The sequence below is a fragment of the Mya arenaria genome, chromosome 7, assembly GCF_026914265.1.
Source record: "Mya arenaria isolate MELC-2E11 chromosome 7, ASM2691426v1".
Classification (NCBI taxonomy): domain Eukaryota; kingdom Metazoa; phylum Mollusca; class Bivalvia; order Myida; family Myidae; genus Mya; species Mya arenaria.
Window position 1 is genome coordinate 40024243 of NC_069128.1, and position 128024 is coordinate 40152266.

Sequence of the window (128024 nt, forward strand, 5' to 3'; positions counted from 1 at the left end):
GATATAAAACAAGGATAATGCCCAATATATAAAACTAGTATATAGAACGGATCACAAGACAATACTTTTAAATAAATATATTATTTCATTTCCATTTTGGAGTTTACTTTTTCTGGATAACAAAGAAGATCGGCAATACAGCTAATAAGGCTAGGTGCTAGATATCGTTGATTTCGTTGATAAATTGAAAGAGAAAGATATGAACAGTAACTGTTGTTAAAAAAGAATCCAAGTGCATACAGTTCGAATTCAATACTGCCACCTATTTCAGAGATATTTGAAGGGCATATTGCATATTATGTTTCGTTCTTCGACTATACGTACATTGCGCATACTAAGCATATTTGGTGCAGAAAAACTAATAAATTGAGAAGCGATTGAACTTATTTAATTGACGCAGAGGTTAAGGATATTCACTTTGGCCCACTGATGACCTATAAATAGCCGTTTATTAAATAATTATTGATTTCATTAACTTACTTTATAGAATTATTCTGGCCTCCTGCCAATCTGAATAGGAGTTCCACATGGATCTGTAATAAGTGTTGTTTATTATATGCTTAACTTCATACGTTATGTGTTCTTGGTCAAGTGCTTAACACAATCAACCATAAAACACTTTTCAATGATACAAAAATTATGTGGGGTCTCCACACATCTAAATTGAACCTTTTAGACAATGGCTGGATGAGTGACATAAGTATTTGTACATCAAAGGCCTTAAGCCAATAATGCCTCTCAAGGCATAATCACAGATGTATCACAGAACAAAAAGGACTATCATTATTATACACCGGTCATAATAAAACATAATAAGATGACGAAGGATGCTCTCGAATATTATATTACGTGTTTTACGTTTGAGGATGCGAGTGTGTCTGTGAACGTAAGTTGCTCTGTACAAGCTTTCACAAAGATAACCGGTAGTCCTTTAGGCAGATTGATTTTCACGGCCTCGACAACTGTTCGAGACAATTGCAGTCAACATGATAAGCGATAGCGGAAATTAGATGGAACAGCAATGTAGTTTCACGCGTATGGTTTGATGGGAACTTATAAAATCTTTTATATACGAACCCAACGTCAATACTGTATAAGTATTTCATTGTGTAAACAATCATCGAAAAACAAGAATTGCAGCGCGTTCTCTTAATTTTACTTACATTTTCTAAAATAGAATGTATCAATTATACATCCTCAGGAAATGATTAGTGAACATCAACATCGTTATTGTGTTATTTAGAATATCTACGTAGTGTTGAATGTCAATCGTCCATTTAAAATATTCATTTTGTGATTTAATGCCTTTAAATTGACAATAAAACTCAGATACTAACATATTCACTCCAACAAATGAATATTCCTTACCACGCGAAAACGAAGCATCAACGACATCTGTTCCCCTTGAAAAACTAATAAACAATTAATCGTCATTATGGTACAGTGAATGAAGTTTTCGCGAATCCTTTAACGACTAACCCCACCATTGATAAATAAAGCTCTTTGGACATTTTATTAAACTCTTTGGCTTTCAAAATCAATTCTAGACGCATTTAAGTTTTTATTAGCAAGATAATTTACATCATTGGAATATTATGGCAAGACTACTGAGAAGGATTATGCAATATTTGTGGCGCCGCTTCAAATTGAATGTGTTTAAATGTTTATTACCATTTTAATAAATGCAATACTGTTATTTTAAAGCAACACGTTGTGTCAGAAGGAAAGTTCTGATAACATGACGTCATTTTGAACGATATGTTCATAATTTAAAGCAAGATATTTGTTATTGTATTTTGTGACATTTAAAGTAGGTTGCATCACGTCTTATTCTGCAGAATTTTTGTTTTAGTTCAAATATAATAAGTTAAGTTTATTTGTTGCGTTTTTAGTTGAATAAGGATCTTATTATTGGACAATTTCAACGATATCATATTCGAATGAAATGTTCTTGTTTTCTATCACGATATCTTGAAATAATTGCCTTTAAAATAGGTAAAACATTGATGTATTGCAAATAAAATTGTTTTCATTCACAATATGCAGCAAATATAATATGGTAGTCATACATTTCAACAAGAATCATTTTCTGGCGTCCCATGCGGTACTTGCCTATTGTTCAAGTTTTAAATTACTTTTCCATGACCAAAAATACGTACAAAATTGAAGTAGCTGCCATTATAATAACAGAACCGGATGACGTTTTGTCCAAAATAAATTTAAATCCTGTCAAAAATAAAATGGGTTGTTTTGTCCTACATTTCACGAGTGAAATATTTACATCTCTGTACTTTAAGATAATTTGCTTATGACCGCCTTTTCTTAAAGACACATCTGTTTTGTTAAATTTATGAAATAATGAGGTATATATTGCTCCGCTGGAGATATGCAGGAAACGCGTAATTCAATATCAGGAATTAATTACCTTTTTGATGTCTGCTATGATTAATTTACATGAGTTTTACTTTTGCCTTTTTGATTTTCAAAAATGTATCATAACGGTGAAAATTTGTCCGATGCATGATAATATAGTTAACCTACATTGTTGATTTTGCAATCCATATCCCTAAAATATTTTGCAAATGGGTGTCTTAATGAAAATGGTATAAAGCATGAAAAGCATTAAGTTAGGTAATAAAACATTTGCATTTCTGAACGCCGTAGATTTTGAGAATAAAACAAATGGTTGATTACAAATTAGTCAAAATATGCCTTTTAGAATCTTTTTCAATCATATCGAAGATGATAGTTTTGAAATAAATTTAAAATTAATTTGTACTTTGTGGCCTTGGTGACTTATTACTTTATTACAACATCGGTATAAAAAAAAACAAAATTATTGTATTAATCCTTCCCTTCCATAATATTTTCAAGACTTATGGAAAAGGCTGGATTTCATATAATAAATATAATTATGGTAAACTTGCGAATGTTATATCGTGATATCCTGTGTTACATGCATTATCCTAGTGCAAAAAAGTGAGGGAACGAATTATTAATCCATTGTATTATTGTTGTCTTTCTAAAATCTTGCAGAACAAATAAGAGTGTTAATGTGACAGTAGACACTTTACATAGGCTTGCATATTTTCATCCTTTTATTGTAAATTAACTGATGGGAATGGTCGTCTTCAGGTCAAGTGTTTAACAACCATATCTTATCTCTGATCTTTGAACATTAAAAATTACAGTCTTAGGTATATATTTAATCATGCTATATTCTGTTTTACTATCACGAATAACAGTAAAACTCATTCTGTCCGACATACCTATTGTGTCCTTTCCTTCAAGGCCCTTCTGTTTTGCTGAATTGATAAATGAGGTATACGTATATTATCCACATTGTTATAGGCACCAACATTTGCAGTGTTTCCCTGCATGAGATTATCATGAGACACATAATGCAAGGACAGACATGGCTAATCATGTCTTCTGGAAATGTAATAAGGAGTGTATTACACCTGCCTTTGTCACTTATAGAAATGAGTCCATACACTGAAATATGCTTGTTAATGTTATAATGTTGTAAGTGGAAGCATTTGCATATCTCAATGCATTTAACATTGAGTATAGAACAATAATTGGTTACTTATTATGTAAACCGCAAACACGTCCTATTAAGAATTTATCATTTCTTAGATGATAGTTTTGATTTGATTTTTAGACAATCATGTGTACTTATGGACTTAAATTTCACGATTTTACAAGTTTTCTCTTTGTATTTTCCTTATATTCGTGATTATTTTTTTTTCATACCGATCCTCTTGAAACTGAAACCAACCATACAAAAAGTCAGCTCAAAATGTTCATCAATTCTTCTCCTCAGAATTTATATGTCTGGTCTCTGTTTTTTATTACAAATACATCTTTCTTTAACGCCATTTCTGTTATTTATATATTATATTTCATACAGACGAGACTGTAAAACGCAGTAAAGTCTAATTAGGAACTGTTCTAACCGATTAGTTTAGGGCCTATTTACAAGAATTGTATTGTTTAGAGTAATACATCGACTGACTTGAGGTCATTTCGTGCTGACTAATGTGTTTTTGTGTTTTGCGAAAAATATGTGTCACTGAATACCAAAATCTCGAGAAACGGAAATAAAGCCCCTTAGTATTAAGTCCTAGTTTAGCCTTTCAAAGAATAGCACAAACTGCATAAAAGACTAGATATGACCGTTCCAAGGTGTGAAATTTATTAGCATAGAAAATGCGCACATTTTTTTTTAAATTTGTACACAGTGACTGTTGGACACTTCTGTAGCACTTCTTTTACTCCTTTGCACGCACGTACACATATGCCACTGCTTGTCACGATAGTCGCACTACTGCCACGGTTTGATAATTTTGTAGTACTCCTTTCATTTTGTGAATCATCAGTAGCTTTTCGTTCCTGTTTGACACTTTTCTAGCACTACTGCACTGCTTGACGAGATATTCTCACTACTTTTGATGCAGTTGTAGTTCTCTTTACAATTCGTGACACATCGGTAGCTTTTCGTTCCCGCGTGACAGTTCTCGAGAACTTTTGTCACTGCTTGACGCGATAGTAACACTTGAGCTATGGGATAATACAGTAAAAGCTCTCCTTTTACTGCGTGACATGTCTGTAGCACTATTTGAACTCATAACCACTTCTGTAGCTTCTGTTGCACTTTTGTCACTGCTTTACACTTCCTGTCAACATTGTACACTGCTTGAAACTCCTAGAGAATAGGCTTGACACTTTTCTAGCATTAATTTCAATAATTGACACGTTAATATCAATTGTATGACTGCTGGACACTTATACTGTTCTACTTTTACTACTAGATACTTTCGTCCCACTACTTTTTCTGCTTGACAGTGCACTACGTTCACTGCCTGATAATTTGGCCCCACTTCTTTCTCTAAGTGAAATTTTTGTCACATAATTTTCATAGCTTGGCACTGATGTACTTCTACGTTTTTTGCTGGAAGATTATTGACACTTTTATCTAACTTCTTTCACTGCTTGACACTTTTGTTCCTCTATTTGTACCGTTTGGCACTTCAGTCGCACTAATTTAACTGTTTTTTTTAGATATACATAAACACTGTGGAGCTATGAGTCGAGTGTTTATAAAACATCTCATAGAAATGTGCAAAGAAAGGCAAAAACAAATCTACAACACTTATCAAACGTGGGGTCGATGTACATTACATTCAATATTAGGAACATTTTGACAATGTCAAAGGAAATGTACCCATGCTCAATGCTTATCCATTTCTCGTGAACATAGAATTAGTTTCCCTTCTTTGAGAGGGGTACATGTAGGGTCCGAGGTTTTTTTTGTTATGCATACTGTCTTGTCTTTTAGCCATCTAGCTTGAAGTCTTTCAACTGAACGTTGTTAAATATATACCAGTCATTTGTTTGTATTTGACAACGCATTTTTATAACATATAACAATTTTTATATGACAATTCTTCTGTTGTCAGTTATATGGAGTGGACGAATGAAAAGATACATTGATATTTGTTGTTGTTATATAGTTGTCAGTTTGTGTCCGAATAACAGTTGTAGAGTACGAGAGCCATTATGAAATGTCGTCGAAAATGCAACAAATTGAATAAGTTTTTTGAACCGTCGGAAATGCAAATTAGCACCAGCCATTTTTTTAAACGTTCGCGTGACGAACTTTGGAAAGCTTCTACATACGACGCGGCGTCATGGTTCCGTTGTAAACTGTGTGCATAAAAACCAGCCTAAAACTGTATAAAAAACCGCTGGTTATTTTGTAGAATATTGATTTGGCAATATACTTACATTGTTTATTTGTGACACAATATAATAACTGTAATGTTTGTTATGACAGGGAAACAGCCTTACCACTACCAGTATCAAGATCAAAAGATATACAATCACACGATCCAATGCTAAAATATTCTGACCGAAATAAGGATTTGTCGTATAAATGCTATGCGTATGCAACAATATGACTTATTTATCAATCATAAAGTTTTATTCATTATGTATTTTGACAATGTAATGACATAAACCCAACAAAAGGGTGAATGCATCAAAGATGCCAACGTTATTAAATATAAAAATTGGATTGTTCTGAGTGAATACCATCATTTTGCCAAAGCAAATAAAATTTCCATTACAAAGCTGAGTTTGCTAAAGTATTCAGCACATATAAAGACAACATTTGATTAGTCAAAATGAGACGTAAATATAGCCACATTAAAATGAAAACATCACAGTTTTCCAGCGTACTTATAAAAGGGTATAATGATTAAACACATTCATTGTATTGGTATATTTTGAACTTTTTTGCTCAAAATCAAGGTGTTTATTTAATTTCATATGCCAAACATGACGTGTTTCGAAACGTATATTTTTCTCGGCTTACAGAGGTGCAGAAAGATGTTTGCCAGTTAAAGTAAACATCGAATTATATAGCAAGTATACAAGCCATAAAAAATGTAGAGTGAAATTAAGTGTCAGGAAAGTAATTTAAGACCAAATGTACTTTAGTTTTGTTCAACTATTCAAGCCATACTAGATGTTTAAATGTCAATTTTGCATTTAGGGAATTGTCTCAATAGAAATCATATATTAATTCACTGTAATAGGGGTTATTTTCTAGTAAAACCAATAACGTGCCATGTGCGGAATCTTGCTGTGATAACTATATCATGAATTGTGTCAAACGCCATGATTTAATTAGTGAGTGATATATATATATTATTGGCAAAAGTGTGAGTACGTGGGGACTACATTTGTATTTTTTAACCTGGAACGTATACTCACAAGGACTCATTTAAATATGTCAATAAAACCTCATTTACAAATGAAGATATTTCGATAGTTTTTATTGTTCGTGTTTCCTCTTATTGACGCCTTAATATTTTCTTTATTATGATTTGTTTTATTCTTACGTAAATGCATGCTTGGATAAAAGGGTTTTTATTCCGTGTGTCTCGTGTGTGATTGTTTTGATATCATGTCGTTCCGGCTTTGCTCCTGTGCAATTTAACGGGGTTTATGTTTCATCGTTACTGGTATATTTTCACATTGATATTAAATCAAAACTTGTATGTCTTCTAGAAGTGTCTTAGTAGTTTCAAACTGTGTGTTCACATCTTAGCCAACATAAATATTATTCTAAGTACTTTCAATGCACTGATAATTGTAAACTTAGCACATCATGCAACATCTATCGATGTATTCAGAAATGGAGGAAGATGACATATAGGAAAGTATTTCGTCATGTTACTGGACGATTTTCTATCAAACTTCATAATTGGAACTATTAATGTTTACAAAAAAATGTGTTTTTAACAATATTCAACAGTACGATTTTCACAACAAATTTGTTATATATTGATCTGCCTGCTTAACTGCAAATTTTGAACACTCTATCTGCATTTTATATACTATCATTATAACTAATATAGGATTTGTGTTGTTGATTATTATTATTATGTCTATATTATTATATTACTTTCCAAACATGAAAAATTGATTATCTACCTTAAGAATAATAATTCATTCATAATAAAAACAAATATAGGTTTACCACAAACGGGGTACTTAAGTCGTTTATTTACACACAAAGCAAATGGTACCAGCAAAAGTAAACAGCAAAAACAGGACTCAATTGTTCTTAAACATATCCCAAATATAAAAAAGTTCCGGACTCATTAGTTGGCGAAAATAAAAGTAAACAAAAATAGTCAATGTTGGTAAATTAATCGTAAACGTTAATACATACTGATAGAAGTATAGATTGCCATGTCAATTGTATGTGTACGTAATATATTGAAACAGTTATCGTTGTATTGTATATATTATTATAATTATTTTGTTATTGCATTGACAATTATTTGACCAATATATACACCAAAATGTTTCGCTTTCTTTGAGCGCTCTTTGCAAATCGTCGACGAGGAGATAAATTCCAAATGCAAAATGTGGTGTTCGTCTTTTGTTTTTTAGTTTTCCAAAACAAATATTCCCCACATTTATTACAGTGTGACTTTCGCCCGGTTGAATAGATAATTCGCAGTGTTGCCTTTGTCGTACTGCAAATACATTAACCATTACGGAGAGGAAATTAAATTTCCGGAAAGTTAATGTAGGCCATGTCTGACGGGGTTTATTGTTAAGGAACAAGTTTGTCTAGTTTGTCCAGTGAATTGACTGTCACAGTAGTGTATGGTTCAAGCGTACACATGCGATGTGTTATGCACGTGTTATTGTTCGACGTTTCAAGTTAAGTATCACTTTCGCTTAGTAAAAGAAAAGGGTAATCAGGAAATTTAAATCGCATTTAACAGTCTGCCAAATCCGGTTTACTTACGACAGCTCAACTTTACACAAAAGGTTTCAGTTTGAAAAATATCACATTGGGAAGATGATAAAACCTTACATTTATCACAAAAGAAACAAAATGCATTATAAATATTTCTCTGTATGGACAGACGCTTTAACCATTAAAACGGGCATGATTATCCAACTGCTATGAAATCAAGTCATTAAAGTGTAAATTATACATTTTATTTAATAACAATAATATTCAAAACTAAAGCGGCTGGCACACAGTAATGAACGAAGATTGATTGTAAATAATAACTTTATATAACTTTTTCATGGTAAACAATTTTAAATATAGAGGATGTTTTGCCATTCGTGAACAAATGTTTTCTATGACACTTAATTGTGAAATACAATACGATCTTACAATGAAATTCCACAAATGTTCTGTTTCTTTTATGTTTTTTTATCGTAGTTTGTATTAGTATTTTAATTTATTTTTCTAAATAGCCCTTTTTCTGAAAAGAGGGTTTTACGACGTTAACCGTGGGACGCCCTTCACGCAAAATTGAAGCTGATTACGTGGCTGTCAAGTTGCTATTTCCGGTAACTTCGTAGATAAAATGTTATGTATTATTTTTTTTTATATAGTTTGTTATTCACTCGTTATGAGTGCAAACATTTTATGATCAATTAGTTAACTTTAATAATTGCATCCATGTTCCAAAACAAAATGAAAAACACTTATAAAATAAACGGGGCATGAGTACATGACACATCTTCTACGCAGACATACATATATATTCTTTTTATTTCCACCCGAGGGTGATTTCAACATATACAACATTTTGAACAATCACAATTATACAATATATACATCAATAGAAACTTCTCATGAGAAGCAGTATATATGTACAAAACTAAATAACTGCAATTTTAGAGTTACAAAGATATATGTACATAGTAGCGTGAAATTGTTATAAAACAAACAGAAAAAATGCACTAATAATAAAAAAAAATACATATGAAATAATAACGTGGAAAAAAGAAATATGTTAATAACAGTCGTAACAGAGTAACGTTATAACGTGGTTACAGTTATTTGAATAAGCCGAAAATAATTATGCCCTAAGGTTAAATCGCTTAGAGTGGCGTCACTCAATTATTTCAAAACAGGTGCAGCCACAAAATTCCTTTGCTCTCCACACATTTTGAAAAGCCTAATTGCGTTCATACCCCGATAATAACACCAAGCTCGCAATTCATTCCTTAAAAAATGCCTGGAACAGGGGACCACGTCACGTTTGCCACAGGAAAAAATCTTACAGTTCTAGTAGAGTATGCCAAGTCTATGTATGTTGCTTATGGAATCAATGTTTAGCTGATATTCATACTTGGGCTGGTGCAGAATTCCTCCACATTGTATGTTTTCATAAATGACAGACGACTACACAAGTTTCACGATTACTTTATTGTTGGTTTGGCAGTTTCTGACGTCGGAATGTGCCGACATTGGACATTAAACATTGGATGATTATAGTGTCTTCTTTTACACAAGCATGGCAATTTAACAGATCAGGTATTGACATTTTGTTTGTATCATTTTCTGAAGTATTTTGACTTGTGCATTTCTTATATGAAAACATATCACGCGTTTTAAGTAGCATTTGAGAACATAAAATGTGAACATATAAAGTCGCACTCTCTATAGTTAGCGCCAATTTTTATATGAATAATAATGTTCAAGGCACTCACATAATGCATACTCATTGTCTTTTGTTTGTTCCTTTGCACAATTTGTTGTACTGCAATATGGTCAGATGGCTGTTATTAGGCTAAGTACAGTGCTACTTTTAAATACCATTTAAGAAAAGGAATTGTATTATGCACTTATTAAACAAAATATATGCAGGTGTCGTATCTAAAAGCAGTTTAAAGTGATTAGATATAGTGATTACTTTATTCTGGATTATTTGGATAAGAGTGAGGTTGTGCACACAAACTGTTCCCCAAGTAAATTAACATTTTACTGACCGTTTCGAGGCGGTACCTAGCAATCCTTGATAAAGACCCCTAGTTTTTTATATAGTATATATGTTGTACAGTTAAATGTTTTGAAGGTGTAACAATTCAAATTAACTTGACCGAAACTGATCATTCCAGAATGTTGGTTTAGAAATAGATATTGCATCCATAGAGTAAAATTACATCGAACTAATCATCCATTGATAAACTGAGTAATTTGGCATGTCTAACAAAATAAAACAAAGTCAAACACCCATGTTATATATTACATGCCAATTATTAAATGTAAAATTTTACTTGAAAAGTGCAAGCATGAAACACATTAAAAACGAACTGTTCAATTACCGTAAAGCAATGTGTTTTCGAAACAAGATATCTATAAGATTTTTGTTGATAAAAATGGTACATAATTACACTAGATATCTCAGTGAGCAGTCATCTTTTGTATTATAATCAAACACGCAACCGAAATTTACGTTAGTTGATTAAACAGGTCCTTATTTCATTAGAAGTTTCAGTGAACAGCAGGCCCCAATTTCTGGAAACTTTTTAAGCTTAACAGGCTTAAGTAGCTCGCTTTAATAAGCCAAAATACATATTTACATTTGATTTTGATTAATGCAAAATATTTTCATAAAGATCATTCCTATTTGAAGTCTAAAAAATCTTAAGAAGTAAGTATAACACAAGTAATAAAAAAATAAGTGAACCCTTTTATAAGAGACTTAAGAAGTTTCGACAAATGTGGGCAAGACTCCTGTGGTTTGAACGAAAGGAACCCGCATCATATATCTGTTTATAAAACATTTCCTTATTTTACTTGAAGTCTTTGTAAACAACAGCCTTCTGTGGTTTTATCGACACTAAACTGCATTAGAAAAAATTAGATAAAACAGGTTCTTATTTCTTTAGAAGTCTTGGTGAACTGCAATCTCATAATCCTTTCATATGCGTTAGCTCAAACAGTTATTAATGATGATATTCTGATGTCTTTGAAACGTGTCGTTGTTGTTTGGTGACGTTGTGTGTCTCTCGTTTGATTGTAGTTAGGTCTTTATAGCCTCTACAAAGGGATTACGTTAACGTGTTGGGCAATAGGCTTTCCATGTATATACCGATACATTTGTTTCCTTGCATTTGTTTTATCTTTGCCTTCCCCAACCAAATTTGTGCTAGGGAATGCCCTAAATAGTGGTCCTCTAAACAATGTTTTAGAAAATGCTTTAGAAAACGGTTGGTCAATGGACTTGTATATCTATATTCCGTTATGCTTTTGTTGTTTTTATTAAATTGCACTTATATTGCCTTTAATTGATTATTTATTTTTACACCTGCGTTTAACGTGTATTCTGTTATATATTTTGTAGGTTGTGTTTACCACGATTTTGCCACAACAATGTTTGGAATCACTCAAATATCACTCCTAGCGGACATAGCATTTGACCGCTTCGTTATTATTATTAAACCAAGAGGGTTTGCTTTTTCCAAGAAAAATGCTTTTGCAGCCCTGATATTATGCTTTATTAATGGATGCATATGGGTTTTTTTCCAGGTATAAATTTGCCTATATTTTAGCTTGTAGACATATGTTAATTAAGGCTTGATTTATTTCTGACCGGAAGATCAAAACATAAAGGAATTCTTATACCTGAACTGTCAATATTTATTATTATTGTTGAACCCTGGTTTCACACCTTTGCATTTTAAGATTGAAAGTATTTTAAGGCGAGTTCAAATAATTATGTTGTTCCATGGCCCGTTCCTCTAAAACGAAAATTATAGGATTAAAACGGAATATACCCATGGCAATTTTACCGTTAGCAATTATAATATAACCTTAGATTGGATAAGAAACTCGCTGTGCAACTGTACATTAGTGTACATTCTTCAGTTTTACAAACAATTCAATGAGATAGAACTGGAATATCATAAATATCTAATGCATTGCATACTATCAAGAAAAAGATAATCAAAAGGTCGCATGAGCCTTAGGTCAAGATTTCAAGATTTCAAGATTTATTTAGATCATGGGTTATTAAAACCATGTGATCAGAACAATAACGCTTTAACAAACAATTAATTAAACATATATATATATAAACAAAGTGGACATATATTACATACAGTAATAATAATTTCCTATAATTGGAAATACTAAGACAAATAAGTCGTATTGTTTTTAAAGGAGAATGACTGTTTGACATAAGATAAAAGGGATTTACAAAATATAGCCAGTTTAATAAGTTCTTTTTTGTTTTTACTGTTTATTAATTGATCTAACTTAATACAATTAGAGTTACGACAAAGGTACAATTTAATATTTTTCTTTCTATCGTCTGAAAAATGTTGACATTCAAACAAGTAATGAAATCCATCACCTAAACTATTACTACTACACAAATGACATGTTCTACGAAATCTCTCAACAGTTTGACCACGCCCTACTTCAATAGGAAATTTGTGATTCATAATTCTAAATTTAAGCAAATACAATGAAAGATTCTTGGGTAGTATATCAATATAGGACATTGCATTTTGATGTTAATATTCGGACTGTAAACAGTATTAGCCAACAATAATCTGAACTTAATCAATAAAGCTTCTCTAAGAATAAGTAAAATAAGCCATTGAATACAGATTGATCTTCAATATTTTTTTCCTAAATATAATCTAGAACGATGTATCTAATCGGATAAAGTGAAGAAATAAGTAACATTCCTATACGGTAAATAAAATTGGATGATGAATGACAGTTAAGATGTGCGCATGCGTGTAAATGGCGGGTGTAAAATTTGAAATGCTGTGAAAAATTTGCAAAATAATGGACTACACCTGGATTATAGATTTATTTTGAACAAAAATAGTATCTATACGATTTATGTGGACTATATGGATTATGTGAACGTTGTGAACAGTGAATTAAGTGGATTTAGGGTATATGGGAAGAAAACGCAAGCAGAGTAAGAGCTCTCCGGGAGGCGCGGGCTCTATCACGGACACTCCAAAGAGACTAAACATGAGTCTGGCAAATTCATCACCAGTGTTTTCGAGTGGGCAATCGCCTAATGGACAGTTCACGGGCCAACCATATATGATACCACCGGGAGTTTATAGTGGAAGCATAAATACTTTGCAACAAAATGGACCACCAATCGTTCAAAACATGTCCCAAATTCCAAGCACACCTGTCTCACAACAAGACAGGTAGACCCAATTATGCTTATTATGCAAAGATGTGATCGTGTGGACCTAAAATTGGGACAAATAGACGCTATTCAATCGTCAGTGAATACAATAATGACCCGATTAGAAAATGTTGATCAAAAGGTTAGAAGTTTTGAATCGAGACTAACGGACCTGGAAAGTAGCAGGTAATTTGATTCGAGCAGTTTGGACTCCTTAACAAAGCGCCAGGGTGACATAGATCAACTAACCAAGCGTCTAAAGCACATGGAAAATGAAAGGTCGACTTGCGATGACCTCATGTACAAGCTCAAATGCGATGAACTAAAGAACAAACTATTGTTCTTTAAAATACAGGACTCGAGTATAGAGAACGAGGCGGACTGTCGGGGCGCGGTTGTAGACATCCTACAAACAAAGATGGGGATCGACAACGCCGGAGAGTGGATGCAAATCCAGGTAGAACGACTTGGGAAGTACAGGGCCGGGGTAACTCGCCCTATTTTAGTCAAGTTCGATAAATTTGAGGACAAAGAACATGTGCGACGGTCATGTCCAAAACTGAAGGATACAGCAATTGGTGTGAGCCCACACCTGCCCAAGGAAATCATGGACAAACGTAAACCGCTCATGGCAGAGTTTAAAAAGGCTAAACGTGATAAGAAAAGGGCTTTCTTTAGATACGACAAGCTCATCATCGACGGTGAGGAATTCATCCCACAGCCAACAAACCTAAGCAGTCACTAGGACCAGCATGGGAGTGGTATTAGTTTACTTTCCTGGAATGTTGAAGGTTTAACCAAAGCAAAAAAGTCGTGCAAAGATTTCTCAGACTTTATTTCACAATATAATATTATTTGCCTTGAAGAAACATGGACGAACAGTAGTTCAGATATACGATTAAATGGATATAGCAATCCTATACACTCGTTTAGAAAGTTTCCACATCGACGCGCGAAAAGGTCCAGTGGGGGCATTATTATTTATATCGATGATAGGATAAGAAAAGGAGTACAATCAATTAAGAACGATATTGACTGTATTGTTTGGATAAAATTAGATGGACATTTTTTTCGGAAATGATGAGGACTGGTACATAGCAGTGTCATATATCCCCCCTGAAAATTCACCAGCGCATACGTTGTATAATATGGACATTTTTGGCAAGATTGAAGACGATTTGAACCTTTTCACTCAGCGCGGAAGGACACTCTTGATCGGGGATTTGAATTGCAGAATAGGCCAAAAAGTTGACTTTATTGAACATGAACGGATCACAGACATTAAATGATGAACCACCGCGACGTCTATCACGGGATTATGGAACTAATAGATTCGGTGAATATTTAATTGATATCTGTAAATCTACAAATATATGTATACTGAATGGTCGAACGGGTTATAAAGAGGACAATGGACAATACACCTGTTATACGCACAATGGTGAAAGTGTTGTTGACTATGCATTAACAAGATATAGCAACTTGAAATATATTAATGACTTTAAAGTTCATTCGTACAATGAATTTTCAAACCATGCTCCTATATCTCTGCAACTTAGAACTGGTACGACAATCGAGAGCATTAGAAATGAGGACATTGAAATTTGCAAATGGAACGATTCTGATAAATTAAGTTTTGTTAATGATATATCGTCGGAATTAAATTCATTGATTGAAACTCTTCAAAGTAATGGCAATACAGCGGGCGGCATTGAACAATCAGTGTCATATTTTACAGAGTATATTGTTTCAAGCGCAGATAAATATTTTAAAAAGAAAGTACGCTCGAATAAACGGACTTTTCTTGACAGCGATTACAAGGAGCGAAAATCTTGGTTTAACGACGAATGTAAATTCAAATTGTACAGGTATAAGGAAGCCATTGAACAATTTAACTGTACAAGAAATAACGCGAATTTTACCAATATGAAACAGTGTAGAAAGGACTATAAATATTGTGTTCGACGCACTAAGCGCAATTATCAGATATATAAGGGCCGACAAATGCACGACCTAAGGCATTCCCAACCACGAGTTTTCTGGAAGAAATTTAAGAAGATAAAATCTGAAACAAATCCAAACATTTCTCTAGAAACCTTTTTCGAGCATTTCCGACAGCTTTCTGACAATTCAGATGCTGAAAACAACTAGGGTATTGAAGCATTCCTGCAAACATTTGACGAGCAACAAGACACTTATGAGACTATATATAGTAAACTAGACTCACAATTTACAGAACGTGAAATTAGTAACGGCATCAAACACTTAAAACGGAATAAATCGACCGGTATAGACAATGTCTTAAACGAATATTTTATTGAATAAGCCGAACACCTAACACGACCGCTGCAGATATTGTTTAATACGATACTTGGCTCTGGAACATTTCCAAGTGTATGGTCAATGGGAATTATTGTGCCAGTACTTAAGAAACCACCCTCAGATGATGTGAATAACTATAGAGGCGTGACACTAATTAGCTGTTTCGGAAAGCTGTTTACAAATGTTTTAAACAACAGGCTTAAAGGCTTGGCATTGAAATATGAGAAGCTAACGGACGCACAAGTTGGTTTTAAAGCTAACCACAGCACTACTGACGCGATCTTTGTACTTCATAACCTCGTCCAAATGTATCTAGATGAAAAGAAAAAGGTCTACGCTGCTTTCGTCGACTATTCCAAGTGTTTTGACCGGATCTACAGAAGTGGGCTATGGTTTAAACTAATTAAAGAAGGGATAGATGGGAAGATACTAAAAATTCTTAGATCAATGTATAATGATGTTAAGTCATGTGTTAAACATACGAACAGGCTATCAGACTTTTTCGAGAATGGCATCGGCTTATTTCAAGGGGAGATCACTTCGCCGATATTGTTTAACCTATTCGTGAATGACATTGAGACAATGTTACACGATAATATGAACTCAGGATTAACGCTAGACCAGCTGTCAATATTCTTGATAATGTTTGCCGACGACTGTGTTTTATTAAGCGAAACGGCCAAAGGATTACAAAGTCATATTGACATGTTACATCGATATTGTGAACAATGGAAGCTTAAAGTTAATATCAACAAAACCAAAGTTATGGTTTTCCGCAAGGCTGGCCAGATACGACGAAGTGATATATTTACGTATAACGGTGAAAACATAGAAGTAGTGGACAATTACAACTACTTAGGGTTTGTTATGAGCTCTGGGGGGTCCTTTCGTAAAGGTATCGATAATATTGCGAATAGGGCATTGAAATCAATTATGTCACTACTGAATATGACAATCGACTTATATTTACCAATTAATATCACATTTGATTTATTTGATTCTTATGTTTCCTCGATACTTAATTATTGCTCAGAATTGTGGGGATTTTCTACAGCCGATAGCCTAGAGAGACTGCATCGTAAATTCTTAAAAAAGACACTTAATGTGAAAATGAGCACAAATAACCTAGTTTATTACGGTGAAACGGGACGTTTCCCTTTATTTGTTATCAGGAAAGTCAAAATTGTTAAATATTGGTTTAAACTTATGAATTGTTACACCTCAAACCATATAATGTACACTATGTATAACACGTTGTTACTTAGATGTGATCAAGGCAAAAATAATTGGGTGAGAAATGTTAAGGAGATGTTACAATTGACTGGATTTAGTGATGTGTGGACAGTCAGAGACTCTGTGGTCAATGTGCTCCTTTTCATCGAACAATTTAAGCTCAGATTAAAGGACCTCTACATAAGGCAATGGCGAGAAGGAGTTTAAGCGTCGCCTGCATTGTCACTGTTTAGTGCACTAAAACCAAACTTTAATATGTCTCGATATTTGTTAGTTATAGATAATGTTAAACATCGACAAGAGCTTTGTAAACTTAGATTGTCTTCACATAAACTATTCGTAGAACAAGGACGATATACGAACATTGCAAGAAGTGATCGGAAGTGCAATATTTGTGGAAATAATGACATTGAAGATGAATTTCGTTTTGTCTTATATGCCCAACATATAGGGAAATTCGTGAAAAATATATTCCTTTATATTATCGGAGAAGACCGAATATGTTCAAATTTGTAAACATGCTGAATACAACGAAACAGCACTTACTACACAAAATAGCAACTTATCTGATAAAGGCAAATAAAGTAAGAAACTCTGCTATCAACATTTCTGTGTGACATGTTATATTTTGCATTATACACTCTCATGTCAAGTTACTTATTATTTTGTTTTCTGTGTTTCTATCATTATCTATGTTATTGTTTGACTGCATACCATTTACATACATGTATATTTGAAAAAAATGTGTGATTGATAATAAGCTGTACATGCTTACATCAGAATAAACTTTATGCTATGTTATGTTATGACAATAACATTGGCTTACGTTGCATACCTAATATTACTGACTGTCCTATTTTTTATTAAATAATTATCTTACATTAGAAACATGATCCATTTTTCGCGACATATACATAATCCATATGTCCTCATGACACAGAGTGACAAGACCAAACCCTCAGCAAGGGACATTCAAACTGCGAATAAAAAGCAAAATAAACGTCAGCTAGTGGCGTTGAAATATTATCGCGGGTGTTTCGTTACGATGCATGTTACGATACTTGTGCAATAAAATGTTTTCCCCTGCAAAACAAGGGTCGTAAACAAATAGAGTTTGTCACTCTTGCAAAGCTTTGTCTTTGTGAGCAATTCTATCATCATGCATTACAATACGAAAGGAAAACAAATGTTTGAATATGAAATAAAAATACACATTCACTAAAGATATCTGCAGTAAACAAGGATTATCGATAACTAAGATACGTTCCTGAACTGCACCCCTTTACATATTTAATAATTACTCCGTTTAAACAGATCAATAAACTCAAATTGTGGAGTTAATACTGCATTCCATAATTTAGACGCTGTGATTTTGAAACAGAAATTGAATTCACGTGCGAACGATTCCAAGGCAGACCGCAAAACGATAATCTATAATCGGCCCAGGTCGCAAAACTGCAAATCGTCGACTCATGCATATATTCGCAAAAAAACCTTGTACAAATGCTTTTTATAGTAACATATGCTTTAACTGTTTATTACTCATTTTATTTATACAAATACATGTTTGTAATGTAGTTTTATGTACTTTTTATGTTACATGTATCATCATAATGACAAGTTACTGCAATTTTATGTACACATATGGAAGCGGAGCATTTTCAGTATATTTGACAATTGCTTTTCCTCCTTGATGGCGTATTTTCGTGAGAAGTACTTGGGTCTCAAGGGACTCCTGAGCCTCATGCTCAGGATTTACTATTCCTCGTGTAGTTAAGTAGTTGCCAAGTTGACGTTCCAAGATTTCCTTTACGGTGGTGATAAACACCCATACAATGATTATTATATTCAATATGTAGTAAGCATTACAAGAACGTTTACTTCTTGACAATTGCATTTATTGTAGGTGCCTTCCTAATTAGCTGGACGCCGTATTCGGTTGTGACTTTAATTGTGGCATTTGGAAAAGTGGAGTATGTTCCGACAACAGTAACGATATTTCCAGCACTAATTGCCAATACTCCAATTATTTGGAACCCCATAATATATGTAGCAAGGGAACGGAGGACAAAAGATACGGCCGCCAAGATTTAAACTTCAAGAGTTTCAAGTATTATTAATAGTTCGAGTGATAGCAACAAAATACATATTGCAGAGAAGGCGCTTCATGTGGATACAAGCAACGAAACGTTCGTATGATGATTGCCCCACAAAAAACAAATTTGAACTTACTGTTAAACAAAAGCCTTGTTTGAGATGCCTATTTATTATGTAATTTGAAAAAAGCAAAGCAGATAAAGCCCGTCTTGTATATAGAACATTTCCCTGTTTTTTTTTTAAGGGAAGCCATCCTTCATCAATACAAATAACCATGCTTCTACACTTTTTTAAAATTTTCAAAGTGAGCTTTATTTCTTGTAGGTTATTTATCCATTAAATGACTATATAATCATAGTAAATGTCTGTGTATAACTTTAATATATAACAAAACATATCATAATAGTAATTCTGGTTATACTTCAAAATCTATCCATGCAAATATATTATGGTTAATCGGTGCAAATCAAATTGATGTTAATAGATCAAATGAAATAAAACTAATTTGCATTCTAATGATGTATGGCTTATCTAGATGCACTTACACATTTTTGCATAAAAATGTTCAATGGGTTACCGTAAGGCCTTCATTCTTCTTTGCATCAAAATGACTGATGTTTTTACTTAATGCAGAAGCACATCAATGCATTCTAATGATGAATGGCATTCCTTAATGCACAAACACATCATTGCATCCTAACGGTGGATGGCGTACATTAAACACAGGCTTATGTACGGTTTGCCAATTCTAAATTGATAAATATTGAGAAGATGTTCATTTTCACTAAGAGTAATGATCAGCTTAAGCAATTTGTTTTTATCATTTTTGAATATCTTTACTTCGAAATCAAGTTTATGTTGATACATTTAATCGTACACGAATTAAGAAAGTGTCATTATTTATTTATATTTCCTAAATCGTACAAAGCTTGCAAAAGTAATTTTAAAATCACGATCTGCGTAACACTTGGTAAAATAGAATCTTGGTGCCTATTTCGGACAGTTTGCATCAAGACTATTTTCATTTACACTACTTTACTGTCCCCGAAAATAAGCAATGCGACAAAAGTAAATGCGTATTGACTATATAAGTGATGGTAGTGCGTTCGCATTATTCAAAATTTAAAGCGTAACTATGTAACAAATATGCTACATTTTTGCTTGTCCTTTTTTCTCGCTGTAGCTACCGAACATGTTTTGTTATATTCTAATTTTTAAAGACTTCTGAGACTTTTAAAGTAATGATCTGAAATACAATCAGTACAAACTACGTTTGTTTTATTGTGTAAACAGCAAGTTAAAGAATATAATTAGGCGCAATGAAATTAGATGGTTGAGGCTGCTTGGTTTATTGTCTTTCTATTCTGCGTCCTGTTTAGTAACGATATAATCATTATTTTCTTAACACCATTGAACATGTAATGTAAATTAGGAAGACAGCGCCCATTTTGTCCGGGTATCATTAATCAAAAGAGATTTACCAGTTATGTTAAATCCATGTATCATAATAACTTAATATTAATGATGTTCAATCGCCTAGCATGATTTACGACATGTTTTACCCCCTTCTGTACTAACGTTTGGGATAAATATTAAAATGCTTTTGAAAACCAAAATTGATGTCATCTGTTACATGTATCATTTAAACAATCTGTCTCAGCAGCAGTTCATGTCAATTACGAATCACGTGTCTGTGTGAGACATCCCCGACACCTGTCCAAACCGCGATTGGTGCTTGCATCCAAACCCAGAGTAGTGTTACGTGAATCATCTCATCAACTTGTCCAAACAAAAGGTGATATTATAAATGTAATATGTAACCTTTCGAAAACTTGTCAAAACACTGAATCATGTCCTTTGTTTGACATGCAGAATCTCTTTTACTTGCCCAACCGTTTATTAATTTGTCTCGTGTATTATCTCAAAACATATAGAAATCCAAATTGGTGCAATTTATGTTACATATAGCATCTCTAAAGCCCGTTCATACCATAGTTGATGTTCATTTCGTTCTATGTTTCTCAAAAACCTTTCGAAACAATAAAAATTGTTTACATGTTCTTCATTATCCGTCCAAACCAATATTGGCGTCATATGTGTTATGACCTCCTAATATAGTTAAATTCCGAATTGGTGACTTTCGTTTTACTTATGTGATTTCTAAAGCCCATGCGAACACATGTATTTCCTCTGTGTAACAAATATCATCTCCAATGCCTGCGTAAACCCTTTGTATGAGATGTATCATCTCCAAAAACAACTGAAAATCATGTAGAAACCATATTGTTGTACTTTCTGTAACATATATCGTTTGTAAAACCAGCCAAAACCAAGATGATATCCTCTGCCTTTAAAGCTTCATCTTCAAAACCTGTTGAGGCCAAATTGATGTCTTTTGTAAACCGGGTACCATCTCTCATACATATCAAGACTAAAACTGATATCCTTTGTATTGCATGTATAATCTTTAAAACATGTCAAAATTAAAAGAAAATGAATATATCAATTGATATCCTTTTGTGCTACATTATCCTTTTAAAAACCTGCCTAAAACCGAATCAATGTGCTTTGTGCTACATGGATAAACTCCAAGCCATGTCCAAACCCCAAATTTATATCGTTTGTGGTTCATACATCATCTCCAAAAATGATTCAATCGCCTTATTAATGTCCGCCGCTGTGCATGGATAATCCTAAACACCTGACAAAACGTTGTTTTTATCAAGCCTGGTATCTCAAAACCTTTTTCCAAAATCCGTTGAACAATAAATAGATAGTTGTCCTCAAAATGTTTCTGATACCACATTTTAATATAAGCTTCTTGGTGTATCCCTATAAAAATAACGCCGTCAGTACAGGTTAATTGGAAACATTTTCAGTCTCAAAACATAAAATCCTATTCTTGAATAGTAACTTGTTTACTGAACTCACTTAGTTGTTATAGCCGGCTAAAGTCTTCCATTAAAGTATATACCATTGACTTAAGAAAATTAAACAATCCGTTGGTAAAGCTCGACCATAATGTCCGCGCTCAAAATGAAGAAAGAGTCTCTCTTAGCAAAAACGTTCATTTAAATGTTCTTACCATAGGGATTTTTTTAACAATACTTTCTTTGTAGCACTTGTCATTTACAAAATACTATAAAAAGCATATTTGTTTACTTCAGTGTATGGTCGAAATAAAACATATTTCCATGTATTTCGCAGTTTTGCCACTGGCTGTCAAATATATTGTCATTTCATGACAACTTGTGAAATAAAATACCATCATACAAATATAATTGACATATTTATTCATAAATCAGTGCACTCCTTAAATAAAGAACTATAAATCAGTGTTCTGCTTTTGCTAAACAATCATTTTATAAACTCATTTTCATGTAATAGTATTTCACTGATACTTATGTGATTTAGTATGAACATCCACATGCTGTGTATGTATTCTGTTTCATTCCTCAATATAGGAATAACGAGTGTAAGCATATGTTTTCTGAGCGTTGGGATTTAACCTTACCAAACAGCAGCTCTTTCGACAGCATTCATTACGCCAATTACCAAACATACTGATTTCTCAGGAAGCTAATATCTGCTGTTACGCAAAGAATGTCTGAATTTATTTTACAGCTTTAGATTATACGATTGGACATTTATTTTCTGCTACAAAAAGAAACATAACCTAGATTGCACCGGGAAAATATCCATACTGCTTCTAAAATATCCAATCTACAAATAAGCATGTCATTTCATTAGGCTAATGTCAATCTATGCTGCCCGGTGACTCTAAGTTAGTATGGCATTGTTTCAAAAGGTATTGCTGATTGAATATGAACATAGCCAAAATGAGTTAAATTGTAAAATAACCAAATAACAAAACTAAATTTCAGGTAAAGGCGTTGCAGTGTTTCGAGGCTAACACAGCGTATTTGTGTTTATATTTTTCTTGAGTTACACTGCTAACATAATCTTTCTCTACACATGGCAATAAAAATCGTGTTACTAAAAACCGACGAAGGTAAATATTCAGGCATGATAAGTTAATGCATTGCCTACTAAAACATACAGAAAGTGTTGTGAAATTTAAAAAAAAATGTACTTTAAAATCGTGTTAACATAGTAAAACTAATTTACTGCTTCACCAACACGTCTTAATTCGCAATGAATTCCTTTTGTATCTGATTTTCAGGACAATTTTCTCTTCTTTTTTAATTAATTGAGAGCTAAACCCTATTCGTGTAGATCGCATTTCAACGATAAAATCACAAAATTTTAATAACAATTACAAGGACGGAGAGATAATGTATAATGTTCAAATATTAAAATGCTACTTGGACGTGTGCAAAAAAAAAGTATAAACTTCTTTTTAATGCTTCTTCATTAAAGTATGAATATACTGCAACAGTTTAAAGCAACACTATGTTCTCGTCAGTATCTTACTTACCTGATAATTAAATCCGGTCAACACAAAATATAGCTTTGTTCGGACATACGTATATTTTTTTTACTGTTTTACTATTTAGATGAACACAATTTTTTTAGATATTATAACCCTTGATGCATAAAATCTTTATATTTCAATGATAAAAACATGGTTATTGTGCAGTTATCGATGTTTTGCTCATTATACAATGACAGAAAAACTCTGTTGATATTGACACTCTTCAGTGTGTTCTAAAGATGGACTGGATGATATTTGGTCACATTACTCGAATAACCAATTCAATGATAAAATATGTACTTGCATATATATATATATTTACAACAATGAAATTAGAATAAGTTTGATGTTAAAAGGAGCGCAATAAAGTATACGCTTGTTAGATGGTTTTCTTTTAATTTCAATGCATATGTTTAACTCATATATTTGATTTTTTGATCAAAACCAAAAATAAAACAACATATGGGTTGTGTACAGAAACTGATGATAAAATAAAAGCAATATTTTTTAGCGTTTTTAACGAGGGGTCGTGACCTCTTAGCTACTTATTAAAAACCCAGTTATGAAGGCTAATGCGTTTATATTAAAAACACTCTTTTTAGATCCACCAGGGGTTACCCTATATTGTTAAAATGAATAAAGCGCTCACCAAAGAGAAGAAAGAACACTTTATCTGTTTTAATCGGAACACACGTACGCAAATTAAAACACTGTATTGAAACACATCATAGAAACGATTTCCCGACTAAAGGTCAAAACAATTATACACAAGTTTTTGGACAAAGAGAAAGTTAGTATTGTCTCTCGTGTATTTTTTCCGCAAGATTTTAATGCATACTTCATTACAAAGCGAAACACTAGTTTATCACTTTACTACTATCTACTACTTTATTACTTACGCTAGCTAAAAACTAATTATCTTGTCCCTAATGGAAATAACACTTAAGGGTTTTCTCGAAAACAGTTAAGTATTCATTATTATTTGCTCCCCGTCCACAAAAATTAACGCCAGTGTGTAAACAGACTATTTATTACTTATATTTTATTATTGTAATATTCTCGTTCTGATTGTATTTAGTTTTATAAGCAACTATTGTGATTTCGGCATATAAACTAACATCCAAATAACATACCTAAAAAAAGATGAGCTCAAGCGTCGAATCTTGTGAAGGTTGATGATGGATGAAAAGTGATAGTCAGAACGTTAATGTACGTCAGGTCTCAGTCGTCGTCGGTCAAAGTATGTCTATTTCCTGTTAGCTGATTCCCTACATAAGCTTCTATTAGACTGGTTATTTAAATAGATATTAATAGATAAAGTGGCTGGTTTCCAGATCACTACACAAAACTATCTTTGAGGCAATTGTGATTAGCTTTATTTGTTTAGAAAAAAATCAAGATTAACAAAGAACGTTCGCTTAATGAATAAGTTAGTATGTAACGTATAATGATTAAGGGAAATTTAGGCTAGCAGATTAAACAATAAGTTTTTGACTGGCATGACTTGAATTTCATGTCTATGTTTCTCTGTTGTTTGGCGGAACAAAGTATAATCAGGTTTAATATTTTGGCATATATTTGTCCACCTCCTACCCATAATGGGGCGGATTCCCTGACATTCAGAAAAGCCTATGTCTAAAAATAACTTCCGAGCTGCCGCCCCTATTGTTTTAGGCAGTGAAATCAATAACAAATGTTTATGTTTTATTCTGCCTTATCTTTGTGCTTGTTCTTGTGTATGTCCTTGTGTGTGTTCCTATGCTTCACATGTGGAAATTCTTTTCATTGCCTTTGATTTTGATGTGTGTACCGTTTGTAGACTGTTGTTTTGCATTACATTTCCATGAATCTGTAAGATGTGAAGGTGTGTTTCAAGTAAAAGCAATTCAAAATATCATTCGTGATACATTTCTAAAGAAGACGTTTTTTTGTCATCATAATACATTCATTATTTTGCACACATTATCTTGTCTTATGTAACAATTCAAATTAAGTGTAAGGGAAATAATACGATTTGGGATAAAAAGGTATTGAAGTTTAACGCATACTTGTATCAAGCCTATGAATGTTAACATTTGCCAAAATGATTAACATTCCATATATGTTTAATATATATAAATCTCAAGTATTATTGAGCCATGTTGTGCTAAGCTATCAAATAGGTATCAGTATATACCTTAAATATTGCTCGACCTTGAAGTGTGAGTTTTGTACCAAGGAACTAGTTTGATAACCTTTCTCCGTCCCGTCCCAACGTTTGTTAAGCTGACAGATCCGAGGATGTCACTTCGACATTCATATTGATAATATATGTTAATGCACTTTTTTATGTTTGAACGTGGTGTGTATCTTCTTCTGTGGATATAAGGCTATATTTTTAATGTTTGGGAACTAAGTCTGTCGGACAATCGGGCCGATTTAACACCAAGATTTTCGAGTTATATTTTTATTTCAAATTTAATTTCATAAACATGAAACATATTTACATTGGATATAACAAAATGTACAATATCTCATTCATGGTACATGTATAAAATAAATTCAATCTCAACACCGAATGAAATTAGATAAAATAACAATATTCGTTAACAAATAAACTGAGCCCTGAAAACAATAATATAATAAATGAAAGACATTGAAGATGCAATTAATCAAACACAGCTTGCTCCAACATCACCGAAATTCTTAGTCAAATCCTACTCCCAATCTCATCTCATATTACCACAGGAAAGCTTCATACGATTAAAAATCTTGAATGTCTTTTACAGTTTCTAAAAACAAATTTCTCAAAGGATGTGTAGATAAGAAACAGTTTGTCAATATTGCAAAGTCTTCTAATAGTGGAAACTAAACTAAAACGGAGTAATTATTAAACAACACTGAATTGTTTTCAAATATTCGAGAACATTGTTTGCTATAGGCTTGGGTTTTTTTGGAATTATGACCGAAATTTTTAAAAACAAAAGTGCAATGGGAGAATGCTTAAAAATGTAGTTAATATACTACGTATAACTTTGTATGTAATGTGGTAAAATGAATTGAAATTGAGATAGATTTTTTACTGCAATATTTTCGTGGTATTCGTGCAAGGATTAATTAATTGAATAAGTCGCTGTAAGGTTCATGGTGTACATATAACGTGTTTTACGTCAAATAAGTACTACGGACATATGACTCGGATATTCTAAAGAAGCACATGAATGTTTTTAACTTATCATACAAACTAAAAACCTTAACGCATTATGAACTCATATTGATTAGGTGTGTTCACTCGAATAATGTTCGATAACTACATCGAAAAAAAGGACAAGCAAAAATGTTACATATGTGTTACACAGTTACGTTTGAAATATTGAATATTGCCAACGCACTACCAACAATAATGTAGTCAATACTTTCTTCGCATTGCTTATTTCCGGGGACAATAAAGTAGTGCAAATATAAATAGTCTGGTTGCAAACTGTCCGAAATAGGCACAAAGATTATATTTTACCAAGTGTTATGTAGATTGTGATTTTAAATTTACTTTTGCAAGCTTTGTACGATTTAAAAAATGTATATAGATAATGACACTTTCGTAATTCATGTACGACGATGGAATGTATCAACATAAACTTGATTTCGAAGTAAAGATAGTCAAAAATGATAAAAACAAATTGCTTGAGCTAATCACTACTCATAGTGAAAATGAGCTACTGCTCAATATGTATCAATTGAGAATTAGCAAACCTTACACGAGCCTATGTTAAGGTAAGCCATCCACCGTTAAGATGCAATGATGTGTTCGTGCATAAGGGTAAACCATCAGTAAATTGGTGCAAAGAGGAATTAAGGCTTCACGGTAACCCGTTCAACATTTTGATGCAGAGATGTGTTAGTGCATCAGGATAAGCCATCACTAATTAGAATGCAAATAAGTTTTATTTCATTTGATTTATTTACATCAATTTGATTTATACTGATTTTCCATCATATCTTTTGCATAGATTACATTTTGTAGTATAACCAGAATTACTATTATGATAAGTTTTGTTTTATATTAAAGTTATGCACAAACTTTAACTATGATAATATTTCCATAATATGGATAAATAAACTATATAAAATAAAGCTTACTGTGAAATCTTTAAAACAAATTGTAGATATGAAACATTACCAGAGGCATCGCTATTGGTATTGATGAAGGATGGCTTTCCTTTAAAAAAGGAACAGGAATATTTTCTGACGGGCTTAATCTGCTTTACTTTGTTCAAATAACATAATAATAAGGCGTCTCAAACAAGGCTTTGTTTAACAGTATGTTCAAATTTGTTTTCCAAGTGGCAGAGATGCAAAAAAGTGGGCAAAATATTGTGGCATTCATCATACGAGTGTTTCGTCGCTTGTATCCACATGAAGCGCCTTCTCTGCAATATGTATTTTGTTGCTATCACTAGAACTATTAATAATACTTGAAACTCTTGAAGTATAAATCATGGCGGCCGTGTTTATTGTCTTTCGTTGCCTGCTGAATAACACACCTACACATGGAACCTGTTCTAACAGCACTTTTCGAAATAAACTGTGTCTCGCGACATATATAATCGGGTTCCAGATAATTGAAGTCTTGGCAATTAGTGCTGGAAATATTTTTTACTGTTGTTGGAACGTACTCCACTTTTCCAAATGTCACAATTAAAGTCACAACCGAATACGGCGTCCAGCTAATTAGGAAAGCACCTGCAATGAGTGAAATTGATAAAGATAAACGTACATGTAATAACAAATACAAATTGAATATAATTATCAATTTATGGGTTTTTCATCATCACCGATAAGGAAATATTGGAACGTCAACTTGACTTTAAAACGTCAACAAAGATGAAAAGCAATTGTCAAATATACTGAAAATGCTCTGCTGCTACATATTCACATAAATTCATTGCAGTGACTTTCGCCATTATGATGATACATGTATTACTAACATAAAAAGTAGACTTCATATCAATATACATATATGAAAGCAAATACCATTAAAATGAATGATAAACACGAATTGATTATGGGAAAAATGGAGCATAAACCTTACCAATCATCAGTAGAACCGTTACAGCCATTTTTCTATCTCGCTTCACTCGAGACGAACGTTGTTTCAAACTTTGTCGAAATCTCGTCTTCTGTTCTGTTTGAAGCTGAAATGGGAAGTTAAACCTTAATGTAATGGACACTTTCCTTATGAAATGTAGAAAAAACAACAACATTACGCACATGTGTTTGATCAGTAAATGAACTGGATATTTAAATTAAATACATATGTTACTATATAAAGTAACACATTTGTTTGGGGTTTCTGCGATCATATGCATGACTCGGCGATTTTCAGTTTGGCGACACGGGCCGATTATAGATTATCGTTTTGTGACCCGCCTGAAAATCATTCGCATGAGAATACCTGTTTGAAAATCAAAACGTCGACCGGCGAAATTATGGAATGCAGTATGAATTACAAATTAGTGATCAGTTTAAAAAGAATGATCTTTTAAAAAAGTGGGATGCAGCTAAGGAAATTATGTTAATTTTCGATAACTATTGTAGACTGCAAACATCTTCACTGATTATGTGTTAACATTAACTTTATATATATCTTTTTGTTCCGTTATGAGTGTAATGTATAATAATGAAACTGCTTACGCAGACGAAGCTTTGCATTACTGACAAATGCTGCTTGCTTGCTATTTTTGCGCAGAAAACATTGTATTGGATAAGTATTGAACATGCATCGTAACGAAAGACCCGAAATGATATTTCAACGCCACAAGGTCACGTTTGTAAATCCATGAATTAACCAGTTCAACTTGAATCCATGATTTCACGATTTTAACTTCATGAGTTTACAATGAAACAATTCACGAATTCCTGATTTCTATTTTCGATGATTAAATCGTCATGAATCCATGTTTGCAAGACATAAACTTTAGTTTTTGCGTTTTGTTCGCAGTTTGAATGTCCGTTGTTGAGGGTTTTGTTTGTCACTAGGTTTCTTGAGGTCATATGAATTATGTTTTTGGTGTCCGACGAAAACTAGATCGTTTGCAATATGTTAGATAAATATTAAATAATATACTAGGACAAAGTGTGACATTAAGTATGCAGCGTACGTCAATGCTATGGTCATTGATCATTGATTTCATTTTCAGTATAGGCTAGTTATTTATATCACTAAGTCCGATTAGTTACATCGTTATGATCCAATTTGGGAGAGATATTGAAGATAAACCTGTATTCAATGGCATATTTTAACTAATTACAAGAATACCCTTATTGATTAAGTTCAGAGAATTGTCGTCTAATACTATTTACAGTCCAATTATTAACCTCAACATGTAACTCCTCAGAATTTAGAATATCAAAACTACACATGGTAATAGTTTCTGCAAAGCTTGCCTTATTAGTTTTCTTGTTCTCAACCTAATTATTTTGAATCAAACCGTCTAGTACTTAAAAGTTTCAACGACGTATATTTTTGAGATAAGGGAAGATTTTCACAGGATAACCATTACATTTTTTATTTAACCTCCTAATAAAACAAGCGTAATAACTCGATGACGGTGTTTATTTTTTTATTCCCCTCTCAATATTCTTCCGTTACAATGAAACAGTCCTTGCCTTCTTGCACAACCATAAACACTAATATAATATTTTATTTTATGTTCATTTAAGTACACACACAGTATTTCTATTTTTCATTGTTTTCATGAAGATCAACGATATTCTTTATTCAAGAACAAAAGCTGTTTTGTTTTCTTTTCAAGTACATAGGCGGTATTTTGTTTTGCATGTACCTATGTCAAATGACCTCGGCCGACAAGAAAATCAATAGCTCAGTTGTGGAAATATACCTTAAGAAATATCCCTGCATAGCTGTACACTATCACGAAGAGTGGTACCATCCAAGCTAGTATCAGTGCAGACATAGTGAAAGACACATCTGCCACCCTCTGACTTCTCCAGTTAATTGCGCATCGAACTCTTATACCCTCTAATTGATAGGAACCCCAACCTACGGCTGTAAGTACAAAAAAGAGTGAAAAGTGTCTGTTTTAGCCATTTGAATTAGGTTATTCATATATATACACTGGTACTTACTCTATCAACATCTTTCAATGTGAGCTACACAGTTTAATGCATCCTGTGACTAAACAGGTTAGATTTGATTGCTTGTGATCCCATATTAGTTTTGTATCATTTGAAAGGGTTAGAGAACAAATTATGAAACAATGACAAGGTTAAATGCTACAAATGGCAAACAAGGTATATCACTAGCAATAAAGATTTCACACTAAAACCATAATAACTCATATAAAAACCGTTCTGGACACCTATTTTTAAAAGTAAGCGAAATGCCTTCCAAATGAAACCAATATTAGGTCGTATCAATCAGCCTAAAAAACTATAGATATTTGCCAAAACGGCACGAAGAAATTAATTTAAAAAAATGATTCAGGGTAAAATCGTAATTGATCATCAAAAGCTTTATTTTACGTTAATATGCATAGAAATATATCGAATTTAACTGTAGTTTTTCGTAAATGCCAAATTGTATGCGCAAAAATGACGTCTTTAAAATTGTGTCCAGGCCCTAAATAAGCCGACGTCTGATTTGGATAATAAGTGTATGTATTTAGTATATCTTAAGCTACAAGTTCCATTGTATGTTGGTCGCTAGTCAAACGTATACCTTTTTTACCGAGTATTTTCGTTTGCAGCGGAATATTAAAAGTAAGACTTGAGGAAAGAGTCGAAGCTCGACGTAAGTATGTTGACATCAAACATAACAATGCGTGTCTAGAGCTGAGAGCACGTATTCTATGACTGTGAGGGGAGTTTAATCGTTTAACATTGCTCTAATTAATGGACGTTTGAATTTCTGAACTTCATTCCCATAAATATTTACAACCATTAGTTCTTGTTTACTGTTAACAGCTTTACCTTCCTTCGCATATTCATGTTGATTATTTATTAGTAGTTTGAAGTCGTCTTTAAACATATTCTTTGTTTTAGTCTACTCAGTGGGTAGTTTGCCTTGTAACCATTGCTTGAGATGATTATAATCTATTTTATTAAACGTGTGCTGTACATGATAACTTTTAATTTTGCAATATGTATGAAGAGGCTTCCCGTTGTCATATTTTTTCTACATTTTCTACTGTTTTCGTCTTTTCTGTTAAAGTCTTACAAAAACTAGAATGAATATATGACAGAAAAATGATTTCTAAAACAAATGACATATGATATGACGTTTGTATCTCTAGTTGAATTTATGATAGTATAATTAAAATGGTAATTAAAATGGTTTGTATAGATAGTATTCAACAAAAATGTTTCTCAGTCATTTTAATAATATTTTTTCATTATTGCTTGAGAGGAAACGAATTAAAAAGTATGTTTTAATGTATGCATCGTTTGGTAAAAATTATTTCACCTTTCCTTTATATTGTATGGAAATGTCGCTGTTGAAGTAGTAATTGCGTCTCAGCACTTATCAGAGAACATTATTGAAAAAAGACAAGGGGGGAGATTGTTAACATTAGTAATATTAACATTTTAACCTCCATGGTGCGAAACCGCTTTAAGTAATTTATTTATGTAAGGGGTCCTAAGGCGCATGTGACCTTTCGTTAATCTTGTTCTTGGTATTTTGCAATGCATTAGATATTTATGATATTCCAGTTCTATCACCTCCGTTTGTTTAGTCTCCAGTTGGATGAATTATTTGCACAAATAAGGAATGTTCACTAATGTACAGTTGCGCAGCCAGTTTATTTTCCAATCTAAGGTTATATTAAAATGGCTAATGGTAAAATTGCAATGGGTATAATCCGTTTTAATCCTATTATTTCCATTTCAGAAAGTTAAGTAACCAGCCATGCAACAACAAGTATTTGAACTCGCCTTTAAATACTTTCAATCTTAGAATGCAAAGGTCTAAAACCAGGGAACAGCAACAATAATAAAAAAAAATATTGACAGTTTATATATAAGAATTCCTTTACGTTTTGATACCTACGGTCAGAAAAACTCAAGCCTTAATTAACAGTTGTCTAAAGGCTCGCATCCCGATTAGGAATATCCCAAATTTATACCTGGAAATAAAGCCCATAGGCATCCATTAATATAGCATACTATCACGGCTGCAATAGCTTTTTTCTTCGAGAAAGCAAATCCTCTTGGTTTAACAATGATTACGAAGCGGTCAAATGCTATGGCGGCTAGCAGTGATATCTGAGTGATTCCAAACATCGTTGTTGCAAAACCGTAGTAAACACAACCTGCACAATATATAAAAGAATACAATTACGCAGGTGTTAAAATAAATAATCAATTAAAGGCAATGTCCTTAGAGTGCAAATAAATATAAACAACAAAAATATATCGGAATATAGATAGACAAGTCCATTGGCCAAACCGTTTTCTAAAATATTGTTCAGCGGAACACTGTTCTGGGTTTTCCCTAAATTGGTCGGGGAAGGAAAAAATAAAAAAAAATGCAAGGAAACAAATGTATCGGTAAATACATGGAAAAGCCCATGCCCAACACGTTAACGTAATCCCAGTGTAAAGGCACACTATGCTGACCTAACAAAAAGCAAAAAAGACACACACAACGTCACCAAACAACAACGGCACGTTTCCAAGACATCAGAATATCATCATTAAAAATTGTTTGTGCTACCGCATAGATAGGTTTATGAGATTGCAGTTCATCGAGACAAAGGAATAATGACCTGTGTTATCTAAACATTTCTAATGCGGTTTAGTATCGATAAAACCACAGAAGTATGTTGTTTACGAAGACTTTAAGTAAAATTATAAAATGTTTTATGAAAACAAATATATGATGCGGTTTCTGTTTAAACCACAGGAGTCTGGCCCCAATTTCTTGAAACTTCTTAAAGGTCTTGTATAAAAGGGTTAAGCTAAGCTCAATATTTTTATTATTTGTGTTATATATACTTCTTAAGATTTTTTAGACTTCAAATAGGAATGATCTTTATGATAATAACAAGAAAATATTTTTCATTAATCAAAATTGAATGTAAATATGTATTTAGCTTATTGCAATGAGCTATTTAAACCTGTTAAGCTTAAAATGTTTCCAGAAATTGGGGCCTGCTGTTCTCTGCAACCTCTAATGAAATTAGGACCTGTTTAATCAACTAACGTAAATTTCGGTTGCTTTTTTTATTAATTTAAAACCAGTTGAATGTTCACTGAGATATCTAGTGAATTTAAGAAAAACATAATGCGGTCTTTTCAATTAAACTATAATGTATAGGTATCTTGTTGTTTCGAAAACACATTGCTTTCCGGTAATTGAGTTAAAAGTTTGTATTTCATACTTTGACTTTCCAAGGAAAATTTTACATTTAACGATTGGCACACTTGCGATATATAACATGAGTGTTTGACTTTGCTATATTTTGTTAGAAAACATGCCAAGTCAAACCAGTCAAGTTAATTTGAATGTTTACCCCTACAAAACATTTAACTGTTCAACCTATATACTATATAAAAAAACTAGGGATGTTTATCAAGAATTGTTAGGTACCGCCTCGAAACGGTCAGTAAAATGTTATTTTACTGGGGTCACAGTTTGTGTGCACAACCTCACTCTTATCCCAACAATCCCGAATAAAGAAATCACTAAAACTAATCACTTCGAAATGCTTTTAGATACGACACCTACATATATTTTGTTTAATAAGTGTACAATTAAATTTCGTTTCTTAAATTGTACAGTAGCACTGCACTTAGCCTAAGAACCGCCATTTGACCATATTGCAATACAACAAAATGTGCAAATAAACAAACAAAAGACAATGAGTATGCATTATGTGAGTGTCTTGGTAATTATTCTTCATATAAAAATTGACGCAAACTATGGAAAATGCATATTCTATTTCCTTAACATCGCTTTAAAGAAAGCAGTATTTTAAGAATCGCATTTCAACACTATTTTTTAAGCACTGTATAATGTTACGACTTTATATTTTAACATTATGTGTTTTCAAATGCTACTTAACACGCGTGATATATTTTTATCTAAGTAATACACACGTCATAATACTTCAGAAAAAGATACAAACAAAATGTAAATACCTGCCCTGCTAAATTGCCATGCTTGCGTAAAAGAAGAGACCATAATCATCCAATGTCCACAGAGGCACATTCCGACGTCTGAAACTGCCAAACCGACAATAAAGTAATTGTGAAACTTGTGTAGTCGACTGTCCTGTATAAAAACATACAAAGTCAACGAGTTCTGCATCAAACCAATTATAAATATTAGCAGAACATAGATTCCATAAGCAACATACACAGATTTGGCATACTCTACTGGAACTGTAAGGTTCCTTCCTGAAGCAAACGTAACGTGATCTCCTACCCCAGACATTATACGAAAAGGAACAACCTTGATCAATTCACTTGAAGAGTACATTATATTGGATTTAAAGCCAGTTGTCCAATTCCATCAGTTCTTCTTTTTCTCACTAGCATGAGCCATTGTATGTATAATTTAACAGTTCTCAAATAAATATTTCACAGAACATACCGCTGCAGCAATTTTTATCCTAGTTAAAGCCCTCCGATGACACATTCTAATATTGGAAACCAATGGAAAGCCGTATCTCTTGCGTTCACTGATACCATAAAGCAGTTTTCATACGATGCGATAGCGTTGGCAAAGACATTATAGGTCTTGTATTGCATTTGTAGTTTTCAGAGGTTATCTTGTTGTTGTTTATGTCATAACACAGGATAACCGCATACGGGTTGAGTATGCGTTTTCAAAAGCCCACGAACATCAGTCAGTAACCAAAGCGAGAAAATAGGAGGAGCAAAATATGTGTCAGTTTCATGCCTACAGACACCTGTTGCAATATACTACAAGTTTGGTGTTTTCATCTTGCTGAAAAATAGAAAAATGATAAGAGCATATATCTCGTTTGGCTTAAGAATGACCGTTCATTTTTTCAAATGACTTTTATCCACGCCGTTTTGACACTGCGCTGAATAAAACCTATTTTAAAATGTAATTGAACACTAAATGGCTATTATTCCGCAGTTGGCCATATCAGATGTTAGAAAACGATTCTGTAAATGAACATACCTTCACTTTTTAAGTTTGCGGTACAGTACTTTGAAACAAGATTGATATGTCTTGCCAATTGTATGGTTGTCTGGTGAGAAAATTCATCAAATTAGTTGTATTAATTTTGGTTGTATATAAGGTAGTAATGTGTGTTTTGATTTTTTGTTTAATTGATTGACATAGTATCCTAATAATAAACACGATACAAATGCGAATCTTATATCAATTGTCCAAACTCTCTGGCTGATAATACTAGCTATGGATGAAGGATCATGTTAGCGCATCGGCAATATTTCGATTTTTTTTGTGCCGGACACCATATAGAGAATATTGAAGAACGAATGACATACATTTTGCATCCTTGGACGATTACCCTTAAGTGAACCCCATATAACGCTGAAAATTCCAATGAAATAACGCCAACATTTCTTAATAATGAGGTATTGATGCATTTGTTGTATGTTATGTGTTTAACCTTGCAATTGGGCCTGTTAAGTGTGTGTTATTAATGAACCTTGACATGCGTTCAAACAGCTAGTCCGTTTGCTTTCTGTGCCTTTCCGTGTATTTGTCATCGTGTAAATGCCAAAAAAGTGTCATATTAACTGCAATAAACACCGTTCATGGACGTAAAGTATCCTTAATGTATATAAAAAAACAATTGAAACCAGGCGAACGCTTCTTACACACCGTTTTTTTCAAGTTCATGTTCAATCGCCTTAGTTAAGAACCGTGTGTGACAAAAGGTATTGAAAACAGCTAATCTAAATCGACACCAATTATTGTTATTGGAATGGATTGCCAGTGGTTTAACAAAATGTTTGTCCTTATAGGTTCATTTTATAGGACTTGCATTTGGAGATACATGATACAAGCCCGTTAGTTTACGTCCTGAATCTTACGGTATCTTGTGACATGGCATGGGTTGACATGTTCAAAAACTTTATTAAATTTCGGCAATTTCTTTTCATCAGCATTTCACAATCACCAGCTTCAACGTGACTTATGTATTGTCATTTTCTTACACCGTTGAGTCTGTACGATACTCCTGTTAAGCCAATATATGAAGACAAAAATATAACCTACAGTCAAAATCGCTTTGTCGAGCTCTGTTATCTCGATGCTCTGGTTGTCGATGTCAATTTTTTGGAATTTCTCGGTTAAGGTTTATTTTATTTTTTTACTTCGGTATTAAGTATGTTTGTTATCGCGAATTATTTCCCGATGGCTCAAAGATTTCGACATATCGAGTTTTGATTGAAGATAAAAGTCAAATGTGGAAATTCTATCGTTATAACTTAAGAACAACTGTAAATTTCTGTTGTACGTCTATTTAGAGAAGCAATAAGAGACAGGAATACATTTTGAGTGGCGGAGGGCTTTTTTACCTACAACAACACTAGGCGAACAATACACGACACAACAAAAAAATCGCTATTTTCATGGAAAATTTGTGACCACGTAGCTATTATTTAAATATATAGTCCATTTATGGAGGCTTATATATTTTCATCTGTTCCAAAACGATGTGCATTTTTGTTTTGTTGTGATCATTACAGACAAATGAGTTAAGCATGATAATGCAAAATATAAAAAAAATGCATCATCATATATATATTTAGCGTCTTTAAGCACAGTGACCTATATCTATATACGGATTCTACCACAACCGAGTTCGAAGACGTAAGTTTGAATTGATTTTGCGTGTTATAAACCAATTACGACACATGCTCGTCTTTATATTTGCATACGTCCATTTCGTTACTCTATTTTTACCATTTTCAAGAAGATTCCGTGCTTAGTTTGTCGTTACACTTGCACTCGATTGCTTATAACAAAGCTAAACAAGAATGGCTTGATAATAATTCTTCATCATCAAATGTTTGTCTTTAAAATAATATAATACCAATATAAAGTAACCAGTACATGCATGGTGAATGAAATGAGAAAAGATCGTGCTCATATAACATTTCCATTCCTGATTAATTTTAATAAGAACGTTTGTCAAAGTTTGCAGAAACTCGGTTACTTTCAATAAGAATCAGCCCATTATCCAGTACAACACACACTATTAATTTACCTTAACTCATGTCGCGGCTATCCATAACTGCATATTAAATTATCATTTAATAACATCCTTAGTTGTTAATATGACGACGCTGTTGTTAACTGCATGTTATCTGAAAGTTTAAAGAGAATCATATAGTGTTTAAAATAATACACTCATCTGCATAAGGCTTTAAAAGGTTTTAAATACAACGAAATTTCAAATATACAAATATCCTAAAATTAACTATTATGCTAATAACAGTGGTAAGTCATGCGTACTATGCAGTTAAGGTAACATTTTGAGTATCATTGTTTTGATTACTGTATTAAATCTGGGTCAACATTCGATCAGTTATCAGGGAATGTTCATCATACTAGAGACACACATGAACATGGAAGGTTTTTAACGGGTTTAAGGTATGTTTTCTCCCTTGCATAATAACAATATCTTTACAAAAATGTGTTTTAAAAAAACCCAGCTAAATGAGTAAATATGTTCCTCATGCATAGGGTTAAACAAAGTTTTAATACTCACATGACGAATACTGTTTTATTTGCCATAATTTTATAACATATGTCGATGGACGGTAGGTTGTCACGGCGTTTACCATTATCGTATCTGCAATGACGCCACTACCTGCGATCAATGCTAATTTGAACGTCTAGTATATCTTTATCATGATAAACGATGTCTATTTCTTCACGTACATATTCTTCTTATATACCCAATAAGGAAACCACCAGTTATAAGCTAAAAAGGTCAATAAAGAAAAGTCAATGATATGCTATTTGAAGACAAGTCCAAATCAATTGTTAAATGACGTTCTCCAATATGATTAGTCGAAATAACTAATAATAGGATTCATCCGTAATTATTTTTTCATTGACAGTGTCAATTCACTCTTGTGTAAGGCTTAAGGCACACGTGTTCGCATTACGAGTAAGTTTCATAAAGTGCAGAAGACAGTTCGCGAGGGGTTTGTTTTCGCTGATTCATTCGAATTGGTCTCTTATTCACCACTTTGCGAAAAAACACTGAAAACAAACTTATTTTATACGTAGAAGGGATTCACTGTGATCGTCTAATGCTATGCGTTTATTTAAAATATCATATGCATGCTAATGAGGTGGTAATTGTTGTAAACATTGTCAGTTTTTTGCAGTTACTACTAGGGCGTAGATACAAATCATCTTAAATTAGTAGGTACTTACGGGTTTGACAACACGTGGTTAACGTGTTTGCCTAGTCATGCTACTATATATATATATATATAACATGGAGACTACATGATATTTTTTTTCTTTGTATATTATTTGTGTTTTTGTGTTTGATGTTTTGTTGTATTGTGTGTTTTGTGTTGTGTGTGTTTTTGTTAGTTGTGTGTTTATTTTAAAAGAAAGAAAACCAATTACTGTTTAAACATGTACAAGGAAGGAGAATGAAGAATAATTAATTATGGTCAAGTTGACAGGATAATACCCTTTGAAGTTATATTGATTAATTAAAAGAAAGAAATCCGACCATAAATTGGTATAAATTTTATATGAAGAGACTGCTCAGAAATTACAATAGCTAGCATTTTCTCACGGCCTAATGTGTCATGTCGTAACATACTGATGTTAACAAATAAATAACAGTAATAGAGGCATGACTGGCGATTTGGGAAATAATTTCAATAAAAAGTAGGTCACCACTGCATTTTTGTTATTCAGACGTAATTTTGTTTTATTTTTCATCAGATCACCAATATTTCCATTGGTGTTTCCTTAGGTAAGAATGCTCTATTTGGCCTCGTTTATGAATACAATAGACTTTATAATCCAAATCAAATTAAGACTTTGATAGTGATAACAGAGGGCGGATTAACTTTATACTTGTTGTCAGGCTAGCCTAGTGGTTAGCAAACTCACTTCCCACCTCGGCGACCCTGATACAATTCACGGCCTGAGTGCGGGTAAATTTGGTAGTAAATACGGAGTTGTTTTTATGTTTTTATAAGGTGCTTGTGTTACACAACGTTAAATGGACGAAAAGTACAAATTCTCGGAAAACGTACATTACTTTTAACAAGGTTATCGTGAACAAGTTAATAGGAGTCTTCAAGAGACGTGAAGGTGTGTGTTCTCTAATTCGATACCCCCCCTTCCTTGTTTGTGTACCGAATGATCTGTATTTGATCCACGCGATTACTGTGTCACAAGAAATATTAATCTATTTTGCGATACTTCATATTCAACAATCAAAGTCAATCTTTGCTGCTAACTACGTTTAAGCCTCTTGTGTTTTGAGTATTATTTGAAAATAAATAAATAACGCTACCAAAAGAAAGGGGGTATGCCTCTAAATTGGAGAATTATGGAGTATTTGATACTTAAGTTATATAAATGGAACACACTTAAACTCAAACTTACAGACCTTTGGATGCAGATTCTCTAAATGTGTTTTATTAATTGTGTTAACACACAAGACGTTTACACAAATATATATGGAATATTCTTTACTCGTGGTAAATAGGTCTGAATGGGAATATAAATATTGTCAATACCTACAATAATGTTATTTAGGAAGGTTTTTTCAAAATACCAAATGTTCAACATGATATATGATATGAAGGTCACATTAGACGTCAACTCTAGAGAAATAGGTTTAAAACAGTTGGTGGTATTTTAAAGATGCTGAATTAATTGTTTTTGTATTCTATGTCTTTGGCGTTTACCCTGTGCCATTAAACGCGGTCTATATTTAAACTTTCCGCTACTGAGCTTTCTGTAGTTTTTCGCATACATATAAATACTCATCACGCGCCAGGGACAAAAATGAGCATTGGTGGTGTATACTTTTGTCTTGAATACAAGGAAAACATTAAGTAATCCGATATTTTACTGAGGTACCTTGTGCTGCAACAATATTCCGGATTACAGATCGAAAATCGATATTTAAGCATCTTATACTAATCAGTTCTGCAAATATTGAGGAAAATACTTTAATCGAGTTTTTGTTTGTTCAGGTTTTTATTAAACACAGCATGCATTAAACAAAAAGATAAATTTCTCAGAAACCTGATGAAAATTATTTATCAATGCCTGCGTAGTAATATTGTCATGTTATCATGCTCCATTTATTTTAAAAGTGTTGTTTGTTCTTTTTTGGAACATGGATGCATTCATTAAAGTTTGCACGAGTGAATAATAAACTATTCAACAATATCACAGAATATTTTATCCACGAACCGGAAATATAATTTTATATCAGGAATGTCACGGAAAAACATATTTTCACGAGATGCGAAATATCCTCTATATATAAAACAAGTTCATCATGAAAAAGAAAATCTATGTGTTATCTCATTTTGTTTAACACCACTCCCTTTAAGTGTTGCGAATGAAAAAAAAATATATGCGAATACTATGTCACAAAAAAGTATTAAACAATTTTGCGATGCTACATATTAGATAACGTCAATCTTTGTTTCTTTTTGTGCGCAAGTCTCTTTAGTTTTGAGTATTATCTTAAATAAGTTAAATGCCTATACCAACGGAGTGTGGGATTACGCCTTAAAAATTCAGATGAAAGGAATATTTGATACTTATATATGCGATTTAAAATGGATTCAAAATCTGTGTGTTTCGACAGAAACTAGTTTTGCATGTATTTCCATGTTACGGAATAGGTTATAATATACTAAACCACAGTAAGGAAAAATGACAAAAATAACGTAACCTATCAACAGATGATCAAACACACTTCCAAACAAGCGATAATGATTTTTTGGCTTATTATTAAATTCTAAAGATGATTTGGGAGTGTTTTGGACGGTATTTTTTCATATAATTTGCATTAGTACATTATATTCCGATGAGATAAAGAATAATCAAGGTATAATTAAATACGAGTCTGCAAGCAAATTCTAGCAATCGCTAGTCTTGGAAAATAATTATTATCATGCTACGTTGCGTCCATACAACAAATAGACAGAAATAAATGCAACCAATATATATATATATATATATATATATATATATATATATATATATATATATATATATATATATATATATATTACATTTTAGATAATTATTCAGCCCGATAAAAAATGACATATTTTGCAACTGATATGATAAGTCGATGTTGTCCATGCGTATTTATAATATATACAAACCTTTTCCCATTTAAGTATGTTAAGAAACTGATTTGCTCTTTTGGAAAAAAGTGCAACTGTAATTCACAGCAAGGAGATTTTGACTTTTCCTGCGAGCTATTTGTAGTTAGTTGCTTGATTGCTAGCAATCCGAGTAGTATTAAACAGTTGGTGTAAAATTGAGAACTAGATTAAGGTCTAGTTTGTTCTGTTGCTATTTTTATTCTCATTGTAAATCAATTGAATGTGACAAATACATAATTAAATTTACCGACAAAGGCTTTGTACCTTCATGATAATGTAGATATTGGCATTTACTGAAACTAGACGATCTTACCATTAAATAAAAAGAGAGCTTGATTCAAATTGACGCACAACGATTTGATTGTAACACATTAATTGACCAGTAAATTATTCGGATCTTTTTTGGCGAATCATACAAACATAGTAGCAAGTATACAATAAACAACAGTATTATTTACCACAGAAAAGTCACACCGATATAATTCGTTTACAATCATCTGTGATGTATTTTATGGTAAGTTATGAAAATTAAGATGAAATTATTGCATGTGTTTTTAATCATGCATTACTTAACACTCGTTATATTAAAAATCATGTGTTTTGCTGCTTTAGCTTAATTAAAGATTATCAGCATTTTGCTATCGCTGAATGAATTTGTAATTATTCCGACAAAGGGGTTATACTTTCAGGATTTTGTAGATATTGCCATCAACTGAAATTAGACGATATTACCGTTAAATAAAAAAAGGAATACTTTAAGATCAAATTGAAACACAAAGCTTTGATTGTTACAAAATAATTTATTAGTAAGGTATTAGGATCTTTTTGGCGTATCACACAAACAACGAAGCAGGTCTACATTAAACAACAAAATAATATACCACAGAAAACTCACACTATGACGGCACAATGACATATTTAAATGTGCATGTGAACATGCATCACTAAACACTCGCTAAATTCAAAATCATTAGTGTTTTGCTGCTTAAGCTTCAGAAAGGCCTGATTACCAAATAAAGTTATTACTCTTACGATGCATTACACAGCTTCAAACGGCCGAACTGTATATTTCGTCAGCTATATATGTCGTAATTAAAATTATCAGCATGATGCTTTTGCTTAATGAATGTGTAATAATTTCGTTTTAAATGGCATCCACCCTTAATAATTCACGTGTCTCCAAACTAAAGCTTTCCTATACTACATCAAAAGGGCAGTATTTGTCTCTCATACAAGGTAAGGATATCAATGTTAGCCTAGACATAAGTAAGAAAAGAGTGACAATTACAACCCACTTTATTGATGTCAGATGCAGAAGCGTGGGCTTGATGTCTTATGCTGAAAGGTTATGTCTGTTTGAAAGGATGCCAAATACAGCAGTCATTTTAATACGTTTACGGATATCACGCAGATTTACATCAGCAACAGTGGTCCATCCCCTTGAGCTTTCTGTCCGTCGCATTGTTTAATGTGTTAACCAAGGTTAGAGAGTGTTGTATCTGTCATTACTGTTAACGTGCAGTCGCAGTCAAAATGAAAATGCTGCTTTCATACTTTGGATGTATCCTGTCCTTTGGATAATCTGAGTTAGTTTTGTTTTGTGTTTACATTGTTCTTGATTAATGTAATGGGCGTTCTGTTCCAGCTGCGCTTAGCAAATTATTATATACTTTTCTAAGAGAAATCAAATATATGGACAAGAGACGATCAGTGGACGCTATTAAAATACCAGGTGTCTCATTTGTCACCCATTGTTGTGTTTTTATTTGTTTAATGTCTTGCTTTTTTCCACACAATTTGTTAAATTCGTGAAACATAAAAACAATGTTGCTACTTTATATTCAAATAGATATCACTTTTACCGAAAAATAGAGCATGTCGCTTATTAAAGCTGCACTGTCACAGCTTGTCAGCTTTGACACTTTTTATTAAAATCCCTTAGGATCTGGGTTTGGAATCAAGGATTTTCAGTCAGAATAGGTTACTCACAATAGGACAGATTTTTACTGTTTGGTTTACTGACGGAATGTTTAGTTTTTCAAGCGTTTGTTACATCAATTTTAGAACGTAAAGAAGAGAAACTGAGATCTGATTTTGTTCTGCTGTAGTATATCACTGGTTTCCAGCCATATGCGCAAATTATTGCCCATTCAAAGACAAAAAAATAAGTTGTCCAAACTATCAATCTGTTATACCGCAGCGTAAATCATCACCATTTCACGCGAAAACATAGTTAATTACTGTTTTATTCCTCTATAGACTTATGTGAGACTTGTAAAACAACTGACATCATCTTAGGCTTTGACTAGTCGCTGAGATGATACATGTTAAACAGAGGATATCCAATGGGATTAAGCTGCTTTTAGAAATAATACAATTAAAACAAAGCGATAAATGAGGTATGGAAGATGCATTGAGCGCAAGAACATCGATTGGGTTTTTAGACATATTTTAAAGCTGGAGATGGTTAAGCCTAATATTTGATTGACTCCTTTACTTATTCGATGATGATGAACATACAAAATGAATATGAATTTAATGGCATCAATCGGGATTTGAAACGTTTGTGAAGATGATACAAGTACCACTGTATGTTAGGGCATGTAATGTAGGTGGTACATGCAACACGAATGGCATTAATAGGGATTGCAAATGCCTCATGCATAAAACAAATGCGGCTGGGATAGATGTAAGAGATGCCGTTATTTAACACAAGTTGTTGTAAACATTATAAATTATAAAATATTCTATAAATAGTTCGATAATTGGATGAACTACAAGCACCGTTGTTTTTAAAATAAATATAGAATAGAGAGTGCGTAGGAAAGTAGTACCTTGTCAAACAATGTATTATGAGTGAAGCGATATTATAAAAAAAAAAGCTTTTCTGAGTTAAGCATCTGTTCTACTCAAAATCGAGTTAATTAGCAGTGTTTCAAGTGTAGCATTATTTAAAAACATTTTTGTGAGTGAAGAATCCGACCCTTATCAAAATTATTTCTCTGATATTTCATTAGCAATAATGTAACATTTGGATGCCTTGTGACCCCATACAATTGAGGTATTATTTAAAAAGATGGTTGATTTCTGATTACTTATAATTATGTAAGATCAATCACCGACAGAACTTCATGTATTTAGTTATGACAGTTTGTTTATTTACTCTATTCAACTGTAATCGAACAGGAACGACGTATGTTTTAACCAAACGTGTTTGCTATACTCTCTTTCGGTAAATATCATATTTTACACACACAATTATTTCAAATTGTATCAACATAGTGTATGCTCACAAGGCATCTACATTTTAACAATGCAGATATTTGTGTGTCCAATATACTCAGTGTGCCGTCTTTAACGGAGGAAACATGCATATTGAACATACCTTAAAATTTCATTTAAAGTATACATTTTGATGCATCGGATAATTTTAAATCTTGATTTTTTTCTAAAATGAGGGTTGATTCATAGATAACTTCTATAACCTTCGTCAACGATATATCAAAGTTTAAAAAAGGTACACATATGGAAGGTCGCTTGTTATGATGTCATCAAAGTTATCAAAATTAAAAAACAACAACATATATTTATACAGCGAAACAGTCTAAATTTATTACAGATAACTCAATATATTTTTTTAACGAGTACTTTTATATTTTTAATTTTGCAAGGACTTACAATCTAAAATACAAATTCAATTTTGTCCGGAATAATAAACGTAACCGCTTTTCAGAGTAATTGTTTTAAACTTAACAAAATACAGTGGTCATTGCAATAAATTGAACCACAATATTGCAATATACACAAAGGGTTATTTCAACACAAACGGAAGGATTTGCATGTACATGCAATTGAATTATGTTTAAGTTATGCTACTTGAAGGTACGTGTTTATCATATAATAATCGTAAGTTCTTCGTTACAGAAAGTATATATATGCCCATGGTATTAAAATAAGCTATTGTATTACTTATAAAGCTATTTTTTACATTAATTTTATTACATCTCTGCTTCTTCTGCTTGCATTTACTTGTTTTAAAAAGGCATTATGTCATGTTATCGTCAAATTACCTATGGTAAAAATAAGTTAATACTAAAGTTATAAACTCCACGTAGATGAGAGCGTTCCATTTACGCTTTTGGTAACCACCGCAAAGTAAATATGCAACGATATATAACCATAGCTCTCCGGCTTATAATGTTCCAAGGAGTCTTAATTTATGCTTATTTACATCCGGTGCCTTTTGTAATGAACGGATGGAAAAAAGCTGGGCTTATATTTGATTGCGTAAATGTTTTATTTAAAGTAATTGCAATATTATTCTTGTCTACGTAAAAAAATTATATGTGTTTGCCTCAAGTTCGACATCTGTGCATGGAAATGTCACCGTCAGTGACAACTATGTGGATACTAATTATAAATCCTGTAATCTCTGAGTAATGTAATTTCAACAATTATAATGGGCCAGGAAATAATAATTGACCGTTTAAATGACTGTTCTGTAGACACTAACGACCGTTAGAGTGAGAAGACAGTTTCCAATCGGTCATCTTTACCTACTAGACCTGTCCAGGTAAAAACTTCAGGTGTGTATTTTTAACTTCTATGTTGTTTTGCTGTTAATATTGAAAATATGATGTATTTTTTGCATTACTTTTTTCCTTCAAAAATATACATTTTATGATTTATGCATGTTTCTTTTTTATTTTGCTACAGATCAAAGTATAGTGATTGTTTAATTCATATGCATTGCATGTAGAGTAATAGAAAATAAAGTTTGGCTGAGAAACGAAGACCAGTTTTCTTGTGCTATCCTCAAACTGTTTCAGTAATGCATACTACATTATACTACAATGAACATTTATGTATAATATTGGTTATTAAAATTTCAGATTCCTCCGACGCTGCGGATCATGAAATTCCTGTCCCTATAAGGCAACGAGGGCGTGCTCGTGGTGGAGGCATTGGTCGCCAATGAGTCAATGTTCATGGACAGTAGGATGACGCTAAAAAATAACCTTACTAACACTCCTATGTGCTTCATGCAATCCCAGGAGTTTAACCATTCACAATTAAACATCAAACAAACCGGATTGTGTATATTTAGTAAACATTAGTCAAAAAGGAAAAAAAACAAGCATTGTGTCAGACTGTGTGATTGGAAAAAGGTATTAATAACACTTTGGTTTGCGAATAAATGTTTGTATTTTTTTAGATGTTCATGTGTATATATTAACTATATATGGAAACCATTCAAATGTTGAATATTTATGCTGATTGATTTTTGTCTATGAAAGAAACCGGATTCGACTTCGAAGTGTTGCCATTATTAGTCTTTACTGACTGTACCAACCATGATCTTCACAGGCAAACTGTTAATTGTGATTTAAATTTCCTGATTACCCTTTTCTTTTCTTCTATTGCAAGAAAGTGATACTTAAATTGAAATGTCTTCGAAATGTCGAACTAGGCACGTGCATTACCCATCGCGTGTGTACGCTTGAACCAGACACTAGAATTAATTTATTAAACTTGTTCCTTTACAACAAATCTCGTCAGACAAAATTGACATTTAACGGATCATCAACGTCATGCAAAACCTACATTGAATAACTTAAGTACTTTGGCCTACAGTACCGCTCCGGAAATTTAATTTCCTCTCCAGAATGGTAATGTATTTGCAATACGACATGAGCAACACTGCGAATTGTCTATTCTAACGGACGAAAGACACACTTCAATAAATGTGAGGAATATCTGTTTGGAAAACACAATGACAAAACATTTATAATAATGTATACAATACAACGATAACTGTTTTAATATATTACTGACACATACAATTGACATGGCAACCTATACTTCGATCAGTATGTATTAACGTTTACGACTCACATTGGTTATTACTTTTACTTTTATTTTCGACAACTAATGAAAATTATTGCAGTAGTCCGAACATTTTACAACTTATATTTATATTTGGGATATGTTTAAGAACGATGGAGGCCTGTGTTTTTGCTGTTTACTTTTGCTGGTACCATTTGCTTTGTGTGTAAATTAACGACTTAATTACCCCGTTTGTAGCAAACCTATATTTGTTTTTATAATGAATGAATTATTATTCGTAAGGTATCTAATCAATTATTCATGTTTGGCAAGTATTATAATACTTTAGACAACATAATAATAACGAACAACACAAATCTTATATAAGTTTAGTTGATAGTATATAAAATGCAGATAGAGTGTTCAAAATCTGCAGGTTACACATTGTAAAATTCATACTACGAGATACTGTTAAAAGCATTTATTTGTGTGTTTTTCTTTGTAAACATCAATAGTTTCAGAAATGAACTTTGATAAAAAGTTTACCAGTTACATAAACAAATATTATCCTATCTGTCACCTTCCGCTGCATGGTGTGCTAAGTTTACACTTATCTGTGATTGAAGGTGCTTAAAATCATATTTATGTTGGCTAAGATGTGAACACACAGTTTGAAACTACTAGGACACTTCTAGAAGACATAAAAGTTTTGAATTTATATCAATGTGAAAATATACCAGTAGTTAACGATGAAACATAAACCCTGTTAAATGTCACAGGACTAAAGCAGGAACGATCACACACGAGACACACGGAACAAAACCCCTTTTATCCAAGCATGCATTTTACTTATGAAAAAAGCAAATCATATTTAAGGTTTTCTTTACATATTTAAATGAGTCCTTGTGAGTATACGTTCCAGGTTGAAAATACAAATGTAGTCCACACGTACTCACACATATGCAACTAATATATATCAATCACTAATTAAATTATGGCGTTTGACAAAAGTTATGATATAATTATCACAGCAAGGTTCCGCACATGGCACGTTTTTGCTTTTACTAGAAAATAACCCCAATAACAGTGAATTTATATTATTTTTATATTGAGACAAATCCCTTAATGCGAATTTGACATTTAAACATCTAGTATGGCTTGAATAGTTGAACGAAACTAAAGTACATTTGGTCTTAATATACTTTCCTGACATTTGATTTCACTCCACTTTTTATACCTTGTAGAATTGCTATATAATTAGATTTTTACTCTAACTGGTGAATACCTTTCTGCACATCTGTAAGTCGAGAAATATATATGTTTCGAAACACGTCATATTTGGCATATGGATTTAAATAAACACCTTGATTTTGTGCAAAAAAAAATCAAAATATACCAATAAAATGAAGGTGTTTAATCATTATAATCTTTCATAAGTACGATGGAAAACTGCGATGTTTTCATTTTAATGTGCACTTTAATACTTTCGTCTCATTTTGAACAAATCAAATGTTGTCCGTATAAATGCTAAATACTTTAGCAAACTCAGCTTTATAATGGAAATTTTATTTGCGTAAGCAAAATGATGGTTTTCATTCATAACAATCCATTCTTTATATCTAATAACGTTGGCATCTTTGATGCATTCACCCTCTCGTTTTGTTTATGCCATTACATTGTCAAAATACATTATGAATAAAACTTTATAATTGATAAATAAGTCCTTTTGTTATATACGCGTAGCATTTATATGGCAAATCCTTATTTCGGTCAGAATGTTTTAGCATTGGAGTGTGTATTTTTACCTTTTGGTATTGATATTGGTAGTGGTAAGGCTGTTTCCTTGTCATCAGAAACATTACAGTTATTATATTGTGTCACAAAGAAACAATGTTAGTATATTGCCAAACCAATATTATACAACAAACCTGGCGTTTTTTATACTGTTTTAGGCTGTTTTCTATGCACACAATTTACAATGGAACTATGACGCTGCGGTATTTGCGTCGTATGAAGAAGCTCTCCAAAGTTCGTCACGCGAACGTTTAAAAAGAAATGGCTAGTGCTAATTTGCATTTCCGACGGTTCAAAAAGCTAATTCAATTTGTTGCATTTTCAACGACATTTCATAATGGCCCTCTTACTCTAAAACTGTTATTCGAACACAAATTAACAACTATTTAACAACAATAGTTATCAATGCATCTATTCATTCGTCCACACCATATAACTGGCAACACAATAATTGTCATATTATAAAAATGCGTTGTCAAATAAAAACAAATGACGGGTATATATTTTACAACGTTCACTTGAAAGACTTCAGGCTAGACGGCTTTAAGACAAGAGAGTATGCATAACAAAATACCTCGGACACTACATATACCCCTTTTTAAGTAGAGAAACTAGTTATATGTTACCGAGAAATGGATCAGCATTGATCATGGGTACATTTCCTTTGACATTGTCAAAATGTTCCCAGTATTAAAAGAAATGTCTTTCGACCCCACGTTTGATAAATTTTGTAGATTTGTTTTTGTCTTTTTTTGCCCATTTCTATGTGATGTTTTTAAACACTCGACTCAAAGTTCCAACATGTTTATTAATATCTGAATAAAGCAGCTAAAGTAGTGCGACTGAACTGTCAAACGGAGGAACAAAAGTGTGTGCAAGCAGTGAAAGAAGTCATATACAGGTGTCAATAATCTTGCAGCAAAAAAGGTACATTAGTCTCAAGATGTGAAAATTATGTGACAGAAGTGTCTTTTTGAGGAAGAAGTGGGCCAAATTATCAAGCAGTGAACGTAGTGCACTGTCAAGCAGTAGAAGTAATGGGACGAACGTATCAAGCAATAAAAATAGAACAGCATAAGTGTCCAGCAGTCATACAATCGATATTAACATGTCAATTATTGACAGTAATGCTAGAAAAGTTTCAAGTCTATTCTCTTGCAGTTTCAAGCAGTGTACAACGTTGAATGGAAGTGTAAAGCAGTGACAGAAGTGGTTATGAGTTCGAATAGTGCTACAGACATGTCACGCAATGAAAGGAGTGATCATACTGTATTATACCGCAGCTCAAGTGCTACTATCGCGTCAAGCAGTGTCAACAGTGCTAGAGAACTTTCAAGCAGGAACGAAAAGCTACCGATGTGTCACAAATTGTAATGGGAGCTACAACTGCATCAAACCGTGGAAGTAGTGCGAATATCTCGTCAAGCAGTGCAGTAGTGCTAGGAAAGTGTCAAGCAGGAACTAAAAGCTACTGATGAACCACGAAGTGAAAGGAGTGCTACAAAAGTATCAAACCGTGGCAGTAGTGCTACTATCGTGACAAGCAGTGACATATGTGTACTTGCGTGCCAAGCAGTAATAGAACTGCTACAGAAGTGTAGAATAGTCACTGTGTACAAAACTATTCTAGGGGGTCGACATTGTTTATGCTAATAAATTTCATACCTTGGAACTGTCATATCTAGTCTTTTATGCAGTTTGCGATAATATTTGAAAGGCTTACCTACGACCTAATACTAAGGGACTTTATTTCTGTTTCTCGAGTTTTTGGTATTCAGTGACACATAGTTTTCGCAAAACACAACAACTTATTAGTTAGCACGAAATGACCTCAAGTCAGTCGATGTATTACTCAATACAATACAATTCTTGTGAATAGCTCCTAAACAAATCGGTTAGAACAGTTCCTTATAAGACTTTACTGCGTTTTACGGTCTCGTCTGGATCAAATATAATATATTAATAACAGAAATAATGTGTTCTTACTGTATTTCTATGTCGTTAAAGAAATATTTATTTGTAAAAAACGGAAACCAGACAAATAAATTCTGAGAAGTAGAATTAATTTAACTTTTTGAGCTGACTTAAGAAATAATAAATTTTTAATAGGACGAATAAACTTATTGAACTAAAGCCAAAATTCCGCAGAATAAGACGTGATGCAAATAATACAATAACAAATATCTTGCTTTAAATTATGAACATATCGTCTAAAATGACGTCATTTAATCAGAACTTTCCTTCTGAAACAACGTGTTGCTTTTAAATAGTAGTAATAAACATTTAAACATATTCAATTCGAAGCGACATCACAAATATTGCACTATCCTTCCCGGTAGTCTTGCCATAATATTCGAATGTTTGAAAATTATCTTGCTAAACTTAAATGCGCCTGAAATTGATTTATGAAAGCCAAAGAGTGTCAGAAAATGTCCAAAGAGCTTTAATTATTAATGAAAAACATATTTTTGTAATATGGCATACTATTTTTGGAATAAGATAGCTATAACTTGCACAAGCCAGAACCAACATCTATTTTTCTCGAGGGGCGTATTGTGAAAGAAATATTAAACAGAATATGTTCAAATATTAATATAAGTATTTGAAACAATAAAAGCATAAGAGTAAGCTTGCTATTTGTGTTAAAGTATAACAATTTCATCAACGAAAATTGTATTTTTTGATAACAAAATAAAAAATGGCTTTAGGGTAGCTGATGTTGTTGTTAGCAGTAATAACACCGATGTTGGTGTTGCAGTGCTGAGGTGAATCCATTCTAATTGCCAATCAATTTTACATTTTTGTTCACGAGGTAAATTGTATTTAAATGTATTTAATTTTATTCTGATATTTCACATAAAAACACACTTTTTTTCTTATTTATAAAGTTTCTTTATAAATTGACGGTTTTAGTGTGTTTTAGTGTCCGCCCAATTGTATGACGTACCAAGGTTAAACAAGCTCGATCATCCTTACAAATGCGTGATGTATACACAGAATAGGTGCAACTCTCGAATCAAACAGTTTAAATGCGTCCTGTAATTGAAATTATTCGAAACTGTTTTCTGAAACGCATAAATATTTGACACTGCCTGGGTAGCTTACAGTCTAAGAGTTTCCTTCGTTTTAGACCATGATAATGTAGGCATAAAAAAGCCCCAAGATACATATTATATAAAACAACGTCAGTTTGATTTCCGTTAACGTACCATATCCCTTATGCTTTAAGTTGTCCACCACGCCTGAATACCATAATCTTGTATTGATAAATTTGGATTTTTTCCCAGTTATCTGACACAAATCTTCAATGTACCTTATTTGTCTTTGTAAGTTCTGTTTTGTGTCTGCAGAACCTGCTACGTCATTAGCAAATATATAAGTATACATTTCATCAATGTTGTTATTAATGTTAATTCCAGACCACATTTCAACCCTAGAAACACTATTTGATCATTGATAAAAAAAAAAAAAAATATCGGAGAAGTTACACAACCCTGCTTTGTACTTCTTTGACATGTAAAGTACCGCGTAAGACTTTTACTTTTAAACATGAAATATGATTTTAAGTTCCTGTGCATACACTTAAATCTTGGCAGAAAATTGCTGTTCTCTTTTATGGCTTTTCTCGATAAGCTTCACGTGTATTCAGGAGTCAAATACCTTGAAGAAGTCGATATAAAAATGTACCTTTCTTTCGACACAAGTCACTTTGGATAACTGCATGTAAATGAAAGATATTGTCTATTGTCGAGTATTTCTGTCGAAATCCGGCCTGAGACTCGCTCACAACCCCGTAATATCCACACCAACGTCACTGTTTCTTGTTCAAAATAATTGTTAATATTTTACTTATGCTTGAAATAAGCTAAATCGCCCTGTGATGATATGGCTCGTCCTTGGACACTTTTTGTGCAATGGTTCTATGCTACTCTCACTCCATTTAACAGGGAATACGCCGCTATCGTAAATATTGTTAAACATTCCAGTAATGACGGTAAAATATCCAACTGATTTTCCTAAAAATGTTTTTGTATAACCCATCATTTCCAGGACTACAATTGCTTTAACGTGGTTAAACTAGATAGTATTTAATCACTAGTTATCCCTCATTCTTGCTCATTTGCATCTACGTCACGTACAAACACACTGTGTTCATCGTGTGTGTAAACGATATTTGTTTCACTGTATCAGTTTGAAAAATATTCTACCAATGGTTCAGGTGATATATTGTTATCTGTTACAACATGTATTTTATTTGATTTCTTAACTTGCCGCCAGAACTGTTTCGGTTTATTTCGCGAGTCAATGAGCTTTCCTCTGGTAGATCTCTCCGCTGCCTCCTTTTAAGATTTGCAGATATTTTAAGATATATTTCTAGAGTCAATTTACTTTTGTAAATCTTCAATATGCGAATACGACGTAAAGTTTGCATTTTGTCTAATAAGCCGTATCATAAGCTTCGCATCACCAGTCCTGCTGCTTGTGTTTAACAGTCATACCTGAAGACCGATTTTGTTTAACACACAGTCATACATTGTAATCTGTAAATCCAATTCGCAATAATATCTTAAAGGACATTGATATTGTGACTCCAGTATAATGTAACGCATATTTCACATGAGTAAAATTATACTAGCGTCGAATTCTGGTGTTTCGATGTCAAGCATGTACTACCCTGATACATGTTTTGAATTGATGTTAGATTAAAAAAACAAACTCATGCGGTCCAAAACATAAGTCTTATCATGGTTTTCCATAGTATAAATTAACAGAGATTTCCTATAGCTTAACATGGTTCATGGACGTTCTGTTTTAATTCACAATATACTATAAAGTCAATTTTGCTGCTAACGTCTTTCTAATAGACACATTCTGCTTGACACTGATCTTGTTTTTAATCATATAGACAGACAGTTGCGTACATATTGATGGAACAGACTTTTAAATTAGTACGCTTTAATAAAAAGATGACTTTTTCATGTAATTGCAATGCAGATTAAGACAAAAAGTTTACATCATTCGGTCGTAAGCCTATCCGCCATAATTTACTGCAACCTGGTTCTAGCATTAATGCTATTCAATGTTTGTTGTCACATATTTAACAAAAATTTACTTACGGTTTGTATCATGCCTGGATTACTTTGTCTGCAGATATAGTTGGGATCTTTTATCATAGAAGTAATTCGGATTGATCAATTAGTTTATTATTTTATTTTATTGTTTAGTTTCCACAACTTAATGCATACTTTAACATAAAATACACACAACAATAAAGGTAATGAACTTGATATGAATGTGTCATTGTCCACACATAACTGTGTATTATCGCAAAATTAAGGAGCAGCAGGTCTTCATGTTTATAAAGACTGGCCCAAACTCCCTTCCAAAACCATAACGCCCGCTAAGCATAACGAACTGACACTAAAACCAGATTCTGGACTATGGAAGTAAACAACCTCATCCTGCCCTACTTTAACACGGTGTAGGTGCCCTGTAATGTAATACAAATGACAAAAGACTGTCCTAGAAACAAACTGATGAGAGGAAATCCAGTGAAGAAAATATAAATCAAGCTCATTACAGAGTCTAAAATCACAACTTATCTATTATCCGGAGCAATTATATCATTGCATCGACAGAAACAGTCTCTGATTTCGTTATTACTTCAAGCTAGGAAGGAAAACGTAGTTCATTACAATATGCAAATTATATGTCATGCAACAGAAGCGTATGGGATAGTGTTCGGATACCGATGTAAATGGACAGCATTTACGTTGCTTTTTGCTGATCTTACGATTGAAATAGTTTGGCTAAAAGACGTTTCACTCTTCAAACATTCAGCCGCTTTAATATTTACATGAAAAGCTACACAAGTCCAGTAGTGAAACGTTATAAGATAAACCCCTTTTTAATAGCACAGTGCCATCGCAATTGACATAGAACACAACACAATCACAATATCTAATTTCTTAAAATGGACATAAACATTAGATAGCTATGACAGCTCTGGATACATTTGTATAAACCTAAGTCTGTAGTGTTTCCTTCAATATTTGTTTGTTATTATACTTAACAATGTGAACATCCTACCGAAATGGGTTACCTGAGAGTTTCTATTTGAAAGGTGGGGTTAGTGGTAAAAGGATTCGTGACAACTTCGTTCACTGACCATAATGACGTTTAATTGTTCATTAGCTTTGCGAAGGGAACCGATGTCGTTGATACTATGGTTTTGCGTGGTAAAGAAGATGCAATTGTATGTGTGAATATGTTAGTAACAGAGATTTATTGCCAATTTAAAGACATTCAATCACAAAAGTGAATATATAAAATGTCCGATTGTCATTCAGCAATACGTAAACATTCTTTATAACAAAATGAAAATGTTGATGTTCACTTATACTTTTCTGTGGAGATGTAAAATTAATAGATTATATTTAAGAAAATGTAAATAAAATTAAGAGAACGCGCTGCGATTCTAGTATTTCGATGATTGTATACACACTGAAATACTTATACAGTATTGAGGTTGGTATCGTAAATTCAAACTTTTAGAAGTTTCCATCAAACCATATGATAAGGCCACGTGAAACTACATCGCTGTTTTATCTAATTTCCGCTATCACTTATCACGTTGGTTGCAATTGTCTCGAACAGGTGTCGAAGCCGTGAAAATCAATCTGCCAAAAGGGCTGCCGATTATCCTTTTTAAAGCGTATACACAGCAACTCACGTTCACAGACACACTCTCATCCTTAAACGTAAAACAACTGATATTATATTCGAGAGCAACCGTCGTCATCTCATTCTGTTTCATTATGACTGCTGTATGATGTCCTTTTTGTGTATTGTGATACATTTGTGAGTATGCCTTGAGAGGCAGTATTGGCTTAAGGCGTTCGTTGTAGAAATACCTATGTCATTTCATACAGCCATTGCCTAGTATGTTGAATTTAGATGTGTTGAGACCCTACATAATTTTGTATGATTCAAAATTGTATAATCGTTGATTGTGTTAAGCAAATGACCAAGAACACATAACATATGAATTTAACATATAAACAACATAACTGGGCCTATTTGTGGAACAACTTTTCATATTGGCAGCAGGCCAGAAAAAATACAAATTAAGTTGATGCAATCAATAATTATTTAATCAACGGCTATTTATAGGTCATTTATGTGCAAAAGTGAATATTTTTCACCTCTGTGTCTATTCAATAGGATCAGGCACTACTTAATGAACTGACCCTCTACCGAAATTGCTAAGTATGTGAAATGTATGTTTAATCGAAAAATGAAACTTGATTTGCAATTTGCCCTTTAAATATCTCTGATATATGTGGCAGTATCGAACATTATGCACTTGGATCCTGTTTTTAACAACATTGACAGTTCAAAGTACCTATTTTTCTCTTTCAATTCATCAACGAAATTCACCTAGCCTTATTCGCTCTACTGCCGATCTTCTATGTCATTCAGTGAAAGTAAACTCCAAAATGGAAAAAAAAATATATGTATTTAAAACTATTGTCTTTTGGTCAAATCTATATACTATGTTTTGTATATTGTACATTTTTTTCTATCTTCTTTAAAAAAAAATGATGGATTAAGATTTACAGGACAATACACATTTTATTGGCATTGTTACTTTATTTCAATAAAGACTTAAAATGAAACAAGTTGGCATATTTTTGAAAAGACGTTAATACAAATGTATGTATTTGAATTCCAGTTTGTTGTACTGTTTTCCACATTTGAAATATATATTAAACGTACCAAAGTCTTGCGACATTTTAATTTTAGTTTAGTTTAAACATATTTATTTTACAACGATTGTGAAACAAGTTATTACAACATTATATTAATCACTCTCTTTGGCACGATTTTACGCGAGAGTGTGGTCTTGTGTTGTGGGGGAAACCGGAGAACTCGGAGAAAACCCACTTGTCCGGCTTGGTGACCACGAACCAAACTCACATGCGCCCGAGCCGGGAATCGAACCCGGGTCGCCTAGGTGAGAAGCGAGTGCGCTAACCACTGCGCTGACCGGACAACCTAAATTTTAATGGCACGACATTATCGATTGGACAAATCGCATTACGAAGATGCTATATCAGAGCAAAATATTCCAAAGCCTTTGTGGCTCATGAAAACTGAATTTAATAGCATCTATGGGTTTGTGAAACTTATACGGCTCATGCAAATGTGCGTCAATGGTCTCTATCGAACATCTGAGCTTATACGGCGTATGCAATATTCTCCATCGAACAGAGGAGCTTATACAGTTCATTCAAAATGAGCGTCAATATTTGTTTATAAAAAAGAGGAGCTTATACGGCTCAATGACATGCAAACTGAACATCGATATTTCGTATAGACAATACAAACTATTACGCGATGTTTCCTTTTTTAACTAAAATATATCCAACTTAAATACCGTAAAAGGAAACATACGATAATTAGCTACTTTGCCAATATAGAACGGCTAACAAGGAAGCATCCATCAATTTAAATTAAACGTGGGTAAAAGTAAGATTAAATTTACGGTGCAATGATCATTGGTGATCAAGAAAATGTGATTAAGAACCATTTGTCATTCGTTGATTATCACCAGTACTTTCATTGACAAAGCTCCGTGTTTCTAACAAATCGGATTAAAAAAATAAAAGAACGTGGTGGCATTAGGTAATTCCAATAACAAAGGTCAAAGTTAATGACGTGTTGTCCTCAAATGTCTCGCTAGAACTCTTCCTTGGAAATTGTCTACTTTATCTTTGGTCAGGATCAAGGTTAACATATCCTTACTTTATTCACACGTGTTTAGGTACGTGCTGATTATATAAGTGAAAGCCAATTGTAAGGAGAAAACATAACGCCATATTAAGCCTTTTAAAATTTAACAAATTGAAAGGAAATGTCGCTTTGTTAAACAAAATATAAGGCGTTCTACTATTAAAGCTAGAAGCCGTTTATTATTGTGGGTGCGTATTACAGGACAGCAGCCATGGTTCTTAAACGAAAAATAAGACAGTGTCGTTTACTTGTTGAAATTCAACATTTTATCACTTTCTGGTTCATGATCATGACAACAAAGTTTGGTAAATACATTCTGACTGTCAGGCATCATTTCCTTCAAATGCTTATTTAAACTACAATGCACGGTAAACACTAACGTTCTTGTAGGGTGCAAACGGGTGACATTTACTGTGTAAATATAATGATGCTGAAATTGTGTGTCGTTTTTTTTTTCAACAATTGGCTGATACCCGGCAATTCCGATTAAGAAGATATAGCGAGTATTCGTTGATTTCAGTGAAAGGTGTCAGAGTACTTAACATTAATTTTCTTTAAACCGTCCTTCTGTAATACCCCTTTGCCATTCATCAACCCGTGGGACGCCCTTAACGTATGGTTGATCGCCGATGACCAAGACTGTCGTTCCTATGCCGGCTTGTAGAATACATTTTGTTAAAGTTTATCATTTTTCAAGTCCTTCAGTTCAAACATTTTATAAATGCTCATTATAAAGTGTATTACTAATGCATTTATGTTTCAAATAATGGCAATTGAAGCATGAATTACTTTGAAATTGAGCAGGCCATGAGCACATTGACTTAATTACACTGGTGGCCATTTACAGAATGAATATTTGAAAGGTCGAAAATGTTAAAAAAAGGCATGTTGATTAACATTGGAATCAAAACCAATTATTAAGTATGTTTCACGATACATGGCTGTTCAGTCACTGTCAGAGATTAGTTCCTTTACAAGAAGACGGTCGTTCCCAAGATTAGATGAAAACCACGCATTTGATGTGTGGTGGTGTATTTTAGTTATCTGTTCTTTGTTGTGTGACTCTTTCTGGAAGTTTGTATAACAACGTCTGACGATTTGAAAATATGTTAAATGGAGGACATAACAAAGAAATGATGTTCGAACATTAGTTATGTCTTATAATGGAATTGCCATTACCCTTCTAAACATTTATTTGTGTTTGTTTACCCTCTTTATTCAAATATATTCAATTATTTTTATAAGATAAAATTATTTTTTAGATATAACTTACTGGTTCAAATGTGAGGTTCTCAGTTTCAATCAATGGAACGTAATTACAATTGATTCAAATAGTAGATATAAAAAATAAAACGTTCTCTTCATAATTGACATTGAAATTTTCTAGTGTGTTGTCTGTTGAGTTTGGTGCTGTTGTTCCATGTTTCTTATTTGTGATTGTTTGTTTTTGTGTTACAAGTCTATGACGTTTACCATGTGTCATTAAACGGGGTTTATGTTTAAAAGTTTTTCATATAAATATTCACTGCTGTTATTACACTGATAACATTCGATATTATACCGAAAAACATGAAAGTATTTGACTCGTATAATTTAAGCAGTTTCGGATGCAAAACGAGAGGAGATATAAAGTCATGTTGATATGCATTGATTCTGATACCCTTCCTATGTTTGCCGTTAAACATAAGCAATGTAGCGAAATAGTATGATGTTTTTATGGCATCATTTTTTTGAAAAAAAAACAGTACATACACTTGAAATGTATAGTGTTATACGTTTGGGTTAATAAAGCGTAGGCAATAATTAACAAGTAAAACAACTTTAGTTTGAGATATTGAACAACGGTAATGCCTACTTGATGGTTGCAGAGTGTTTGTTGTTTTATGTCTTTCATGATGATAAGCTATTATATTTTACGAAGAATGAGGCGAGTGTGCTTATTACACTTGCGTGCATTTTAGGCGAGTGTGCTTATTACACTTGCGTGCATTTTAATTATCTTGGCCATAGCTTAGATATTAAAATGAAAGTACGTACATACGTACACATACGTAAAAACAGTTAACACATTTTCGGCAATGCCCGCAACGCACATTGATAAAACCGGGAATATGTCCCATTTTCGACTGAAAAATAACAGACCTTTGTTGGCGTTATTCCAGTCATTAAGAAGAACATCTTTAACTTTACATCTCCAATTAAAAATAGCCTCTTACTCTTAATGTCATTGTCTCTATTGGGAGTTTCATAGTCAATTATCCTTTGTAATTGTAACAGACTCCAAAGAATAACTGCAGAATAATGAGAAAGTGATTAACCATTAAGTATGCGCGTGGGCCGGTGTAGCCTTAATTGACATCTGTTTTACAAAACAAAACATAAATTTGATAAATCTAAACTGATAATTGGTAAAGTGATATTTATTGAGATATAAAATATCAACAATGTCACAACGACATTTGAAATTAAGATTAAATGAGGAAACAGTAAAAACAAAACAAAAACGAAAACAACAACAAAAAAACATGAATGAGACATGATGCAATTTAAAGGCGCGTGAGAGCACTTCCTGAGTATCTATTGTCAGGTTTTCTCTCCTTTCTTTGAACAATGGAACATTTTATGTTGATTTAAAAAAAAATGCCACATCTGGAAATTCGCGGCAAAAACAACTAAGTTAACTATAAAATAAAATGTAAAATCAGAGAAGAAACTAGAATACAGATAATCCGGTAGTTCAGTATACACCGACAGTATAATTTAATCGTATTTTATTGTATATAATATACGCACGTCATAAAATGTATTTCGACAAACAATATAATCATACAACTGGGTTGGGCCACAAGTTTTAACAACGTTAGAAAATGGCCCTCCCAGACAGTATAAACGCAGCAGTCTCGGTTTGATTGAGACTGCACGTTAACATCAATGGCAGATGCAACACTCACAACCCCTTTGAATTATATAAATAATACAGCGGACGGACAGTACATGCAAGGGGCTGACCAACTGTTGCTGCTGTATATCTGCGTGATATATATATACATATAAGGGTGAAAGCTGTATTTTGTATACTTACAGACTGACGTACATTTTTATCATAAGACATCAATCACACGCCTCCGCACCTGATATTGACGCAGTGGGTATTATTAGTCACTCCTTATTACATATATCTAGGTTAACAAATTTTCGATACATTGTATGGGAGGCAAGAACGGTTCTATTGATGAAGTGTTAGAATGTTTTAGTATGGAGTCACTTGAAGTATAAATGGTGGATGACATTTAAAACGAAATTATTGCACATTCCTTTAGAAATTGCAACGTGCTTATGATGCCAAATACGCAATGTAAAGCTGAACTATACTGTGCGGCCGTTTAAAATGAGAAATGCATCGTAAGGCACATAACCTTTTTTAGAAACCAGGCCTTCCTGAAGCTTAAGCAGCAAAACACTCATTATTTTGAATTCATCTTTCCTTCCTAACATTAAAATACATTTCTGACGATTGTAAACGAATTCTGTCATGGCGTTACTTTTCTGTGGTAATTAAGTATTTCTTTTTGAACTGTTTTTGTTGACCAGCTTCTTTGTTTGTGTGATACGCCAACAAGACCCGAATACCTTATTTGACAATAACTACAATCAAAGCTAAGTCCGTCAATTTGAGTTCTTTTTTATTTAACGGTTATTAAGTTTTGTTCATGCTTTTGATAAAATATGGTGTTTTATCAGTGAAATAAAATCAGTAACATATTACAATTCGGTGCGCTTTTCTGAAAAAAACCCAATTAAACTCTGATTTCATATTATTTATAAATTTATAATTTTGTAGAAAAAATACATATTTGTTTCATTGCCTTTCGAGAAATTCATATTTTGATGCTGACTTGTAAAATAGATATATTGCAATTTTCTTACAACGAAACGAGCTATTATCCTCTATTTATAAGTCCAATAATTAATCAGATGTGAATGAATATGTCATGGGTAATTTTATCGCTTGGACATTTTTTCAAAATTATATGGAAATTTCAAATCAATTTCAAACCATTTAAATCTGTATAAGTTAGTAAACTACATCTTCCAATACACATTTCCAGTAGTACAATGATTTTGGCGTCGTTTTAGATTTAATTTGTTTAAAAAAAAATGCTCTTTGAAAGAATGCAAATATAAGATTAAATATACGTCTTCTCAGAAAGAAAGACAACCCATGGCCGTTTGGACGTTATGTTCATCAATTAAAATAGTTACAATACATAAGACTTGCCGCTTGTTTTTGGTATGCCCATGAGATGTCATATTCAAATACAAAGGGATTTAAAATCTATTTCGTTGCTAAGGCAACGTGTCCAAGGCTTCATATGTTTTATTTATGTACACATATAATATGTTTATTCGTTATGTTTTAAAAAAAAATAATAAGGATCTGAACATAGATCACAGTCTTAGATTCAGAGTTAATCATAAAGGTTCTGTTTTACTATCATAATATCTTGAACAGATGAAAAACAAACCTTACACCATTACTGCAATAAAGGTGTTTCACTCACACTATACATAAATCATATAAAAGTAGTCATACATTTGTACAAATGTCATATTGATTAACAAAGCGAAGTGAACAATATTAACATCACAGGTGAGGTTTTTATATCTCTGTCGGACAAACTTACAAATGTATGTCATTTTCATCCAGACACATCTGTTTTGTTGAATGGATAAATGAGGTATCGTTATATCCTCCAAATTGTCATGTGCACCAGCATTTGCAATATGACACGGCATGAGATTCTCATGAGAAACATTATTCAACGTGAGGCATGATGGATGATCCCTTCTGTGTCTTCTGGAATTTAATAAGGAGTGATTTACACCTGCTTTTGTCATTTATAGAAATGAGTCAAACGCTGAAATATGTCCGCTGCCTGATTTGAAAATAAATAGATATGTTTTGTCCAAAACACCATCTCTTTAATATAGTATGCACTTGTTAATGTTATAATGTTATAAGGCCAAGTCGAAGCATTTGCATTTCTCAACGCCGTTTACATTAAATATTAATTAGTTATTGGTTGCTAAAAGTTAAACCGCAAACACGTCTTATACCTATTTTACTTTTATTTCTCAGAAGATAGTTTTAATTTGATTTTTAGGTTATCATATGTACTTTGTGGAATAGTTGAATTATAATCTTAGCCAGAAAGGTATAAATTTAAACCCAAAATTGTATGAGTCGCTTTCTTCCAGTAAGTGTCAAAGACATAAGAAACAACTCCATTTCTGAAATAAAACGTATGTCAATAAAACATGCGTTTTGATGTCATGATATAAAAGGGCTTACAACACAGAAAGGCGTGAGAACGAATTCTGTTTATATTCAAATGTATTGGTCTTGTCTTCCAAGAATCTTAAAAAAAAAACAGTAGAGGAATGTCACTGTGAGCTATATTCGTAGGTATTAATAGCCATGATGCTTACCGCAAATTTACGCATTAGAATGGTTATTCTTAAGACATATTTGTTTACAAAAATGACTGAAATACTTATATTCTGTTGTATATGTTTTTTCGAAAGTGTTCAAAGTAAGGAAATCCATGTGCTTCTCATTACCTGAACAACAATTTGAATGATGTTTAATTTCAACCTTTACTTGGGCTTTACACCGTATGATGAAATAGCGAAAAGAAAATTGTCGAAAACAGACATCAACTTGGTATCGATGTGTACAGTGCATTGAAACTAACGAACTGAAATACCACATAGTTTGCAATTAATTTATTTTTCGCATTGTTTTCGTATTTCTCCATTAAAAAGATTACAGGTATGTATACCTAGTAGAATTCATTCTTATGCGTTTTTGGCTAGTCGATGTTATCACGTGATATTACCAAGTTAGGTTTATATGGCTTAAATATTCCATGTAAAAAGGTTAAACCTACGTAGCACAGTGGATGCAACACTGGACTGCAATTTTGGCGACACCGGTCGAACCCGGTCTCCGTCTCGATTTCTTTTTTACATTTTAGTATTTTTTTACAAATGATATCAAAGAGTTAAAAAATTTATTAAATAATTGTCCTGAGATTCGTAAAAGATAAAAAACTTTTTTGGTGCCAATCTGGTGTATAGACCCTTTAATGTTAAGTCAATTAATTAATGTGTAATCAGAGAAACAAACTCTATATACAACTTACTTGAACCTGTGCTTATGAACGGATAGAAGGTTTTCATGAGCTATTCTATCTCCATTTTTCTCTTGGAAAGGAAACAAAGTAAAGATATAACGGCGCCAGAAATAACGCAAATAATTTGTAACTTTAAAAACAGAAATGTACAATTTCAAAGCGCTCAGAGATGAACCTATACAAAAAATCAACATTATAATGCAAATTAAAACGATAAAATCAAAACGGTCTGATTTCACGACAATTTAGCTAATATGTGGGGGTTGAATTCCCTTACTGACATATACGTATGTTGGTCGGATTACTTTAGACATTATATATACGGTACATTCGATGCAGACGAAACAGTAAAACGCAGTTACATCTTATAAGGAACTATTGGAACCGTTTTTAAGGGCCTATTCAAAAGGGTTGTACTGTTTTAAAGAAAACGTCGACTGACTAGAAGTCATAGTGCATTTATTCCTTATGTCACTGAATACCAGAGATACAGAAATAAAGCTCAGAAGCATTAGGTCGGAGTTTAGCCTTTCAAATAATATTGCGAAATGCATATAAGACTAGATATAACTACATAATTGATCTAAAGTATAAAATTCATTAGCCTAACTACTGTCACACCGGAAAACAGTTTTAAGACTGTTTGACACCTATTTTACTGCTTGGCACGCACATTTAACCCATTCAAACGGATGATGACTAAACATTTCATTTGATCGAAAGCAAAAGACGAAAACATAGCCACATTACAATTGAAAATTTGCCGTGTTCCAATACACTTTTGGAAGGGTACAGTAATAAGAAGCGTTCATATTATTGGTATATTTTGAATTTTTTTGCACAACATCATTCAACATGACATGTACCGAAACTGATATTCCTTCGTTAACAGATTGCAGAAATGATGTTCCCCGGTTAGAGTAAAAATCCAATTATAGAGCTATTCCTGAAGCCATAAAACATTTCTGTAGAGTAAAATTGAATGCCAGAAAAGTAGTATCAGACCAAATGTACTTCTTTCCATAATTCAAGCTATGTTGAAATGTAGAGTTTGCCTTAAGGGGTTTGTCTCATTAACCAAAGTTATATAAATTCACTGTTAATGGGGTTATTTTCTAGTAGAAGCAAAAACGATTTTTTACACGTGCTTTTTGCGAAATCTTGCGTTGATAATTATATTATAACCAGTGTCAGTAGCCATGCATTGATAAGAGGTTGACATACGGTACTTGCCTATGTATAAGTACATGTGGACTACATTTACAGTTCTTATTTAAACTTCTTAACATGGAACGTAAACAAACTAGAATACATTTAAATGTGCCATTGATAACACTAGCAGTACAAATGCAGTTGTGTCGATAGTTATCATTCTTCGTGTTTTCCCTTGTTTGATATTTAAGAGTTCAAGTACAGGACTTGATTCGATAGATTTTCGTGTTTATTTTTAGGACCTTGTTATCTTTTTTTGGCTGCTACGAGTGTCCTTGAAGTTTCAATATTTGTGTTAACATTTTAGCCAACAAAGATGTGTTTCTACGCACGTTCATTTCACTGATAACTGTAAACTAAGCAAAACATGCGACATCTATAGTTGTAATCTGAAATGGCGTAATGTGACATAAAGGATAAGATTTGTAGTAATTGTTAAACGTGGGACGGTTAAATGAAATGTTAATATTCTTATATGTTCATTAGTTGTTGAAAATCTTAAATACTTCACAAGCTTCTAGAACTAATGGGCATACAAACTGGCGACAATTCTTTTAAACAAAGCCCGATGTGGAATTCAGGATACCTTTTACGGACCACACAAATACCACGACTTTATGTTTCCGTTGCAAATCTTGTTCTTAGAAAAAATTTGTGAACAACCCCAAAATCTGGGTATACTAGTATTTTAGCATAAATCTTAAATTGTTTTATTTTGGTGTATTGAATAGAAAAACTGTAAACATCAAACACCTCTAGATTCATACAAAAGCTAATACATACTGACCATGGTATAAAGTGCCATGTCAATTGTATCTTTACAATTTCAATTATATGATATTCACAAGCTACAAACTGTTGTTTGGGCAGAAAGAGAAAACTTAAATATAACAGCAAGATCGCAAACCTCGTTTATAATTCGTTCTTCTTGCCATTAGTAATTGTATTTATTTGAAAGCTTTGGTCACGCAATTGTCTTCAATTTCTTGATGCAAACAATGATATTGCTCGAACTATGATTATCCGACTGCTGTGGAATCGAGGCAAGCAAATATGATATGCTACTGGCATGTACAGCGTTTAGTTTTACGTTATTACCACGGTCAACGGCCATTTTTTTACTTGATCTCGAGGTAGGCTAATTGTATACATATATATGTGTGTGTAAATGTGTACTCTAATCGTAGTTCTCCGTCAATAGCGTATGATATATTTGTTGGAACAGTGTATTGACATTTATCTGACATGTTTATTGTGAGGTTAGCAATATAATTACTGTACATATGTGAATCAAATTTATATCAAAGCTGATACATTTTGAACTAAGTATCGTTTATCATGATTTGCGTCATCATACACGGAGACAGGTAATATTTATATACGTTTGGTTATATTTATTATGTTTTAACATTACATTTACAAATTTGTAAAGGATGTATACACACATAGAACAATGCAATGCAGTTTCAGATCACAATAAGTCAATTTCACACTGCTTCTATTATTTCAACATCGAAGTCCTGTGTATACGTATGTAAGCGTAGGCTATTTCCAAGCATTTAATAGCATTTTTATTGCACAACATCGACAAGTGTATCAATCAAATCCGTCTTCCAAATAGTACTAGAGTTGAAACCGATATTCCCCACTCACAGTTTTGCGATACAGATAGAACCTCAATGAGTTATAATTTACAGCAAGAAGTAATGAGATTGTCACATTGAAATGTTGCTAGACATGAACATCAATAGTATGTAAGCACTTTTCTGTTTGTAGAGTTTTGTGCTATTTTTCTATGTTTCTTGTTTGTGATTTTTGTTTGTGTTCTATGTCTTTGGCGTTTACCCTGTGCCATTAAACCGGGTTTATGTTTAAACTTTTTGTTACTGAGCTTGTTTTTGTAGTTTTTCGCATAAGTATTGCATTTAATTAATAAGGAATTATATCATTCTGGCTTAATTTTAAATGACCATAAGAAAACGGATTTTTTTGTTAAATCGAAATTTTCTAATTCTAATAATGCATCTCATATTATGGTTAGGAAACAAATTTTAGGCCGGGAAACACGGCTAACACAATGATTGATGGGCGAAAGAAACTACAACATTCCTAAACTACAAATACAATTTTACGTATTTACGTCTGGCAGAATGAAAGTCACGGTTGTTGCGACGTTAAGAATGTCTCAATTTGCTTTGGCTGGCAACTGATCATTAAGAGATATAATTTATATAGGAAATTCTAGCTAAATAAGTTGGTAATGAATATATTTAGTTCCACATCCAGACAGTCGTAAAAGATATCATTTGGGAGGACGAAATACATCAAAATTTAAACGCAATTTAGTACAGACATCTATGGACTGAACAGATGGTTAAACTCATCGAAAGCAAGTATGCGCAACATGATGTATAATAATGTTCCGATCTAGTCTAAGTCTATGCATATTGTATATTGAATATGCTGATATTGAGAGGTACCGCAAAGGTCAATGTCATTTTACTTTACCATTAGTGTCAAGTGAATCATTATGAAATTAATCATTATTTTGCATTTTATATTTGGTAGACGCTATTATAGTACAAAAATATTGCAATGACGCAGCACTTATTTTATTCAACACACGACATTTAACTTGAAATTTTCTAAACAAGGCTTTTGGAAAACACTGTAGCGGAAACGTTTTAATCGTAGTGCAGATTATTTCACAATATATCGATGACTTTGCTTTGTAAAGAACTGCCGTTGTTCCTTTTCTAGTTTTAAAGTCTTTGACAAATCAGAAACCTTTAAAAAAATCAATAAAGTAGATAACCTATCGAAAGAAGCCCTCTGCGAAAATAAAAGAATGCATTGGTAGAGGCAAATAAGTTCACTGTCATGGGGTAAAAAGGTTTGTTACACTGAGTAGTCATATTGGAGTAATCTGCCCTGAATTATGCATACATTGTCAGCAAAAGATCCTTGCAAGCATACACAATAAACAGAGAGTATCAGCTAAATTGAAACTTTATTGGCAGTTCTGATACGTGCGGCAGTCGCCGTCCCATGTAACACAACCGACAATCCAAGGGACATTTAAAGTCTAATTTCTAAGACAAATTATGATATGAAAATGTTTAATTAACTGGCTAAGTTTTTTTTTTTATAATTACTCGGATGTTACATTAAATAACACTACAATAATGTAGATGATAATCGATACCCTTAATTTGTGGAATACGAGTGTCCATGATGAACACCCCTAGTATATATGTTCTGAGTTGTTTGTGGAGTTGTGTGATGTTGGTCCATGTTTCGGGTTTGTGATTGTTTGTTTTAGTGTGCTTTGTCTTTGGCGTTTATCAAGTGCAATTATACGGAATGTTTCCTCAAGTTCATGCACATTTTGATCAGATTTACCTTTTACGTTTTTACTTTATTCAGGATTGTTGGAATAAGAGTGAGGTCATGCACACAGACTGGTTTAAACCTTACATTTTGCTGACTGTTCCAAGGCGGTATCTAACAGTTTTTGATAAACATACCTAGTTTTATATATATGTATATATATATATATATATATATATATATATATATATAGTATGTATGCACTGCGCTGTTTGTGGAATTCCGTGCTGTTCTTCAATGTTTTTTTGTTTTTATGTCTTTGGCGTATGCCCAGTGCCATTAAACCGGGTTTATGTTTGAACTTATTGCTACTGAGCTTGTTTCCGTAGCTTTTCGCATAAATATACAGTAAGTTGGCATTTGTTTGGGATTTCTTGCCGTGTTTATCCCATTTTATAAAACTGATTATAAGTACGTGTTATAACATGACTTTAAAACCTTAACAAACTTTAGTTCAGCAATATGTACAGGTAGAAAAGAGTAGCGAATTTATTAAATATCTCTGAAAAGAAAATGTCGTTTCTACTTTCAAGGTCTTAATATAATTCATCCTGTTTCTTTTTTGTTCATCGTAAACCGATATATTCATTTATTCATCGAGAATGCTATTTTAAGTTTATATTTTTTATTAGAAGGTTGTATAATCTAACTTCAGTCAAATACCTACAATGAGAAATAAAATCTACATGAATATCGCCGAGTTTAATATTAGATTCTTCTGATCTTATGCAAAAACAATTCATAAGTGAATTTTCTGAGGCGAAACATAACATACTTTTTAATTGCTAAAGTCAATTAGATTTAAAATGATAAGGAATTTAAAGGAATTGTATAGTTGTCATACAACTGAAACGCTGCGAATGTATTTTTCCAGGCAAATGTATGCATAATTACACTAAAAGAAATAATGATATTCATAAATAGTAAGTTCCGAAGATCTTTTTGTGTGAAAACAAGGTTTAAGGTCTCAATGCAAAATGGCGCTTCGACCGTTCCTTATATAACTGTTTGACAAGCACGTGTCGTTCAGTTTATTTGCAATCACAAGTTACAAGAATGTCCCACTTTTTGCGTTTGACATAAGATAAAAATGGTATGTATATTTGTGGTTATTTAGGTACGAAATTGTCCTGAGAAGTATAAATTTATCTTTCTTTGACTGACCTTCACATTTGCGGTTTTTATCAACCGTAATGGAATGGCGTTATATCAGACTGTTATAAAAGAATCGTTGAAATGATTGAAAACCCCTTTTTATGAACAGTACGTGAAAAAGTTGCATTAACGATTTGACTTTTGTGTGACATTATCAGTTTTTAAAAGGTAATGTAACACTTTATTAATAAAATGATAAAATAATGTAATATCCAACTATCTTCTAGGTATTATACACATCGCTCATTGTGTTGGTTTTGCATCTTATGCATATCATATCGTTAATAAAACAAATGATGGTTACGAAAAATAAACATATCAGTATTTTTTTGTAAAACACTTTACGGATATAGTTTTTAAATGATATACCTTTGTTGTAAATACTACTTCCTTCACATTAGCGGTAAACATCTAATTAAATATTGTCTGCAGAGAAGTCGTTTAATGTTTTTCATAGTTAACTGATATATTATAACTATTGCGTTCAGTAACATGATACTCATGTTGTTTCCCATGAGAAGGCAATGAACTCTTTCGTCGTTTTTGGAAAATATATGTATTTCTCCTCCGTACCAAAACCTTAAAAACAGTTTTCATTCAGTTAGATTTACCATTTCACAGTCACGATCCTTTCCAATAAAAACATTAACATTGATTGGAGAGTGAAATTATATGTCAGGAGAGTAATTGCACGCCAAATGTAATCATGTTCTTTAATTTAATCCTCATGTCCTTATATTCCTTTTCTTACATAACCGGAAAAGTATAAATGCTTATATGTGAATCGAATTTTACAATTAAACATGATACTTACAATTTGAACAAGGTATATTTCAGAGACGTAGGCCACTCGAATTGTGGCTGGGTAACGATAAGTCCCGGAGGAATGTTTTATCTTGTTAATAGGGATGAAATGTACAATATTTAAACTCTTTTTTTCTAAGTAAGTCTATTGGAATAAGAAGCAGAATCTGAGTCACAGTTAATAGTATGAATACGTATGGATACATGTAACGCCTCACAACCTTTGTTGTCGACCCACAACGAGATGCTTCCGGGTCGTTATATATATTCAAGTAGTCATTCCTCCACATTTCGGTTGAATCAATGGTATGTACAGTGCTTGCTTGTATGTATTTTAAAGCTAACTCATGATATATGTTATATTTGAAGACATAACTGTTGTATTGAAATTGTTTTGCAAGATCTTTTTTCATTGTTGATCGATCGATTGAGAGATGACCCAAGAAATGTGGTAGATTCTGTGTCAAATGAACGTTGTAAATAGTGACGGAATAAAATCAAGATAGCAACATACACAACTATCTTCATTTGGATATTTCGTGTTGACATATACAACATTTATGTTGTTCATATAAAAATATTGTTAAAGTTGAAGTTTCGTTTTGGAGATTCATGAAAAAGAGGTAACAAGGAGTCATATGACATATAAAAACGAAGCAATATTTTGTTGTGGTCCAGCAACCTTAACACTTTTAAGTATAACCCTGTACATGTAGTTTCCATTAGTCTGCATTGTGAACAAAATAAGATAAGGGCATTTGCGATTGTATCGTTGTAATGCGCTGTACACGAACTGAGTATTAGCTTTCAGTTAACTTAGCATAGGAATAAAATCTGTGCTGACAATCAGATATTTTCGAACAACGGCAGTTCATGGTTGTTGAAACCATTTATCAGTGTAACTATGTAACGACGTATTCAATATATAAATATATATATTTTGATTTCAACACTTTCTGTACATTCTGGTAGGCATGTCCTTGACGCTTTATTGACTGAATTATTCCTTGGTCTCTTTTTAAGTGAGATGTTTTTCATTGACATACGTTCAATTACATAAATATTTATCGTAAATACATATAAACATATGTTGCTTGCTCACTAAACTGCGCCCAAAACATGCCCGTAAATTTTGCATTTGTAAAATGCTCAAGCAGTTTAGAGGTAAGAAAAGCATTGTAAATCTGTCTGTATAACAGCTGTGAAAATAGCCTTTTTACTCGGAAATGCATCTTCATTTGTGTCATGGATGCTGCCAAATGATTCACTCTTTAGAAAGGTTAAATAACACTTCTGGGAAAGCACCCGCTCATTTTCCTTGCTTTTATCGCCAATCGAATAAAACGAACAAAAGCGGAATATAAATTCCATTTGTAGACCTGATTATTTAGTTGCTCCATTCTTGTCATGTATGTCTGTCAAACCAGAATTATGTCATTATGCGTTTACATAGGCTAAATAATATTCCAAAATCAGCATCAACACAAATTGTATTGGCCTAAGCTAATTGATTGAAGCACTTTGTAACTGTCCATTTTTAATTGATGCATTCTTTATTTTAGCCATACAATGACAAAACATAGTGAATATAATTATATAAATGTTATGTATGTCCAAAATATTGATATGGCTATCGATATGGCGGTATTGACGAGGTCTGTAGAAAGTTTCTGTAATTTCTTATCGGGAGCTTCTATATTTTTTTTTCAAAATACGGTGCTAGTTGTTCATTCAATTATCGAAATATTTCTAGAATCTTGTGTAATTTATAGTATTAACAACAACTTGTGATAACCTGTAGCATCTCTTACATCTATCAAAACAGCATTTGATTTTTATTTGTGTTGTATGAGTCATTTCCAAAACTTATATAAACCTTTCTGTTGTCATTTGTGCTGCATGTACCCCTTAAATAACCTGTCCAAACATAGAGTGGTACTTTTATCATCTTTAAAATATTTTCCAATCTCAATTGATGTCAGTCATTACATGTCCAGTAGATGTTTTATCAACGAATTAGTGAAAGAGTAAATCATGTATTATGCTGAACAATTTCTAGTTTTAAAATATGTCTAAAAACCCAGTCGATGTTCATTCGTTCCATGTAACATCTTCAGAGCCTTTCCATACCTCATCTATCCCTCTGTTTGAAATGCATTATTTCCAAAAGTAGATGAATCCCATTGGATATCCTCTGTTTAAAGTGACACTCTTATCCAATGTCAATACATACACATGTATAAAAAGGAAATTTTGTCTGATGAACCTTTAGCTTCTTACTTAACTGATTGTAACTGTGTATTAAATTGCAGAAAACCCAAATATATTAAATGATTGGTGAACGGTCAAAGATTTACTCTGGTCTACTATAGTCTCATAAGTTAGAAATACCATGTTTTATGCGCATTTCTTTCGAATTGAATTCGGTTTTCTTTACAAGAACTATTGCTTTCGACATGAACTCATCCTCTTAGGAATTTTAAAACAATCTCTTTAATTGTGGTTAATCTGATTTGGAAGTTAGTGTTCATCTTTAACATTTAACAGTTTTGACAATGTTTTCTTTTATTTTTTGAATATTTTGAATGGGCAATGTTTTGTGCATATGTCTGGAAAGAAGAGATATAAGACTGGTGACATAAAATCAGATCTCAGTTTAGCATATTTAAGCACGAACATTGATGTAACAAAGGCTAAAAAATGAAACATTTCGGCAGTTAACCAAACAATTGAGATTTGTTCTGTTGTGAGTAACCTATTATGACTGAATCAAAATAAAAGATGCCATAACCAGCCGGCTCTGAGGCAAAAGTAATAAAATAAAAAGTGTCAAAACTAACATTCTGTGAGAGTGCAGCTTTAATTATCCATTTCCATTTTCCAAAGCAAAACATTGCTTGGTGTAAACTACACTGGCAATCGGTTAAAGTGATATTTATTGGAATATAAAATATCAACATTGTGTCAATGATTCAAGAAATTAACATAGTATGATAAAAAACAACACGAAGTTAAAGTAACGATAGGAAACACAACATCAATGGCAAATGAGACATCTTGACTTAATGGCGTGTGTGAGCATCCCCTGATCATCTCTTGTCCGCTTAACTTACTTCTCTTTGACAGTGATTGATTACTAGAATATTTTGCCACGCACAACTAGAAACAAACGGCCATTACAACTAAAACAATATTAACAATACAATGTAAAACAGAAAAAAACTCATTAACAGCAATGGCAATTGTAACACTGTCAACCCCTTGTCAACATAAAAAAGCGGACGGAAAGCTCATGTAATGGGCTGGACCACTGTTGCTGGTGTTAATCTGCATCATATACGTTAACTTATTAGAATGGTCTCCGCATTTGGCATCCTTGCAAGTTGTCTTACGTTGCTATCATATTAAGACATCAATCACACGCCTCTCCTACTGATAAAGACGCAGTGGATATTATTCGTCACTCCTTTTAACTTTTTTCTAGGCTAACATATGTTCCGATATTTTGAATGCGAGGCAAGTAATGTGCTATTGATTCAGTATAGTTGCAAACTCATTTAGCAATAGCAACATGTTTATTATTTCAAATACGCACTATTGAGCTTAAATATACAGTTCGGCCGTTTGAACCTGAGAAATACATAGTAAAAGTTATAACTTTAATCAGTAATCTGGCATTCCTGAAGCTTAAGCAGCAAACCACACATGGTTTTAAACGATTGTTTAGTAATGCATGTGTACATACACTTGCACATATTTCATCTTTTCTAAATTACATTGAAATATATTTCAGTTGAAATATGTCATGGTGTGTCTTTTCTGTTGTGCATTAATTTGTTTTTTAATGTATAAGTGCTTCTATATTTCTGAGATAAATAAGATCTGAACACCCTCAATAATAAATAAGTGTTTTACTTTCAAAGCTCTTACCGTTAAATTTGAGCTTAAATACTGTTTTTGTTTATTCAACGGCAGTATCATCTATATGAGATGCAGATATCTTCATAATCCTGAAGGTGTAACCCCTTTGTCATGCCATTAAATTATTTGCTTGTCGCATTAAATTGATTGACGAAATGAAAACATTTGTTCAAGTTGAATATGCAAGAAACACATTTACATAGCAAAGATGATGAGAAGAGGGGCATATTGATTTTGGCATGGTTGTCTTTTTATCTGTCCGTAGCAAATTGTGTCGAGTGTATCTCCAAAAATATAATAGCAAAAGAGGTGCATTTGTAAAAGAATTGTTAACCAGCATGCCACGATGTTCGCCTGGGATTTTAAATGTGATTGTATTAAGTAAACACAGAGCTTCGAATCATTATTTATTTAAAATATCCTAAATAGCATGCAATCTTGAGGCGCGCAAAAATGATTAGTTACGAAACTTTACAGCAAAATTAAGCAAGCAGCATTGGCTTGAGTATTACTGCTTAAGTAAGTACAGAGGTGTATACCGTCAACTGATTAAAAACAATACAACATATCTACACACATTATATCAAATAGATTCAGCGAGAAATTATGCGCCAGGTTTGTTGCGTATTGCTTCATATTAAAATGAGGCATATGTGCTTGGGCCACACATGCATCAAGACAGCTTTACCGATAAAATATTAGATAACCACCCTGGAACGGTCAGTCATACAAGAGTTCTCTGGATCATGAGTCTGCAGGGTCCTTAAACTATATTGCATGGCAATAACTTCACACTTGTCCCAAAACTTTCATTTGAAACGTAGTAATATAGAAATTGGATGTTTTTTTGTTACGCACCAACAACGTCGAGTCCAACAGTGCATGTGTGACCTTGTCCCTTTACCTATATGCATAGCTATTGTAAGCGACACATAGGATTCTCATGGTGAACACTTGTTTCAAGTTATATTAATTTGTTCCCGTGCATTGTCAGGTTACAGCCCGGACAAACCAAACCCGGAGGGACGCGGCTCTCAAGCAAGCAGAAAAAGATCAACACACATAAATGGACTCATCATGATAAGCTTGCGGCTAACAGTTTTATACTTAATAATGTTTATTAGTATGATTGTTGGTATTGATGTTGTTTTTTTCTTCTTTATTCCTTGTATGATTTTCTTATGAAAGTGAACCCTATTTTGACCATATAAAGACATTATGACCATACAATCATATCACAACTAATCACAACACATATTTGAAGAGTTGTAAGAACATGTTACCTTATCTTTATTTCATATCTACTGTTTTTCAAATTAATGTTTTGATAATATAGTGCATCTTAATAATTTTATTTGTCAAAATAGTATAATACAATATTTTGTACACCACCAGTGCGCATTTTTGTTCCTTAAGCGTGAATGGTTTTATTTCAACAACATCCTTTAATACAATTTTTTTTTACCAATTTATACAAATATGACGTCTAACGTGACCTTGATATTATATCGGAAGTTGAACATTTGATACTGTGGAAATACCTTAAAAAAGAACATAGTAATTGGTGTTGGCAAGATTTATGCACGCATTTCAGACCTTTTAATGAGTAAAAAGAATATTCCATATACATTTGTATCAAATTGCAGTACGACAAATAGAATAATTAAACACATTTTATTATCTGCACCCCGAGTTTGGTAAGTTTCAGATTACTGTGTACCATATATAAAATGCATCGTTCATCTCCATTCTAGAGGCATAAACTGCCTTCTGGTATATCCTTTTGGTTATTTAATTTAATTCAAGTTATCCTTATGACTAAGGCTTGTCCGCATTAAGCAGCAAGGATTGGCGTTATTTATTATGCAGTCTCGGAAAATAACTTAATATATCTCGTAGAACAAACTAGAAGATTATTCAGTACATAAAAATGAAGGGGAGTCAAACAAAATATGAGAACACTAACCTGCACCTATCTTGAAGATGTCCTATAAACTTGTTCACGGTAACCGTGTTTAAAATAATGTAAGGTTTCCGAGAATTTGCATTCCTTTTGTCTTTTACACATTGTGTTGATAAGAATCTGATCAAACAATGATAAAAACCCAAATATCTCACTAAGAATGTGCTAAACAGATCTGTTTTACATTCTTAAACATCAAGCCATTTGTGATTCACATGTGCCAAGGTGTAACAAGTTTTTCAATTTGGCCATCGATTTCAGCTTGATGCTCAATGCTAGTTTTTACAAGTTGCAAAATACTTTTACATATCGAGTTGTTATTAAATCGTCCTATTTGTATTGTCGAAAATCATTATTATAATGCCAAATGATTTTTGTATTTAATCAACTGTATTTCGGCCGTCTTCTGCCGTTGCAATATTTTAATGATTATAATCCTAACTGATCAATAATGGTGAAGTAACTTCTTGCTGTTGTTGATGTCGTTGCTGTTATTGTTGTTGTTGCCGGTGGAAATGATAACTCATATTTTTCTGCAAATATATATGCAGTACATAATATGAATTAAGTTAAAATGTTTTCGCCGGAATTGAGTGTCTCTTGACAATTTTTTCGAAAGTATAATATCTTTTCCAGAAATTAATCGACATATAATTCTGAAAACATAAATACAATAGACAGATTATGACTGACCCTGCCATATCTAATATTTAAAGCTATTTACTAGACATGTGATTTCCGCTTATGTTTATTAGGGAACTATCAACGTTTGCCTTAAAAACAGAAACTAAAACACATCAGACATGGTAATTCTTCGTAACTTCTGATCTAACCCAATGAAAGCTAGCTTTGCTTTGATAAGATTTACCTTTTGCGTTTTATCTTTATTAAGAACTGTTGGGATAAGAGTGATGTTTGTGCACATAAGCTGGTTTAACCCCCCAGTAAATTTACATTTTACTGACCGTTCCAAGGCGGTACCTAACAATTATTGATTAACATACCAATTATTTATATATATATTTAGTATTTATGCACTGTGCTGTTTGTAGAGTTTTGCTGTTCTATGTTTCTTTTTTTGTGAATCTGTGTTCTATGTCTTTGGCGTTTGCCCATTGCAACTAAACCGGGTTTATGTTTAAACTTTCTGCTAATGAGCATGTTTCTGTAGCTTTCTGCATATATATTGTTTGTGAATTTGTGTTCTATGTCTTTTGTGTTTGCCTATTGCCACTAAACCGGGTTTATGTTTGAAATTTTGGCTACGGAGTATGTTTCTGTAGCTTTTTGCATATATATTGTAACTGGATGCCAACTTATCTGTGCCAAAGGATCGGAAAACGCTTACTAAATAGACTTCGTGCACAAAATTAAGTATATTTATTAAGTTTAAAGCACGAATTGTAATCCGTGGAATGATTATCTCTAAATAAGATTATTTATCATCCCGTATCATCTGTATTCACTGATTTCATAAAGGCGACCCTAAGTCATAGTTTGGTTTGGATTATAACGTATATGTTTTTCATAACTGACGCCAAAACAAGTTTTTTTTATCTAAAGCACCCTCTACTCCTTGTAATTAGATACTAAAAATTTATTGATCTGATAAAAAATAATCTTAATTTAGCCGTGAAACTAAAAGGCATCGTTGACCTCATATTTAAGGAAACTGTTTCCTCAGACATGACTTTAGTTCTCGTATTTAACTGTTTGAAAAAAAATAACATTTACATTAACCGCTAATAAGAATAACAAAACACATCAGCATTTCGAAATAACACATTAGGCAGTGAGAAAATGCTGGGTATTGATTATTTGTGTGACAAACTCTTCAATTTAAAATAATACCAATAATAAGTCATAAGTAAAATCCCATTTCTTTCTCTGAACTACTCAAAACATCTTCAAAGAATATTATACTTGACCATTCCTTATCATAACTTATTATCTATCCTTACACGGTCAGAAAGTAAAATAACAATTATAAATTAAAACTGCTTTTCCTTTCTTCCAAGAAATTCACAACATACATAATAAACACAACATTAACGCACACAACACTACATTCTACAACAAAAAAAGCACAAAAACACATATGCTGTACAAAGAAAACACATTTCATCTTATAATTCATAATATATATATATAAAGTGGCTTGACTACGTAACCACATTAACCACGTGGTGTCCAATACGTTAAGTGTCTGCTAATTTGAGCTGATTTGTATCTATGGCCGAGTAGTAAGTTCAACAAACTGACTATGTTTACAACGATTACCACCTCATTTGCAGGCATGTGCTATTTAAAATAATCGTCTCATGATATCGCCATTTTTTATGCACATGTTTTGCCAGATTGTTGGAAATAAATGTTCTGATTTGTTCTGTTCATGATATTGGCGTTGTCGAAGTACCAATGTATTGTCTTTTACCGTAAAAAACACATGATTGCATTTAATTGCTTTTAATTCTTCAGCCTTATTTTCGTGATGCTTATTATACGACCATTTAAAATGAGATAAATATTTAATTCTTTTTTTCTAGACAAAGTCTTTGAATTGATTTTTTTTTTGTGCACGAAAAATCAAATGAAAATTTTTTTTTACACACAATCCCGATTCATATATACGCTGTAGTGTATTGCAAAACAGTCTTAATTTTCGGTTTTTAATTTTGCTTTATAAAATCTTGCCAGCAACTGTTTGCTTTTTTGGCAAAAAAAAATGCAATTAGCAATTGTTACGAAAATCATAAATTACACGGGAAAGCCTTTGAAGTGAAATTCGCATACAGATCACGCATTACAGCTGTATGAAACTAAACGGTGCGTGAATCGCATTGCCCTTTTGGGTAAATATATTCGAGCTCTTTCGCATGATACAACATACAGCCTCGAAAGTTTAGTAGAAGAACGTGCGTTTCGAATGGGTTATTTAAAACAAGGATAGGGCATCGCAACGGATCTCATTGTTTCTCCGCTTGATTCTTCGGATCTACTGACATCTAATGATTATGTGACTAGATGTGACGGTACCTTGGAACTTCCAACTCATGTCACTGCTCACATTATTTCAGAAATAATACAAACCTCTTAGGTATAAGGAGCGGCTAGTTAGCCCCCGAAAGTGTAAATGGATCGAATCATTAGTAAATGTCCATTCACCTTTGAGGGCTTTTGACAAACATGTTATATTACCATTTAGTATTATAACAACAATTCCTCTTGCAATCGTTACTAGCGACAATTTCTCGCCGTTTGAAAATCAACAAAGCCGCACTTAAAATTTTAATGACGTCAGCGGTCTATATATTAAATTTGGACATGTGCGGACAGGCCACAATGATTAATGGACTGCTGACGTCACACAACTGGATTTCAATCACAATACAGTTATGTACGAACCGATCTACAATATGTATGCACAGAATGTACTCATTTCTGTAAGGAATACCATTTACCAATATTTACATTAACACTTCATTCCTTAACGATGGTTGTTGTTTATCAATTTCACATTATTTCTGTATAAAGTGCAATAGCATTTCCCATCGAAATCGCGTGTGTTTGTTCGATACTTCTTTCCCGTCATTGGGCGCAATTATACTAATGGGCGGGGCATATTTACTACGGAACTATTTTTTTCAATGAAATCGTAGTAAAATTATTGGCGACATGCAAAACTGTAATCTGCAGTAAACAGTTAAAACAAAATAAGCAACGATAATTTGATTGATTTTAATGTAGATGATTTCATGATGGATGGAACAAAATATTAACTTACAATGATGACGTTTTATTTCCGAATTTGGAATTGACATTTGGTAAAAATAAATCATTTGACAAAACATGAAATCGAGATACGGAATAATAACATTTTGTAGTGCACCCAGCAACGTCCAGAAGAAAGAGCTCAGTTCAACACTAAGTCTTCTCGCGTCCTCTAGCTTTGCTTCCGCGAAAGTTCACGTTACCCCACCCACCGCCACTGTCGTTTCATCAAAATTGAATGTTAATTTCCAAAGAAATGACATTGTACTTGCTGATTTGTCCAACACCGTATTCCAACATGATTCATACACCAACTGATTCTTCAACATAACGATCAACAAGTAAATTGACTGGAATTTCTCTCCAATTTGAAAATCTGTGACTTAACAAACGCTAGTATCGCGTATAATCGCGAGATATAATAAGAACTTTGAAGGTGGCAATATATTTGCTGTTTTCTTGTTATTGTTAATTTTTCATAGCTCAAGTTATTTTTTTTTCTACTTGTTATACAGTTATAACGTATTTATAATATTCCTGACCTTGACCTATTTTATCTGTGCATTCATTGTTGTATAAAATTAGGTTACGATAGCTGTTCTAATTTACCCACCGTTGAGAACAACAAGTGAAAGAAAAAAGAGAAAATGCTCTTGAATAATCTATTAATTTTAGCAGAAATGTAGATTTAAATAAATATAAATGTCCTTCGGACTCCACCCATTTTGAACAGCCCCATTGCATACCATACCCCAATAAAATGCAACATGTCGAATTTTAATCGTTAAATGTTATACATGTATCAAATCACAACGTGGTCATTTCATTACCTCTAAAATACAACACGATAAAGCAATGTGGTGAATATAAGACCCGCTCGTATGAATAAGAGGATAACAAATCCCTCGCGACCTGTCTTCTGCACTGAATAAAACTTGTACTCATAATTTGAACACGTGTACCGTAAGCCTGGCACAAGATTGAACGATGGATTCTATAATAAATTTTGACTAATCATATTGGAGAACGTCATTTGACAATTAATTTGGGCTTATCTTTAATCATTTACTCTTCATTGACCTTTGTAGCTTAAAACTGATAGTTTCCTCATAGGCTTTATAAGACGGATATGTATGCGTACAAATATACATTATCTATCATGGTTTAGAAAGAATTGACAATTAAATTAACATTGACCGCAGGCAGTGACGTCATTGTTTCGATAGTTACTTCGCGCATCTTAGATATGCTAATGGTAAAGGACATGACAACTTCTGTCCATAGAAATGCAATTACTCTCGAAGAATTACTAGAAATGTAATTGAGGTTCACTAAATTGACACAGATGTTATAAAATTAAGGCAAATAAACCAGTATTCGTCACATGATTTTTCGAGTTAACTTTGTTCCACCCTGTGCATGAATAACACATCTATCATTAAGGTATCTTATTTTAAAACATATTTTTGGTAAAGAAATTGTCATGATACAAGGGAGAAAACATAACTTATACCGTTAAAAAAACCTTCCATGTTCATGTATTCTCTACTTTGATGACAAATCCCTAATAACTAATTAATGATGAACAAAATTTAAACAGTTATCAAAACAATAAGAATCAAATGCTCTCTTAACTCTATAGTTTGCATGACTCACCAAAGCTATTATGTATAATGGTTTGTTTTAGAATATTTCGATGTATTTAAGTCCCTTTAAATGCTTATGCAGATTAGTGATTCATTTATACATTTATAGCTGAAGAAGAAGTTATAATTCACTGTAAAATAATTTGTATCAAATAAATTCTAGGGATGTTAGTAAATGACACGAACGCCATCAATGTACTGGATAGCCGGAACATCGGTTGAAATAAATAAACCTAAAACTTACAGTATAATAGCTTTCCTATTTGGAAAATTGTGTACTGTACTGAACAGTGGGGAAAATCATATAGTTGTGAACGATATTCAATATACGTTGACAAACGTTCTAAATGAAGCTAACAAGCAATGCAAATGTAATCTGCACGTAATCTATATATATTTACTTATACTAGCATACTTATACTGATTATTATATAAGGGAATATTATTTTTTTAAAGACAAACATTTGATGATGAAGCATTATGCATTAGCAATTCTTACAAAGCTTTTTGTAGGTGGTATAGCAAACTAAGCACGGAATCTTCTTGAATTTGGTACAAATAAAATAACGAAATGGACGTTTGCAAATATTAAAACGAACATGTGTCGTAATTGGCTTTGAACACGCAGCCTAAATGCAAATTCATGTCTGCGAATCGGTTGTGGTAGAATCAGTTTACATATATAAAAGTTATTGTATTTAAAGGCCCTTAATATTGGATGATGCATTTTTTAATGCGTTATCATGCTTAACTCATTCGACTTTAATAATCAAAACAAGAAAAAAACAACATAGGATGTGTATACAGATAAAAATACATCAGCCGTTATAAATGGAATATTCATTGAAATAATAGCTACGTGGCCACAAATTCACCGGTTAAAAAAGCTCCAAAAATCGCAAATATTTTTATATCGCCTGTATTATGTGCCTTTAATGTTGTATTGTTGTATTGTTCGCACCAAACCTTCACTACTCTTACTATACTTACGTTTCCTATTGTTCTCATAAATGGACATAACACTAATTTGACATATACAGTTGACCTCTCTTATCCGAATTCAGTTAAAAATCGCTATGCCTAAGTCGTTGGGACCTCGGGAAATACTTCTAGATAACAAATAATTGATATAATCGAAATACAAAAAAGTGTGTACCTTAACCGAAGAATTCCAAAAATAAATAATTCGACATAACCCGAGGATCGAGATAATAGACATCGACAAAGCGAGTTCCGACTGTAGGTCGTTTTTTGTACATATATTAGCTTTACATGAATATTGTTCAGGCTCGACGGTATAGCAAATGTCGTAAATTGTTGATTGTGAAATGTACATGGAAAATACCATTGCCAAAATAAGATAAATACGGTCGTTGAACATTTCAACCCATGCCATGTGTATAATATACCATTTGATTCAGACGTAAGATGGCTTGTGTCATGTATTTCCAAACAAAAGTCTGATGAATTGAAGCATAAACTGGTTTAACCACTGGTAATCTATTTCTAGAACAAAAGTTGGTTCCATTTTAAATTAGCTGCCCACAATACTTTTTGTCACACAAGGTTCCTGACTAAGCCGATGTTACTTAGGAACTTGATAGGAAAACTGCGTGGTAACCAGCTTTCGCCGTGTCTCATTTGTATTTTTAATTCATTAAGGATATTTAACTTCCATGATCTTCAGTCTAAGCAGTGTGAATTGCAGTTTATCTGACAATATTTGACACTTATACGGTGGAATCTACAAGGACAAGCTAGAAGACCAAAGGTAATGCTGATTCAAAACGCATGCAAAGGTTTAATACATAGCAATTACTTAACAGGCACAATGTCAAGGTAAAACACATAAGTTAAACATACAATATATGCATTAATATATTCTTATTCCGGATGGGCACTCGTCTCATCATGAAATGTGTATGTGATACATCCTGCAATAATCTCTTCTTGGTGTGAGTCACGTCCAAATCGAGAAAATGGCAATGCGCAAACATGACATTTTATCCATAGCCAGCATTATCAGCCGGACAGGTCAACAAGATGTGTGTCAGTCCATGCAGAAACAAACACAGAATTTCAAGTCATAAAACAAATATTATTTTCATATACCAGGTTTTGCCTCGAAGAGATTAGATTCGCATTATTATCGTGTTTACTATTAAAATACTATGCAATTAAATTCAAGAAAAAAACAACACCATCACTTACTTATAGACAACATAAATGAACACAACTAATTAGCTGAATTTTCTCACCAGACAGCGAGCAACAATGCAATTGGCAAGGAATGTAGAACAAATACCAAAACACTGTGCTACATTCTAAACAGTTTTGATGTAAGTTCATCAACAGCATTGTATTCTAACCATTGATGTGGCACACTTTTGGAATAATAGCTATTTATGTTGAAATTCATCGAAAAGTACATGTCCCTCAGCGCACTGTACATAACGCGTTGATAAAATGACATTTGTACATAGGAACGGACATCCTTAAGTCGGACCAAATTATGGCTCTTATCATTTTTCTATTTTACCAGCAAGAAGAAAAAAATGTATGTTGCCACATGCCCTTGTTAGTGTGAAACTAAAACAGCTTTGACTTCTTCCACTTCATCGCTTTGGCAACTGAAATATTTTTCGTGGGCTTTTGAAAACGCATCCCTGACCCGCATGCGGTGATAATGTGTTAGGACAGAAGCAACAACTAGAAACTGTAGTGTTTAAAATGTTTAGCATTGCACTTAGATTACCCTTGAAGAATACAAATGATATACACAACCCTTTAGTGGCTTTGCCAGCGCTACCGCAGCGTATATAATGTGCTTGATTACATCTGTGAAAGCAAGAGGCATGGCTCTCAATTGGTTTCCAATATGAGAATGTGTCATCGGAGGGCTCTAACTAGGATATAAATTCCTCGCCGATTTTCCTTTATGTCCATTAGTTGTCGCTGCAGCGGTATGTTCTGTGAAATATTTATTTAAGTACTGTTCAATAATTTAAATAATGGCACATGCAAGGGAAAAACTAAAGGGACTAATGAAATTGAACAACTTGCTTTAAATCCAAAAGGATGTACTCTTCAAGTGAGTTTATCAAGGTTGTTCCTGTTCGTATAATGCCTGGAGCAGTGGATCAAGTTATGTTTGCTACAGGAAGGAATCTTACAGTTCCAGTAGAGTATGCAAAGTCTGTGTATGTTGCTTATGGCATATACGTGCTGCTAATATTTATAATTGGATTGATGCAGAACTCCTTGACTTTGTATGTTTTTATACAGGACAAACGATTACACAAGTTTCACAATTATTATATTGTTGGTTTGGCAGTTTCTGACGTCGGAATGTGCCTCAGTGGACATTGGATGATTATAGTGTCTTCTTTTACGCAAGCATGGCAATTTAAGAGAGCAGGTATTTATGTATTCTTTGTCTCTTTTTTTCTGAAGTATTTGACATATGCATAACGTTAAGGAAAACATTTCATACGTTTTAAGTAGCATTTGCAGAATAGATGATGTTGCAATACTAAGCTGAACATCGTAAAAATCGTAACAATGTTCAAGGCTTAATGAAAAATAGTGATGAAACGCCATTCTCGACCTTTAGATCAATGGTAATGCAATAGTATTTGCACTCTCTATAATAAACGTTAATTTGTATATGAATGATAATTTTCAAGGCACTCACATAATTCAGAATCATTTTCTTTTGTTTGTTCATTCGAACATTTTGTTTGTATTGCAAAATGGTCAGATGTCGGTTTCATCAAGAGATGAGTGCTCTTTTGTATATTAGGCTAGATGAAGCGCATTTAAGAAACTGAATTTAATAGAACACTTATTAAACAAAAGATATGCAGGTGTCGTATTTCCAACAGTCATTAAAGCATATGAACTAGTCCGCCCTTAATTTAGCAATAAGATGTTAAACATCTTATATAGGGACTTTTAGGTTAGGCTGTGGGTGGAATATAGTGTGTTTTTTTTAGTTTAGACCTTGAAATAAATTTAGAAGTTTAAATAACAAAATTTAAAAAGGCATCATTTCGTGTCGATGGAAAACAAAAAAAAACACAGAATGTTAGACGGAAATTTTTGTAGAGTCTTTGTTAAGTGTTGAAATCATGCACTATTTCAGACGCCGGGTATGAAATAAATACCAGGTGTCATATCATATAACCAACGTTCAAAGATTTTAACTAAATTATCGATATCACAAGCCAGTTAACATTGATCGTCTTGTCAACGAGCGCGCGAATATTAATAAATTTCAGTTAAATATTTTAGAGCAACAATTCACATAAACATCACTGAATCGGATTAATACTGAGTGTGGGTTTCGATATAGATATTGCGCCCATACTTTAAACTTACATGATACGATACATGTGCTGATAAGATGAGTAATTTTGCATGTTTTTCTAAGACATTATTTGACAAAATATTGCAAGGTCAAAAAATCAAGATATATATTGCATGTGTGTCAATTGTTAATTACAAAGTTTCACTTAAGAAGTCAAAGCATGAATTACATAGAAGATCTCAAATGAGTGTTTATTTTGTATCGTTTTTAAATGACGAGTTTAATACATTTGATACAAAATAAACACGAATTTGAGATTCTATTTATAACATAACGCATTTACGGACGAAATCTAGGTCAAAGTTTCTTCAATACACTTCTCTTGTCATAGTGAGAAGAATTAACATTGCGTGTTACTAGGATGCTTCATCCGCAGGAAAGAAAATAGCCCGACGTAAAAACAGTTTATTAACAATACAAAACATAAATCATGTCACAATTATCAACTGAGTTTCAAATGTTTCACTTAAAAACAATAAAAATACATATTTCAATCCATTTAAATTAAGCAAATCAATAATAATAGCAAGTAATCACGCGATTGTGTACAATTCATTTTGCGGTTGAAGTTTGAAAAGAACATAAGTCAGCGTCACAGTCGCTTTCAATAGTGCGAATTCGCTTTGTAGCTGGTCGATTACAGCATGGAATTTTGTCATTTTAACGGATGTGCACAAGAACATTACTGTCGTGAATTCGAGCTACATAAATGTTGTAAAATCCACCAGAAAAAGTGGGGTTCATGTGGAATCAGTGATGTTACAGTGTGTGAGCTTGAGGATTGCTTGAACGGCCTAGAATGAGCATTTTGTGAGGAAGTTGACAGGGTTTTTTTACACTGAAGTACAGGATTCCAGACATTTCCTTGTGTTTATTTTGATTTATGTGGCTATCGTTGTTTATAGATAAAATGTTCTTGTGTACCGGTGTTTGCAATTTCTGGTTCGCAGGAGCATTGTTGTCATTCATATAATGATTCAATTTCTGGAGAAGGTATTGTCTGGCGCTGTGACCAGGGAGGTGTTTGTTTGGACTAAGCTCAGCCTTCTTCACCATTTGTTTCTTTGTGGAATTGAGTTTGTTGACACCGACATGATTTCTTTTGAAACATCGTTCCTAATGTGTGTTTATAATTTTTGACAGCGCGTATGAATACATTTTTCTGTGATGCGGTTATCTAATTTGCATAGTTATTACACTGGTGATATGAAAAATTTTGCATGGGTTTATATAACTCCTGCGCCGTATGTTATGTTATAAAAATTGTTGAATTACCGGAAAGCTACCAGTAGTAAATCAGGAGTGTATTAAAACGATGCCGCATTATGTATGTGTTGATAAAACAGGTCATAATTTCATTAGAAGTATCAGTAAACAGTCAACTTCTGTGGTTTAACAAAAACGCAACTAAATCATACATTCGTATATTAAACCGGTTCCTTGTACACTAGACACCTCAGTGAACAGCTGACTCTTGTGATTAAACCGCAGTTAATAACTGTTGACAAAACATGAACAGCAAACTAATTAATATCTCTATGCCTTTGCTCAACCAGTTATTAATGAAGATATTTTGCTCTCTTTGAAACTTGCCATTGTTGTTTTGTGACGCAGTGAGTCTCTCGTTTGATTGCTGTTAGGTCTTTTAAGTGGGTCTCTACACAGGGGTTTTGATAATATGCATGGCAATGAGCTTGTCCTTGTATATTCCGATATATTTGTTTTCTTTCAGTATTATTTTGCACTACACTGATATTGCCTTTAATCGATTAATTCTGTTTTATACCTACGTTTGTTAATAATCGGTTTTGTATTTTGCAGGTTGTGTATACTACGGATTTGCTACGACGATGTTTGGAATCACTCAGATATCACTCCTAGCCGCCATAGCAATTGACCGCTTCGTAATCATTGTTAAACCAAGAGGATTTGCTTTCTCCAAGAGCAAGGCCATTGCAGCTGTGATCTTGTGCTATATTATTGGATGTCTATGGGCTATGTTTCCAGGTAAACACATAAATGGTTGATGTTGTGTCCTCATCGGGATTAGACAATTAAGATATATGGCTTAATTAAGGCTTGATCTATAACGATCGTTGGTATCAACACGTACTGGATTTTTTTTTCTGAACTGTCAGGGATTTTTTATAATTGTTCCCGGGGTTCACATCTTTGCTTCTTCAGTTTGGTGATTTCATAGGAAATAGCTGAGCAACTGGCCATTAGTATACAATCTTTACTTGTGCAAATAATTCATCCAACGGGAGACATAACAAACGAAGGTGATAAAAGTGGAATATCATAAATATTTAATGCATTGTAAAATATCAAGAAAATGATTACTCAAATATCACATGCGCCTTAGGATCCGTTACATAAAGAAAATACTAAAGGCGGTTTCGCACCAAGGAGGTTATTTCAACAGTGTTAACAATGTTAATGTTACTGATGTTAACAATCTCCTCCTTAGTTTAAGTTAATACTGTTCTCTGATAAATGTTTCAATTAGACGTCATACACTACTTCACAGCGACATTTTCATACAATATATAACGGAAAAGTTAAATAATGCATTCTCTTGATTTACGTGTGTTGGGCATCCTGAAACGAAAACAACCTACAATGAACACATAACTAATTGTCTTTTTTTAATTTTTGAACGATTTTCTCCTCAAGCAATTAAAAGATTATAGGATTGAAATGATTGAGAAATACTTCCATTTGTTGAACACTGTCTCTAAAACATATCTAAATTACAGTACCATTTGAATAAACTAAGGAGACACAATTTTATTTGTATAGCATTTGTTTTAGAAATTAACTTTTTATATATCCATTCTAGCTTTTGTAAATCTTTAGAAGAAAATATGAAAACAGTAAAATGGTAGAAAAGGATATGAATAGTGGGAAAACTGACTATCTGACAAGCTGCATATCTTCAAACAAAAGTAAAAGTTATTATTTTAACGAACCAAATGGAAAATAATCTTTTGAAACAATGGTCACAGGGCAATTTACCATCTGATGACACTTAAACAAAGAAAATATATTAACACGCCTTAAAATACTGATAATGATTAATACGTATTTCCATTAATATGTATTTCCATATATGAAACCAAGGAAAAAAATAGAACTTTTGGTTGCTAATATGTTCTTAAGAGGAAAGTTCAAGCGTCCATTATTTAGAGCATCGTTCAACAATAAAAACTCCCCTTACACTCATACAAAATAGCTTTTAGTTGTAGCTGAAGACACACGATATGCAAACATCTGTTATATGTTTTTCGATATAAATAGTGTTTTTCGATGGTTTATAGATGTTTTACAGTCTCAAACAATGTACTTATCGATTTGATATTTTTGTTTCGTAATTAAGGCCCGTTCTCACGTCCAAATCACGTGGTTTCAAGATCGAATCAGAGGTCAACGCAACTAGGGATTGAACAAAATGTCTAGATGTCACTTAAGCGCCTACAATTTTGTGCGCTTTTCTGAAAATCTTCAATTGGTTTAAATAATATTTATTTCAAAAGATACAGTTTAAGGAATACACAAGGTTAGAGCATAATCAATAATAAAAGTTTGTCTAACATAATAATACAGGCAAAGTAAGCATGTGATATATTCACATAACAAAATAATCACGACTGAATTGAGAAGGAAGCTTATAAGCTATTCCTCGCTTCTGTCACAAATCTTCAATTGAATGTCATTTTGTAATTTTTTAGGCATATAAACGTGAAATATAGATTTGATTATCAATTGGTGAAAACAATTCCGAGTTTACCCTAAAACAATCACTATTTTTCGCGCTTTTTGGCAAATATCGTTAATTGTTTAGGCTTGGGGACACGACCGCATTTAGGTATCATTTGGAAAGCCTGTCCCTGACTTATAAATAATAAATATCCGAAACGGTTTTTATTACTGTTTACCATCAGTTATGGTGGTATAAATGTGTATCTTTTCATTGCTAGTGAAATGCCTTTTTGCCATTTGTAACGTAAAACCTAGTCATATTTTCATATTTTGTTCTCTACATACAAAACATTTTCAAATGATACAAAACTAATATACAAGCAATCAAATTTTACACCCTTATTGATTGAATGCATTAATTGTATACCTCACATTCGAGTACTAATGAAGAAGACTTGAACGTTATCCATGGCTATACTAACCACAACCTAATCCATTTGTTTGTACTTACAGCCGTAGGTTGGAGTTCCTATCAATTAGAGGGTATACGGGTTCGGTGTGCAATTAACTGGAGAAGTAAGAGGGTGGCAGATGTGTCTTTCACTTTGTCTGCGCTGATACTTGCTTGGATGGTTCCGCTCTTCGTGATAGTGGTCAGCTATGCAGGGATATTTCATAGGGTATGTTTCCACAATTGAGCTTTTATTATCTTGTTCTCCGAGGCCATTTTAAAAAGGCGCATGCAAAACAAATACCGCTTATGTTCTTGAAAAAAAGGAACACCGCTGATGTACATTAAATTAGAACACCGTTCATTGACTTGAAGATAGAAAACCTGCATGTGTACTTATAAAAAGTACTTGAATTTAAATTTTATACTAATGTTTGTGGCGTTGCAAGAAGTCAAGGACAGTCTCATTCAAACGGAATAAAATTGAGATAGAGACAAAATTAACACCGCCATCTAGTAAGTATGCTTGTTTGATTAAGAGTTAAAAAAAATGTGATGTTATTCTGTTAAAATCCTCTCTCATCTCATAAAAATACGTTGTTAAAACCTTTTGAAATGACGGTATGAATTTAAAACAAGGCTGCAAACAAGGCAACTAATGAGGCAAGCTTTGTAGAAACTACTTCCATGTGTCGCTATGAATTAACTGCTCAATTCTAAGGAGTTAAATATTGAGGTTTATGATCTCACTGTCAATTTTATAATCCAATTATCTGAATTTAATCAATATGGTATCTCTAGATATAATTGAAAACTGGCCATTCATATGGGTTGAACTTCAATATTTTTATTTGGATCTATGAAAGATGTTGCTAGTCGGATTAAGTTATATAAATATCATACCTTTACGGTAAATCAATGATCCATGACCATTAGATTGACTTACGTTATATACTGATTATCAACTATTGTCCTGCGCTATTATCTAATAATTATCTAACAACGCAGCTTGGTCTTAATCTTAGGAAGATGATCTAGTTTAGTCCAAAGGAACTTTAAAAAGATAGGTGAAATTAATCTTTAACAAGAGACATTAAAACTGCGAACAAAACGCAAAAATAAAGTATGTTTCTTGCAAACATGTATTATGAACTGTGGAACCGTGAATTCATAAAGATTAAATCATAGAAAATTGAAATCAGGTATTCGTGAATCTTTGACCTCGAGGATTCAAAAAGTTAAAATTTTAAATTCACGAAGTTAAAAACGTGAACTCGTGAACATGTCAAGTTGAAATACCATCGCGGTTCTGTCGTGTCGTAACGATTCATGTTCGATACTTCTCATTTGAAATGTTTTCTGTGCAAAATTAGCGTCGCAAGCCAACAGAGTTTATCACGAATGCAAAGCGTTGTTTGCGTTAGCAGTTTCATCATTATACATAACACTCAGAAAAAAATGAATTGAATTGTATAAAATTAATAAAAACACAATCAGTAATGATGTTTGCAGTAAACAATGGTTATTGATTACTGACATTCCTTAACTGCATCCCTTTACATGTTTAATGGTCATTCTGTTTGAACAGATCAGTACGTTTAAATTATGTAGTAAATACTGCATTCCATGATTTTCGCAGGTTGACGTTTTGATTTCCAGAAATTCACGTGCGAACGATTCTCAGGCGGGTAGCAAAACGATAATTTACATTCGGCCGAGGTCGATAAACTGATAATCGGCCGAGGTCGATAAACTGATAATCGGCCGAGGTCGATAAACTGATAATCGCCGAGTCATGCAAAATATCGCAGAAACACTGTAGAAATGTGCTACCTTTCATAGTAACATAATTATGTATTATTGTTTTATATTCATTATATTTACTGATCACATGTGCGTCATGTTGTTTTTATTCTACACTTATTAAGAACGTGTTTATTGCTTAAAGATTTAAGTAAACTTACTTTTTCAGCTTCAAAGAGAACAGACGACGAAATTTCGACAAAGTTTGAAACAACGTTCGTCTCGACTAAAACGAGATCGAAAAATGGCTATAACAGTTTTACTGATGATTGGTAAGGTTTATCCATCTTTTTTGCATTATTCAATGAAATGGTATTTGCTTTGCTATCTGTATATTGATATAAAGCATTCTTCTTACGTTACCTGTATCTTTATTATGTTGCAATAATGGCAAAAATATTTGCAAAATATGCAGAAATGTGGAAGCAGTGCACTTTTAGTATATTTGGCAATCGCTTTACCTGCGTGTTGACGTAATTACGCCCCGTGAGTAGTACTCGGATCTCTTGGGTCTTTTGTGTCATATGCTAAGCATATATATTTCTCCCCGTTGTCATTATTCAGATTGCAGATATCAGTCAAGTTGACGATCCAAGATCCCATTTCGGAGGTGATAAACAACTATAAAAGGATAATTATATTCAATATGTTGTACGCACTACATGTACGTTTATCTTTATCAATTACATTTATTGCAGGAGCTTTCTTAATTAGCTGGACGCCTTATTCGGTTGTGACTTTAATTGTGACATTTGGAAAAGTTGAGTACGTGCCAACAATAGTAACGATATTTCCAGCATTAATTGCCAAGACCTCAATAATCTGGAACCCCATGATATATGTGGCAAGACACAGTTTATTTCGAAAAGCGCTGTTAGAACTTGTCCCATGTTTACGTGTGCTATTAAGCAGGCAACGAAAGACAATAGACACGGCCGCCATGATTGAAACTTCAAGAGTTTCAAGTATCATGAATAGTTCGAGTGGTATCAACAAAATAAATATTACAGAGAAGGTGCTTCAAGTGGATACAAGCGACGAAACATTCGTGTGATCATTGTCATTATATCGAATAATCATCAATGCGCAACCAGCATTGGCGACCATCGGTTTACCATCCATAGTCTGTTTTCTTGAACTAGTTCCGTAATTAGGAAATAATGATGAGTCAAAAACATTCATGTCCTGCTGTAGAATATCTGAGTACTATATTTCAGAAGTACTTAGTTGACGAAAATCATGTTGTATGTACACCATGAACCTTATAGCGACTTATTCAATTAATTAATCCTGGCCCGTATACCACAAAAATACCTTAGTCAAATATCTATCTCAATATCAATTCATTGCAAAAGTGCATTATCTCATATAATTTGTTGTTATGAAAACTTTGGTCAAAATTCCAAAAAAACAACAACCCAAAAGCAAATAAAAATACTTGTTCTCAAGTATATTTTATTTTATCCATTATTAGTTGTTTTTGAAATATTGACAAAAATGTCTTATGTACACATTCAATGAGAAATCCATTTTTAAAAAGAGTGAAAACATTCAAGATATTGAATTATACTACGCTTTCATGAGGTTAAATGATTTGAGATTGAGACTCTTTAATAATTTTGTAATATGATAGCTAGGTGTTTTAATTAGTTGCATCTTCATTGTCTTTCATTTATTAAGTTATTGTTCCAGGGTTCAAGTTATCTGGTAACTGAGGGTGTTATTTTGTATGATTTAATTTGGTGTTGTGATTGAATTTATTTTGTTCATGTCCCATAAGTGGTATTTTGTATATACTGTTACGTGAAATGTAAGTATGGTTCATAGGAATTAAATAAAATATAAAATAAAACAATATAATTGGAGGGGGTGGTATTTTTAATCCGCCGACTTACACGAAAGGATTAGTACCAAAACATTAAAAAGACACTGTTTTAAGGCACAATGCTAATGCTGAACATCCCCGGATAAAGATACACAAATCGTACAGCAATTATAAAATGCATTATCATATCTTTTCATTATAAATGTCGAAGTGACCGATAGGTCAGCTAAACACACGTTGAACTGGGACGGAAACAGGTGGTCCTACTAGTTTATTGGTACCAAACCTCACACTTTTCAAGGTCGAGCAATATTATAGGTATATACTATTACATATGTAAAAGCCTTGCACAGCATGGCTCAATAATCCCTTGCCTATTTAATAACTGCATGGCGATCTGGCGGCCGTCTTTGCCAGAGGCTTTCTTAATTATCATTTAATCAGCTATTGTCCGGTGGTACTAATGCTTATTCAATATCAATGACGATTAGAAGATTAATCCGAGAAAACACGACATCAAGTATATCTGAAGAAGACTGGCGCGAATTATTCCAACATATTACATGGTATCTTGGTATAATAAGGCAACTGGAATACTTGTAGGCTTGATAAACGTTATTTTCTTTTTTCACAATTATGTTAAAGGGCAATAAAATTCAAACCCAAAATGTATTTTGAGTGGCCTCAAACTTAAAGCTATAAGTGCCTTTTACTGCCTAGAAAACGGTTATGTAAGTTTATGATTTGTTTTCGATTCAATAAGCTAGTTTCATAACAGTAACTTATGAACCGATATGAACTTGGACAAATGAAAATTACTCTCATCTCGCAGGTGCATTGCTAGTGTAAATGGCATAAAGTGAACCACGGTATTGCCTGAGGACGTTTATGACATGTTTCCATTCTCTGCGAAATTATCTTTAATTAATTATCAAGTGCCCTCGGCTCATCACCAAGATTTATTAAATATTCTTCAGCATGCTTTCGAATTCGCATGAATGTTGGAAATCTTATGAACATATTTAGATAAAGTGATGTTTTAATTCAATAAATTATCAATCGCATACTACCATACGACCTTTTTTAACCCCGGTGCATAATTTCTTTTGAACATGTCATGTGAAAAAGTAAATCCAATGATACATCTTTTCGATCTGTGGTACTTCAATCTGTAAGCATTCAGTCTAAAGCCTTAACACGGTTTAAAACTGCATTTGAATTTAGTTTTCATGTGCCTACAATGTTCTTGTCAATTATAAGGACTTATTTAAGTAACATAGTCAGTACAATAATAAACTCTAGTGACTAAAATTCACTGGTTACAAGATGTAATATTTATATATAATTATAAGCCATCGCCACAAATCCACAACACAGTATTTACTGTAGAGCCAACTATTTTGGTAAATGTAACCAAAGCTTGATACAAGTATGGGAAAAACTTAAATGCATTTTCATTCCAAATTTCACTTAAAGTTAATTTGCAGTGCTCTTCAAGACAACATAATGCGTGCGAAGAAATGAATAAATTATGCTTAAGAATTCTTTGAAATTAGAAATATTTTAAGCTTGACTATTTGAATTTGTTATCCTTCAAACCCACTCGTACAGATTCATTGAAACATAATACAAACCAACAGTCAAAAATGGTACACTGACAGATCACAATCAAATGCCAGGAAAAGAATTCCCACATGAGAGGCACAAGGCCACATACAATGATTAGGCAAAAACTGTAATTGATATCACTGCTTTGAACAATAGAGTCGGCAGCAGAATTTGTTTTGAGATACAGGCTATGTCTGATGGTCTGAATGTCATTGAATCCACATCATCAAAGACGAGAGGTGGACATTTATATGCAAAAAATATACCTTATCATGCCTTGTCCTACCAAAATACCGATGTAAATAGAACATGATATTCATGCCTGGTTACAACTTTTTTTGTTATCTGCTAGCCAAAATGGATCTAAGTTATCATATGTAAAAAATTAACTTACTCATTTAGCCGAAGTACTTTGTTAAATTATAAATCTTGATTAGTCTAAACAAAGCAAGTTTTTTTTCACCATTGTTTTAACTATATTTTCCTTTACAACGAATCCAAACGAGATATTATAAAAACTATATAAAAACAAAAATAGTAGTTTGTTTACAAATTGTTTTTGATCTTAGAAGACGTGGAGCAAAATTCACTGAATGCTTAACAATTGTCGATAAAACGCTTAGGTAAAATTTCCCTTAGGTATTAGACAATTGGTTTCATTGATCGCGAAGTTAATACTAATTGCTTATCTAGGCCATTAGGTTAGTGATAAAGAAGTGAAACCATTTAAAATGAAGTATGCATTGAAACCTTATTAAATGAAATTCACGAGAGACAAAGAGAACTTTCTATTTGTATAAAAAAGTGTAAAATGATATTGACATTTTATCGGAAAATCGTTTCTGCGATGAGTGTCAATACTTAAAAAAATGCATTTTAGATGTAAAACCATGGGTTTTTATGTTTATAATAATAATAATAATAATAACTTTATTTAAAGAAGGTAACACATTAAGACATAGGCATCATATTATAACAAACATAACACACGACTTATTTACAATGCGGCCTTCTGAAAGAACATACACACGCACACACACATAAATGCTTAGAATGAAAACGTAAGCATAAATTTATGTTATTTCAAAAGGGTACGTATTAAAATGTTATACGAAAACATAAAGAAACATGAATATAATACATTAATTATAAGATCAATGCCGAACAATACATCAATTTGTACCTAAAGGTTAACAAATCGTATCATTAAAATTTATTAACTGAGTAAGTAGGACAGTCACACATGTATTTAACACCTTAATCGAGATATATATAATGTAAAAACAATAGTCATGGAATTATGCGTACAATTCTTACAACGGTTTTTGCAATTGATGATGTAAAAAGAACTTCTTGCAGCAGGCTTTAAATGTATTTTCCGTGTTCGATTTACGTATTCGTTCTGGTAGAGAGTTCCAAACTGTCCCGCTGTAGCATGCAAACGAGTGTTTCTTGTATTGAGTTTTATGTCGAATGTGGGCAATGTCTTGTCGCGTAGAAGATCGTAATCCATATCTTGTATTGTTTGATAACTTTATAATGTCTCTTATATAACTCGGTGTAAGATTGTTAATAGATTTATATACCATAACAGCCGTTTGATATTTGCAACGGTATTCAAATTGAAGCCATTCTAATTGTTAAAATAATTCATGCGATGGCGTTCTAATAGGCTTAAAGAGAATAAATTTAGCAGCTCTTTTTTGAAGCATGGTTATTCGTTTCGTATGCGTTTGCTTGCTTTTCCCCCAAACACTACAACAATAGTCAAACATAGGAAGTATATACGATTTATATGTTAACATATATATCTATATGTTTATATGTTTAACATTATAAGACCAAGAAAACATGGACTGTTCACAAAATTATTCCATATGTAAACAGAACTTGGTTCAAATAAGTTCAAACGAAAGATTTAAGTGTAAATTTTGCACAGGCTTTTAAACTCAGTTTTAGGTATATACCGCGTGTACTGAAAATCTCTATATTTAAATAATTTTCCTCAGCCATAAAGCCTTTAGATGCTTCATTTTCAAAGTTGAATGTTTTGAAAATATCACCAAGACCCTACGTCTGCAATAAAACAACATAAGACGCACCGAAGCCTTAATTTACAGTTACATTGTCCCTATAACAGTGTCCTTATTTGCGTACGTGTTTTCCCATTAAAAACATTATAGTGTTCTTGCCTCTCTTTGGTGAGCGCTTTGTTCCTTTTAACGATATAGGTTAACACCTGATGGTTGTGTTTTGAATTTTATTGCATTAGCCTAAATGGGTTTATAATAAATAGCTACGTGGCCACAGCCCTTGACAAATCGACAACGACAAACTATTTTTCTATATTTTTTAAAATGTTAACACTTTTTTTTATTTTGATCATTTAAGTCAAATATACGAGTTTAACATAAAAATACATTGAAATTAACAGAAAAAAATCATTTTACAAGCGTACCCTATGTTGCGCCCCCATTCAATTTAAAATTTCTCAATAGCATCTCATTGTAAATATATGCAAGTACACATTTTATCGTTGAATAGTTGAGTCGAGTATTGAGAGTATATTTGACCAATTACATCTTTAGGACATACCAATTTGATGTGAATATCATTTGAGTTTTTCTTTTATTCAGAAGTGAGCGAAAACTCGAATTTTATGCTGTTGTTTCTTGTTTGTGATTTTTTGTTTTTGTGTTATATGTCTTTGGCGATTACCCTGTGCCATTAAACGGGGTTTATGTTTAAACTTTTGTCTACTAAGCTTGTTTCTGTAGTTTGGCACATACGTATCGATAACAAAAATATTATTGTTTATCATTGAAATATATATTAATAAGTTTATACCCCAATGGTATATATACTATACACAATTATAGTGTATTCATTTAAACAGTGTTTTAAAACGATTTTTTTACATAAATGCTAGTGTATACAGTACAAATGTTAAACAGTTTTACAGTTAAACATTCTACAGATCTTGAAGCCAAACTGTAACATCAGTTTCAGTCTTGTGTATATTTCAATATTCTAGTACACCTGTTTGCTTTCATGAGAACGGTAATATTTGCAGAGTGATACCAATGATATTAAACGTATGAGTTATACAAACAGCCATAACATGGGTAGATCGGTGTTGTGTTTATAAAATAATGCTATAAAATTTGGTAACTGCATAACATATTTATATCAAATAAGAATAATAACCTAGTATCAAACATGGCATAATCGACTTTAACGATTTTTAAACGACGAACATTCATACTTCTCATTATATATGGATTATGCCGACGGTCGCCGAAGGTTGTTATTTTTAATGTATAAGTTGTTTAACATCAAATTTGCATTACGCAAAAGGTTTAAAAGAAAGGTACTCTAATCTCTAAGACCGTGAGTAAATCGCCAAACATGTATCATCTTAACAATCAGTCTCAACAGCAGTCGTTGTCAATTAAGAATAACATATAAATATGTGCAATCTCTAAAACCTGCCAAAACCGCAATTGGTGTGTGTATGCGTCACATAAAACTTGTCAAAACACTTAATCATGTCCTTTGTTTGACATGCAGTATACCCAAGACCTGTTCATCACTTAATTAACTTCCCTCGTGTATAATATTAACACCTATAGAAACCCCAGCCGGTGTCAACCCATATCATTTCGTCTAATGTATCTCAAATACTTGTCAAACAAACATTTGTTAATTTAAAATTTGATTTACATCTACCTTCTCGAAAAACCCTTAAAAACCCAAAATGGCGTCATATGCGTAATTAACTCTTAATATTGTCAAACACTGAATTGATGACTTACGTTATATAATTATGTATGATTTCCAAAATACGTCCGAACACAAATTTATTCCCTCTATGTTTCAGAATCTCTAAGACCGGCCTAAATGCCTTTCTGTTAAATGTATAATCTCCAAATCAACAATAAAATATATATAACCCCATTGTAGTACTTAGGGTTACATATATCGTTTATACCAGCAAAAACCCAATTAATATCATCTACAAAACTTAAAAAGCCAACTTTGATATCATTTGTAAAACAGGTACCACCTCTCAAATCTGTCAAGACTACAACTGATATCCTTCGTAGTTCATGTATCATCTATTTAACATGTCGGAACGCAATTTAGTGAATATCGCAATTGTACTTTGTTTTACATGTTTTTCTTCTTATAAATCAGTCTACTGCTTTTGCTAAACAATCATTATATCAACTCATCATCATCTACTATAATTTCACTGATACACATGCGATTTATCATTATTCACATGCTCTTGTTTGTTTTCTTCAATATGGGAATATACCAAGGACAGTAAGTTGGTGCTTTCTCAGAAGTAGTCAATAACCTTTCTTAACAGCGACTCCTTTGACAGCATCCATTATATAAATGAGGATGAATTTACAAGTTCCCAAAAAGGCTGAGTTCTCGGGAAGCTAATATCTGCAAATGTCTGTCTAAACTTGAATTTATTTAACAACATCAATAACACAAATGCATGTCAATTTTCTGTTACTAAAATAAACATTATCTGAACTGCACTGGGAAAATATCTATTATACTTTTAAGGTATCCGATATACAACTTAGAATGACATTTAACCAGGCCGATGGCAATTATATCAACTTGTGATATCCGGTTACTCGACGTAAGTATGGTATCGTTTCTAAGGCTATTGCTGAATGAAAGGTAACACGTAAATAACCAAATTATCAAAATACGCTACATGTGACATAGAGTAAATCGAGTTCAAAACAGCGTTTTGCATTGATATTTTAATCGCTTCACAATACTAGCATATTCTTCCTATACGCAAGACAATAAGAAGCATGACTTTCAAAAACAACGGAGGTAAATGGTAAAAAACAACATAGTAAATAACATGTTAGTCACATTGCCTACAAAATGTAAAAAAAATGATACATAAAAGATACATTAAACACGTATTAACATAGTTACACGAATTAATTGTTTCACCTAAGCATCTTAATTCGCTATAAATTGCTGATGTACGGATCTATCTGATTTTCAGGAAAAGTTTATTTCTAAGCTTATTAAAATGAGAGCAAATACTCTTTTCGTAGAAAACGCATTTCAACGATAAAATCACGAAGTACTTATCGGATGTTTTTGCACAACTCAAACTAATGAGAATTACAAGTACGGAGTGACAATGTATGATAAGTTGGTTGAACAATGCTACATGTAGGTGTTCTAAACTTACTAACTTCTTTTTTATGCTACTTATGTATGTATCCACTGTAAAAGTTTAAAACCAAACAATCTGGTATTGTCAGAATATTAATTTATAGTTATCAATCAAGAAATAGAAGCAGGCTATAAAGGCATTTTAAAATCAGGACACTACCCTACTAGTTTATAACTAAAGCCGGTCAACTTAAGTAAAATATTTGTTCTGGAATATGTTCAAACGACTCTAAACTCAAGTGGACATATGTTGAGTGTAGTTGTTTTGTTATAACGTTTAAAATAGGATCAAACAAAGTATTAATTGATATCTTGAATTACAATTGAAAAGGTACATTATTCCCGTCTCCTCGTTTAAGTTCTTAACGGGTGGACTGAATGTCTATGTCTGCAAACGAATACCAGTTAGCTTTAATATGTGTCACATTCTTATACTCATATCCGAGTGCGATTTAGATATTGAAAGACAAATAGCTAACTTGTCTTTAAGTGTGTCCTTGTATCAACTTTTTTGCGCCTATACCCTATACTCAAAAAAGCACCACATTGTGTTGGTGTTAGTTTCCAGAATTTTCCTTCCAGAAATCATGCATATCAAGATGTCACACTTTGCCATATTTTTTTTTACTTTTTTTCATTTCTTCTTTACTAAAACACGAATCCGCCATAAATAGGCAAGAAAAACTCTCTTCTATTCATTCGTTCTTAAGAGAACGAACACTTGTGTTTTTTAGTAATGGGCAATAAGTCTAGTTCTCTCTATTCAACATTACCCTGAGACAAATAAGTGTGTCTGGCTGTAGTGTAGGTTAAATTTCACATTTGCGGTTTCTGTCTATTACGTGATCTACATTGAATGATGCTACTAAAGACTTCGGAAATACAGCCGATTGGTTTAAAATTACACATGAACAGGATAATGTAACAGCTGATTTATTACATCATTCGCTGAAAAATCAACGTTTATTGCATTAGCAGTAATACAATCATTGCGTAAGTAGAGCTTATTTAAATATACTATCTCATTCAGAATTTACCGTGTCTAAGTTCGAAAAATGTAATTGTTCTAAACCTGTGTATCCAAGCAAAAATTGGTTCTTTGTAGACAATTTGGCAATGCCTCAATTCAAATAAACAACGAGAGGTACAACGCAGTCGTGTTAAATTGTAATTTCGGTTTCACTTTTTAAGCCGATTAATATTTCCGAACAGCTATGTTCACTTATTAGTCTAATAAGTTCCTATCGTGTGACGACGCTGTATACCGATATCACTTTCGTTATCTGTTTATAGTGCTCCGTAATCCAAGACTGTAGGACTTGTTTGAAAGTATGGTACTTTCGGAGCTATGTTAAATGTACATAACTGTTTTTTTAAACCAAATTAATATCAACATTAAATTCTGTATGGTACTTTCGGAGATATGTTAAATGTACATAACGGGTTTTTTAAACCAAATTAATATAAACATTAAATTCAGTACCAAACACCCAAACATAACGTTTTCTAAATTGTGCACTTAATCCAAATTAAAAAAAAAATCATTTTAATCTCATTTCATTTCGTAATGTCTAAATCTGTATGAAATTCAAGTAATGATTACTGTCACTTGCTTCCCTTAACATGCATTTGAAAAAGTCTGGCAAAATATATAATTCAATACGGGAAGATGCGACGGAAATTTAGGCTGTCTTGTTTTCTTGCCAGGACGCATTATATATTATTATACCTCACTTGACCTGCCCATGTATATTTCTCATATACCCAACATTGGCAATTTCGTACTGTCACACACTGACAGTACCGTTTTGACCGGTTGACATGATACTGTCACATAGCACGCGCGTCTAAAAATAGGCATTTTTTGGTTTCCCAAGTCTGAGGTGGTAAGCGCTTATTAACATGTGTTGTACATCTGGTCACTTCCGGTGTTTGCATTATTTCTTAACGACATTTGCATCAAAATGACAACTAATGAAAATAAACAATAATTGCAGAGTAATTGATTAAACTTTAAAGTTGTGTAATGGCGAAACATCTTTATATATGTATATAAATGTAACTGTGTTCGGTATAATAAAATAAACATTGCAAGGCTTCCAGTGTGACAGTACATATTGTCGCTTTGGGAAACAGTATTTCCCTCATGTTGACAATATCTACTGTCACACTGTTATATTTATATAATATCGCATGCATAATACAAACTCGAAACAAAGATGAACAATGATTACCCAAGCACCTTTATGTAGAATACAACTGCTGAGACATTAATACAATACTTCGAATGCTTTTTGCCAGCTTTCAAATATATGACTCCAATTTATAGAATCATTTATAAATGTCTCTTAAAATATAAACGAGCTAACCTCGCTTCCGTTTTATTACCAGGTATAATTTATGTTACATTCTCATTTTGAATTATCTTTGTGATGTATATTAAAAAATGATAAACTTAAGTTTATATAAATCATTTCACATGATTAAATAAGATATGTAAGTTTCTTATGCTGAATATCTTTTCGAACGGTTTATGTGATAATTATGGCAAAGCAATTCTATTGTATTCTTTGAAAAACATTTCCCTGATATTTTTTTGTCCTTGTAAATGTCATAAGTTGACCTTTAAATTTGCAATAACAGTCTTATGAATTAGTTTCTAAAGTGTATGCGTTCAAATTGTATCATTATTGTCTTGTTCTTGGATCAGTTTATACTAATAATATCTGTCATGTGTTCCCGTTCCGAATAGAAAAATCCGACCCGAGGGCACCTGCGTTGCCAGGTAACGAGGGTTGCCGAGTTACCGGCTACGCAGCGTGCCCGAGGGTCGGATTTTTCTATCCGGAACGGACACACATGATATATATTTTTTTCAAGCATACCTTAAATTACATAATTTGTGAAGAAAATACATAAAAAGGCGCATTTTTGTACATTTCACAAAAAAGCGCGTGCGATGACGTTTACTGACGTCATGACGCGCAGTAATTTGTATTCACTGCATACGTAAATAAGTTCCTTCGATATCACGTCTTTTAAGGGTCATTTTGTTTGGTTATGAAGATATATTTTTGCAAATCTCATAATTATGGTTACATAAAGTATATAATGAACTAAATAAAAAGTATTACGTCACAGCGCGTGACTCATCTGGCATGGGGGTGTGCCAGATGGAATTTTCCAGCACGGCTGACGTCACCGGAAATGCCTATCCGGTGTGCTAGAAATAGATATACGTGTTGGTAACAGTGTACAATCGTCATATTTCTCAACGAGTGAGCACCAAAAGTATTGATTAGTCAAATGTATAAAACCCAATAATACAGAAGCGAGTACACTGCAGGTTTAAAACTAGTTTAAAGGCATATAGCAATATACTATTATGTAAACACAAAGCATTAATTTGGTGATATTATGTTATAGTTGGTGTATACACTTGTACGTATAAAAGCCTTGGTTCAGTATTATATGATCAAATATTCCTGAGTGTAGAGAGAAATGAATAATCTTAATTGGCAGGCTTCCGTATGGACAAAGTAGTAAGTTCCATATTTAGTATACTGGGACTTTTATTACAAACAGTGTCAAGTCTAAGTTAAGTCTCAAGTCGCAAAACTGCTCATCTTCATTTAATTGCAACTTTTTTTCTAGTTGAATGTGTTTAATTTTTTTATCAATATTCGAAATTGTGCAATTGTTTTCGTTTTATTTTTGCTTATCTTTCTTCTTATCCCAAGATAGAAATATAATATAACTATAGCAAATATAAATTTAATAAATAAATTTTATTAGATGTTTCTTTAATTAAATACTACGATTCTTATTAATGTATCTTTCAATCCTTTTTCCAATGATCAATACAGCTGAAAAAAACAACAGATTTTTATTTTAATACAAATAGTTAACGTGAATGTCAAGATAATGTTACCGATTAATTGAATGTGTTCGTACAACTTGTGTATATGAAACACTCAATTGCAAGTTATGAAAAAGAGTATTCTGTTAGAAACGTATGCTTACATATTTGTTTTCAATTTCTTTCTCAGTCTTGATATTAAAAAGAATTACCATACGCTTTAAAACGTGTGACTTATATTTTAGCACGAATTTAATAAAAGGCATTTGTCTAACAGTACTATTGCATTGTGCAAATGGATCCAGCTATAGCTGTAAAGTATCGATATAATAGACACAAATCAACGATATACATGTACCGTACATTATTCCTTTAGAGAACAATTGTTTAAGATTCATGGTATTGGACTGGTGTTTTAGTGTGTGTTTTTTGTGCAACATTCAAATGAAATATATGAATGTGTCTGGTTGTATTTGTTATAAGTTGACCTTCACATTTGCGGTAACTATCAATCACGTTATCTTCACTAAATAGTGTTATATCACTGTTATATATCCCTCTCAATCATGATTAAAGTAGCTATATATGGAACGACACGTGAATAAGAAGCTATGATATCGGATTTATTACATGATTATGGTTACAGAAATGCTGTCTAATAAGTCAATTATTCAAGGGTTGTTTTGAGTAGTATAGATGGTCCTCCGTAGTCAAATTTGCATAATGACATCATCAATTATAAATAGCCCTCCGTAGTCAAATTTGCATAATGGCATTATCATTGAGATCTTGACAACATCCTCATATTTGGCGCTAATAAATTTGGTTTCGACCTAGCGTTTTGTATAATTAAGATTTAATCTATTTACATTAATAAAGGTGAAGTAGGTGTCTCGCCAGTCCAGCTTTTTTAATAAACAACGGATGACATGTTAATCATGTGAGTTTGATTGAGTAGCAGCAACGGTTGAAGAATCACAAAGCTTGTACTTTACGGGGACGGTCCGTCTTCATTAATCAAACACTTGATCTAGAGAAAAACACTTGAACTGTCAATGATCACTTAAAAACGTTCGCATGAATTCAGCAATTATATTAAGAGCTCCTTTATATAAAGTCTTGACCCTTCGCGCCTATCATTGTAGTGAGATCAGTCATTAACACACACAAAGAAGTCAACTTCAGAGGTAACTACATTTATTGTACATACCAATTTGAAAATAAATGAACAAAACCTTGTACACAATTTTCAATAATCATTTTCTCAAGGAAATTCAAGATGTATGTTATAAATATGAGTATGTACTTGATAGTTTTAAAAAAAAACATTGATAAGAATAATGTAAATTCATAAGTAATAATGTTGGTAAAATGTTTGAAGCAATAAAACGTTATCTAGGCGACCATTTACAAAAGTCTTTGTTACATTTCTACTGTATGGTTTTATAAAACGTATTTCAAACAAAATTTCAGATAATCACTTGAAATTGTTAATCTTGGGAGACTACACGCCATAAGAAAGAAAAAAAGTCAAATATTCAAACAAGTATGGTTTACCCCCTTTTAGTAAATACAAACTAGCTTTCTGATTAATTATGAACAATGCATTATCCCAAGGTCAGTGGTCTATCGCGCGTTTACTTTTGAGTGATTAACTCTGATCCTGAAAGGTCTGAGGTTTGAAACACCCCATAGTTTTTCTTTTTGTTTCAATGCAAACATATTTAAAAGTATCAAACTGGTAAAACAGAATACATGTTACAATCACATAAAATGTGACTAGTCCCGTTATTAAGTATTTAATTGTCATCCGTTAAGTCAATGATGGGCTGTGTATTAGAAGGTCCAACGGGACACGGGGCATACGTTGAAGCTTTAGACTTTTGAATGATATCAGTGTTGTACTCTTTAGGCATATGGTGTAAAAAAAGAGTTTTCAGTGCGATAAACAGAGAGTAAAACTCTAAACTCTCCATTAAATCCTTCGAGTACATGACTCAATTCATGTAGGAAAACAACTATCAAATGGTCAATACAAGAAATGCCACTTAAATTGAGTATAATCATAACCTTGGTCGAACCAGCACTCTTCATAGTAATACCTATGGGAGCATTGCCATGTGTTTTTATCAGTTTGATACCTAAAGTATTGAATTCGGTAGAACGCTGACCAATCAAATGGGTAAACAAACTTAAAACGATTTCTATAGTGGAAAAGGCTTCGTCAACTGTAAATGGCCGCCTAATATAGACATCATTATCTTCACAACCATATCTGATGCCGTACAAATTGTCAGGATATTGAAAACTAAATCTAGGTAAATTACGAGTGTTTGTTTGCACATTCCCATTTGGAAGTTCTTTAATAACTTTCAGTTTTTGCACAATATAACGGCCACATCCAGTTTGTATTAACATTAGCAGCATCATATATGCACTTGGGAAACACATTCCCTCCGTCACGTCACAGAGCTCCGGTATTTGGAACATTTTAGCCACCTGAAAATAAAGAACACTATTTAAAATTGTTTTGTTAACAAGCACGCACACGCACACGCACACACACACACACACACACACACACACGCACACACGCACGCACGAACGCGCGCGCGAGCACGTTCATATAGAGATGAAAAAAAACAAAACAAAAAAACAACAACATTGAACATTGGACCAAGAACGCATAAAATTCATAATAGTGATTATATCGGCAAAGTACCGGTTGACTAGTTTGGAACACAGCTTCGCTACGGGCTTTAATTACTTGTCAATTACCTCTACATTTATCGATATTTTATAAAGAAAATGTCTCAAAAGAGTCAGTCTTTGTTTACATATAGTATTTTTTATGAGTAATCGCACATTTTGAATTTATATTACACTGTCATGCATATGATATACGTTATTCTGTTATACTATACTTATAAAAGGAATCGCTAATAGATATACTAGCCTACCCTTTTTACATCTACATTTATCGATATTTTATATAGAAAATGTCTCAAAAGAGTCAGTCTTTGTTTACATATTGTATTTTTAAGAGTAAGCACACAATTTGAATTTATACTATGCTGTCATGCATATAATATACGTTATTTTGTTATACAATACTTATAAAAGGAATCGCTAATAAATATACAAGCTTACCGTTTTTGTCACTGCATTACGGGGGTTGAAGACGTTCATGTTCTCGTGTTGACCTAATAAGTAATAAATGATATATCAATACAAAAAGAAAAAGAAAGACTAAAAAAGCTTAAATAAATGTTTATTGTTAATGCAATAACAAAAATGTTCCAATACACATATAATGGAATACGACTAACATAATAATAATAATAATTACAATTTAGGTCCTGAGAGAGTATACGTAATACAATAAATTAATATCATTTACTCACCACAGCCGCGCATATTTGAAGCCATTGTATAAATCTTGTTTTTTCAAAAAGATGAAAAGTAAATTGTTTTGAAAAGCAAGGGAGTTGTTATGTATGTGGTAGAAAAAACACGAATGGACAGAACAAATGAAAAAATGTCACCTCCTCCCCTAAAAAGACCAATGAATTAAATGTTAGTTGACCAATGTACTCACCCCCTGAGTAAAAACTACAAATCATATTCAAGTATGAAAAAATACCCGCGATGTCAGAACAAGTGAAAAATGTCAAGCTCATATCTAAGATGTCTCGGCAAGGTTTTGGAACACCAACTCTTCGGAGCGAAGCGTATCACTTCTATGCCAAAAATCTTATTTATCCGCACTATATACAAAGACATTTGTTAAGGTCAGATGTCTATATAAACGATAAACCAGCTTCAATATTTTGTGGTGATGTTGTGTCAGTGACGCAGAAAGTACATCAAACAATTGAAGCCGGTGTTGTTAAAAGCTGTCGGGGAGATTTTAACAAAAAAGTTATACTTAAGCATGATTTTACGGAGAAAATTGGCATCACACTTGATGGGCAGCCCTCATATACATGTAGGGTAATTTTAAGGTATCTCTCGTGCCTTATCTTACCAGCCAAAATTAAGCTGTCAGACATCGAGATAGTTACAGCCTTTCTGGTTAAAATCCATCTCCCCCGACTATACACCGTCTTCAATCAACACACAAACCAAAATAAACACAATAATAATAAAGAAGCAAGCATTAAAAAAATAAAAAAAAAAATAAAATAAATTATAATAATTAATATCACTGTCGAGATTCGGTCTCGTACCACACACACGCACGTACGCACGCACGCACGCACGCACGCACGCACGCACGCACGCACGCACGCACGCACGCACGCACGCACACACACACACACACACAGAGAAACACGCACGCACGCACGCACGCACGCACGCACGCACGCACGCACGCACACACACACACACACACACACACAAATAAAGAGAGAAAAAACAATGATAAATTGTGTTTTAAAAACCAGCGGTTTGATTATTTACTATGGTTTAAATCAATGTTAAACTTCACTGCACCTGAACAGTCAGATTGACCAGAGACTTAGTAATTGCCAACCGCTGGTTCATTTAAGGACACATTAATCTCACAGAACTGGTCAAGCGATTTTATGATTTAACAGGCAACCCCATGTAAATATGTTCCTGTCTATGTTCGTTAAGGGAATTGTAGATAAAAAGACTTATCTTATTTCAATTATAGTTTTTTCGTAACATTTTAAGAATGATATTTTATCTTTATTATGATATACTTTTTGTTTTTATTGAAAGGATTTTTTCTCTTCATTACATAAATTTTGAAAACATCTAATAGTTATCTACTATGACTGTTAAGAATTTTAGATATAAAGCAGCACTCTCAACACAGTTTAACTTGTTTATGTATAACAATACAACCAAACACCGACATACTGGTTGGCTACATTCATTTTGACCTGAGTAGCTTACTGTACAGGGGAATAATCTTTAATGTTTTTGAACATGACATGGTAAACAAAGTATTCTCCCATGATCTGAGTAGCTTACTGTACAGGGGAATAATCTTGAATATTTGAACATGACATGGTAAACAAAGTATTCGCCCATTGATTCACCTGTTAATTGAATTTTTGTCTAAATTGGGTCTATTCTTGAAATATTCATTGAAAAGAACACTGATTTTTTTCCAGTTTTTACCATTTTCCTTCGCTTGATGAATTATGATGATAGTTGATGTGTAGATGTGGATTGTTAGCTTGTAATTGGTATGCATTAGGGTAGCGAACAATGTCACTTTAACAAAAATAGAAAGAGTTGTTGTTTTACCCAACAACTTTTAGTTAAAATTAATGAATTAAAGCATGCTGATTGGACTTGCTACCAAAGTTGTAGAAGTAGATCAATGATTTCCGTACATGTAATTCATTGACTATAATTCCTGATTGCCCATATTAAAAACATGGTTTTGTCGCATTGTGACGTCTCTTATTCATTCTTTATTTACTGTCAGAATAAATATTTAAACCTAAATTCGCTAATTCGAATATGTCTATTTCGAAATAATATTTTGTCTATAATATCTTTTTATGTGTATTTTATCAATCTTTATTTCCAATTCGAAATTGTACACACTGTCAATTTGTGTCCACTATTTGAAATACCCCCACAAGATAAAATATCAAACCTTACTTCTTTTATCACAATTAGATTTACATAAGTCAACTAAGACTTCATACATATTTAATCTAGTCGAAATAGTATTTTTTTAAATCTTATTTACAATAAAATGTTGAAAACAATTTATTGTTAGACTTTTTGGTGTAAAAATGAGAAGCCATTTGTTTGAAAGCCAAGCTAAGCTTAGTTTAACGTGATTATTTAATTTGCCTTAATGACTTACCAGGTATTTCACAATCGCTATGAAATGATTATATGTATGGTTGAACATGAAAGTCTATAAATAGACCAATGACTTCATTCATGTTACTATAATGAACTATTCTAGTATGTAAATATACCCACATTTAATCATGTTCATTTCTATTGTGTTGTGTTTAATTATAGTAGTAGTTATATATATAGAGTGTTACATTTAATAAGGGCGTCCTGTAAACATTGGAAATCATTTTACAGAAACATGGATCTACTGACCTCAACCCTCGAATTCATGCTGAACACAATTTCTAGTGAAGATGAACTGATGAATTTTGCCGCTACATGGGGTATTCAAGAGTCTTCAACTGTACGGTTACGACTTTTACAGATACGAAATCCTGAGTACGGTGGCACCTTTGTCAATGAAGAACTTGACCTCATACTTCAACATTTTGGGGGAGCATCTACATCAACTGATCAACAAATGTCTTCTGCCATGAATGTCGATTTGGACTTGGCATTTGATTATGTTCAAGAACAAGATGAAGTGGAGGGTGCCGTTCAAGCTATTTTGTTTGACGATGAAATAGAAGAGGCATCACATGCTTGTGTTGAAGACGGCCCCTGGAGTCCGACGCCAGCTGTTCAAGCTACTTTGTTTGACGATGAAGTGAAAGAGGCATCACATGTTTGTGTTGAAGACGGCCTCCATCATGGAGTCCGGTGACAGCTGTTCAATGCGGAGCAGGAGACGAACCGGGTCCGTCCAATAGATCCGACCATCTCCCACAAGGCCCATCACATGAATTGGATACACCTAAACTAAAGTATACTATAAGAAAGAAAGGTGTGCGAACCTTTGCCAAAAATGCGGCAAAGGATACGACCTATGAAGTCAAGATAGATGAAGAGTATCACGGTCAACGTCTCCACGATATACGAATTGGTCTTCACCAAATGTTTGACGATTTGTTAGGTCAGGCGCGGGGGAATTTAGCGGGAAATGATTTGGGTAGGGTCATCATTCATCACGGGGGACTCCACGATCCGATCATTATTCCATTACAGAAATGGAGTGAACTCTGTGCCGATGTGGTCATGTCTACTATCGAAAAGGTACTTAATAGTAACCAGGAGTTGGCTATTGACTCAAGTTTTGAAATAACTATAGGATCGATCAATTTACCCAAAGGAGGCACTAGACAAAGAATCATTAAACTTAAAGGAAAAAATAATTCTTTACAACTCAAAACTTCCATCGTGACTATAGAAAATGAAGATCAACTGTGTATGGCCAGAGCTATAGGGGTCAGCTGGGCAAAATTAAATAGATGTTCACCGGAAGAATGGAAAGAGATTGTCAAAAACAGAGGAAAGAAAAGTAATTTGGAACTGATTCTGAAAAACAACAAGGTTCCAAAAAGTTATCTTTCGAATTTGCTGAAAAACAAACGAAATGAGCAGAGACAACTTGCAGTCATACTCAGTCGAATGGCGAATGTACCTCTGGATTGCCCAGCCAGTCTCAGTAACATAGAAGCGTTTGAAGAAGTTCTCGGTGTGAAAATAATGATAATCAGCGCCCGATTAGGTAACAAATTTATCACCAACCCTAATACTGGCGAACACCCGTGTATATATCTGTATTTGGTCGACGACAATCATTTTAACGCCATAACCAGTATCACCGGATTCTTCAACGCAAGCTACTTTTGTGACAAATGTCTCAAGCACTACAGCAATCTAGGAAGACATGAATGTGAGATTAAATGCCGTGTATGTAAGAAGGACAACTGTCTCATGTCAGAAAACACCGTGATATGTAAAGACTGTAACATGAAATGCCGATCGCAAGAGTGCTTCGATAGACACCGTCAAGGACCAGAGGGACTTAACCGTCAGCGAGATGACGACCAAAGTAAACACGTGTCACAGTGTGAGACATTCTGGAAATGTCGTACCTGTTATAAAGTCATAAATAGGACAAAGCGTAATATAAAAGATCATAGATGTGGAGAATACTTATGTAATTCTTGTAAAACATATGTGCTCGAAGATCATCTCTGCTTCTTGAGAGCTACACCATACAAACAAAACGATTCTAAATTTATCTTTTTTGATTTTGAATGTACTCAAGATGAAGTATTAGAATGTCAAGAAGGATACCGTCCAGTTGAGTGTGAACACAGTCAACCAGATTGTAATACTTGCCTTAAATGTCAGAACTGTAAGTCTTCTTGGTGTGGAAAGTCTACCCATCGACCCAATTTTGTTGTCGCCCAAACAGCATGTGATGAATGTAAAGACGAGGCGCCAGACACACCGTGTAAAAAATGTGGAGATCGTTGCGAAAACTGTCAGAAAGAGGAAAAAGAACCTTGTTTGCCGAGTTGCGGACAGCGTGAATTTATTTTTGAAGGTTGTGAGACGTTGGAAACCTTTGGGACCTGGTTATTTTCACCTCAACACAAACACTATAAAGCCATTGCTCACAATATGAAAGGATATGACGGTTATTTTCTACTTGAGTATCTCATTGACCAGTCCATACGCCCGAACAAAATCATTTACAGTGGTTCAAAAATTATGTATATGACGATAGAAAAAGGTCTTAACATCACAATTATAGACAGTTTGAATTTTCTCCACATGAAGCTTGCTGCCCTGCCAAAGACGTTTGGCTTAACAGAGATGAAAAAGGGTTGGTTTCCTCACCTATGCAACACTAGGGAAAACCAGACTTATATTGGACCGTACCCAGACGCTAAATATTACGGATATGATTTCATGAGTGCCAGAGAACGAGAAGAATTGTTGGCTTGGCTCGATTCTAAGAAAGAAGAGACCTTTGACTTCCGAAAAGAAATGCTTGAGTATTGTCGTAGTGACGTTGATATTTTAAGAAAAGCTTGTTTAACCTTAAAAGATTTGTTGAAAACCGCCACGCAGACTTCTGCCTTATTAACGAAAAAGAAAAAGGGCAAGATTTTTAAAGAGATGTGTCCCGTCTCTGTTGACCCCTTTAACTATTCAACCATCGCTTCCGTGTGTATGGGTATCTTCAAAACCAAGTTTTTTGAAGAAGAATGGGAGGTCAAAATCAATGACGCCAAAGAGTGGACACCTGCCCGATACATTGACGGTAACTTAGAAATTCTGAAGAACGATACTTGGATTAAAGAAGGGCATCTAAAAGACGACATTATCAAAACCAAACGGTTTATAAAATCTCCTATTGCTCAAATTCCGTCTGTCAGAAAAGACAGTTTCAGTCGGATGTCTCTACAGTGGCTGGAGTTGATGTCCAAACAAGATGGTATCACTATTCAACACGCTCTCAATGGCGGAGAAAAGACATTACCGGGAACACGGTACAAATTGGATGGCTACTGTGCCGAAACCAATACGGCTTACGAGTACCACGGTTGTGTCTTTCATGGTTGTCCCGTCTGTTACGCAGAGGACACAATTCACCCATTAACTAGCCGGTCAATGCGAGAATTCTACGTCATGACCCAGAAGAAAAAGACGTATATTGAGCGTCTAGGAATGACCTACAAATGTATTTGGGAACACGAATTTCAAAATCAACTCCATTCTGATCCGAAACTTCAACAATATGTGACCTCTTTGGACTTTACTGACCGACTGGATCCCCGAGATAGTTTCTTTGGTGGTAGAACCAATGCCAGTCGGCTTTACTATAAAACTACAGGTGATGAACAAATCAAGTACATCGATTTTACTTCACTCTATCCGTGGGTCAATAAATACTGCCAATACCCTGTAGGATACCCTGAAATAGTAACATCAAATTTCAAAACAATCAGTGACTACTTTGGTATTGCCAAAGTAAAAATACTACCGCCTAGAGGACTCTATCATCCAGTACTTCCTTACCGTTCAAATGGAAAACTCAAGTTCGCACTATGTAAAACATGCGCCGATACAGAAAACCAAAATGATTGCATCTGTTCGAAAGATGAAAGGGCGATTATTGGAACCTGGTGTACACCGGAACTTCAAACGGCTGTACAGCAAGGATACACAATCATTCAAATCTACGAAGTGTACCATTGGTCTGACACGACAAAATACAATCCCTCTACACAAGAGGGGGGTCTGTTTGCCAAGTACATCAACACCTTTCTCAAGTTCAAACAGGAGGCAAGCGGCCCTCCCGACTGGATCAAAACTGAGGAGGATGTCCTCAAATATATCAATGACTACTTTCAAAAGGAAGGCATCTCGCTACAGAGTGATATGATCCTTAAAAATCCCGGATTGAGGGCGTTGGCCAAGTTGTGCCTCAATAGTTTCTGGGGTAAATTCGGACAACGTCTTAACATGCGACAAACACAGTTTTTCCACCAGTCGGAAGTGGACAAGTTTTTTCAAATATTCACTGATCCTATGAAACAGCCTCAAAATTTTCACATCGTCGCTGAAGACACACTTCAAATGGAATGGACGTACAAGAATGACTGTCTACCTGTGGATAACAAAACCAACATTTATTTGGCCACATTCAAGACCTGTTGGGCCAGACTTAAACTCTACAGTGTATTAGAAGATTTGGATCGTCGAGTAATCTACTTTGATACCGATTCTATTGTCTACGTGAGTCAACCCGGTCAGTACGATCCACCACTAGGTGATTATCTGGGTGAACTCACCGATGAGCTGAGTGAAGGTGAACACATTGTCGAGTTTGTGTCTGCAGGTCCAAAAAACTACGCATATAAGACCAATACAAACAAAGAAACCTGCAAAGTGAGAGGTTTCACTTTACATTTTACAAACAGTCAAATGATCAACTTTGACAGTGTGAAACAGATAGTTACATGCCCAGAAGCGCTATCAGCAGTAACAGTAGTTAATCCGAGAAAAATATGTAGGGACAAAAGAAAACGAAAGCTCTACAATAGAAAAGAAGATAAAACATACCAAATGGTATACACGAAGCGTAGAAGAATAGACAACTTTGATACGGTACCTTATGGTTACTGAAAGTAATTAGTTTTGGATTGACCTTTGTTTAACATTGTGAATAAGATATGTACGTGACTATTTGTTTTTTTATATGGTTTTGGCATGTTTTTGTACTGTTATTGAATAACCATTTTATTACCTGATTGTACATATCATATTTGATATTGTTTTACTGTGGCATGTGTTGTTTGAAATAAAAGAACATATACGATATTTCTCAGCTTTTTTTTTTGTCACTCAAATTAAACATTATAAGGGTCAGTTACAATGTACAAGGACCATCGTGGACAAAATAAGACGTGTTTGAATAAACCATGAACAGTAAACATGACCTGTCACATGAAGTACCGACACCACCACTCCAACCATTACCAACATCATCACCACAGAACAACAATATCCACCCCCACTCAGCGTCCAGTGAAATACCCTTACTTCCGTTCAAACCGTGTTCTAGTATGACTGTAGTGGGGCCAACCGGAAGTGGAAAAACTCGGTGGGTGAACCGGTTGTTACATCATCTTGATATGATGTATGGAACAGAGCCACCCCAGAAGATCATGTGGTGTTATGGAGTGTATCAGTCTCTTTACGATGAGATGGACAAGACTATACCCCATTTCGAACTTCATCCGGGACTTCCGACACAAACAGAAGTGGAAGAGTTTGCGAATGGAGACCATTGTTTGATTATCATAGACGATCTCATGCATCAGGTGGTTGAAAGTAAAGAGACACAGTTGCTGTTTACGCAAGGGTGTCATCATCGCCGTCTGAGTGTCATCTACTTGTCCCAAAATATTTTTCAACAAGGTAAATCAGCCAGAACAATCGCTTTAAATAGTTGGTATACTGTGCTGTTCAAAAATGTACGGGGTACGTCTCAGATAATGACCTTGGGACGTCAACTGTTTCCAGGTAAAGCCAATGCGTTATTGGAAGCTTATCAAGACGCAACAAATGACGTCTTTGGTTATTTAGTTTTGGACTTAACGCCAATGGGTCAAGATAAGTATAGAATGAGAACAAAGGTGTTCCCCCGCGAGAACCCTATAATCTAAACACTATTATAAGGGGGATAGAGCACTTTACCATTAAAGATGAGTCGACTTGTCAAAAAACATTGGAGCTACTTACAGCTTCTGATGAATACCTCGTCCAAACAGCAACGAAAAGTACTGTTGGATACCATTACCAACGATCAGTTGCGAGCGTTGACCCAGGTCGTGGTAAATTTGCTTGGAAGTATTCTCCCTATCACACCGTCACAAAAACAGAAGCTTAAGAAATGTATTTATTATCGGAATTGATAATGTAAATTTGGGTTGTGAGGTAGATTTTGTAGGGTACTGTAGTTTATATAAGTTTTACATTTTCCTCGAGGAAATTACAAGTATCGGGTTATGTACTGATTTGGGAAATCATTCGATAGGCAAGTGGGGTACGGAGAGGATCGTGTCATTGTACACTAGTAGCGTGTTTTATTATTGTGAACACTATTTATTTTTTTTGGACATTGGAAATTTAGAAATTAAATACTTAATATTGCTATTTAATTTAATAAGCCACTGCTAGGCTATGTTTGGGGGGACGGAAACAGAAGGCAGTGTTTTGAGGAAGGAGTCGGAGGCCGGTCATAGCGACACACCGGAAGGAGGAGCTGGCATGCCACGTGGCCAGGGAGAACAAGGTAGGCCCTCGGGAGATAAAGAAGATGTGTTTCAGGTATTTGGTCTGTTCCGTGAATATTTTGATGCCCAGATAGATACGTTGAAAAAAGAACTCTGTAGTAACAAAAGTTCGGTGGATAAACCGACCATTCCTAGTTTCAAGAACACTTCCTGTAGAATTCAATTCATGTTCAATAAGGACATTTCTTCTCTCTGCCAATCTATTATTGATTGCGAGAACTTGGACACGGCCAAGGCGAAAGCTAAAGAATCATTAAAGAAACTAAATCATAGAAACAAACTTGTGCGTTTAGCAGACTCTTCTCCCGGGGGCTGGGCCACTGTTAAGGAGTACGAAACTCCAGACATTGGCTCAGACAGTAATGACGAAAAGAAAATTCGCAAGGCCGAGTCCAAGGCAATCAAAAAACTCAAATCTGATAATTCAAACAGCTTTGTTTCATTTTCTCGCCGCGCTGGTCCACCGCCAACGGCCACCGTGACGTCAGCGACTTCCGGCCAAGGCTACTTCTCCAGTCCTGCGTTCTCCAATCGAGCGACATCCATGGTCATGGGTAGGGATAGACAGCAGCTTTTTCGCCCCTACCACCCTTACCAAGCGAGGTCCAACGCCAACACCAACGCCATCTGTTTCGGTTGCGGACGGAAAGGACACTTCCGGCGGGAGTGCGAGCTGGTCGGCGGGTCGTCTGTCAAACGAGAGAGCGGCATCGGAGGGCCTAAACAATGATAAGTACTTTCATGATGATAGTGACTGTTTGGGTGAAAATGACATTGATAGGCATTGTTTAGACAAGTATAGTCCAGTTTCAGGCATAAGTGTAAAAGGAAATTTAAAGTCACATGTTTCTTTTTGGAAAACTATTGGTGCTAATCCAGATGTTGTAGACACTATAGAAAACGGATATAAAATCCCCTTTCTGAAAAGTCCTGATAAATCCTTTTCAAACAATAATAAATCGGCATTGTTTAATATGGATTTTGTTGAGGAAACTGTATGTGACATGCTCAAAAATGGCTTTATTATTGAAAGTAAAACAATTCCATACGTGGTGAGTCCTTTAAGTGTGTCAATTAATTCTGTCGGAAAGAAGAGATTAATTTTAGATCTTAGAATTGTAAATAAATGTATTTGGAAAGAAAAAATGACATTTGAAGATTGGAAAACAGGAATAGAATATTTTGATAAAGATAGCTTTTGTTTCAAGTTTGATTTGTCTAAAGGTTACTATCATATTGACATTTTCCCAGAGCATCAGACGTTTTTAGGCTTTAGTTTAAACGGTAAATACTATTGTTATTCAGTCGTTCCGTTTGGATTGAGTTGTGCCCCTTTTTGTTTTGTTAAAACATTACGTGAAATTGTCAAATATTGGAGATACAATTCAATTAAGATTGTCATGTTTCTCGACGATGGCTGGGGTACTAACAAGAATTTTGAAAGTACAACGAAGGATGCTAAATTTGTCAGAAAAAGTTTATTTGATGCAGGTCTTGTGGTAAATGAAGAAAAATCAGTTTGGTATCCAGTACAAAGACTTGAATGGATAGGTTTACTCTGGGACAGTGCACAATTTTCTATTTGTATTCCTGATAGGAGAATTGCAGATTTAAAAACGGTTTTGTCCCGTGTAACAGGTTACTTGCCTATGGTGAGCGCAAGAGAGCTCGCAAAATGTACTGGGAAAATTGTTTCCATGATGCCTGTTATTGGTAATCTCGCTAGACTCATGACTAGATTTCTGTATGTAGAAATTACGTCTAGGCCCTCTTGGGATCGACGGATTGCTATATCGTCTGACAATTTGTGTGTGTCAGAATTTGAGTTCTGGATGGATCGTATTGACCACATCAATTGTAGGTTTTTGAGTAAAGATACATCCATTGATGTGTTGAAAGTCTTTAGCGATGCTAGTGGTTTTGCATGTGGTGCTTATATTGCAAATTGTCCAGGTTTCATTTTTCATGATATGTTGTCTGACGAAGATTGTCAAAAAAGTTCAACTGTTAGGGAGCTTAAGGCGGTTTTTCTTGCACTTAGATCTTATGGCGATGTGCTTGCTCAAAAATCTGTTAAATGGTTTTCCGACTCACAGTCGTGTGTGCAAGTAGTTAAGGTAGGCAGTCCCAAGTTAGAGTTGCACGAATTGGCTTTAGGTATTTTCGGTATATGTTTCACCAATAATATAGATCTCGAGATTCAGTGGGTGCCGAGAGATTTGAATAGTATTGCTGATGACATTAGTAAATACAGAAATACCGATGAATGGGAGGTAACGTTGGATTTCTTTCAATATCTCAATGGTATTTGGGGACCCTTCACGATTGACAGATTTGCCAATGCAAAAAACAGAAAGGTAGTTCGTTACAATTCGAAGTTCTTTGATTTTGAAACAGAGGCTGTTGACAGTTTTACACAAAACTGGGGTAATGATAACAATTGGCTTGTACCTCCTATTTATCTAGTCAGCAAGACTATTTTACATGTGCTGACTTGTCAAGCACACGGTGTGCTGGTAGTTCCGAAGTGGCCAAGCTCACCTTTCTGGCCTCTTCTGTTTGATGCAGATTTTTCCAAGAAACATTATGTTCTTGATGTAATGGAATTTGATAAAGAACAGGGAATATTTGTCTGTAATAATGCTTCTGTGTTTGGTGCTAGAAGGTTCTCTAGCAGAGTTCTGGTAGTTCGGTTCTAAATACAAATGATGTAACCAATGAGAAAATGAGAAAATGAGAAATGAGAATGAGATGAGAAAATAAGGTTTTTATCATCGTATTTCGTAGTTATTTTAAAATAACTTACGTAAAGATATTATTTGAAAATGTGTGTTTCTTATACCATTTACATCTGATGTAAATGAGGTTCGTACACTGTGTGCGAAGTATAACATAATATGTTTAGTCCCTTGGACAGTTCCGCTTGTATCAGATACTTGCGAAGTCGTACTCTGAGTGCGAGGATTATTTTATGCATTGCAGAATATAGAAATTATTGTAATTATTATGTTTATTTGTGTTTTATACTTTTATTTATGAAATTAAGTCTGTATACCGTGTGCGAAGAATGTAAATATATAATGACGAGAGTGGGGGGGGGGGGGAGGACTTTAAAACTTTGAAGTTCCCTCGACAGTTTCCGTTTAAATCAGAAAATTGTAAAGCCTTATTCTTAGTGCTAACATTATTTATTATTTTGTGAAGTTATTATATGTGCATTTGTGTTTACATTTAACAGATGCCTTTAAGATGGGAATTTGGAACACACGTGAAGACCTTCCTAAAGATCTTAAAAGCTGTCATGAAGATTTAAATTCTATAGTTATTTCCTCTAAATCAAAAAATACTTTTAAGCAATATAATTGCTATTTCAAATCGTTTTGTAATTGGTGTAATAAATATAATTTCAAATCTTTGCCCACCTCTGATTACCATGTAAGCCTGTATCTTGTTTCTATTAAAGATTCAAAACCGTCAGCTTCAAAAATAAATGCTATTGTTTTTGGAATTTCCTGGGCACATAAAATTGCAGGTTTTGAAGATCCGTGTTCTTCCGATTTAGTTACGTTTGCTAAAAATGGTCTCATAAGAGAAAATTCTAGACCTGTCGTTCAAAAATGTGCATTTTCTGTAGAAGACATGAAATGTATTGTACACCATTTTGGAAGTTCAGAGGCATTGGTTGACATTCGTTTTGTAACTATGTGTCTAATAAGTTTTTCAGGTTTTTTAAGATTTAATGAACTGGTTTCTATAAAAAGATCAGATTTATCCATTCTTGAAGATTGTGTTAAAATATTCATAAGTAAAAGCAAAACAGATCAACTACGTCATGGTGAAACGGTGACAATATCTAGAACAAATTCATTGTTGTGTCCAGTATCATATTTGGAAAAATATCTTATAACAGTTGGTATTGAGGAAAGTTCCACAGAGTATATTTTTAGAAATATCATGTGTTGTCAAAAATCAAAAAGATGTGTATTATCGGGTGTAAAACCCATGTCGTATAGTAGAGCCAGGGAAATTTTGTTGGAAAAAATCAAATTTATGGGCATGAACCCTGAAAAGTATGGGCTTCATTCTTTCCGTTCAGGGGGTGCTACGGCGGCTGCTAATGGGGGTGTCCCTGAACGATTGTTCAAAAGGCATGGCAGATGGAAATCTGAAAATGCAAAAGATCGTTATGTCAGGGAATCGGATGACACTAAGAAATTTGTATCTCTTAATCTTGGTTTATAGATTACATGAATTGTTATACAATTTAGGTATATTTCATTCATTGATATACTTTTGACTGTTGTTTACGCACCCGTTCTTTTATTGTCGATAAAATACCCCGCTTGTTGGCACACCTATATTGTGTTCCTTTGTTTGTCTTTACTTAAGGTTAAGATAATAAATATTTTATGTTTGGCATAAAATGAAATGAAATAGAAAACATAAACACAAATATTATTCGCCGAATTGGAGATACGAAGCTTGGTAGTAAGAAGAAAAAAGAACTACTGTGTAGACAAAGTGCGCTTATTGCTCAACTGTTGAAATCTGTGGAACCCGCCCTACGGGACCTTATAAAATGAAATTTATACAAAAATCAGTGCTTTTAAGTTACGACAAATACCAAAGGTTACTGAACCGTCCTATCACAACCCCTACATCACAGACAGGAGGAGTAGCTGAGATTGAAACCATGGAACATGTAGAAACATCAAAGGACTCTGGCTTGACCATTTCAGAAATCTTGGAAGTGATACCAAAACGGTATCGGTCTAAGGTAGAAAGTAACTGACCTTTACGTCACGAGATCCAAATGACACAATAGGTTGGAATTCAAAGGGAGAACTTATTTATAAAGGGTCCACAATTCTTGGATCTCATATAGTCGACTTACTGAAAGACACACAGTATCAACACAAAAGTTACACGCCCGTCGGTGCCACACAATTTTACCAGGGACTGAAAGAATTACATATACCTGTCACTCTCATTGTTAAACGTGATATAACATTGCGACCCCCAGGACGCCCAGTTGAAAAGAAAGAAAGACAACCTAGAAAAAAGTGGATACATGTATAATGAATTGGAAAGACTATTTAGCCACCATCTACTTCAACCCCAACCATCCTGCCAGTTTTTCGAGACCAGACAAAATCTATGAGGTCGTTAAATCAGAGTCCAAATATAAAATTGTGCGTTACAGAATCCGAAAATGGTTACAAGACCAAGAAGCTTACTCACTCACTCGAGGGGCGAGACGACATTTTCAAAGATCAAGAGTTATTGTGAATGGGATAGATAGCATGTGGGATATGGATTTAATGGATATGGTTTCATTGTCCAAAGAAAACGATAATTTCAAGTACGTACTCGTGGTTATAGATATCTTTTCTAGGTACACTTGGTGTCAACCATTAAAAGTGAAAACAGGGAAGTGATTCGAGCCTTAGAAAAAATATTAAATGGAGATAGAAAGCCAAATACCATACGGACCGACAAAGGGAGCGAGTTTAAAAACACACAAGTATCTAAGTTTTTAAAAGGACTGAATATAAACCATATTGTGACACAAAATGAAACCAAAGCCAACTACGCGGAACGGGTCATCAAAACCATTAAGCACAAACTGTTTAGATACATGTTAAAAACAAGAAAAAAGGAGTATATGAACAAGTTACAGGACTTTGTCTATAGTTTCAATCACACCGTGCATAGAAGTCTGGGCAAAAACCCAGCGTCTCTTGGTAAAGACAACGAAAGTGAAAGTAGACTACAACAATACCTACTAAGACAAAAAGGTCAAAAGAAAAATGTAATGAAAGAGGTAAAGAAGAAGATAAAAAGAAAAATAGGATCTAAGTATAAATTAGGTCAAACGGTACGTATTTCCCACGTCAGAGGAATGTTTGATCGAGAATATTCCCAAAAGTGGACAGGGGAACTCTTTAAAGTCAAGTCACGATATAAATGAGAGGGAATACCTGTTTATACACTCGAGGCTTGGGATGGTGAGAGTATAAATGGAACTTTTTATGAACCAGAGTTACAAGCGGTAAACATCAATGAAACCACTGAGTATCATATCGAGAAAGTGCTGAAAAAGCGAACGCGTTACAAACAAAAGGAAGTCTTAGTGCGTTGGTTACACTGGCCAAAGAAATACGATTCGTGGATTCTAGCAAAGGATGTGACAGATTATAGTTTATAAGGGTTGAGGACGGTCTTGATTTTTTATACCATAATCATGACGACCAATGCTCTTATTATGGATTGTTTGGAAGAAGGCGAGGAAAGGGTCTAAGGCACTTTTAATGTCATGAAAGGAATAGGAATTGTACTGATTGCCTTAGTATGTATCATACCGGGTATTGTGATGATAAGTGTGTCTGTCTCACATCACCCCCTAGACTATGAAATCAAACCCATAGATCTCAACCATACATCGTGTCTGTATGTAAAACAATACCACCTTCAGGAGAATGTCTACGGAACCCTATGTAACCAAAACGGACTGATATTTCTGGACATTCGACGCTTTTTGAACGGAACTGCCACACCTATAGGAATTCAATTGGAATTACAACAATGGCTCGCACTAAAACAGTTGACTCCACTCATCGACGAAGCCATATCCGAAGCGCGTACCTATTGGAAAACGCTGAAATCGTATAAGGGGCGCTAGGTTGACACTACTGATAATCACCATGGAAAGTCACTACCTGTTTCTGTCTAGTCAAGATTCTAAAGAACAATACCCGGCTAATACTGCTACCGATTTTACTATAGAATTACCTAAAGTGTATAACTTGGAAGGACGCTGGGAATGTGCCTTGGTAGAAATTGACCCTGGCGTCAATGCAAACACATTGTACGTATGTACCGATCTTTGTCAAGAATCTTATGTAGAAAACACAATGGCCCCCATATTGCGACGATTAAGTAATATTAAAAAAGGAAAGAAACAGTTTGAATATTCTGTACCTTTCTATGTAGAGGTTAAGAAAACACAAGTCGATCGAATTCGAATCTTTATAAGGGGAGGAATAGGCACGAACAATACTATCACGCGTTGTGTTCTTCATTTACGACGATGGATGTAAACAAGTGGACACTGCATTTCAAAAGTATGGCTGAAGGAAAGCTTAGACCTAATTATAAGGGACAGTACATTGTGGGAAAGGAACAGTCTGGTGGTACTGTAAGAGAACCTACAATACAATTTGTCACACCCATTGCCCAAGCGGTAGAATTAGCCAAGTCGGAACTTAAAGAAGTTTATAAGGGCAGGTCAGAAAAAACTCAAGACACGAAGATCAAGACAGGAACTAAACGTCCTGTAAAGTCGAAGATAAAAAATACTAAAAAACGTTCCAAGATACACTTTAAAGATCAACTGTCCTAATGGAAAACATTCACGGTGACAATTTAGCTTTATTTCAAAACCCTGAGGTCCACGTGGGGTCACAAAAAACGGAATGGCTTATCTATAGACCTATAAATCAACTGACTGAAGGTGCCGCTATCGAATTCAATGTGCCGGGGACATCCACGAGCTATTTAGATTTGGCTAATACCTTGCTACATGTAAACTTTAACATTGTTAAGGCCAATGGTGAGGTCTTAGAAGTAAACGAGAAAGTTGGCGTGACCAACAACATTTTACAGTCTATGTTTTCCCAAATCGATCTTCATATTCAACAACACCCTACCAGCGAAGTGGGTAATAATTATGCTTACAAGGCTTACTTGGATACGTTATTGGGTACGCCGACCAAACACGACTTAGATTGTATAGGATTCATCAAAGACGATAATGTTTGGCCCGATGACACTGATCCTTCGGGAGGAAATACAGGATTGTATATGAAGTCTTTTTTGGACGGTACAAAGTAAAACGGTTGATGTCATAGGTCATCTACAGGTAGACATGTGTCAACAAGACCGTCTTCTCTTAAATGGAGCACCAGTCAACGTCAAATTATGGCAGAGTAAGGACCCCTTTCGTTTAGCCGCTGCCCCAGACACCGAAGCTTACAAATTAGTAATTCGTGGCAATGGTAAAAGTTGACCCTGAATTGATTATCGGGCAAGCCAAAACACTTAAGAACTCAGAGGCTCTATATCCCTATACCAGATCAATCGTCAAGACCTTTGCGGTGCCGAGTGGACAATACTCCTTTATTACCGATGACCTATTTCAGGGTGAGGTTCCAAGACAATTGATTGTAGGATTAGTGTCTTCCTCGGCCATACACGGAAAGTACACAAAGAATCCATTTAACTTTCAACACTTTAACTGTAACTATGTGGGGTTCTTTGTTGATGGACAGTCAACCCCTTCTTCGCCGTTACAACCCAATTATAACAGCGATACCTACGTAGACGCTTTAAAGAGACTGTATAGCGATAGGATTCAACGTGTTACTCACTTGACTAGAAGAGATTTCAAGTCAGGAAGCTGCTTATATGTGTTTAACCCCGAGGGGGATTTGAATGATCGATCGTCTCAGAGAGCTCATACACGTTTAGAATTTAAATTTTCCGAAGGTCTACCTGAAACGTGTACAGTCATTGTCTACGCCAAGTTTCCAGCACTCTTGAAAATTGATGCCAGTCGAAACGTTACGTTGGAATCATGAACTCGTCAGAGATAAATTATCGCTTAAGACACGTGAACCAGTTTGGCGGTGTGAGACCGGCTGACAAACTTCCAAGTAAGATCAAGAGGAGACCAAGAGCGTATATTGTGAACACGGACAAAAGTCATCAACCAGGTCGACATTGGGTCGCCTTCTACTTTCCCTCGAGAGGACCTGCTGAGTTTTTTGATTCCATGGGACGCCCTCCTGATTTTTATCACAAACGTTTTAAAAAAGTATTACTAAACAATTATATCTACAATGATAAACGTCTTCAACAGTACGGAACAAGGACCTGTGGACATTTTTGTTTGTATTATGTCATTCTTAGATGTCGTGGATGGAGTATGAGACGGATTGTTAATACGTTTGACTTTGTGAACTTGAACTATAATGAACGAATTGTAAATAATATATGCTAATGTGTTTTAAAATAAAATTGTAACACTTTTATTGGTTTGTTTTCTTTCTCACAAGAAGAATTGGTTTTATATTTTATTGACCCCGCTCAACACAGTACGCCAGGGATTAGGGTAGTCCCCCGAACGCACTTTACAATAATGGTAGTTCAATAAGAACAGGTATACAAACATTGTACATTTATTTCTCAGTTTTAATCCCCGTCATCAAGACGGAACCACTATGGAAGCATGTAAAATGTACAGAGTCTTTGACAAACATGACAGCTGGAAACCGTTCAGGTTCGTAACTTCCACTATAGTAGTTCACAATCTGTGTTAAATTTAACGAGCCTTCCAGTTTGAACGAGGCAGATATGGTGGTGACTTTAATATGTGTTAACTTAACACACCAGCCCGCCTTTTGTAAAAGTCGAGCATAACGTCTAAGACGCCGCTTAGCTTCTTGAAGTGTTGAGACTTTTCCATTGACTATCATTTTTCCGTTGGGGAATAACATACAATGGCCACCGACTTTCTTGTGTTTCCACTGAACTCCGGAAAATAATCTTGGATTGTAGACCATATTACAATTACGTAATGTAAGGTCTTTTAAATCGATGTTACACTGTAAGTCGGCACATACAACAACGTTGTTAATCCTCCTCCTTCAGATCTCGTTTTATCGCAAAAATAATGATCAAAGAGGAGTACAAATTGTTCCGCTGCTTCTCTAGCTTCCCGTCGTCTTTCATGTAATGTTAGCCACCAGCCCACTTCATCTACTAAACGGCATACCATCCAGAAGAGTCCGAACATAATGAGCGTGTGGTCGTCCAAATCAGTGTTTATATCCAGTGTGTTACAATTGTTCAACAGCATACGTCTTCCGCACTACTACTCGGGCTTGTGTTTGTCTGTCTCACAAACATATTTGGTGTTATTTTACTTTTAAAGCGAAAACCACACTGACCAAGCAAACTCCGTTTCGGAACACCCACCATCTTCAAATATTGACAGTCTGGAGACCATTTTTCATGTTCGTTTAAAGCGTTGTCGCTTTTATCCCAGTCTTTCAATTTAATGTCACATCGAAAACAAATCACCCGATCCGAAAGTCCGGTATAATAAAACCCGGCTTTAGCCAATTCGTACTTGTCAGGAACCATCTGTGGCGGATAGGTGTCAAAGGTTCATAATCTATTCTCGTAATATTCCATTCCAAAAAC

At 33.6% G+C, this 128024-nt stretch overlaps 2 protein-coding genes across 2 annotated transcripts; both read left to right on the forward strand.

Annotated features, from left to right (window-relative positions):
• Positions 1–16124: 16124 nt before the first annotated feature.
• Positions 16125–93782, forward strand: LOC128241134 (parapinopsin-like). The gene is made up of 5 exons (XM_052958107.1): positions 16125–16200; positions 88594–88779; positions 90988–91154; positions 92898–93000; positions 93427–93782. The coding sequence occupies exons 1-5, from the start codon at positions 16125–16127 to the stop codon at positions 93780–93782; spliced, it is 888 nt and encodes a 295-aa protein (XP_052814067.1).
• A 17555-nt stretch (positions 93783–111337) lies between these two features.
• LOC128241135 (uncharacterized) lies at positions 111338–116085 on the forward strand. Its single transcript, XM_052958108.1, has 2 exons — positions 111338–111798; positions 111915–116085. Exons 1-2 carry the CDS (start codon positions 111338–111340, stop codon positions 116083–116085), a joined length of 4632 nt encoding a protein of 1543 aa, XP_052814068.1.
• The last annotated feature ends 11939 nt before the right edge of the window (positions 116086–128024 follow it).

What these genes read in the sequence shown, in the direction of transcription:
- LOC128241134 (XM_052958107.1), top strand. Translation starts at nt 16,125, where the DNA reads ATGTATCTAGATGAAAAGAAAAAGGTCTACGCTGCTTTCGTCGACTAT. An exon ending in TTTTGACCGGATCTACAGAA is followed by an intron (nt 16,201 to 88,593) that starts GTGGGCTATGGT and finishes TGTATTTTGCAG; the next exon opens with GTTGTGTATACTACGGATTT. An exon ending in AACAGTTTTACTGATGATTG is followed by an intron (nt 93,001 to 93,426) that starts GTAAGGTTTATC and finishes CATTTATTGCAG; the next exon opens with GAGCTTTCTTAATTAGCTGG.
- LOC128241135 (XM_052958108.1), top strand. Translation starts at nt 111,338, where the DNA reads ATGGATCTACTGACCTCAACCCTCGAATTCATGCTGAACACAATTTCT. An exon ending in GGCCTCCATCATGGAGTCCG is followed by an intron (nt 111,799 to 111,914) that starts GTGACAGCTGTT and finishes GTATACTATAAG; the next exon opens with AAAGAAAGGTGTGCGAACCT.